Source organism: Melanotaenia boesemani, chromosome 17 (assembly GCF_017639745.1).
Source record: "Melanotaenia boesemani isolate fMelBoe1 chromosome 17, fMelBoe1.pri, whole genome shotgun sequence".
Lineage (NCBI taxonomy): Eukaryota > Metazoa > Chordata > Actinopteri > Atheriniformes > Melanotaeniidae > Melanotaenia > Melanotaenia boesemani.
In genome coordinates, this window is record NC_055698.1 from 8,700,970 (window position 1) to 8,845,148 (window position 144,179).

Consider the following 144,179-nt stretch of genomic DNA (forward strand, 5'->3'; position numbering starts at 1 on the left):
TCTTCTACTTTTAAATAAATAAATCAATCATTTTTGCCAGTACTTAGTCTCAAACAATAATCAGCTTAATAATTAAATGACAAACTGTCTGAGGCTGAGATCAGTTCAAAGAATCTAAACAGTGAGATTATGAGAAATATGTTCAGCACCATGGATCATGTTTCAGAGAACAACACAAATGCTCAACACAGATGTTTTTCATCAGGCTCTTACCACCCAACAAACATCCAGTCAAAGAGGAACCGAGGAGGAACGCTTTGTCACTAACCTGTAAAGGTAGTGTATAAGTTTATTTTTCAGAAGGCAATGCTAGTTTATTTGTATAGCACATTCCGTGTACAAGACAATTCAAAGTGCTTCACATAAAACATTAAGAGCACTACAGCGGGGTGCATTAAAAACAAACTTCAAATATAAATAAAAGAAATTAAATAAAATGATAAAAATGCTAAAATAAAATAGATACAATGCGGAAATAAAAGTTACAGTGTGAGAAATTAATAGTAGTTTTGATTAAAGGCAGCAAATAGAAAAGTTTTCAACCCTGATTTAAAACTGAGACTTGTAGCAAATCTGCAGTTTTCTGGGAGTTTGTTCCACATGTGAGGTCATAAAAGCTGGACGCTGCCTCTCCATGTTTAGTTCTGACTCTGGGAACAGAAAGTAGACCTGACCCTGATGACCTGAGGGATCTGGTTGGTTCATAACAAACCAGAAGATCAGGCTGAGTTGAATCCAGCTGCAGACGATGCTTCCTCAGAGGCAGTAAAGTGGTGTGGTTGTGGCAGCGGTTGCTATCTTGCTAGGTCTCATCCAAACTGCTGGAACTGGTTGACACATGTTCCTCTCTTTATGTTATTTAACCATTTTCTAGTATCCATTGTCAAAAGGTATCAGTCTACTACACTGATACTCACTTCGGTCCTACGAGGGCCGCAATCCAGCAGGTTTTCCATGTATCCCTGCACCAACACACCTGAGTCAAATTAGGTGGCTCTAACAGCCAATCAGGTTCTACACAATAACTCATTAATTTGACTCAGATGTGTTGGTGCAGGGATACATGGAAAACCTGCTGGATTGCGGCCCTCGTAGGACCGAAGTGAGTATCAGTGGTCTACTACTACGTCATTAAAGCTAGCCAATGACTTTGCGGCAAATGTTGCGATAACTTACAAAGCATAAAGTGCCCTTTTATCATGAGTTCTGATGATTATATATGCACATATAATTAAATTAAAGACAAGCACACAACTTACAAAAACCAGCTGCAGAAACCATCTGGTTCATTTGTTAGTCCAGGGTTACGGCTTGTGAACTCCATGCAGCTCGCCATGGGGCTTATTTTAAATATTAGGAAAAATGTTTCAAACTACATCACCAAAATGGAAAATATGAGTATTAAAAATGGGGAATTGTTACAACATGTTCAGAAATTTCGCTCTTTTGGCTCAGCTCTCTTAGAAGAGCCGACTCTTAAGGCTCCCAAATGGCTCTTTAGTATAACTTGATTAACTTAATTACTTGATAACTATAACTATAACTTGATTAAGCATAAATATGTTATGTAATATTTTTTTTAATCCAGTGTTTTCATAAAAGCAATTTTTTTTTCATTTTTTTATTACAAAAAAGTAATTATTTTTTCACATTATCATTACAAAATGAAATCAGCATGTAAACTCAGCAAACATATCAAATATGTAATCTGGTTTGGATTCATTTCTTCACTTTGTTCAGATGCACTTGCATTTCACTCTGGTACACCTGTACCTGTACCAGTGTCTTCCCATCTCCCCTCTTTCACATAATGGTATGATCCTAGTCTGTACTTGCATGTGACTGGCAACATGGTGAGCCCATCAAAATGACATCTTGCCTCTGACTGTATGGATTCTCAGTTGTCCTCGACACGAGCTGGCTCTTCTCATTTGGTACAAAAAATAGTCTCTATAGGCCGGCTTGTTCATGAACAATACGTCACTAACACCAACTGTGATCTGTGTGGGTAAGTAAGGGGGTGATTAGTGAAATCTACACATTTAATACAGAACAAAAGGCTCCCCTTTGCAAAGCAAACTTGTTCGCCACCACATGACAGCCAAACCACTGTTCTGCTGTCACAATGTTAGATAGGACAGGTTAAAAATAAATGAATAAATTAAAATAAAATACAGTACAAAACAGTGGAATTAAGGCCTGCAGCATCTTTCTGTATTTGGACTGAAAGATTAAGGGTTAGAACTTTCACCATCTTGGCAACCCCATATAGTTGCGTAATTGGGGGGATGGAAGGGAATTAACTTCCACTCTGCTTTTAATGTCGCCCATGTTTTAAACCCCCCCAAGTCGAAGCGGTCGAAGTAAACTATACAACACTCCTGACAATAGATAGCACAACTTAATAAACAATAGGCTACTGGGTATATTTGACGGGGCACGCTAGTCAGCTAGTTATAGAATGAGACAGTCTGGACAGTATATGAAACATCAACAAAGTATTTTGCCATTTTTTACGCCGAAAAATCAACAAAAAAAGTCAAGAGTACATGGTGGGACAAACAGCCATTGCAACATTACAGGGCCATGCCTGTTGTTATTTTAATGAATAAAATGTTTCAAAAAAATACCCCCAAGCAGGTAGAAAATTTGACTCCCACATATCCAAACTATGTTGAATTTGCAAGAAAACCCATTACAACTCAGACACATTAGCCAGAGTGGCGATTTATAGCCATGCATTCAAACTTTCTTTGTCTTGCAATTGTGTCTCTCATGCAAAAAACAGTGAAGATCACTGTGTTAGTCTCATGGATTTGCCAAGAAAAACAGATTAAAATGCTACTTAGAAGTGATAAAACAGATGGACCAGCACTGAGGCTATGAATAACTTACAGATACCTCTGGAGTAGCCAAGTGAGGATGGTATCTTAAAATAGCTGAACAACATGACACGACGACCGGTTTTGTGCTGTGTCATCCTGAACCACCTGCCAAATATGGGGAGAATTACCAGCGACTCATCAGACTGTATAAAAACCATTACATAATAGCTGCCCTTGGCAGGATTGAAGCAGAGCAGACATGTCACCATCATTTCACTGGCTGGTCACAAGCTGCTAAATTAAACAATTCATGTGATTGAATTATGTGTTTTCCATGATGTAAGTCAAAATCCAATTTAGCCTTTGTACAAAGGTTTTACTGCCACCTTTAAGGGGACAAAGTCACAGAACATTGTTTGGTTGACTCACTGAAAACAAGATTTCAAGTCCTGAAAACACCATTGATGACTCTCATGGGAAAAACAAGCTTAGCCCCATTCAAAGATCTGGAAATGTGAATGTGTTTGTGTGTGTCTGTGTTTAAGCCCCTTACTAGGTCTATTCCTGTCTGTGCCGACTGTAGCACACAGGTGCTTACATAAGCTTAAGGAGCTAAACGCAGCCATAACAGTGTGTATGTGTGTAAGTAGTCTAACTGACCTCATGCTATGGCATTTAAACAGAGGGCCAGATGACACTCACATTATGAGCTCTGTCTATGTCATCTACAGTATATAGTGTGCTCCACACATTTACTGCATTTAGTCTCTTTCATATACATACATACATACATACATGTATCATGACACAAACAAACATGCTCGTTAAGTTGGAAATGATAGAGAGCAGGGTTGATCTCATTTGTGCATATAGGCCTGTTCTGCAGATGGAGTGTGACTTCTAAACATGGATTAATTAACACATAAAGCAGACATGTATGCACAGGCCTATCAGTGATCATAAATTATCTCACCAACACGCTGACAAAGGTGCTATAGCACACATTTTCACATTCACACACACACATCAGTGCATACACACAAAACGATCGAACAAAAGTCAAAGTAGGTAAAAATCATTTCTAAATGTAAAGTCAAGAAGAACAGAGGAGTGTGTGTGTGTGTGTGTGTGTGTGTGTGTGTGTGTGTGTGTGTGTGTGTGTGTGTGTGTGTGTGTGTGTGTGTGTGTGTGTGTGTGTGTGTATGATGAATGTATTTATACAGTAGTATTATAGTGTAGTTATCACGCCTCATCTCTACCCCAACGACATGTGTAAAGACCTAACTCGATTAACCTCCATTTCAGACTAAAATCCCAGCAGTGCTCTCTTCAGAAAGAGATTGGATGGAAAATTAGATTTGAGCAAACTGTGAAATGTGTTGTGCTTTTTGTGTGTCCAATTACTGAAAAACACAGAAGGTGGTCTATTTTTTTTTTTTTTTTAGCTGGCAGGGCAGTTTATCCTCCATACAATTCACTTTAATAACATCACATCAGATGCAATTAGATATTTTTTATGCTGTATGCATAATCTTGTCCTATGAGGGTTAGCATATATTTTTATTTTATAGATACTAGCTCCCAATATTAACTGACTTACCAACAAAAAAAATAACAAAATATATTTTGTTTAGTTTACATACAAACAGAAATGTAATGATCTGCATGTTAAAGATGTTTTTTAAAGTCATATTATCTTTCCCTCAATATTAGCTTATCATCTTAAATGAAAATTAAAGTTAATGAAACATACTTTATTAATCCCAGAGGAAAATTGCAATTTAATTTACAACAAAATGAACAATTTAATTACAAATCTAGGCTAAGCTAATTGACTTGAGGACTGCCTGGACAAGTATAGCCTTTAATAATAGTACAGAGATGCAAAGTGTAAGTGAGAATAGCTGTAAATGTGAAGTTTGCTGTTGGATGCCAGCATTAACGCTAATAATACCCAAAAATCTCATAAAAAAAAAAAAAAAAAAAAAAACTGCACTGGTGTTTAGCTTGTAACAGCTAGCAAAACTTCCACTCAAACAGGCTAGCGAGTCTGCCACTAAAACAAGCTTAAGAGCTAATTTCACTTGTAGACAATCGCCTGTTTTCCTGCAGAGCAGAGTGACGCAGAAGTCCAGACACTATCATCCAGCTAGAGTAGCTTTATTTCAGCTTCATTATTCTAGGAGCGTACAACATGGGATGATTTTCCAAGAGCATGAATTTATGACATCACAGTCTAATCCATCTTCATCCTGATCTATTCCTGTTAGGTCAGTGGCATGAAGTAGAGGAGCGGGATGACCTCTGTGGCTAAATAAAGGTGCACAGCCTTTCCCAAGTCTTTACTTGGGATGCTACGTCCAGATACGTCATCAAGGTTGCGCATGCTGATTGTTGGGATATTCTGTGAATAACCACTCATGACTAAGTCTTTTCAGGCTCCTTACAGAAACACGGTGTGATGACTCTTGTAGCGTTTTATTCAGGAACTTGAACACTTTGATGAGAAACATATCAAAGACTTGACTAAAGCAAAAGTGTCAGATTAAAGGATCATTTTAATAAAGAACTCTGGCTTTGAATACATTTTTCACATACAACTTTGCAAGTAATGAATATGTAAAAAGATATATTTGCACAAACCCCATTTGTGTCTGTGTGCAAGTGTTGTGAGAGAGGATTATGGAAGACAGAGACCCAGATATGAATGAGACACACTGAAAACAAAACATGCCTAGAAAATCACTTGCATTAACCACAAGGTCTTCACACTCTGTATTCTATCAGAGGCATTAAAACCTACAAACCAGGGAAGATTAATTGTCTTAAATGAGCTTACAGACACGGATAAGAAAAGCCAAAGACATATTTGCCATGGCACCGCTTCGGCCTTTCATTGTGTGGATGAATAAGGAGCAGAAAAGTGGGTTAAGAGGAAGGAAAGATGAAGGCAGAAGAGCTGAAAAATTAAATGCAAAGCTGTTAGGTCTTTGGGAGGGGATTAGTCCCTAGTCTCTGCAGACTCACATTTGAATAGAAACACAGTTAAAGTAAAACAATTCACAGGAAAACATTTATAAAAAGTTGAATATGTATTGCTCACAGCGTGAAAATTTAAAGATTTTTTTCTTTTTTACCCCAACTTTGTCAACTCAGATCAACATCAAATAAACCTCCTAATGGGAATAATCACTATTTTCTGCTATTAAATCTGCAGCAGAAAAGAGCACACACACACACAAAAACAGTGTCTACCCTTTAACAAGATTATTTTAGTTGTTTTCATTTCTATACATATATGGTTTCTGTGTTGAGTAAGCCCATATAAATGTAATGTGACTATAAATTGTACATAGGCGGTTTGTGAACTGGCAATAGGTGTGTTGTTGTTGTTTTCTAAAGGTCTTTTTGAGCCAGAAGTGATCTGGACAAGAGAGAGAGGAATGTGTAATACTTAATCTGAAGCTGCAACTTGGATGGGTCAAATGCAGAGAAAGAATTACCCAAGTGGGATTATTAAAGTAGATATTATTGTCGTTACTGTAGCAGTATTTTAGCATGCTTACATTAGCTAATTAACAGTGACACACAGTACAACTAAGTGTGATTGGAGATGGGATTTTTGTAGGGTAATTAGTTATTTAAAACAAACTGAATAGTAAACCAGAATAAATATATATCTTAGAAGATTCAATGAATCCACATTATATTCCACTTATGTAATGTCATTATGAAACTAGACATCGCTTACTAACTTTATTTGTGAACTTAGTGGAGTTTACCCATGAGGAAATCAAGACATCATGAAAATGCTGGACCTTTACATCTTTGACGAGGCAAGTTTTCCTTTAAAATCTGCTTTTCCCTCATTAACATTAAACGTTCACTTCTTTTAATGTGACTGCTGCAAGCAGACGAAGCGCTGATGTTGTAGGAAAAGTCAGCAGTTGGCTGCCAGTCTAAATTTGGACAGCTTGAGACTGTGCTCTTTACAGCAAAAATCCTTCCTCTCCATTCCCTCATGCACCCATCTCCACCTGCTAGAAGACTCAAGGGAACCAGATCACCAACAAGGCGATCATAAATTTATTCTATTGCAATGTCATCATAAAGGGACAGCTGGAATTCGGAAAAGCATGGGCCACAGATGCTTGTGTGTATGTACAGTTATTCTTATTTTTATGTATTATGGTGACGTGTGCTATAGGCATGAGAGGCACACTGAGGCCCACTTCTGCCTTATCCAAATGGATTTTTCAGGCATGCACCATGACCATGAGCAGGTGTTTTCTTTCCTCTATGGATTTGCAAATTCCCTGTCATCACTTTTTCAGACTCAGAATCTACATCTGTTTAACTATTTTCAAACCATAAACCTGCAAAATTGTAAGTTATTTATATATCATTGCAAATGCATTCTCTTTGAACAGTGTTAGTCCAACATATATAAAAACAATCTTAAATATTTAATATGGTCACATTTTGCAGGTTTTTCTGATGTCTAATTGCATCCATCAGTTATTCATCACAAGGCTGAGAGGGGTTTCTTCAGGACACCATAACTCTTAATACCAGATTAACTTCTCCACAGGCTGAACGCTAGCATAACAGTGGAATCATGACTCTAAATGTCGTGGTTCCAAGAACATCGGTCTCCCAGCTGTGATTCAGAGAGAAGGGCCACATCCAGCTCCATGACGTATTGTTATGTAAGTCTTACAGAGCTATTAAGCTCAGGCTTAGCCAGGTGGAGATACACTGACTGACAGACGTGTCTGAGGGATGATTAGGAAATGTGTGTGTTGTTATTCAGGGCACAAGTTCAGATTTTAAAAAAAAGTGCTGCAGCATTTAGAGGTTTGTTGGCAGACTGGGATCTGTTGAATGTCTCCTGACACCAACTGTGCTTTCACCCTAAACTACCTAGTATCTGACTGGACTGAGATTCTAGATTACATCGTGTAACATTGTAACATACTACATTGTAGTAAAAGCCCTTTTCTGGGCTATTCCTTATGAAAGCCAACACTGGCTAGACTTTAAACATTTTTCAACACAATTTTCAAGCTAACAATTATTATTTTTTTAAACTATAATAAAACAAATAAGTCTCTTTTTGTCAGAGTTAAGGAAACCTGTTGCTATGAAGCAAGCAGAATAACAGATGAATGCCCTAACGTACTGTTAAAGGTTCTGGGGGGGGGGGGGTTGCAGTTTTATTTAATGAATCATTTTGGTGTACGCAGTTATCTCTTGGAAGCTTTCCTTCTTTTGAATATGTGGTTCTTTAGTTTAACCTAGTTTCTAAATATTTACAGGACCCCCAGACACTGCACAGCATTTTATGATGGTTTTAGTGAACTGCCGCTATAATCTGTGTTAATTTTGATTGTGTAATTATTGTTGTTGATTTTAACATCCATGTAGACAAACCTCAGGACAAAGGGACAAAAAACCTGAGAAACAGTCTGGACAACTTTGGGCTGACTCAGCATATAACAGAGTCCACACACATTAAAGGACACACTCTTTGAAGGGTTTGGGCATTTTCAAGATTACTGTGTGTGATGTGGGTCTGTCTGATCATTACTGTGTTGTCTTTTTAAGTTTAGAGAGATTTCTGTTCACACAAATGTCTCAGTGTATGTGATCACAAAACTGTGTATAACTGAAAACAAGAGTGAGATGTTTAACCAGGTCTTATCTTTAACACCTGCCCGGTCAGAGGGTTCAGTCAATGAGCTTGTCACTAGTTTTAATGCTAAAATGTTAAATATTATGGATGCTATTGTTCTCATTAAGGTGAATGTTGTCTCTGGAGCAGGGGTGGTTTTTGCTATGGGCGATGTGGGCAAGTGCCCAGGGTGCAGTCTGTGAAGGAGCACAACATGTATGAGAGGAAAACTTTTATATTTTTATAGTTTATATTAATCGCATGAAATGTTGCGATTGGTTGTGATTAATTGCATTGTTATGCACAAAATGCTGCCTACTTCCTTATGAAGAAAATGCAGTAAATTTAGGTTTACAAACACTAAACCAGGGGTCAGCCACCTGCGGCTCCTGGAGTCGCAAGTAGCTCTCTGGACCTTCCACAACAGCTCTTAATACATGGCTAAAAATGCTAAAGAAATAACTAATGTTTTTAAATATAGATGTAATAACATATGCATGTTTTTAGAAATGTTTCCGTTTTTTTCATGGAATAATTAAATTGAATTTCCACAACATTATGACACTAAAAATACCAGTACTATTTTTTTTCATCTATTTTCTTGTCATTAGATTGGAAACTATGGGCTTTCTTTTGGATGATAATTTCAGGATTTACTAACTAAAAGGTAAAAAGGCACCAGGATGAATTTAAAGCTGTGTGAAGCTGCTTCCTTCTAAACACAGAAGGAAAACTATCATCCATCAGGTGAACAGACACATATTCACAATATGCACATTAATTTCCATCTATGCACCTTTAGTGGGTCATTATCCAGATTTCTTGCCTATAAATTCTTTTCATTCTTAGCTTGACTGTTCAGCGTAACTTTTTGCACCTGCACCCTCCACTACTGGGAGTTAAGAAGTTATCATCCACTTTTACACATGTGTGGTATCTACAGAAAGTCCAGAATCTCAGCTAACAGCTCAGTAAAACCATTTCTATGACCACCAAACACAGTTAAGACAGCAGACGATGGAAAAATGTTTTAGTTTTACTTGACCTCAGTGCTGCATTTGATACTGCAATATATTACTAAAATGACTGGAGAACTGGGTAAACCTCTCTGGCACTGCACTACACTGCTTCAATACGTACTTAGAGAACAGAAAATACTTTGTATCAATAGGTAATTTTACATCTGAGCAGACAAGAAATGCATGTGGAGTTCCCCAAGGTTCCATCCTGGGGCTTCTTCTGTTTAACATCTACATGCTCCCACTTGCACAGGTCATGAAGAAAAGCAAAATTAGCTACTATAGCTACGCAGATGACACACAGATATATATTACAATGTCACCAGGAGACCGAGGCCATGCTTCCTTTGTCATTCAGCTTGATTATTGCAACAGTGTACTTACAAGTCTACATAAAAAAATCCATTAGACATTCAGAACTCGAATCCTCACTAAAACCAAGAAAGTGAAACACATCAGTCCAGCTTTGAGGTCTTTACACTGGCTGCTGGTCTGTCAAAGGATGGACTTTAAAGCTTGATTGCTGGTCTATAAAGCTCTAAATGGTTTAGGACCAAAATACAGTCATCTGAATCCAGTCTCTTATCAATTCCCAGAGTCAGAACCAGATGTGGAGAAGCTGCATTCAGCTTCTACGGTCTACATGTCTGGAAAAAAACTTCCAAAAAGCCTACGATCAACTGAAACACATATTTTATTAAATCAAAGTTAAAGAACCACCTGTTCTCTGCTGAATTTGAATAATTTCTATTTACACCTAAACCCTGCAGGACGGTGGACCTTGAGGACCTGAGTTTGAGATGCCTGGGTTTAAAAAAAATACACTTGAACAAATCAGAATTGTTAGTTCTGTCATTGCAAACATTGAAAATAAATTGTGCATTGTACTGGGCAGTATTTACAGCATTAGTGAGAACAAATCTTGTGTTTTAATGGTAACCTGCACAAACAAGTCCCAAACCGAGCTGTGATTATAAATCACAGAGATTTTCCCAATTCCAAGGATGGGAAGATGGAGAGAAGTTAAAAGAAAAGGTAGAAAGAAAGAGTGGGAGACAGAAAAGGTGACATGGAGTGAAGAATGGGACGGATGATTACGCTTGTTTTGTTCATTCACTGTTTTAGAAGAAATCTACTGTAGGCAGTGGGTGGGTTTGAGTCATGCATGAGGAGGTGTGTGTAATGTGTGTTTGTGTGTGGGCAGTAAACTCTATCTAACCTGATCAAATGGCTCATGTAATTGTATAGAACATGCACAGAAAACAGGGACATGAGCTGCCTTTATTAAAATGATCTCTCTAGTGCACTTTCTCCCAGCTGTAATTGTGGGAGTTTTGTATGAATCTCTTGAGATGAATAACACATCTAGCAGAGATATGAATGAACATTTAGTATTTTGATGCATGACCAACATCATAGGGATGTAAAAGTGGCTTCTGATGTTTTCTGATGTCAAACTACCCACCACAGCAAGACTTTTTGCTGTTTAACTGTGAAGATCCACTGTTTCCCAAGAGTCATACAAAGAGTTTAGAGAGTGAACACGCCTCTTCATTTACATACTTTACCTTGCTATGGAAATCAAACTGTATGCACAAGTGCACAACCTTGCAAACACACACTGAAGCGGCAGGCAGAAAAAAATGCATGCATGCAAAACAACCCAGCCAAACAAGAACAGGCACACACACGCTAGACATTGATTAATGAGCTTTTGTTGTTGCTGCGTAATACACCACATCTGCTGCCATAGGGACTCCAGCACGAGCCCCACACAATATAGCCTATTTGTCCCATTAACCAGTCAGTGACCAGTCATATTGAAACACACTCACGTGTGCAGGCGCACACACACACCCCTGCCTTTATAATTCTGTTAGCAACCTCCATCTCGATCCACCTCCTTTTCCTGCAAACAAACACACACAACCCCTTTTCATCATCACACTTTCTGTATCCAGGACCCACCCCCCCTGAGGGGAATTGCATCCCCAAAGATTGTTTCAGTCAGGGTTTCCACACACATTCCTCTGTTAGTGAGATTTTTTTCTTCCTCATATTGAACTTTGACACACTGCTGGCATCTGAGAAACATGTGATTTTATGAGTTTGTAAACTCAACTTTGGCCTAAATTTTGTCCAAATCTCATGTTATTATTATTATTATGGTTGTATTATGTTAACTGTGTTTAGATCTTTTAACTTGGTGAGATAAAAGTTGCATTTAATGACAATAATTCTTGTTTGCAACCACTCAGCCCTTCACACTCTAAATTGAAGACATAATTAGTGAGCTCTACAATAACCGAACTTGTTTTACCATTATTGGAACCAACCTATTATACAGGTCACAGTCCTCACCTCCTGGAGTAGTGATGATCAAATCCAAATTTTTTTTTAATTTTGTTTTGCGTTTAGTTATTTTTGGCAAACTGTTGAAGTTGCCTTATATAATTCAGTCTAGAAAAAAAAAATACTGAACATTTATCCCAGTTTCCGGATTTTTACTTCCAGTCTTATTAGCATAAATGTCTTCTCATCTTCCTCCTTTCTGCTTCCTGCTCCTTTCTTAAGCTAAACTGCTGGCACACGGTCAGATGTGTGTGTGGGTGGAAGTCCGTGTGATGTGCATGTGGCCGGGTCACCTTGGATGTCATGGTGTGTGTGGGTGTGTGTATCTGGGAAGGAGGAGACCTGCTTGGAATTTATGTGACGACCTCTGTGGGGGTCACATCAGAGGACAGAAGTTGAAGCCAAATGGCGAAACAAAGACAGGGTGTGGCGGTGAGTTTTATAGAGCCTGCCATGTGCGTCTGTGTGTGTGTGTGTCCTCAAGGGATAAAAAAGGCACCCTGAGGACAACAGAGGTTATGTGCAGCAGCTGACTATAAGGAAAATTATTCAACAAGCAAATTAACATTTCACTTGAACATTTGGGCCCCGTCTATCGGTCTCGCTTTACCACCTCAAAATTTTCCTTTACACATAAAGCTTTCTGTTTCCCTGCAACATTCTCTCCTAACAGCTGTGATTCAAGCTGCTTCATTGCAGTTTTGCATATTCACAGTTCAAGACCATCAATAACTAGTGCTCTGTTGCGCAATTTTTCAATTTCAGGCTGATAAGATTAAATCTTAGTGGTTAGCATAAGTAACCTTAGCCACAGTACAGAGGTGCTGGGAAGTGACTTTGTATAGCTGCATAAACCTAAATAATCTAAAGCATCAGATTTTCACAAGTCTTAAAATTAAAAACATGGCAACCAAATAAAATAAATAAGATATAAAATGTCATACTTGTCCATTATATTAGCATTAAAAATATCTGGATCTCTAGACTAGCAGCCAATTTAACGAATTAGACTCTGTGGTTTTCAATAATTAATTATAATATTTATTTAGCAAAATGATGAAATATGATTTGATTTGATTTATTTATTTTATTTTTATTTGTTGCTTTATTCATTCATTTATTTATGTATTTGTTATTTAGAGACAGGTGAACATATCGGTGTAGCTAGGGGGAAAAAAAAAAAAAGAAAAACTCTGTGAATCCCAGTGGAAGTATCATGGTTTGGACTTGTTTGCAGCACCTGGGCCATAATTACTTAATTGATGGAGGAATAATCCCTAATTTCACATACTAAAGGTAAATCTTAGGACAAGCGTCTGTTAACCGACTCTAAATAGAAAGTGGGTCATACAGCAAAAAAAAAAATTAGACCTTTGAATAAGATTTAGGCATAAACATCATGCTTTGACCAAAAGCTCAGAGTTGAAAGTGCTCTTTTTTGAAAAATTGCTTTTGCCTCCTATATGCATGCAATATTAAACTGTTTCTTCAGTCTCCATCTCAATAGCTGAAAAAAAAATGGCACACCTACTTATTCAAACTGAAAGGGATGAATCCAATCTTTAAACTGGTATTGTTGTTGGGGCTGCACGGTGGTTAGCACCGCAGTCTCACAGCAAGAAGGTCGCCGGTTCGAATCTTGGCTGGGGGAGGTTCGAACCTTGAGGGTGATGGCCTTTCTGTGTGGAGTTTGCATGTTCTCCCCGTGTATGCGTGGGTTCTCTCCGGGTTCTCCGGCTTCCTCCCACCATCCAAAGACATGCATGATAGTTAATTGGTTATTCTAAATTCTCCCTAGGAGAGAGTGTGTGTGTGTGAATGGTTGTTTGTCTATCTGTGTTGGCCCTGCGATGGACTGGTGACCTGTCCAGGGTGTACCCTGCCTCTCACCTGCTAAAATGCTGGGATAGGCTCCAGCTCACCCGCGACCCGTAATGGAATAAGTGGTCAAGATAATGGATGGATGGATGGATGGATGTTAAAGTGGTTAACACACAGAATCAATAATAAAACTTTATTAAAGACCACATTACCTTTCAGGACAGCCTAGGATTTAGATATTGTGTGTGCTGGCTTACAGGAAACTTTAACTAGATCTACATCTGTGCTTTTTTTCTATAAAGAGCCTAAATGTCTACAAAAAAAAAAAAACAAACAAACAAAAAAACCGGTTGTCTCTCTTTACCATAACAGCTGCATATATGTATTGTTTAAAAGACAGACATGCAGTTTTTGAGAAGTAAACATCTAGTAGAAGCCATCCAGAGCTTGTTTGCACATCCCAAAAAAATCGCAGCCTCAGGCCAAAACAGCCTCTGGCAAACACCAACTTCACATCAGCTGCAGATGCATGAGAATCTCTACTGATTATCTTCCCATGCATTGTTTAAAGAGGAACTTACACTGTAATCACACATGGTGCATCGGTGGGACCACTGCCCAAGTGCTCAATAAATCATCAGTATGTCTATGATAATGCACTGGCTTGTGTAAATGAGACACTGTCAGCAAGCGAAGAAAATGTTTGATTTTATCTTTTCAAGGTATGATGAGCACGGTTTGAACATCACAGGATAAGACCATTCCATGCTCGACGCCGCTGCTGCGCCTGCTCTTTGTTACGCACAGATAAGGACTCACACACATACATATATATTACATTCATAGACATTTTTACTGCTGCCATTTAACGATCAGGGAAGAAGAGTAGGGCTGTCTTAGATAATTAAACCAGAGGGAAATCTGAACAACCCTCTCTGCCCTGCCCCCTTTTTTCTTTATTCTCTCTGAATTCCAGTCTAGCTCACTCCCTCTCCTATAGCTTGTCAGCAAATCAGCCTGGCTACTGATGAAAACAAATACAAAACAAAATGAAAAAAAGGAAAATTTAGGAGAGAAGAGAGATGAGGAGCAGAGTGCACATGCCAGCAGTGGGGTCACAAAGCACAGATGCAAATAATGTTTTCCATCTATTAACTACCATCTGTGCTGTTTTTTGTTTGTTTTTTTAAGTGTGATGATTCAGTTTGCTGCTGATGGCTTGTGTGAGCTGCATCATTTAGCAGACATCATTGGGATAATTTATAGTTTTCATTCAGTCTTTATCATCCAGTTAAAGGCCACACACACACACACACACATTCAAGCAAATCCTTCTTAGTTGATCCAGATGTTATGATAGTTGTGCTCTGTGCTTGTTTGAGACACAAGACTTAGCTCACCTCTATATGGAGGCTCTTTCAGTCAACTCACACTGTGTATTTGTGTGGATGCATGTGAAGTTAATAGATGCCCAAAGAGCAGTGTGTGTAGCAGTGTTTCCCCTGCTGTGATGTGCTGTTCAATTCATATTTGCACCCTGAAGTAACAGAGTCGCAAACACAGATCTGTGATGGTTTAGGGTCTGTTACCCCGGCACATGCAGGTCTACTAATACTAAAAACTAATACCATACGGCACTCACACACACATAGCAAAGAGCATTGTCCAGAAAGGACAGACGTAGGGTGGGTGATGCAAATGGGAGTGGTGTTTCCATGGCGACCGGAGCGACAGAAGGAAAAGGGGGTCCGCCTCCTGACCCTCATTGAGAAGGTGAATGACAGTCACTAAGCAGAGGCAAAGCAGGCAGCAGACACAATACTAGCGAAAGTAGCGAGAACGATCCGCAGCCATGTAAGCCCCTCACGGCTGCAGGACGCGTAAGCTGCAGTGGTCAGTCTGAGGCACTTAGCATTAGCATCAGAAAGACATTATGTTAATAGCATCAAAGGCAGCAGCCCCTGTCTTTGTATTTCCTGGGCCAACTCAAGGGCACAAGAGGCTTTTACATTTCAACTGTTTCCCCAGCATTGAACTCACGAAGAAGAAGATAAAGAAAGGGGGAAATGTTTTGCATTACACAAATTATGCTCCCCAGCCAAGTCTCAAAAGGTCTCAATGTCCAAAAGACCTAAGAGGAAAGGCACAAGACCCTAAGTGAAATCAATGATACACAAAACTTCTGAAACTCCACCATATATAAAATTTCTCAACAGCATGTTATAGTTCAAATAATTTTGTCAACAGGACTTGAAAAGTCTAAAAATGAGTTGTCAGATCCCTGAATTAGCATTACTATCTGACTACATTCACTCTATTACATTTTCATCTCAAAGCACATACTTAATTTACACCAGGTTTCAGCTTTATAGTGGAATTTTATGGCCCCTGAAATGAAGACTTTTGGAAACACTGTCTTTATTTTCATATCGTGTGATTGCAACTGATAGAAAATATAACTTTAGAGAGGATGACACATAGTGTACATTCAGGGTTACTTAATGTTCTGGCTTTATATCTTTCTACGTGGCAGTGAAAATCTCAAGATAATGATGTTATCGCCTTAAACTCATGTAATTTTTATAGGAGCTTAATCCTCTCATAGGTCTAGTCAAAGAAATCTCTTATTTTTCACCAGCGGTGGCCACATATTCTGATAAAACTACCCAATGTGATTTATTGCTTATGAGCTGCACCATGGTGTAAATGGCTGGTGTTAGAGTGACATGGTATTCAACTACACAAGTTCCCTAATGTGTGCTGGTTGTCATCTGGCATTCTTTCTTAGCATTTGATTGCTAACTGTTTAATAGCTAGATATTTTGTATTGTCTCTTTATTTAAAGCTTTTTATCCAACTAAATTTAATCAAAAAGCTAAGGGGGCAAATTGGTTAACTGCCCTGCATGAAACAGAAGCTAAATGAAGTCGGCAACCTAGCCGGCACTTAACAAAGTCTGCTTCTGTTCTACTTGCATCTGTAGGCTAAGTGTACAAACTAACACTCTTTATTTAACCTATCTGAAGTAACCTGGCTTTCATACATGCACGTTTTTTATTTACTTCAATATACTTGTAATAATGATTCTTGTTCAGATATATAAATAAAACAAAAAAAACTCTTCTTATTCCTTTTATTCCAGCAATATTGACATCAAGCTTTTAACAGTTGCGTCTCCCCTCATTCATGAACTGATCTCACACCTATGCCTTTATTTTGGCAGAGTAATTGTGAATCTTGTATCTTTTGTATAATAAATGTTTTTATTTTCCACCATTGGTGTCTGTTTAACCCGTCGCTGCTGGAGCTACGGTGTTTTGTCTCCATTACAACAGTTTCTCCCATTTTCAGCTCTGACAAACAAATCATTGGTTTTACTTTCAATGAGAAACATAAAAAATGATCAAAACAAACATGAGATTTGAAACTTCAACATACCCGCAAAAACGCTGAATCAGCAGGATATTTGGCAAGAACTTGGTTTACAAGTCACACGGTCTCTAACTTTATTTTCAACAAGCAAACTACTGTATGATCAATAAGGCTTTATGAAAGGTTGCAAATCACTGACAGTAGAGAGACTGCATGATTCAGAATGACTGAAAGCACTAATTAAGGCAGTGCATCTGTTTCTCACCATTAATAATCTGATAATTATGATTTTCTGTGATTAGTTCACATTGAACATTTCCCATGCATTTTTGGACATATGAGGTCAACAGCCATATTGATTTTACTGCTGCCTGTATTAAATGTAACTATCTTGTAAAGGCTATTTTTAACATTAGTCAGTCTATTCCTGGTTGAAGACATCACAATCCATAGTTAATCAGAGAAAGATTTTCCCAGCTGGGATTAATAAAGTAGAATTTAAAAAAATATATATATTAAAAAGAAAAGGTAAATTAAAACGAGAAAAAATAAGCTTTTGTCCTGTTTCTGTAGGTTTCGAACTATGGTTGATTTGTTTTGAGTCCTTGTTGGGTTAAAGTGGGGCTGATTAAGGAAAGTTTGTGGTTTGAGCTCTTTCTGGTCTTATCTGAATGACTCGTCTACCTGAGTCAGGGCTTGTCTCCCTGTAAAGAGGCAGACAGTCAAGAGAAACACTGCTTACAATATGTACCCTTACTGATTATTAGTCAGCTTTGATTTAAAAACTGACTTTTCATTTTTCTGGCATAGAGGCCTAACTCTACTGTTGCACCTAAACATCACACTGAAATTATGTGGATCTGAAGAGGGCAAGATTTTAAGCAACAATAACAGCTGGAAGCAAAGTTGGCTCTTGTATTTAGTTTGTTGCAGCTGTCTTGTGATGATAACCAATTGGGTCATTGTTTAATACATTTCTTTGACCTACTTTCATGTTTCCCGTGAATTGAATTAACTATTTAGAGCCTGCAAAGCATCAGATGACCCGATACTCCAGCAAACACTCTCCTGCAATGTGAGACCTGCAGGACAAAATCAGCGGTGCAGTGCCCTCTTGCCTTTATTTGTGAAAAGCAATTTGCTGAGCGCCCTTTTTACACCATGGAATTGGATATGTTCAGGCTCCTCTAGCAGACGAAATGAAATATCAAAGGATTGAACACTTACAGTATTTACTCCGCCCAGTGCGAACCTCTGCATCAAAGCCGGTCAGACTAAAAAGTAATAATGAAGGACAAGAATCCCTCCTCCACATGCTTCAGTGCATTAACCCACTCACATCCTTGAGACACATCATTGTAATGTCACTGAAAAGGGAAAAGTTACTGGAAAAAAGGGCTGGATGGCTGCAGAGGAGGGGTTTTGTAAGGGTTTCCGGCCTGGGTGCGAGAAGGAAGAGGAGAGGTGAAGAATCCTTGAATGAATCATCCAAAACACTTCATAGAAATTTCTTTACAGAACTAAACTCACAGCCTCTTCTGTTTTATTCCTCTCTGGTTAGTCAAGCATCACAATACACATCCACACCTTTGAAAGAAATGTCATGGGGGAGCAGGCACAAATACAAACTAGATAAAAACAACATTTAATTTCATCTCTGATCCCTCGGAATTGGTTTGTTATTGGATTGAAAAGGCGCCCTTGACTGCTGCTGCTGTGAATAGCTGCAGTGAGCATGTATGCCATCCAGAAACATTAAAAAAAAGCAGCCCAAAAATGAAATAAGATAGAAATAAAAAGCAGAAAAATACAGCCAATGATTTTCAGCATGCTTTGAATGAAAAGCAGAAGTGTCACAGCAATGCAAAAAGCCACAACGCTACACAATTAGCCACAACACAATTAGCCACAATTAGCGACACTTTTGGGCCACTGTAGGTAAGACAGTAGCCCACAGTGATGATCATATCTGGATCTTAGTTATTCTGCTTTTCACATCAGTGGACTCGTTTGGTAACACAGTAACATCTGTTATGTGTGTTTCTGCTTGACCCACTGTGTCACCTGCTAGCAAGCGGATATAAGTACATCAGCCATTTTGAACAAACACTGTGGTGGTTTCAGCAAAGAAACACAAGAAGCCATTATCAGAAGATGAGAGGAAAAGAATGAGAGAAAATTAAGGAGACGGAGATAAGATGAGTCAAGGTAAAGCTGACTCTTACTGGCTGCAGAGAGCTCACAGTACAGGTAGGATGCAAGATGGATGCTGAATTAGCTGTTGATAGGTGAGAAAATCTGCAAAAGTTCCAAAGTGCGTCTTTATTCAGTTATGATAACAGTAAACAATCTAATGTTATTTATCTAATTTACATAACAACATGTCATTTCTCCTCTGCTCTCTGTCAGCTGGCGTCAGTGTGTGTGCAGTGTGTGCGCAGAATGCCGCCCAAACAGACAGAATCATCCACAACCCGCCCCCCCCCCCCCTCCCCTCCGTGTCAGACCAGGGTAATTTTCATTAAGTAAAGGTCTGTATTCTTTACAGTTTTCCACAATTGTTCAAACAACCCAAAACTGCTCAAGCCCTTCCAGATTTTCTTGACATCAGTAAGGAAATAGTAAGATTCTTTTCTCTTCTGCTCTGACATGCACAGAAATGTCACCGCAGCAAAGGCAGAGGGTCCGATATTTACCCAGATTCGTCACTACGGGATATGACAGGATTGCCTGTGTGGAGCAGAGCAAGAAAGCAGCATTTCTCATTATCAGCAGCATTATTGGGTTTTTAGGGTTAATTCTGCCACATACATGCAATGTCCAGCCTCAATCCATGAACATCAACTTATGTTGCTAATAACAGCTAGCATGGTCAGGGATCCAACACTGGAAAAATCATACCAGTTTTCCAGCCATGTAACTGGAACACAACTTTGTTTTGACATCTGTCCAGCTCCAAGCTCCGACTTCTGAGGAATCCGGCATGAGAATTTTATTCAGGAATATTTTTTCAGAAGATTATTATTTCAGGAAATATATAAATTTTGGACACTCTTTTAAAATGTGGTAATTACAGTCATGTGAACACAAGTACACTCTTTTTCTACCTCCAGGGTTTTATGCATCAGGACAATAAAAAAAAAAATATTTTTTTTTATTATTTGGCTGATTTGGTCCTTAAGATTTTAATTTAAGTAGATTTAACCACAGATTAGCAACAAGCTATAAAATATATCATTGTGCTATCATTCATCTAACAGAAACATAGCAAAAATGCAGAAGTAGCGTGTGAGAAAACTAAATCCACCCATGAGACAGTAGCCTGTAGAACCACTTTTAGCAGCAATAATTTAAAGATAATTTTTTCCAAACATGGGTTTGGCATTATGACCAAACATCTTCTGTCTTGTGCAACTTTTCCAAACAATTCAAACTTGCTCAGTCTGTTTCTGGATGTATTGACATGAATTTTAACATTCAACATGCTAATTCAGGCCTGTATGGCCTGAGGTGTTCTTGGTTTTTACTATTTCTCTGAGACCTAGAGGGTCAATATTTAAAAGGCTGAGAAATCAAAACAAACAGTATAAATAAAAGATAATATAGGCCTCTATTGCCTCCTTTATGACCCATGAGGAGGCAGAGGTTAAGTCCTTACTGCATCACATTAGCTTAAACAAGACACAAGTTTAGAAATCCTCAGGGAAGGCTGACAGTGAAGGAAGAGGTTTTTTTTTTTTTTTTTCTTTTGCTTCACATCTTAGATCACAAATCAGTAACAGGGCTCATTTCTTTTTCTCTGATTTAGCAGTCACCCTTAAGGGACCAGGGGCAGGGGGTCAATGCTGTGTTTAAGCCCCAGAGGCAAGAAGAGACCTGGGCTTCGTCCGTCACTGGAACATCTGTCTATGTTCAGTGTGACAGACTTTTCTGGGCAGGCTATAGTTTTAGTTTTAAGGCACATTTAAGGTGGACACAGGTCATTGTAGGTCATATCATCTGCAGGGAACCATCTAATGCATCTACTCATGTTTTATTCATATTACATAGTAATGTTTACAACCTTATTTTAAAAAGAAAGCAGAGAAGTTGGTTTTACATGTAGACACAAGCAGAATGTGTTTGCTAATCCTATGAAGTTTTGTAAAAACAGGGTATCAGAGGTTTAAACAGAAATGTCGATGTTATGTTAAAAATACATTTTGAATTTGAGGCACAAAACATTTGAAAAGAGCAGGATATCTGGGTGGAGGAGCATGTTTGCCTTGGTGTTACATCATCTTCTTTTATCAGCCGTCTATAAGCATTTGGGACCTGAACGAACTCATTGCTGTGGTTTGAAAATTGAAAAGGATCTTTATTCTTGCATGATACAGGGTGTAATGTTTTATGTAAAGCACTTTAAATTGTCTTGTACATGAAACGTGTTATGCAAATAAACTTGCCTTGCCTAAAGTGCTCGCGCTCAGGAGCTCATTTGTCATACAACCCCAATTCCAGAACAGTTGGGACTTTCTGAACAAAATGAAAACTAAAAGACCTTCATATGACATGAGCCAATATTTCATTCAGAATATACATAACAAAATTTCTAAATGAAATATTTTACAATTTTACGTGCAAAACGAGCTTGTGTCAAATCTGATGTTTGCTACAGGTCTGAAAATAGTTGGCACAGAGGCATGTTTACCATGATGAAGTATCGCCTCCTCTTTTCAGAAGTTTGAAAACATCTGCACATCGAGGGTATGAGTTTTTTAGAGATTTGTTGCTGGAATTTGGTCCCATTCTTGCCTGATATAGGTTTCCAGCTGCTGAAGAGTTAGTGGTCGTCTTTTGACATATTTTTGTTTAATGATGCACTAAAGGGTGAAAGATCTGGACTGTAGGCAGCCAGTTCAGCACACTGCAACTGTTAGCTGCAGTGTGTGGTTTTACATTGTCTTTCTGAAATTCATGACACCTTCCCTGAAATGGACGTCATTTGAAGGGGAACGTATGTTGCTCTAAAACTTTTATATACTTTTCAGCATTCATAGTTCCTTCAAAAACATGCAACCTGTCCATACCATATGCACTTATGCACCCTTATACCATCAGAGATGCTAGCTTTTGAATTGAACATTCATATTATGCTGGGAGGCCTGCTTCCTCCTGTTCCCAGAGGATGCAACATCTGTGATTACCAACAAGAATGTCAAATTTGGACTGCTCTGATCATAGAACCCTTTGTTACTTGAAAACAGCCCATCTTGGTCATATGACACATAGTTAATCCTGTTACAGACTTGATGTCAATTAACTTAATTGCTAGATGTTCTGCCAGCTGAATCTTTTTTAATTTTCTTGTTTTTTTAGACGTTTGTTACCACTTTGATAACTATTTTGAGATCTGTAGCAAACATCAACACGACATAAACTCATTTTGGCAAAAAAAATTCTAGTATTTCTCAGTTAAGACACCTGTTGTGTTATGTATGTTCTGCTGTGAATCAAAACTTGGCTTATGTGATTTGAAGGTCCTTAACTTTTCATTTTGTTCAGATTTAAAGAACATCCCAACTTTCCTGGAATTTGGGATGTAGTTTTAATTATTACAGTTACAGTTGTAAGTCTTAGTATGGGGCAGAATGTTAAGACATATGGATTATGTGTTTTGGTATAATCTTACAAGCAAGCCCTTCTGTGGCAAAGTTGGCAACATACTGAGTCATAAGTGTGTTGCTTTAGTATCTGAACATGTCATTCAGAATAAATGACACCCTTCATGTGTGTTAGTTACTTATGGCATGTGCACTAATGCAGACTCATTCCATTGTGGGCACAAGCTTTTGAACCTGTGCTGGTAACAATCCATATGCTGTCTTTCCCCTTCAAACTGGAGAACACCGTGGTCAGAATGTCCTAAAGAATTTCATATTCTACTAAATTAGACTGCAGCTATGTCTTTAATAAGCTCAGACCCAGAGATTCACCTTTTTGTATCTTGTTTATATCTTTTTCTGGGCTCTGTAGCTTTAGAAATCTTCCATTCCTAAATACAGAGCTGTAGTGTTCACTGACAGTGAGTTTGGAGGTTTTCTGAGCCCACTGAGTAATAAACACCACAGAATAAAACTGTTTTTTTTTTTTTTTATGCAGTGTTGCCAGAGAACCCCAAGAATAAAGTCTGTACAGTTTTTCATCGCTGTACTATCATACAGATTTCTCCAACTCTTAAATAATAATAATAATAATAATAATAATAATGACTGCACGAATTAAATTCCCAAGTTCTTTTAAGTTTAGTGTTTCTACGATGAATATGTCCATTTTCTTTCAGAAAGGGTTAGGATTATATATATACACACACACATATATATATATATATATATATATATATATATACATATACAGAGAGAGAGAGAGAGGGAGAGATGTGTATATATATATATATATATATACATACATACATATACATTATATATATATATATATATAGATAGATAGATAGATAGATAGATAGATAGATAGATAGATAGATAGATAGATAGATAGATAGATAGATAGATAGATATATGGGGGGGTATTATCCATGATAATACTTCAGTCTCCTACTCCTACAGTCACCTACTGGTAAAATATATAAACTTCTGATTGTAACACAAAGAAACTAAATAAATACACACTTTAAAAAACATTAAAATGCTGAAGAGTTCCAAAAGGACCATTTATTTACAAATACAATAATACAAAAAAGTTGGAATCATTTTTTACCATATCAGGTGATGAGGCACATAATTGCACTCAAACAACATTTGCATTCAGCCATCGAGGCCATTACCAACCTGAGCTTCATACAAAATGTTATGAACTGTGATACAAATGTACAGTGCAGAATGATAAAGATGCATTATAAACTGTAGAGAAAATTTGTATAAATAGGCAATATTTACATGTTGGAGACCATTCTTGAATGCAGAATCAGACAGAAGCCTTGTAGCTTTGTTTCCTCAATACTTGTAGAGTGGGAAGCTGGAAAACATTCTGCTGCTCATTTACTGTCCATGCATAAACAGCGCCTTAACAAGAAATTTGTACTCTTGTAATACAGTGCATAAATAGCTGGAAGAAGGCAACAACCCTCAGAATCAATAATCAGCAACAGTATCACAAGCTTTATGAGGAATAATTTGTTGTTATCACATGTCTCTGCAACCACAGAGCATCCTGCTTATTAAGCTCCATCCAGGCTTGTATTTCAGGAGTCACAGATTGAGACTCTGGGTCCATGGTGCAGGAGTCACTAGGAGGGGGGGTCCTCTCCGTGTATAGCTTTATACTTGGCCATGTCTTCAGGAAAAACTTTGCTGAGCTCAGAAATCAAAAGGCTCTTGAATTTCTACAGAGAAAGAAAAAAAGAAAAAGAAAATGTAGTATGGTTCAAGTCATAATTACTTCTCATTTTATGCAGGAGATAAATACATTTGTTAACTGATGCTAAGAGCAATGTATAGCCAGAACAAATCATCCTCGTGTCTACTTACATCAAGCAATAAGGAAATATTTTACCCAAGTTAACTGAATGATTGAGTATTGTTTAGGTGACCAATAGAACAAAAAGCTACATGAATATTTGAGTAAAGATACCTAACTTTCCCACTCTAAAAATGCAGTCACTGGTGGGAAATCTCAATGTCCCTGGAATAATCTCTTACCGTCATCGTGTCTATCTTCCCTTTGACCTGCTCGTTCCTCGCCAAGGCTCTCTCCAGACATTCCTTGGTGTACAGCTGAGGGTTTCGGCCTTGGTCAATGTACCTTCAAACCCAAGGTTTCATACCAAAAGATTACAATATGAAGCACAAATAAAGCATAAGAAAATCTATTGCCCCAACCTCAAGGCAATGTCATCATTTAACAACATTCAATTTCTAAAAGCAGTGATATCACTTTAGACATGTTATATTTAACCCACTAATTTCAAGATGTTATTTTAATAGTTACTGTTTGCCGAATGTTAATACTGTTCGTATTAATCGGGAAAAGGTGTCTGGTGATGTGTTAAGTTGTAGTAAACAGCCGACCGGGAAGGTTTGCTAGATAGCCGGACATGCACAATATAGCCTAACAGTCGATGGACTCACTCGAAGACTTCCAGGGGGACGTTGATCTCGTGAAGCTGTTGGCGGCATTTCTCGATGTCTTGTAGTCCAGATATCATGAAATTTCTGAGAAGAAGAGTTAAGAAAGTGTGTTAACAGACTGTTTGCAGGAGGAGGTCCGCCTTTTTTTATAGAACTAGGTATAACATGACTCACAGTTTCTGGTTGAGTACAGCCTGGCTGCTCGGCTGGAAGTCGCTGACGATGATTCCCAGCTGTCGAATGTTCTCGATAAATTTCTCCAGATGCTCCTCGAGGTTATCAAATTTTTCTGCCATTTTGATAAAGTGGTTTTAAACCGTCAACAGTTTATGAAAACGGCGAATTAGGAAAAATCTCTTCATCAAATTATCACTGTTTACTGTTAGCCACCAACAACATGTCAGCTACGACACCACAGCACTTTACGGCCAAATACCAGCCTATCGTCTTGGGCGCTGTGCTGCTACCTAGGTAACAGCCAGTGACAGTCTGTCGTACTGCGCATTAAAATGTCGTGCTACCAGTGAGGAAGACCCGTCTTTGTGAAGAACATAAATCCCCAGAAACGATGCTCTTTCTTTCTTTCTTTCTTTCTTTCTTTCTTTCTTTCTTTCTTTCTTTCTTTCTTTCTTTCTTTCTTTTTTCTTTTTTTTATTTATTTATTTATTTATTTATTTCAGAAGGCTGAAAAGGGAGAAAGAAACAATCAAAAAAAATATTTTTTGGCACAAATGTTCAATAACCAAGTACCTAGTACATATATGAACTTTCTTTTAAATAAATCATTATAAAGGTGAAAATTAAACTGGAAATTTAATTAAATTAATTTGCTTAGAAGGTCAATTTAAGTGGGAAATACAAAGAAAATTTATTCTGGGGGAAATTAATTCAGTGAAAAACTGTTGTTTGAAGATTTAGTTTGGCCAAAGCCAATGGTTTGGCCAAGGCAAAAATTAACCCTAAATAATTAACATTTAAATTGATATCACGTCTCCAATTGCTTGACCTACTTACAATAAGGCTTATATTTTTTATTCCACAAATTTTTCCAAAATATGTTTACTTGTACAAATAAATCAACAAATTTAATAATAATAATATAAATGTCAAACAAACCTTTGATTACTGAACACCTAAATGTGTATAATGAATGTTTTCTTTCCACTAGTCATCTTACACCAACAAAGCATGAAATGTCAACATGGAAATCATGCTAACTATGAAAATAGACCACACGTGGTACATTCATATGGTAGCCAATCATAAAATTCAAACAGTTTTCTCAAAGTTAGCAGGATTAGAGCCTAAATGTGGGAGGATTCACACACAAAGCCTGAGCTTTTTTTTTCTTACAGGTGATCATTTTGTTAGAATGACCTTGGCTACTTTACATTTATAACAATAAATACTGTATAAAATGTATCATCTAAGGTGTAAAGCTGTAAAATTATTGCCATGGTGATGTACTTGCTGTTTATTTGAGATATTTCTTCCCTGAGCCATAGCTTGACTTGGACAAGATTCTGAGTTAATCCGGTTGGGTGGAATCTGGCCTACTGTTCTCCTGCTGCCACACCTGTCTCTCTTTTCTGAAGCTGCTTATAGACTAACATGTGTACATGTGTGCAACTTACCTGTCTCCTTTGTGCAAACCTGATCCTATGAAAAAATACCTGTTTAGAACTTACTTCAATGACTCACCTGCCTGCCCACCGTGGCTCCAATACTCTCTGAAGACAATCGCTTCTCATCAAATCCTTCTGAGAACACAAAACAGTAAGACTAAATAATTAACCACCTTAGGTCCATGTGGCTATCACGAACTCAGGAATTAATCTTCCATTTCTCTCACCCAGAGACTCAAATCTAAAGTTTGGACTGTTTCCTTGATTCCCTGAAAATCAGGCTCATACTTAACTCTTCAAAAAACCTTTTACACTAATACCTGTCTCTGCTGTGGTCTGCTTCAGAGTCCACTTTAAATTAGCTGTAGAAGCTGTGGCAATTATTAGAAAATCTGGCACATGGTGGCTGTGTTATGTAACCAATATGAAGTTCATTTGCTTCACAGCACATGGCAATAACAATCCCTCAATGCAACCCACAAAGGAAAACAAAATCCAATTATAATGAACAAACAGTATTTATGACAGCAGAGAGTAAGTTAGGGTTCATTATGTGAATATCAATCATATGTTCTTTATAGCTGTATACTTTAAATACAGGAGGAACTGAGGACTTCATTAAGGCTGCTCGTGAGATATTCCAACACAGAAGTGGACCTGAGAAGTGTTAAAATCCGCTGTTCCTTGTTAACCTGCAAAAAAAACCCGAGCTCTGTTTACAGCTTGTGACTTCATTGGAAATAAATAGTGAGACTAAAAGTGAAAATTAATGTCACTAACAGTGACATTGCTCTGCTTTGGCATTTCCCCTCCTGCCAGTTTCACTCTTCTTGGGAAACCCAAGAATATCAAGTTGCATGGAGTTAGACAGGAAGTGAGGGAGACCATTCAAAATAAAAGCAATGGTATGACAAAAACAATCATGAATTTAACAAAGTGTTGGAAACATTCCTCAGAGATTTTGCTCCATATTGACATGACAGCATCTCACAGTTGCTGCAGATTTGTCGGCTGCATCCATGATGAGAATCTCCTGTTCCACCACATCCCAAAGCTGCTCTGTTGGACTTAGATTTGGTGACTGTGGAGACTGCTGGAGTGCAGTAATTCATTGCCATGTTTAAGAAACCAGTTTGAGATGATTTGAGCTTTGTGACATGGTGCAATTTCCTGCTGGGAGTAGCCATCAGAAGATGCTACACAGGGGTCATAAAGGGATGGACATGGTCAGCAGCGGTTGCGGTTTTATGTCAGTTGGTACAAAAGGGGTCTGAAGTGTTCAAAGAAAATATCCTGCACCATAGCACCACCAACACCTGCTCAAATTGTTGACACAAGACAGAGTAGATCCATGCTTTCATGCTGTTTCCCCCAAATTCTGATCTTGCCATCTAAATGTTGCAGCTGAAATCAAGACTCATCGGGCCAGGCAACTTTTTTTTCCAATCCTCTGTTGTCCAGTTTTGCCCAGTGTAAATTGTTGAGTTTTTGTTTTCTTTGTTGACTTATGTGACACACAGTGTGGTCTTCTGCATTTTCATATAGACAACTGCTGCTCACTGGATCCACCCACCCATTTTCTATACCACTTAGTCAGGGTCGCAGGGAAGATGGAGTCGATCCCAGGCCTGCTCACTGCATATTTTCTCTTTTTCAGACCATTCTCTGTAAACCCCAGAGATGGTTGTGTGTGGAAATAACAGTAGATCAGCAACTTCTGAAATACTCAGACCAGCCTATCTGTCACCCACAACCATGCCACGTTCAAAGTCACTTAAATCCCTTTTCCTCCCTATTCTAAAGCTCCTAAATGTGTCTAAATGCAGGTTGCTGCCATGTGATTGGCTGATTAATTATTTATGTTAAAAAGCAATTGAACCTGTGTATAAAGTGTCCAGGGAATGTACTGTGAGTTAGTCAAATTAAACATGTAAATGGGCTACAAACTACATAAAAAAACTCGTCATGAACGCTTATGGACGTGAGTGTTTTATTGTTCAACGGCCGCGCGCCCCCGGTGAGAACAACGCGGTTCAGAGGAAGAAGGAGGATTAACGGGGGCTGGTTCGTCCTCGGCTGCATTAAAGCAGGAGCTGCCGCAGCTGCACACACACACACACACATCAAAGGTGCTCCTCCTCCTCTTCTTCCTCACTGCAGCTCTCACCGACGGCAGGTTCACTGGATGGTGGAGCTTTTTCTTGGTTTTCCACAGACCGGGTTCGGACATAATAGGACATAATAACGGGACAGAGCTCCGAATTTCAGCGTCCGCGGTAAGGTCGATCTTCTGTCGGATTGCTGCTCTGAAGCTTTAGGTCAGGCTGGAGAATACACATTGAGGAAGGACTATTTCATTCACATAGAGTAGCGATAAAATAAAATGGGCAATGCTGCTGATATATACATTATATAGGGCTAATTGGATCTAATTTTAATCTCTCAATGGTACATTCAGCGCATAACAGCTTGTTGTAATCTACGTGTCTAATTTTACCCTGTGTATTGTGTTAACTCGTTAAAAAACGACCATATTGGCGTTTTATTTCATATATGTCCATTTCCTGGTGAAATATACAATGTTTATTACGCTTTAACAACATCAGAGTTCATGATGACGCTATTTTCCTTCTGTAGGCTGATTGTCCAACATGCAGCCTTTGTATCTTCCTTTGATTGTCCTTTAAAAGCCTGAGTGTTTTCGCTGTGATGGCAATAGTTGGGCCTATACATCCCTCTCTTCCAATTATAAGATCACTTAATTGCCTCTGCGTAACGGATCGTCCTATCAGTGGAACAGCTGCAGTTATGATGCTTGTTCATTGGAAAAGGGAGACAACATTATACTGATCTCGCTGTCAAAACTGTTATATTTTATGTCCATTTTAATCAAAACCTGCGTTTATTTGTAATTTCACTGTTCTTGCATTTGTAGTCGAGCTGTGTCAGGAGGATGCACTGAGGAGAAAACGGCACAGCTCTCCCCCGGTTCTCTTCATCCTGAGGCTGCAGCGAACGGAGGGGGATTGCGGTATAACAAGGTTAATAATCAGCATCAGTAAAGGTCGCCTCTGTGAATAGAAACCGAGTGGGAAAAGGGTGAATCTTGCCCCTGTGCAGGGGGGGATCAGAGAGATATAAGTCTATAAAAAATTATGGCCACCCTACTGCGGAAGATCGGTCTGATCCGCCTGCACGACCGAGACACAGAGGACCCGAAGCACCATCAGGGTTCGTTAAAGGGGACCAAAGGGAACCAGAAGAACAACGCCAACAAACACTGTCAGACAGCCAACGACACCAACATCCTGAGCACTCCGGAGATTAAGGCGAGGAAGCTGGACCAGCACGGCAAGGACAAGCCGACCGGCAAAGAGAAACAGGGCAAGGATGCGAAGGAGAAGCAGCAGACGGGAGGAGGCGGGAGTAAAGCCACCAGTGCCTCCTCAGTCCCACCGCTGGCGCCTCACCGGCAACATTGCACCCAGGTCCGGACGCGGAGGTTGATGAAGGAGCTACAGGAGATCAGAAGGTTAGGGGACAACTTCATCACGGTGGAGCTGGTGGAGGACAACCTGTTTGACTGGAACGTCAAGCTGCACCAGGTGGACAAGGACTCGGCGCTTTGGCAGGACATGAAGGAGACCAGCACCGAGTTCATTCTGCTCAACGTCACCTTTCCTGATAATTTCCCCTTCTCGCCGCCGTTCATGCGGGTCCTGACGCCCCGGTTGGAAAACGGCTACGTTCTGGATGGTGGGGCCATATGCATGGAGCTGTTGACCCCCCGCGGATGGTCCAGCGCCTACACGGTGGAGGCGGTCATGAGGCAATTCGCTGCCAGCCTCGTAAAAGGACAGGTGAGGGGAGGAAAAAGGGGGATGTATGGAAGAGGGTGGTGGATGAGCATTTGTGTTTGGGATATCATCATCCATCCGGCACATTAATCATCTCTAGTACATGCATTATTAGTCATGACACGCACTGGATACCAGCAAATCCATCATGAATTCATGTGTAAATTATGAGTAAAGGTACATAAATTCCTGGTGTAGCTTTTAGACTTAAATGGCGTTTTATCCAGTTTATGTTTTAGTTCAGCAAAAAAAAACAGTACTTCATCCATTTCTAATGCACTTAATAATTTGTTGAATCATGTTAATTCAAGACACGTTTTTCATGGGAAGATTTATTATTCACATACTGAATACAGTAATCATGTCTTTACCCTTCAACATTATTCCATAAAAGTGATTTTTCATCTACACATATAGCCTACTGACTACATGACCTTGCACTCTATGTTGTGTCTTAGGTAGCTGCTCTTCTCTGCAATATAGAAAGCCATTATTGCGATTATTATTAATCTTTATGGCAGCCATTTCATGCAGTGCAACCCTTGGTATCTTCTCCTCCTCTCTGCAGTTGCTCTCCTTTTATCACTTCCATAAATCAGTTGCATTTGACAACAAAGACCTTCTGCCACACAATGGAGAGGTCCCTTTGCCAGCCTTAATGCAGTCTCACTATATCTGTATTTCCATCGGATTAGTCCAGAAGGAGGAAGGAAGTAAATTCCTCTCACGATGATGGATATAAAGACTGTTGTAGACAGAGAGACAGCAGGTAGCCTACCTACAATAGCTGTCCTCTGTGACACAGACGGTCTGGATTATGTAATCTTGTCAAATCTGTTTTTTCACATCCTCTGTGCGCTGCAGCCGCAGCAGCATCAGCAGCAGCTCAGTGAAAATGGCTGCACTTCATGCACTCCTAGGCTGTAATTGTTTAGACCGAGCAGGTTTTTTTTTCTGCTGTCCAGCCAGGACCAGAGTCGCCGCATCAAAAGCATCATATTCCCAGCGTCTCACCCATCCAGGCCGCCTCTCTCTCATCTGTTGACATCAACGGTATGACGGTGCAGTGGTGTCAGACCTTATGTAAACTGTCACCGGACTCTCCTCTCCAGCTTTAGCCCTCTACACACACTCTCTCATACACACACACACACACACCAACCCCATGATGCTTTGATGATATAACTGCACATCGTTCCAGAGTCATTTGTGATCATTAAGCATCTGTCATACAGAGAGGTCATGCAAAAAAACTGTACCCAGTCCAGAGAGACTGAGGGAAATGTGTGTTCATCTTGATGTGTTGCTTGAGGAGATGAGAAGACAGCGCTGCAGTCTTCCCTAATTAAGGCAAAACAGTCTTCCTTCTCTGGTTTGCTAATGGGAACAATATTGATTAATTATTCCTATATGTGGGGCTGTATCTGTCTGCAGGTGTGGATCACTTTGTCTCTTTTGTCTACCTATTTTGGGCTGTGTGCACTGGCAGTTGCATGTGCTGTGTCCTAATTTTCTGGGAGATGTATTTGTCTCTCGTGCATCATGACAGACAGAGCACATAGACCTATATATATAACCAGATACACAGAATATATTTATTCACCCTTGGCTGCTGCTTCCCTGTGACAACAGTGATATAGCCTGTTTAGAAGCTTCCTACCTATTTTTAGAGTGAGAGGATATATGCAGTGACACAGTGCTGAGCTGAGAGTCAACACGATGTCCTCACCTGCACAGGTTTGTATGAGGGCATATTTTAAGAGATGTGACTGAGCTGAAGGCAAACATCAGACTTAGATAGCTCGCGTCTGTGAATGAGGCAGTCTTTGCCAGAATGTAATAATCCATGCTGTGATGCAGAAAAATGAAGCCCCATAATGTTCAGAAAAGGCAGAAAACAGCTGTTACTGCAAGAAAATCCAGCTGAGGACTCTTTAGAATGAAATCCAATTTGAGTCATTTGATCTGTGCTGCTTTGTTGTTGTCAAGTCAGACGTGTTTAAGAATGCACCGGTGTCAAGAACTGGATGGCGGTCTGTTTAATGCTGGTTATAAACTTGCTCTCCTCTCATCTCTTTGTGCTACAGAGGAGAATAACTAAATAGATTTTTAACCAGCGTACATGTTCTTGTAGTAAATAAAAAGGTGGCAACCTGGCTTAAAGATGGGTTTATTTGACAAAATGTCAAATCACTTCTGATCCCATTCTTGGATTCTGGAGCTTTTTTACTTGTTTTATCATTGTAATTTGAGTATCCAGAGTATTTACTCTTTTAGGGAACTTAATGTAACAGCTTTCTGTTATTTATAGAAAAATGCATGAAACAGTTGACAGTATAACTGCCATATAATTGGAAAGCAACAATAAAAGTCTACTGAATTTGATGTGATTGCTTCTGAAATAGCTAAATTAACAGGATATCCAAGCAATTTCACCACCATTATTGGTTCAGTAAAGTTGTAATGAAAAAGTTAATGAAAAAATTAAAAGGATTATAAAAGTCAAGGCAATCAAGCTAGTAGAGATATTCCAGTTTATTTATTTATTTTTAACCTTCTTTTTTTACAGGTGATTCCATTGAGACCCAATGTCTCATTTTCAAGCGAGACCTGTTTCAGATAAAATAACAAACTATGAATATCAGATAAAATGGTAATGCATACACAGGATGCTAGAAACAAAATAAATAAAAAACAGCAACATGATCTCAGTGAAGATTTCTTAAAATTCTTTTAAAATCTTCTTCTAGTCCAACATAATGCTACAGAGTGTTTTCTTTCAATTAGTGTTTCCTAGCTGCCAAATTTAAGTTTGTCACACAGCACTTGTGTTGAAAACAAGGACTCTTAATCCTAACACGATGACCCCGATGACATCAGTGGAAGTTGTTTTTAACTTTTGGAAAGCACCCAGCTGAGTTTCTCAAGATGTGGAGACTCAGTCGTCCACCTTGTGATGATGAAACAGAACTTGTGTCAACTCCTCTTTAAAGCGTCTCGTCTTAAACGATGGATTTTGTTGCCCTTTCTTAGTATAAATACAACATAATATACCTGGAACATAGACCAATGTCCCTAACTCTGGTATTTAACCTTTAATGACCCAGACATCAGCCCCATGGGTCTCATGCTGATCTGATGATGGTATCGATCTCTGTTTGTTTATCCCGACCCTTTAGAGCACATGTCTGTGTCATGCAATCCCCCTCAACCTTAAGAGCTGCCTCCCAGCATGCACTGGGGCCTTTCCTGCTCTGTCCATTGACCAATCTCCATTCACACAATTACCCAACAGCCACTCTACACAAGTGTGTCCCTCCTCAATGAGCGAGCACTTAGCTGGGGGCGCTTTCTGAAGCATGACACACACCGGCATAGACAAACACACACGTGTTTGACCATTTCTTCTCTGTCAAGCAGGTATTTTTACCTGCTGTGTCCGTCCATTTTCATATGTATCACACAGCTGCATTCTTATGCATAATTGCAGTAACAAAGGCTTTAATGAATGATGGATTTTCCCATTTCACATGAGAGTAAGAGGCTTGTTATGGGGCTCATGTCTCGTCACACAACCAGGTGGGATCTGAACAGAATCCATCAAATTAGCAGAAAATGCTACTTGCAGGTGGAGCAGAAACAAGCACATTGATGGCAAGAAAGATTGGTTCAAAGACAAGACATTGAACAGCTTTGGGTCTCCTCTTTCCTGATCTTGATCACCATGGCAATCACACCTCGTTAACAATGGCTAGTTGCCATAACGATATCCCTCCAAGGCAGTGGTCTGCCATTTTGAGGTGGTGAAAGCAACCATATGGAGGACATGTGAAGAAATGCACGGATCATTAGTTTTGCATGTGACATGAAGATCCCAGTCCCGACCCCCCCTCCAATGCATCATCTGTGTGCGTCAGTGAGGATACTTTGTATTCAGGCCTGTGGCTGCACAGGGAAGCCGAGCAGGTTTTTTCACACAGCGCTGCCTGTCGGTTTGTTTTACACTAGAAAAGATGTGCAGATGTGCTGTTTGAGCGAAAAAAGGTGGAAGTTTTGTAATGTGATTCTGTGGAAAAGAAACCGAAAGCATGAACTTTATATAATGTCTATGAATGAGTCATTCGGTAAGTCAGCATTCAGCTTTTAAAGTAAAATCCACTTCTCATTGCAGTCTTGATCAGCTTAAGAAATGCTGTCACTGTCTGCTTTGTCTGCAGTGCGCGAGTATCTATTTTAATAAATGACTTGCAATGGTGGACATTTGTAACTGAGATTGCTTTCAAGACAAATAAAATAAAAAGGAAATAGTAGGGCAAGTTATTCCTAATGTGTCTATCAGATGTCTAGAGACGAGTTGACAGGGTGTTGTGTGAACGTCTCTAAGTCCCACAGTGAAACGAAGCCACTGTTGCTATAGGAATGGAAACTGTAACCCTAATCTCCAGATCATACAGTGTTATCACCTCATCTCCTTTTATCCCCTGCATCACTTTTGCCCTAAAATAGCCTCGCAAGTACGCAAGAGGCCATGTTGGTCACCCCTCAGATGTCATGGAAGAAGAAAACTTATTTTTGTGTGATGGATCTCACTGCTGTGCACGGAGGAAGTCAGAAAATCAACTTTTATTCAGTGGATATAAACATTTCATCATCCAATGCCTTTTACAGCTGGAATTGGTTCATTCTTTTATTTAGGCTCACACTTATTTTGGTCATAAAAAACTTTTTTAGGTTAAATATCCAAATTCTGTTGGTATCAGGTAGAAAGATGTGCTCATTTCTTAAATAAGTTATCACTTGCACCAACAAGTATTCCCAAAGAAAAAGATATTCATGTATTGTTCTATTCTAGAGGAAAGTATGCTCATGGTACTTTCAAGCTAGAACAAAAAGAAAATGGCAACAGATGAACAAAGATCAAACTTCAGAGAGATTTCTGCTGTGAACAGCTAGTACGGAGCATTAAAAAGTTCATATTTAGCTCTTTATGTTTTTTTATTTACCTTCAGTTTGATAAACAGTTTCTCTTTCGTGTAAATGTAAAACAGGTAAATAGTTCCAAAGCACAAAGATCACATCATGTAGTTCTTTATATATGATATGACATCAACATGTAATTGTAAAATATATACGTTGGTACACAGAATAATACAAAGCAATGAAGACACAAAAATTGTGGACCAGCTGCATTTTCCTTCTTCTGTTGTGTTACGGCACCCATCAAGCTACTAATGACTTTTCCACTGTTGTTCCAGTGTGATGATGTTGACAGCTGCCATCCTGACTAAGATAAAAAATAGCTAGCTAGCTAGGCAGTATTCAGTTCCTGTCTTGCACAATATTCTTTTGGTCACTAAAATGTAAACATCTTTAAATACAATTCCCACATAAAACTATGAGCATGTAAATAAACATGAAATGTTACTAGAATATTTATGACTGTGTAGATTATAGTTTTTTCAGCATTGCAGAATAAGAGATTTGTATCTAAAATTTTGTACTATCATCCTTATCCCTGCTGTGCTGTGTTGGTGCTATAGTGGCCTAGAAGGGACACACCAAACTTTGGCTGGTAGCTGAGCTATATGAGTTTTTTTTTTTTTTTTTCTTTTGGTTTGTTTGTTTGTTTTGAGTTTTTTTACATTTTTTTTAAATTGATGTTTGCTTGTACCCAAACAAAAATCAGCGTTTATACTTTTTTTTAATTGCATTTAAGACAGTGTTGTGAAAAAAGCACTTTATAGAATAAGATGAAAAACTATAGCTAAAACTGTTAATGTAGTAATAAAATAAGCTAATCACTGGAACCATCCATTTTATTATTATTATTATTATTAAAAAACTGTCAATTTACTCAACTTCCAGAAGAAACGTACATATCTAATTAAGCAATAAGTCCTGGTTTTTGTTATCCAGGTTTTATGACACCACATGCTAACATTTGTACATCTATTTGTGTGCTAAAACCAGTAACAGAATGTAGAAAAGCTATACATGAGTCATAAGGACATTTATGCTTATTTACAATTAATTTTCAGTACTTTTCTAAACAAGAAAAGAAACAAAAAAATGTGTAACAAGCTTAAGATATTGAGGTGGATTTTGTTACCTTAGCAAGTCAAATTAGCTTTTTAGCTGCCTTTAGTGTTCATACAAAGATAGGATACCTAGTTTTATATACTATAAATGCAAACTGAAGAGTCATATGTACTTATTTAACTCTGCAAGAAATCAAGTAAACCTAATTCTTGCAGGTATTCCCTGAAGCACCAGACAGAAAAGAGTTGAATAGCAGATCTGCCCTTTGAAGCATACCAGATAGAGTGTCACTACTACACAAAGACTAGCCTCTTGGTCCTCAGCTTTGGAATAATGACTCCATTTATGCATTGTGGACCAGAAAGGCAGACCTGGAGTGTGCAGCTAAAGGAATGAAGGGCATACTATAGATGTGTAATCATAGCTGGGTGTTTTTCTGCACTGCACTGCAACATGCAGAGGAGCACACCATCTGAGGGAATTTCATTAGTACTGTCTCAGTGGAGAGTCTTTATGCCACTTTCCTCTTTGCCAAGAAAATACTCTTGGTCAAGGGAAGTGGTGCAGTGTTACTGAGCATGTGCAAACAAATTTCTAGTGTTAGCTACCAGATTTTCTGTGTAGCTACAGTATGACCAGAGACTCCTCATGCTGTCAGATGTGCATGTTTAGATCTTCCCTTTGTGATGCTCCTGCATTTCTGAAGTGATTCTAAAGCTAGTGCCACTGGTATGAATCACACATTTGTCATGGCTGTGTTGTCACTGCCATGCATGTCTCCAAGCATTAGTTTTTTCAGCATGAAGGCAGTTGTTTCTTTTTCTCTCCGCCCTCCAACGCAGTCTTCTTCAGGGAAGACTTAGCACTGCTGACAATAACAGAATAACCAGCTTTATCATCACAGGCTAGGCCCACACCTCTTTTCTCCTATTTTTCCACCATTTTATCCCATGCATATTATTAACACAGTGTGGGAAGGAGAGAGGGCTTCACCATGGTGTTGCCTCTGTAAAAATGCAGTAAATTGCCATGCTTTTCACACACAGCATGACAGAGTTGTGTGCACATATTCTGCCATATGTGCAACCGTTTCATCATTTAGTGTGGTAGCTGCTCCTGACTTTCTCTTAGCTTTCCACTGCACTGCATGCTGGAGGGTGTATTTTCACTTCTGATTGAACATGACGTCTTAAAAGCTTTTTGCCTGCCTTTTAAAGATTGATCTAATGTTGGTCAGTCTGCATTCAGACCACTTGTCTTGTCAACAACATCCCTGCGGCAGTGCATTCACCATTAACCTCATCAGTGTGCATCTGTGCTGTTTTTTGTCTTGAAACTGCATTACCAGAAGAAGATTGACATAACTGTTGACAATCAGGAACAAGAAAACCATCTTTCTTTTGCTCTGATAAGATCAAACCACAATATTCTGTGTCTTGAAATATCTTATTTGTGGTCATATCTAGATGATCATCATAAAAAATGGACCAAAAGAAACTCAAATATATAGCAAATTTTGTAATCTATTCTTTGCTTTTCCAACAATAAAAATGCTTTTAGAATAATTTTAAAGATAAAGAACTGAAACAAATGCTTTGCCCACTGACACATTAACCTTTTGAGCCCCGTGCTTATTTTAGGCCTCTGCTAAAAGCTTGTATACCAATAAAATGATATCAAATATCGGTGCAACTACAAGGTCAATTTGAACACTTTTCCAGTCATTTTAAAAGGAAGCGTTGTGATGTTTATTAAGATGTGTAAATATCAATATATGTGTTACTGGTGAAGAATAAATGAGGTTGGCACATAGCACAATTGAGAAACAAATACTTTCAGAATGAATATGAAAAACCCTTTGGGATGATGCTGCTGCAGCTCTAAACCTTTTATTATATCATAATAAAATATGTGAACATTATCTCTGAAAGGCCAACTCTGTTAAGGTAAAGCAGAACACAATTAAATAGTCTTTAGTGCAGATAAATCAGGCAGGGTTTCCAAAAATGGCAATTTTGGCACAGTTTGGCATCATATGTTCTCAACTGGAGTGCATCATGTTTTAAGAGGTTAAATATTGTTGAGAAAACCTTTTCCTTTCAAACTCTTGGGAGTTATTGGTTGGAAAAAGGCTAATCTGTTACTTTCCTCAGTTTGATGTAGCTTTACTATAGTTATAGGGGAAATGAAGGTGTCTTGATGACCATGGTTTCCTTTGTTCCTGTCATGGCAGACGGTCAATTCATTCATTTTCAATTAACACAATTGTCTTTTCAATCACTTATGACAATAATTCTTGGGTCCAGCTTTAAATTCTGCATACAGCATCTTCAGATTGGATGTGGCATTTATTTTGGGGCGTGCTGCAATAATTGCAGGACTTGGAAGGAAACCTATGTCTCCATTTTTTTTACAACTTAGCAGAAATGCATTAGTCTTAGCAAATGTTTTGGCTAAGGAACTATTTGGGTTTCCAATTTAGTGAAAAATTCAATCATGATGTGGAAGTCTCTTTCTGACCATCAGTAACAGAAACAAATTAATCTCATTAAAATGGCTTCTTTGACAGATGAGGTACTTTCATACAGAGCTGTAACTAACAAAGACGACATGAGTGCAGCTTTCTGCAGCTTAAAAGTAAGTAGTTGAATGTAACAAAAGGCTTCAAGTTCTCAAATTTAATACATGATGGGGGCTGCTAGCTCCAAAATAGCTCAGTGACATGATGAAAGCCAGTACTTTGTTGCCCTTAATGTTGGTTTCATCTCTCTGATGGTGTCAAACTCATCAGAGATGAGCACTGATGTCAACAATGACAAAGTATGAGCATGGCAGACCCCACTGAGGACTCTAGGAAAATTTAAGAGATCTATTTTGGATATCCATTAGTGACAACTTGATGCCTTCTGCATTTTTAACTGTCCTCAAAGTCCTAACCTCATTTTTTCGTCCCTCTTTGTCTTTCTCTCTGCATCTGCCTCTCACAGGGCCGTATATGTAGGAAAGCAGGGAAGTCCAAGAAAGCTTTCAGTCGTAAGGAAGCCGAGGCCACCTTCAAGTCCCTGGTGAAAACCCACGAGAAGTATGGCTGGGTGTCCCCACCCGTCTCTGACGGCTGAGCGCCGGGCCATCGCCCCTCCCACCCCAGCGCTCGCCGGACAAACCCAACTAGCCCCGGCACGCAAAACGGCACACCACGCTAACTCAACAATCATCTTCATCGTTGGCTGTTTCACTCAAGATTTTTCTTTCTTTTTGGATTTTGTGTGTCTTTGTCTTTTGTTTCCATCGTCATCTCCAACCAGGCTGTTGGAGGTTTGACACACAATCATTATCGTCACTTCTCCACTTTCAAAAATAACAAAACGAAACAAAAAAAAAAGACTTTTTTTGGTTAACCTCCATCTCGCCCAGGGCCTCTTTCTCCCATTTTTGGAAAGGCCTGAGAGGGAGCGTGTATGCGAGTATGAGTGTGTCACCTCATCAAACATCAGCTGGGAGTGTGTGCACGTACATGAAAATGTGCAATGTGGGTCACTTTCAGTGAATTTCTTTATTCTTATTTCATATGTGTGTGTGTGTGTTTTCTTTCCGGTGCACTACCATGCATGTGCAGTGGGACAAATCGGACATTTCGGACTTTTTCCACCCATGTGAAAGACTACTGAATGAAGGAGACTCGTCTCTCTCTGTCTCGCTCTCTCATTTTCTCTCTCTCTCTCTCTCTCTCTCTCTCTCTCTCTCTCTCTCTCTCTCTCTGTCTCTCTCTCTCTCTTTCTCTCTCTCGCTTTCTCTACCTTTCCTGTCCTTCCCATCCTCTCCTCTCCTTCCATCCCTCATCTCATTCTTCTCTTTAACACTGAACTGGCCTCACACCCCACCTTTCCTCTCTTTCTGTGTAGCTGTCGGGTCATTTACATATAAATGAAGCCGTTAATGTTTAATAGACGTGCAGCACAGTGGCGTTTATACCCACTCATTCACTCCTTCATCTCTCCTTTCTTTTGACTGTGCTGTTGCTCACAGTTCAATGCAACATAAAGATTGTAATTTACATGGAGCTGTGCTCTCGTTTCTTTCTTTAACTCGCTTTTTTTCTCTTCTCTCTCAGTCTCTTGTGGCTAAATTTAGAGCTCACTGTTGCATAGATGGATATTGATTCCTAAAGGAGAAAAAAGAGTCACATGTTGCTTCATGCAGAGACCATGTATGATAAATAGAATGACAGTCAGTCACCTTCTTTCTCTTTCTCTACTCTCATGTTAGAGTGTGTGTGTAGGAGTGGAAGAGGACTATAATTCTCATGATTTAGATACCAGATGGTACAGCTGAAGGCCAGGCTTCAGTATGTGTGTGAGCGTGTGTGAGCAAGGGAGACAACCCTTTAAATGGTAAAAAAATATGATTTACTGTGAATGACATTATGGCCTAAAGGGAGTGCTGTTGTTTTCTGCTAAATGACATGACATCTTGTTCCACTGTCTGTGTCAGCTCCTTATTGGCATTACTGTAAACATGAGTGCAGTTGTGACCAAATATCCACGTGTACATCCTCCTCGTCTGTCTCTAGATCCCATCCATGTTAAGAACGAAAGGTCAGGATGGAAAAAAAGGAAAAAAAAACACCTCTGACTTTTAAACGTGCTCCAAACACGCACACACCTCCCCCACACATTTGCACGACACACACACACAAGGTAACACAGCAGTAAACACCCAGAAAACAGTCGAGAGCTGGAGCGCCGCGGCGGATGGAGTGGTGCTTTAACTGAACGCACGCTTCAGAGCCCGCCTGATTGATGTCTGCTAGGAGATGGAGACTGAATGCAGCAGTGATAGGTGGATGAGGAGGAAAAAGAGAAGAACAGAGGGAAAGGAGGGAATTGTGCGAGCTTTGATCACTGCCTGCTGCTCCTGGGAAATGTCAGGTGGCTTGCAGAATGGCTGAAGACAGATATCATTTACTCTACCTGCTACAGAGTTCTTGAGTTCCAACCTTTAAAAGGACTTTATAAATGTGTAATATTAACTGTGCACCTGCAGCAGAGTTAGTATCAGTCAGTCGGCCTTTACTGGCCAGACTGTCTGTCCATTCAGTCCAGTGGGCTCCATGTTTGTTTTTCTATCTGCCAGTTAAATGTCAGAGGAAAGCTGCTAATTGGTTTGACATTTCAGCACAGCGTCATTAGAAAAGAGCAGCGAGAGCAGGAGGATGGAGGACGACAAACCTCCCGCTCGGCACTGACATATCGTCACTTTCCTCTCCCACCCTTTTTTTTTTATTATTTATTAATTATTATTATTTTTTTGGTTTTGGAGGGAAAGGGAGGGGTTTACCTTGGTGCCAATCATCTTCGAGTGGGTCGTTCGCTAAAGCCGAGCTAGCACACCACGCTCCGATCAGGTTGCATCATGTTCGAAAGCCTGTCTGCACACGTGTGTGAGCAAAAAATGTGTTTTACACTCCCATTGTTGGCAAAAAAGAAAAAAAGGCAACAACTGCAACACACCATCTGGTATGTGATCATGTGCGAAAGTGTGTTAGTGCTCTTTAAATTTGGCTAGTCATTTCAGGGTTGATCATATAGTGATCTCAGCAGAGAAAACTGTAAACTGAATTATTGTTTAGACAAAATATCTAAAAAAGCTGAGTGTTTGCTGGTTTCAAGAGAATAATTTTGTGATATAGTTTAGACTGGTAGTTTGCAGACACTAACTGGGTGAACTGATTATGTTGTATTATATCTGCATGTGATATGTGATTGGTAGCTAGCTACTGTATATCTTTTTTCAAGAAAAGCAAGAAAAAACATGGGGAAAACAAAAATGCAAATGCTTCTCTTTTCTTGGTATATACATTTTTTCTTTTTTGAGTTCCGTACCGTATGGACTTTCCTTTTCTTTCTGAGCGTCCTAAAAATGTCACATTGTGTTATATGAATGTTTGTGTTTTAATTTATTTGTGGTTTGCCAAAATAATGATTTGAAGCATGTTGCAGGTATTGTCACAAGAAAACAAGACGGAGAAAAAAAACTACAAAGAATGATAGCCTATGTATTTGTGCGATGGGGGAAGGTGTGTTTATTTGAGGGGCGTTCAGGGAGCAAAGATGGACAGACAGTTGTAAAGCCTCAAGATTATAAAAGGGGTATTTGGGAGTATATCAAAGCAGAATCAACAAAATTCCCTCACTCCCTTGAATACTTCCTTTTCCCCTCCATGATGTCACTACTGTCCCTTCCCCATGGGTCCTGCTCTATACACTGATTTGGTTTGTGGGTAATGCAGTCAATATATGGACCTAAGCTACTCCCAGTCGCAGATCTAGGATCAGTATGGCCTCCCTATGCTTCAAATCTCGTTAAGGGAATCTGACCCGTGATCAGTTACTGTGGGCAACTTGGTCCCACTCATGACTTGAGTGTTTGGTCGAGACCGAGGTCAAACAGTGAAAGGTCGTTGCAAGACCAAACAGGAATGTGCAATAAAAGTTACAGCTTAATTCAAACTCGACTGATTTGGTGGTTTTGTTTCATGTCCGAACTATGAGCCTCACTTTCATTCATTTTAAAGACCCACTTCAGGCTGCTGTGTCCTCTGCCTGGTCTCTGCTTCGTCCTACTTTTGTTTAATGCAGTTGGTAGGACACACATTCAAACACCCTCAATAAGGCCAAGTGCAAGTATCTATTCTCCACGCCAGTGCTTTTATCAGCCGGCTTCTCCGGCTTTAGATTTAGCATTAACTCTGTAAGGGCAGAGTGGTCACTGTGAAGCGACACAAGACACCAGAGAGGAGAACAGATACCCAAATAGTAGGCATGTTTGAGCCAAATTCAGGCTACTTTTGGCTCTTATGGCTCAGTTACAGCACTGGCAGGTGTTGTGTGGGCCAGACGTGGACCAGATGTCAGTTGCCAGCCTGGCTTGGATTATGATTAGATGTCGGTTTTTTTTTTTGGCCTGGACATTGATTTACAGAAGTGGTCCTAATACAGGAGGCAAATCTCGTCTGGGTCACCTGTGGTGGTCATGTGGCTGAGTTTTGGCAGCCACACTCACATTTAGTCATTGCAAATTTGGGCCAAACAAAAATTGCACATTTAGGCCATATTAGGGCCAAACATTTTTTGCTATCTGGGTAGTGACTCATCCAAGATTAAAAATACGATTTTTCTTTTGCAGTACAAGTGCTGTTAACAAATTAGTCATTAATAAGATTTGGACACTTTACTGGACCTCAGTGAGACATAAAGAAATGACATAAAACTAAATAAAACCTCAGTTTATTTATTTATTTTAACCTTGGAAGAACTAGTGTAGAAAAAATCTGTTAAACTAGTTTGTTGTTCACATCATGTCTCTCCCTGATTTATTTCAATAGTGTCACATTAGTGATGAAGTTTGAAAAAGACATGGCTACAATACTTGATGAAAATGATGGTGAAAACTAAAAACAATGCAGTCTCACACCAGAATTTAAATAGCTGCATTGGTCCACAGCAAAGGCCCAACAATTGTGATAGTACTACTTTCCTGGGCTACAAAATCACTCTATGGCTATATCTGCCTTTCAAAACTATATTGCATTACAGGAGAAAGTTGAACCAACTTTTAAATGTCATCTGTCTATCATCTTGTTTCCACATGTGTTCAATCCGTTATTTGATCTGATACGTTATGCATACGTCCATAGTGTTCAATGTAAGGAAATGCTGTTTTATTCATATGAATGAACTTCAGCAATGGGAGAGGCCAACATGATCCGTTTTCCCATCCAGTTTTAAGGAAAATGTGCAAGGAATTATTGTAATATAGCAACAAAATACACGGAAAGAGGTAAGTTACAAGTGGTTGGTCTATCTGTCTGTAATTTTTGTAAAAATATGTGTTTAAAAGACAAATGTACTGCTATATACACACTCCACATCTTATAGAGTTTCCCATAATTTCAGTACCAATGAAAGGTAATGACTCAAGCTTTTAGTTGAATGTCGAGTAAAGTATGGTAATGTCTGTAGTTTGTTAAAAATAGATGCTTCTGATAAGGCTCCATCGTGGGCAACTGCATAAGGTGGAATTGAGGAGGCGGCGGGATGTGTGATGCACAGAAGGGAAGGAGAATGACAACAGAAGTATGATTTTAAAAGGACAGGAAACAGATTGAATGGCTTTATAAGAAAGGAAGCAGGAAGACCGTTGGACCAGAGAAGTGGCATTATATTTAATGTGGAAGGTTTGACAGTGTGGGAACCAAAGAAGCAGCAGGATATCAGAGGCAAACTCATGTAACAAGAAGGAGAACAAACAGGATGAATCTGATCTCCCTTACTGAGCTTTCAGTTTCATTTTAGTTGTTTCACTTAATTCAGAGATCTTTTATTGTGCAAAGCACTTTAACTGAAGTATATTATAATTTCTTTCTGCAATGACAGTTTAAAATGTCTGCAGAAGAATCTCACACACATTCATCCTATATGCATGTTGTCTATGACAGAATAATACAAATCAGGGGAAAGAGCTGAGTATTACTAAAAATGTTAACATAGACGTTGCTTGGTTGTGTCTGGAAAAAGGTGCCCTGAAACTGTGCAGGTAAAGAAATTTGAACATGACCAAGGCTCACTGGAACAAAACACCCTGACCAGTGTTAAAGAGTCATGACTCCTTCAACAGGATAATAACTCCTAATACATACAGGTAAAAGCACCTTGAATTTAATGAAAGATAAACATTGGAATACTTCCTAATGATCTGCTATTAGTCCAGAGTTTATTCCTATTATCAGCTATGGAAAGAGCTGAGAATCATTACTTGACAGGATACCCCTTAAACTGAAAGCCAGATTGCTCATAATGAGTGGAAAAAACTACCAGCTGGAAATAATAGAAGTCTCGAAGAAATTAACTTGACTGCAGTGATTGCTTGAAATGGTGCTCTACAGACTCTCGCTCTACAGGTCAATGCCAACAAGGAACTAAAAACTCCTAATAGGAAAATATGTAAGATATTATTCCCAAAAACAGAAAGATGCATATTAAAACCTCCGATTCCCAAGTGCAAGTGAATGCAGCATGAAATATTTTTATATTCTACTTTCTCTTACTCAAATGTATGATGGTTTAGGAAAAATAGACTGAATTTTCATCTTCAATACTCCTCCCAGAAATATCTAATACAGATATTTTTGTTTATGTCATTTTATATTCATTATAACCATTTCTTGTCCTTTTTAAAAGTTGTTTTTCTTTCTGCACATTCTTAATTTTCACTCAGTGTTTCATTTTAGAGACACTTTATCCCTTAGGCTCATCTCATTTGTCTGATTTCAGCCTCTTCGTTTCCTCATCCCCCATCTTTCTGCTTGTGACCCAGAAATTGTTCACAGAAAAATATTTTGAAGTACATCGGTGTTCTAAAATACATCTGGAGGAGAGAAGATCAAGGGGAGAGGAGCAATAAATGAGGATTCACTGGTGTATCCTTCACAGAAGTTTTTTATTTCCTTTTTCCTTTTTCATTTTTATTCATTTATTTATTTTTTTGTATGTGAATCTAATGATTTAATTTAAATAAATATTAAATATCTGTGTCATAAACACATTTTTTTCAGTTAGAAACAATCAAAGTGGTAGGCTGCAACTAAATTGCTAGAGGATGGAAATATGTCACATGTCATATTAATGACATGTGACACGTCATTGATATGGCAGTTCATGAAATGGGATAAATGATTTGTGTCTTCTGTTTAATTTTGTCCTCTACTTGTTCACACCTGGTTTCAGTTTGCTGTTCGTGCTACCTGTGTTTGTTAGTCATTGTTCTCCCCAACAATTATACCCACAGTGTTTTTTGTCCTTTGTCATTTTGTTTGTTTTACATCCCAGTTATGTTTCTTCTCTGGTTGTCTTTCCTGCAGTGTCCTATTAGCTTGCGGATTCTGTTATAGTTGAATTTGTTTAATTACCTGCTCCTGGATCACAATTAGTTGTCATTTTCAGTCATTAAAAATTTGTTTTACCCTTTACCTGATTATGTCTTACCTGTGAGTTTGGATTTAAGTCACAACTATGGCATTATTAGAGTACATTAAATAAAAAGTAACATGTTTATTTAGTGAAATATGGCATAAAGAATGGTAGCTTCTGTCTTTCTCAGCTTAGTTCAATAGAAAATCATAGTCTTTTGTAAGAGTGGCCAAATTAATACTGTAAAAAAATGCTTATTTATCGTGTTGTGATTGTTTCATATGACTTAAATCACAACTACACAATGACTGTATGTCAGACTAACTCTAGGAAACTCTAGTTTTGGAACATTGATTTTCCCCTTTGGGTGGTAAATAAAGTTAAACTAACCATCAGTGTGGTGTTTAAAAGGTAATGTTTCAATAGAAAGTATCTGACTATGCGATTGCTGCCAAAGGTAATTAGTTATGTTGCTGAAAAAAGTAAAAGTAACTCAGAGAACTTTACTTCATTTCAGTCTGTTTTATGGTGTGTAATCTAAAGCTCTACAGGCTAATAATAGTAATGACACAATGTCCAAGAGCTTCATTAGATATTGTATTTACAAATGAAGTAAAGAAATAAACTGTGTGGGTCTCAAAATAGCTTAACAAGTTAAAAGAGGCATAATGATTTATCCTAAAGAAAATGGTGCCTGAAGTTGTTGGGATACAACAGGTTTATTCATTTCCCTCTTTTTGTTGTATTGGGGCTGTAACATACGGACTGATGTGGTAAGATATAAACAATAACATATTGCTGATATGAGAAAGTAAAAAGTAATTGGATTACCTGAAAGTTACTAGTTGCAACAAAGAAATGAGACTACTCTAATGAATTGATTTCTTAGATGCAAGACCTAGCACACATGCAAAGCAAGTTTTTTTGTATAGCACATTTTGTGTAGATTACAAGACTATTCAAAGTGCTTTACATAAAACATTAAAAGCATTACAGCAGGGTGCAGAAGACACATTAAAAATTACATAAAATAATATAAAGAGAAACAAAATCATATTAGATCATAATTAAATTAAATATGAAATGAGGATATGAAAAAAATAATTATGAAACAATTAAATTAAAACTATTGAAAGCATGCATCCGTCTAGATAAGTTAAATACACTGTGCGGATTTCATGCATGGGCGCATGAGAAAGAATTGTTTTTAACCTGGATTTTAAAGTGTCTACATTTGGTGAAATTTAATTTCCACTGGCAGTTCGTTCCACTTGTTTGCAGCTTCTCCATGTTTAGTCTGGACTCTGCAGGATGGGCTGATCTGATTCCTTGGCTTTAAGAGCTCTACTAGGTACATTTTCTCACCACATCACAGATGTATTCTGGGCCTAAACCATTCTGGGATTTGTAGACTATCAGAAGGGTTTTAAGATCTATTCTGTCACTGACTGAATGCCAAAATGTAAAGAATTTAAAATTGGTTTGATGTGTTAAGATCTCTTAGTCCTGGTTAAAACTTCAGCAGCAGCATCCTGAATGAGCTGCAGATGTTTAATACTATTTTTTGGAAGGTTAAACGATAATTACAGTAATCCAGTCTACTGGAGATGAATGCATGGGTGAGTCTCATCTGGTCTTTTTGGAGCACAAAACTTTTAATAATTGTTGATGTTTCTAAGTTGGTACAAAGTTAACTTGGCGACAGCTTTGATGTGTTGAAAGTCAGATCTTAATCTATCAATACTCCAAAGTTACGAACTTGGTCAATGATTTTAGACTCAAGAATTTTTACAAATGCTGACCCTCTTCTCATTGATATACAATGGAATAATCTGTGTTTTCGCTTCATTTAATTGCAGAAAATTCTCTCTCATTCAGTTATTCACTCAAGACAATGACACAATAAGTCTATTGGGCTGCAATTGTCTGGTGACAAAGACACATAAAATTGTGCATTTTTCACTTAACTCTGATAATTGATGTTCTTTATTTGACATAAATAAAGGGAGCACACATGTTTGACAAGTTGGACCTCTGGGGGACTCCAAGTCATTGCCACTCACTCAGATTGTTGGATTTTAACATAAAATTCCAGCTTTAAATATAAGCTATAAACACATTCAGCTGTCAGAGATAACCCACTCAAAGAGTGTTTGTCATCATACTGAATATTACTGTAACACAATCAACTGACCAAATTAGCATCTCAATTTTCAGTCCTGCTAACTACAAGCAGTAAGCTAGCTAAACGCTCGTAACTATAGTACAGTCATTCTTATCCTGAGTTCCAATTATTAACAGTCCGTAAGCCTACATGACCCTCATATCCATCACAGCCAGTTTATTATGTAACGATAATGAGTTTTACTTGGTTATCAACTATATTGATTCTGGATAGAGGACCATCACACAATCAATCACTTTCTCTGCCTAAACAGTCTGTGCTACTAGCATCTGTTTGCAGCTTTTTATTTTAAATTCTTTGAAGATGGTTTGTCTTTGCACCTCAAAGATAATAAGATAAAGTAAGATAACATCAAATAAGTAACACAGCATGGGTTTTTAGTCTTTCACATCTTCAAAGAATGGCACAGTAGTCAACACATAGAGCGAACGCCGTAGTGCTAGGAAAAAGAAACTCTTTAGCTTAGTGTGATTGATTTAATGCAGTTTGTTTGAAGATTTTGTTTATGCTATGGGCATTTATGCAGTTTGTTGGATTATTTTCACTGAGGAAGCAGAATGAAAGCCTACCAAGGATATTAAATTATCAGTCTGTAACTGCTAGTTAGCATAATTTAGCTTTCAAACTAGAAACTGTGGGGGAAAGACTGCCTGCATTCAAAGATAACCTCTATCCTGCACCTTAAAAAATCTCACAAATTTAACCCAGTCCTGGGATAAAAGAAAAATTCAATTAAAATCTCCTCTGATAAAAGCTATTCTAGGCTTTTTTTTCATGTGTGGGAAATTGAGTCCTGTTATCGTGTTAATTTGATTCATAAGAAAATTTTAATAGAAATATTATTTTGTGGTAAAGTGTGTAAAACTTATACTCAAACTTATTTCAAAATTAACTTTCAATCAAAAAGGCTAGTAATGTACAGATTTATGTAAATAAAAAATAATAATAATAATAATAATGCTAACTGAGCGCACCTGTGCCCATCACACACAAACACACAAACACACACACACACACACACTGCTACCATCACTGCAATCTGTCCCTGTTAATTGATCCCTAAGCACTTTTTGTTTAGTTGATATTCCCACTGCTCATTAAAGTAAGACACTGAGAAATGTATTGATCATAGAGGGCTAGCAAAACATTGATGACACAATGTCCATGCTGAACACTCTGAGAACCAAAATGTAAGCAAAATAATTTTCTGATTCACACCATAAAAAAAAGACTTGCATGAGACCAAAGCATTTATTATTCAGTTGCTCGACAATAATACTCAATCCCCTGAAGGTTATCTTGAAACAGAAACAAATCCAAAGCAATCCCAGTAAGGTTCAGAGATGACAAAAAGAGAGATGAGAGAGCAGAGCAGAAGGTGACCCTGACCATGTTTATCAAGTTATTGCATTTATTCCAAAGAATAACAACAATCACCAAACCACTGCTGGAGGAAACTGTTTATATGCATTGTAAAAACAATAGCATGATGCATGCATTCATCACCTATTTTCATGGGGCAAGCTCAGTTTTTAACAGGAGTAAAAAAGTATGAGTCAACTGTATCCTTGTTTACATCCTTAGGCTTACAGATGTAATGGAGTGTGAATCCTAAACAAATCTAGCCACATTTGCTGTGGAATGGTTTACATTGCTTGTCAGAATGAATGTAAATCTTCACCATAAAGACAGATTATACATAGCAAGTAGAGGTAAGCAATATGATGTTAAATGAGAAGACGTTTTATAAACCAACCACTCATAACATTTAGATCAACTGTTATTAAATATTACATCATCTAACCAGAAGACCTCAGTCAGGGTGTGGATGAAAAACATCTGAGGATGTCCGAGAATTTCTAGCCATAAATCCGGCAACATGCCTGATGTCCCTGTTAAACCATATTACAAATACAAGCACAACTGGGTCGTCATAATGCCAGGAAAATTGTAAATTAAATTTGTTAGGCTTGCTCGGTGCTCAACTCGGATAAAACAAAGAATAGTGTAATGTTGCATTAATCACTATTGTTGGTACTGAATTTGATTGTAAAAACACAAAAGGGTAAAACGACATTTAAGTGATTTAAAGACAAATAGACATGGCCCAAAGGGGTTAGCTTCTCCTTCTAACTGAATCATTTTAGTTTCATTAGATGAGATTTGATTTGCGACTCTCCCATTTCCTGTGGTACATCCACACATACGCCAACAATGCAGCAGTTTCCCAGAATGCCTCTGTGACATTAGCCATGTAGAGATCTGGTCAAGGGACACCAGATGATCATGCACACCTAATTAGATGCATAAACTCTCACATGGTCACAAAATGCACATAAGTTAATGGAGTTACCGTCAAGAATAAGGCAGAGGCAGAGAAGGGCTATAAAGGGTCAGAGAAAAATTATCTCCACAGAGACACCACCAGAAAGCTTGTGTTGAATTATAGATTCCCCCTCCCTTTCCATACATTAGCCAATTCGTGATGCATATAGTTGTCTTTCAGAAGGCATAAAATACTAGAGGTACCTTTACAACCACATATGGATCATACATTATGTAATATCTGTTGATCATGCTTACTCCCACAGGCTATGCTGTCTTAAAAAAAGTGATGTTGTAGCTCTAGTGTAGGATGAAGGTTTACTGTGCAGAGATATTGGAGATGTGATTTTGTTTTGCACAGAAGCGTGCATTATTCTTCCAGTGCTCCATATGGTGGTGTCCCTTGGAAAAATGGTGTTGAATTATGAATTTGTTTTGTTAAGATGAATTGTGTGTGGTCGTATGTGTGTGCAGGCATTTTAGACCCTGATGGGAATCTATAGCTGACAGAACAACAACTTTTGTCAATGTACCAACTCAGTTTTCTTTGCTATTATGTTATAGATGAAAGGGTTAAGGTAAGCACCTTGTTGTTGGGGTAATGTTTAGTAAGGGGTTGAAGAATGCATTGTATAAATGGATGGTAACCATGAGGATATGAAAAAAAAATAAAATAAAAAAATAAAAAATAAATTAAACATATATAGATATATATATATATATATATCCCAGTGAAAATGTCTATGTCTTTTAAGTTATTTGCAACATAATGCACATGAACATTTACAAATCCAGAGGGACAGTGGTACTCAGTGCTGGCTGACATCAGTCTGTAGCCTCATGCTAACATAATTTGTCTGCTGGCACACTGGGGTGAGGCTAACCTGGTGTGCTGTATGGTTTGTCTCAGAACTGTCTGGGAGGTCCTCCTTACGATGAGAAAAGGGCAGCCAACTGAAGTGATTGGATCACCATCCATCACAGTCACAAGTAAACTTTAACACATCAGATCAATAGAGTGTGACAAACCACTGACTTTTTTAACACACATGCACAATAAAATAAGCACTAGTGAAAGACAATGATCTGGGTCTCAAATTTAGTTTTTGGGCCAGGCGAGGTGGACTCTTTTTGTAGATATTTTGTTTCTGACTGGCTTAGTAAACAATCTGTCCTAAACATCTGATTTGAAAAGCAAATCAGATTTGCCTGCCATCTGAGCATGACGCTGCAGGCTAAAGCTTTGACCTGTCAGGACATGGAAACAGTACCTCGAGGGGTGTCCCGTGGTTACTGGCAAAAGGACATTAGTAGCAGATCCAAGGACTGGCCTTGTAAATGCATAATCAGATGGGGATCTGGGGAGTTAGGGGTTCAGGTCAGTGCTCTGGGCATTTGTGGAGTTGTTCCCAATCAGTCTTTGCAGTATGTTGAGATGCTGCTGTTGCCATGTGGGGTGGTTCATGTCAAAGTGACGTCCATGTGAATGCCAGAACATCAGGACAGAACTTCTGTGTAATTTTATGTAAATATTTGTGGCTTCTTTTTCCTGAAGGAAGTGATTTTGTACCATTTTCTACATGGTACATATGTAGACTGTCATTTTAAGTACATTCAACATATCTGATTCCTGACAAGTGATCTTATTTTGCCCTATGAGGTCCTCATTATCCACAGGACTGACAACAGCCAGACAACTGCTGGCACTTGCTGCACTCTGATACTGGACTGGATTGGGTTTGATGTTGGCATAAAGTGTAAATGAATAATGCAGTTCAAACCATGGCTTCAAGTTCCTCACTTACACATTCCTCTTCGCTGGTTCTTTTGGCCTCAGATGATGAATTACACCCACAGCTGAAAGCTCAGTAAAATCACATAGTTACAAGTTGTAGGGTCTTATAAAGGAAGCTGTTAAATTTAGATTCCTATAAAAAGAAGGCACAAAAGAAATGGCCCTTCTTTTTCTGCCAGACTCTCTTTTTAGCATGCACATGGTTTAAATACAGATAGAGTAAAGCCTGTATTCCTCTATGTCAAAATGCAGTTAGCTCTTATGTAAGTTCTGGCACTGGGATGGAAGCTACATCAAGCTTTGGCAGCTTTTTCCTCCCTCTCTCTTGCTCTTTCTTTGTAGCATCTTTGCCATTCTTAGCAGTCTAGGGCTCTCTATAAATATTTTATATGGCACAGTGCATGTGGGAAAAATGTATTTTTAGCTTCTTTCAGTGTATTCACAAGAAACCAGCTTTCCGTGAAGCCAGACAGCATTTTTGGTGTATTAATTAGATTCCCCCCTCATGACAGCATGCACATCTGCATCAGGGTCAGTCTTGATGAATCTGACCAATTTTGTCTGCTCTCCACAAATAGGATACCCTGTGTGAGCTTTAAGATCAATAAAGTTTTTGTTTCAATACCTGTATCTCAGCACATTTGGAATTTAACTCAAGGTAATCCCTCCCTCCTAAACGGACAATTAGAAAGATGCTGCTGACATCACAAGACAGGACTTGTAGAGGTGAAAGTGGGAAGAGAGAAAAGCTTTTTGGAGACATCTGTAGTCGGGGATGGAGGTTGAAATGCAAAGCACACATCCTTTCCTCGGCTTGTATGCACCGATATGAGAGGCAGATAGGAGTCACACTCATGCAGTAAATGCAGCCTTTTGTAGGTGTTTTCTCATTGCAGTCGCATTTATAGTCCAGGTCGACATTTCCATGTTTGAGTAGACAGAGCGGGACTTCATTGGGTCATTGTAGGCCTTTCAGTTGTTTTTCTCTTTCGGTTCTTTTCCATCCTGCATGTAAGACCTCATCAGTTAGCATCAGTATTTTCTTAACAAGTCTACAGGTAAATTGTTGATACACTCACACAAACACATTCTCACCCAGAATGCTGTCAATCTAACCTTGATCAATAACACAAAGAGTCACGATTGGATGAGAAATACAATAGCATATTGAGCGGTTTATTGAGTTGTCTTTCTTACTCATTTTATAAGCTCCCTGGCAAGATGCAGAATATAAATCAGACTCATTAAAAGACATCATGCTGGTTGGATGTGGTGGTGATTGTGTTCAAACTGCAGAATACTCGTCTGAAACACACTTTCATAGACATGTGTAACTGAGCAACAAATGCTATGACAACCTTGGTGGATGTTTTCTTCTTCTTCTTCTTCTTCTTCTTGTACTGCAATCTCTCTCTCTCTTCTGTGTCTACTTTTCCTCCTTAATCCATCTCCGCCTCTCACCTCTCCTTGCCCTCCTTTCCTTGCTGTTTTCCTGACAACAGCCATCCTGACTGCTAATGAGGGAGAATGGCTGAGTCTGTGGATAAAACACAGAGAAAGATAGCGTGTGTGTGTGTGTGTGTGTGTGTGTGTGTGTGTGTGTGTGTGTGTGTGTGTGTGTGTGTGTGTGTGTGTGTGTGTGTGTGTGTGTGTGTGTGTGTGTGCGTGTGGCCTGTATTGGGATTTTGGGTGAGGGTAAGGCTAAAAGCAGAAAGAGAGAATGCAAAAAAAGGACAAAAGATAGAGGGAGATGTGCTCTCCAGCTCTCTCCCCTCGATCTGTTTCCTCTCTGTTACTAGGCAACACCTGCAGGCATGCACTAAATAAAGCCTTCTACCCTCTATTCACCCCACTCCCCTGCCTCAAACTCTCTCTGTTTCCCCACTCATCACTTCATCCATCTGTCCTTTCATTCATTTCATCACACTACAGGACCCTTAACCTTCACTCCATCATACATTACTTGCCCCTTATACATCATGTTCTTATCCTTTTCCTCCTTAATAACCCACTCACAGGAGGAAAATAATTTTCAGATTTCATCCTGAACAAAAAAGATGGGACTCTATGTTTTGTTTGTTCTTTTAGTTTAGAAATGTTACCATTAGGGTATTCTAAATAACTGGTTCCTGTGTTGTTTTATATCTTCTCTGTCAGTATGGAGAAGAAGCAGCAGGTGGTGAATCCACATCCAACAATAACACTTTTCTTTAAATAAGGAGACTGCCAAGATACAGTACCGAAAACAATCTAAAGATGTAACCTATCCTTTTCCTAATATTATTGTTGAGGCTTAGTTTCCAGTGTGTTTCTTAATGTAAATTGATCTATGTGCAGATAAATATTCATTTTTTTCTCATGTGCAGATCAACTCAGAAAGTCCTTACATGGTCTCTGGTTGCACAAGATATCCTTAAATGCATGATTAACTTTCAATTTTGAGTTCCTTTTTAGCAGCATTTACTCTCCTCTAAATGTGAAGAAATGTCTTCACATATGCACTACAGGTCAGGTTTTTTTCTTGACAATGTTAAAACCACCCGTTCAATCTCTGACAGCTTTTCAATCAGGTTTAGGTCTGGACTTTGACTTGGTCTTTGTACCACCTTAAAGGTACCGTATGTAAGAATTACTTACATCTAGGGGTAAAGATGGGCATATAATTGACTTCAAATGCCAAGCAGAGTTGTGAATGGATGGTGTCTGTCAGTAGCTAAAATTTTCCCAGACATAAACATGTTTTCATCTGCAAGTGGATCCAGTGGACCCAAACAAGGATGTACACTGTATGAAAATAAATTACCTTATTGTACCTTTAGGAGTACAAAGGATTCTCACTAGGGTGGTACCCTCAAAGGTACTTTTGTTGTTGTACCCTCAGCAGCATATGTGTATTTGTACCTTTGTAGTTTGTACCTTATGACCTTTTCCCATTAGTACCCACTCAGCCCAGCCCGACACTATCCCTCCCGATTTGTAGGTGTTCCCATCCCAAGATACATTTTTAGCACCTACTCCATCTGGGTTCTGAAGGGCCGAAAATCATGACATGTCAGAGAGCAGGCCACTATTGGCCAAAATTTGACATGAAGGGGTGAGTCATCGAGCGACCCCCGACTCCGCCATCTTTAAAACCCAGAAGACTATGGATAACAACATTGGCATTAAACCAAGCAGCACGTAAATCACGAGCTCGACGTCCTCCATTGTTCCATGTGCGTTGCAAACAAATGACTTTGCGATACTTACTAGCCGCATTGCTATGACAACCCCACCCACACTGAATGCGGCCTCAATTGCCCTTCATTGTAATGGGAACAATTGAAATTGGGTGCTGTGGTGTCTGCTGAATTAAGGTAAGAGTAGCAGGAAAGGGTCATTATAAAATTGCTATTGCACCTCTGGGGGCAATACTAGAAAATATCTGTGTCCCACCACAGCACAAAAGGAATATAATGCTTTGTCTATTGCATACATTCACATGCCAATGAAAACATCAGAGGCAATAGGAGCTTTAGCATTTTGCCCAAGGACACTTCAACATGTGGTTTGGGGAAACCAGGCTCAAACCCCCAGCCCTCTGATTGCTCTTCTCCTGAGCTACAGGCCTGATGATGACAATTCAAATGTAAATAATGTAAACAAATTAAAACGTGTGTTAAATCAAAGTGCATTTACAAAACATCTAAATGCACAATTATACCATTTACTTAACTCTGCTTTTAGCATATAAGGGAGCTATAAGCCTTAATCTATGAGTAAATCTTGCTGAGCTATTTCTTTTTTTCTTGTGCTTTTCCCAACATAAACTATCTTCTGATATTGTACCCTAGCATTAAGAAGAAACAGCACATATATACTACTTGGGAACACATATCTGCCTTTCAGGCCATCAAATAGTTATATATAGTTACCTTTAGGTCCAGTTGTGAACCCTAGTGGGTAGAGAAGTCCAAGTTTTAGTATAGAAATGTACTAATACTATACCCCTTTTTCTGACAGTGTACCTTGCTGCCTGTATTATTGTGGAGAGTCCTTTGAGCATGCAGCAGGTTGTGTAGTTGCCCTGGCCTTCACCTTGATTCAGCCCTGAATATTTAATTCCTTCGACTAAAGCATTTTAGTCCTCTTTGGACATTTATTAGAGGAGACAAGATGGCTTGAGGAGACAGAGATGGATAGACAGCGATGGACAGTAGATAAAGACAGCCCACTTGGGGGCACAGGCAGGTAAAACTAACCCCAAACTGTCATTCTGACATACTACCCCATCTTTCCCTCCATAGCCGTGCTGCTGAGCAGGATAAATCTTTGACCCTGATTCAAGATGCGTCAGCCTGACAGGTAGCATGAAAGTACAGCTTGTAAGTAATGAGCCTGTGCTGTTTGGAGTGAATCATATAGATTTCATGCTTCGTAAAAAAAAATAAACCCATACACAATCTTCATACTCCATCTCCATTTTAACCAAATTTTGACTTCTCAAGCCCCATTATAAGTCTATTTTATCTGTTTGATTTGAAATAAGAGGGAGTAGTGTCAGCAACTGTTCAGCTGCTGATTACAGTGATTGTGAAGAGGATTCAAGAGGGCCTCTTCATGCCTCTGTATCAGATAACCTGTGAGTGGATTTTAAAACACATTAGGTGAATTCAGATGGAAAGCCTGAACTGTGTTCAGAAACACACATGCACAAACATCCATTTAGCACGAGACAGGGGTGGAGGACCAGAGGAGAAAGGAGGGTTTAGGCCTGCTAAAGCTTCAGTGTCACACACCAGCAAGCAAAGCATGTGTCAGAGAGAAATAAAAACAGCCTAGGAGAAGCTGTGGAGTGGGGAGGAGACTGCCTTAAAATTCTCTTATTTTTAGGATGCACGTGCACACATGGATACAAACACACTGTGGCTTTTTGCACTAAAGAGCCAACAGCCATAACCAGAGATTTACAGGCGGATTTTAAAAGGGCGAGCAATTTGTGTGGCTGCTGTGTGTGTGTGTGCGAAGCTGAGTGGGATTTGGTTTAATCCAAACATGAAACACTAGATTCCCACCAACACACACACACGACATAAACACACCCTCACCCGTCCTCCTCTCTGTCACTCCCTCTCTCCCTCTAAGTGTGTGTGTGTGTTTGTGTGTGAATTTGCCTCCAGCAGTCTCTTTTAGTGTTGCGTAACAGCTTGATTATATAATCCCAGACATATATGCATCTCCACAAGGCTGATCGCTGCAGGGCATGAACTATGCAAGAGCATCGAATTTAAGAGGGGGATGATGATGGTGGAGGAAGAGGAGGAAAAAAAGAAGAAAGGAAGGGAAGTGACGGAATGTAAAAGGATGCAGTGACACTTGGTGCATACTTCTTGTGTGGATTAGATCTCTGACGACATCAAATATTTATTCCTGTAAATCCAGTCATGCCTAATTCACTCTACATGTGAGCAAAAATTTAAATTGTTCACGTCCTAACAAGACAAACGTTTTGAAACAACTAATTATTTAAAATGAATGAATTTGCATGAGGTTTTGACTGGTATTGCATATTAGCTGACAGAATAAATATCCCACATCATACTATGTCCCTTAAACTTGGTTGTTATATCCTAATAGACCAGAAGGTCAATCCTTTTATGGAATAAAATAGCAATGAAATGTAGAAGGCTGTGCGTTTATATCTTAGATTAATTAAAAGTCACTCAGCTCAGACTTGGCTTAATTGAATTTTTGTCATTTTGGGCCGCTGGGACTTAAACTGTAATAGGAGTTGACCCCTAAAGAGGTTGAGGCAGACCGCTGACCTTTTGGTACAGCTTGAAGTCTCTTCTTGTTAAACAAAGGAAGTTTTTCTTCTCCACTGTTGCCTTCTGACTCATGAATGTTAAGAATGTCTTTATCTGGGCTACTTTTATAGATCGGCATTATAGGGATACAACTACGATTAATTGGAATGAATTGGATGATAATAACTTGAAATGAACAGGAGTCAACTGGACAGTGTATATTGAACTTGTTACTTCTTTTTAAAAAGCCTTGAGATAATTTATATTTTGAATTGGCACCACAGAAATAAGCTGAACTGTTTCTGGAGGGCCTACAGTGTCAGTGTTATGCTGCACTCCAGTTGTCCCAGTCGTCAAAACTCAACGCTGGGAATGACATTACACCCATGTAGACCCATTTGCAAGTTCTAAAATCAGGAAAATTTTGCTTGGTGTCCAGGCTAGACATTATTCTTTATTTTGCATACAAAAACTCTGTATGAATCAGTTTATTGGTTCCTCCAATGGAGGTAAGTACAAAATATAACAGACAAATTAATAAACAAAATATAAAAGATAAATCAAAAGGGTATAGGCCGTTTATATAACACCCCTTTTACAAACAGAAGAAAATCAACACATACATTTTTTGTGATGCTTTTTTTACAAGGAAAATAAATAAACCTTTTAAACCAAAGTCAATTAAATGACCTCTCAAGGTATCTCATGCATTATCACGAACAATCTTATAATCTTCTTCTTATGTTTTAGACCAGTAACAGATACAGGCCAAGGCCACAGGGGTGGGTACACCTGGGAATCATCTGCATGACCAAAAATGAGAAGCACTGTAAGCAGTTGATAGAGACCAAGGAAATGGTGTACACTGCAAAAAAAAAAAAACAGAAGTGGTCTCATTAATAAGCCTTGGAGCACTCCAGTAGAAAGTAAACAAGAATGGGATACTTGCCATTGCCATGACACCTTGAGAGGAGGCCTACTTGGCCTGAGACACACCCATAATCACAACTGTGATGTGGGTATGCATATGGGTGTGATAAATATAGATATCTGATTATATACTTTAAATGGAAATCAGATTTTTATCTGTAATTTAGTAGCAAGCCCACACCTTAGACTTTCCTCTCTTGTCATGACAATGAATGCTCACCTGTCTTACACACCTCCTTTTCATCTCAGCCCTCCTCCTTTTCACAGGCCCTCTGTAAGCCTGAGAGCTGCTACTGATCGCCAAGAAATCTTCCTAAAACCTCAGTTTTTATACCACTTTTCATCATTGTAAACAAACTCAATAAACAATTACACACACCTTATTGATGATGTGGTCCTTGTTAAAAGATGTGCAAACGGCTGCTTTATGTTTTGTTGACATATTACATGGCATCCAACATTTTTTGGCAACAAGGTTGTAGATAAAATTCCAAAGAGGCTTTGAATTGAAGTGGGCATGCTGTGCCTGGTGCAGACAACCATATAAAAATCTGAGGCAAGATGATATAAGCTTCCAGAAATTGTAAACTGAGTATTTACAGCAATGTAATACCAGAGCTCCTCTTTTATCTTTTTCTTTTTCTTTCTTTCTTTCTTTCTTTCTTTCTTTCTTTCTTTCTTTCTTTCTTTCTTTCTTTCTTTCTTTCTTTTTTAAACCAAACTTATTATAAAAAAAACAACAACACTGTAACATACATACATAAAATAACATAATAAATCTCTTAAGGATAATTGAATAGACCTAGCAAACACAGGCCCAGGTCCCATTTTTTGACAGTCCCATCAAGAACTTCTTCGAAATCCTGTTTTGGTAAATTTAATTAAAAATTACCAAAAAGACTGATTGCTTTACTGTTTTTGTGATTGACTTTATACTAAGAAGTTTAGTGCACCAGTTCATATGGAAAATAACCAAATTAACCGGTGTTTTCAGTGGGGAAATAGTATTTCTGAAACATCACAGTCTATTAACCACAGAGAGCAGAATAACAACAGGGCTCCAATAAAACTGATGTATTGAGGGAGCACTAACATGAGACTGTTTGAGACTCTGTGTTTAAAGAAAGCTCCTCCACAGAGAAAATGATCAAAATGGAGAGAAGTACAAAATCTGAACAAAGGTGAAAACAAGATCCGAAACCTCAAATGAAAGGAGGACAGGGGAGGTTGGCGTACGTTGGAAGTTTTGGCTGTTAACACATCTACAAACACACACACACACAAACACATAGTTAGGCTTTTTATTCAGTAACAACTTTTCCACATTTCCAACCTCTTCCTATCTATCAATTCAATTTATTCATTACCACCCATTCTCTTACCCTCCATCCACTCATGTCTGATCATCCTGCCAAAGGATTAATCATTTTCATTTCCTTCCATTTTCATGTTGTATCTTCGGCTCAACTGAAAAAGAACCTAACTTTTTTTCTCCTCTCATACATTCTCAGCCTCCTTCAATATACTTCCTTTTTACTTTGTACTGTTTACTCATTTCTTTTAAACCACCCTGCTGTTATGTTTGCAATATTCAGTTATTTGCTTCTTATTTATTCGTTTGCTTTTTAATGGAAACAGTTGAAAAAAAAAAATAGGTTTGCTTCCTTCATGAGTGTGTGCATGTTATACAGACTTCTGTCTCTCTAGACGGGTCTGTTCTCACATACCCATAACCAAGGGAGCTGATGTGACAGCCGTTTCCCTGCATGGTCGCATTCACTGCAGCGCACTTCAGAGGTCACAAATCAAATGAAAGAAAACAAAGAAGATGAGGGACAGCAAAAGGTAAAGCACAGATGTAAGGAAAACACAGGAGAGAAGCTCCGAGGTGCAGGATGCTCTCTGTGATCCCTCTGTCCTCTGTTCCCTCCCATCAGCAAAGAGAGGTGAGGGGGCTGGTTGTCATGACAGCTGTTGTCATGGCAGCTGGGCTAGTTAATAAACAGGAGGGAGAAATGTCCATCTATCCAGTGATGCGAAGCTGCCGTGCAAACCGCTGACAAGATACAGCCAATATCCTCCATGTGTTGACATGAAGTTTGATTTTCTTTTTTATCATTTCATCCCTACACATAAAGATCTAATAAAAGGTTTGGGCACATACTCATACATGGATTTGACTCATTTTTATACAATAGGAAAAAATGAGGACATCTAAATTATAACACTTGTTTACGCAGTTAACGGGGTGAGAAGGTCAACTGATTAACTTTTGATAAAACACACCTGTAAACAAAGTATTCCAGGTGATTGTCATTAAGCTGGTTGAGAGGAGGAAGAGGTGGCTACTCTGAAGAACATAAAAGGCACAGTGTGTAAGAATTACTTATATATACAGCATAGAAATGAATTCAGATGCCAAGCACAGTTGAGAATGGATGGTGGCCATCAGTGGCCAAACTTTTTTTCAAACATAAACATGTTTTTATCTGTGTGTGAATCCAGGGGCCACAAGTGCAACAAGTGCAAGTAACTAATTCAAAATTGTGTGCATGTGTCTTCTTCTGTCTTTTAAAGTGTTAAGCCTTGTTTTCAACAACAGGTGATGGTTAGGGTACGGATATGATTTGTAAACTGTAATCTTGTTGCTTTACCACAGCCAACCATAACTTTACCTGAGAGATGGACTATCAGCCGGATAGCGACAGATGCCTTAGCTACATGACGCCATTACAGCATACACCTTTCTTTAAGTATGACCAAAACACCACTCAAAAAATATAGGGAAATGGTAGTCATCCTGCTGTGTTCTTTCTTCTTTTCCTTTTTCCATTTCGGCTTCGTTATTAAGCCAGGTCACACAAGAAGCGAATTTATTTTACCCAGTCAGTTGATTGCAGTGTGTTAAGCTCCATCCTTTTTGGGTCACATTGGTTAGGTTGGTATCCCAACAGAAGGGTCCCAGTTTTGCGTGTGGAAACGCTAAAAAATGCGTCCCGCCCCGCACCTGTTGGTGGAAATGGAGCTTTACTTATCCCATACGGTACTCTAGCACCTATCCATTAAAGGTGGTACAATAGTTTTAAAGCTGAGGTTCTCATTTCTCTTGTTCGGCCATTTGGACAGCATATTAGAAATGGTGGCACAAATATGGCGGCTGCAAAGTATGTGAATCCACAGCAAGTTGTAACAAATGCTCATTCTAAGAGAATAAAGATTTAAAGAGTTTCTTTTTTGTTTTGTTTTGTTTTAGTAAAGCGATTAGATATCAATAGAAATGCAGTTTTTTATGATGTATTACATTTTGGTGTCATTGATCTTTAATGGTGTTACTCACTGCATCTTTAAACATACATCAAGTTTCCATTTGTTATTGTTCAGAGGTCCTCAAAATTGTTGTACACTGAAAATAGACAAACCCACATGAACGGGGACTGGGTCCTAACATGGCTGCTGTTGTAAAAATACCTGATAATATCCTGACATTTCTCTTTGATAAGTCAGTCGTTTCATTGCATTGGTCCAATTTAAAATGACAACAGTATGCGAAATGCAAACGTCCAACCAGACCAGTAAGTGTGTGAAAAGAGCAGGTAAATGTCTGGAAAGTTTACAGTGAGTAGATTTAGTCTCTACACACATGTATTAACAAACGCAGACAATCACTCTGGACAATATCCTCATATGGATGTTGTTAAAATGTTGAAGTCGGGTGTTTAGATGTGGTCAAGAAGCTTCATAACCAAGATTCGTATGTGTGTGTGCACCAAACCATCACTTCATGCTCCTCGATGCTTCCTGTCAACCAGCAAAACAAAGCTCCAATGAGCTGCAATTTTCATTTAGTTTCTTCATATTTTCTTCATTTAAAAAAAATTCAGATTGTCTGCATGGTGTCTCAATTTTTAATATGGGGTAAAAAAAAAAAATCACTTTTACAAGCTCAAAATGATCCGAAAGTGCAAACATTTGACCAACGACAAAAGAAACCTTTTGTTTTAAGTCAGCTCCATTCTACTGGTTTGATTACAGGTATAAAGCATGAGATGTTCCTTTCTCATTTATATGAAGCTCTCAAAAAAATAAAATAAAAATAAAACTTGTTATATGGGACACATTTGTTAAAGAAACAGCTTTATAAAACAAGACAAGCTATTTAACTAAAAAGCTGACTCCTAGAAAGGAGCTGAAAAAAGAACTCTCCCAACGAAGTCATCACTGGGAGGGACTCCTGCTCTGGCAGTGTGGTAAACAGAGGCACATCCTCCTTCTCTAACACATCGTGTGGTTTTGGACCTGTTGAACAGCACTTCTAGCTCTTATCAGCCATCCGTCAGTTCTCTTCTTCCTCTACAGTCTGAATCCTCAGCTACTCTCCTTGTTGCCACAGTCGATCTTTGGTTCCGACGATCCGTTCTTATCACTATTTTCCAACTCCAGCTCTGCCTCATTTTCTTCTAGTGCCCCTTCTTCCTCCTCTGCAACCTTCTCAGCATCATCATCCTCCTTTCCCTCCTTAACACCGTCCCTCCTTTTCTGCCCCAGGCCCTGTTTGTCTCTGAAGACTTCCACGCCCAACATTCGGAGGTAATGAAACCGCTCGTTGCGGGGGACGAAGGCTCGGATAGACGTCTTTCCCCTCCAGCCACACAGCTGGATGGGACACTGAGGCTCTGTGGTGTTACTAACAAACAGAAAGAAAGAAAGTCAGAACTGTTAGATCAGGCCATCACCCTAAAAAACACACAAACATTAAAATTAAATTAAGAGCTTACTTTGGATTAGGAATGTATTTCAGCACAATGCTGCCCATCCCTGTGGAGACAATGATGAAAAATGATGAGCAAGTGTCCTAACCCTAACCCCAACAGAATGTGTTCCCAATTATCAAAACAGCTTCAAAACATTAAATAAGTTGTGAAGAACTGAAACGAAAACTATTTTACATGTTTTGCATTAAGTAGATAATTTCTCCAACAAAAAAAAAATATAAATAATTCAATCCAGTTCTATATTAACATGGAGCCCTTCTTTGATATCACCTTAACACTCATCCATTCAAATTGGAAGTCTATAGATATATGGATCTTATAGGAGACCAGATTTGCCTCCCTAAGTTGCTCCTTGGAAGGATCCTGCGGCACACAGCTTGTCTTTAGGAGTGAGTTTTTCCACGAGCCCCAAGATAAGATGCATTAGTGTTCACGACCTCCACTCCTACGCGACGACTTAGTGATTGTGTGATGTTTCACGTGGGTCATTTTGCAGCATCCTCTAAATGTAAGGCTGGAAAACTGTCAGAATCTTCACAAATGAAGGGATAAAGTGTTTTTTGGTGGTTTACCGCTGTGACAAGGCACCTACATGCAACAGAGATTTGCAGGGATAAAATTCAGATTCAGATTTTAATACAGCATCTTTACTAAATTTGTTGTTTATGCATTAGTGTTAAAAAAATTAATGTGCCAATTTCAAAGATTTATCTCTTTATTAATGGTTTAATTTTGATAGCCCTGGTAAAAAGAAAAAAATCCCAAATTTATTTGATAAATGTAGGCTATATATTTTTTTAATTATCTTGCGACGCCCTATTGGAGTCCCAACCTCCAGTTTAAAAAAACCACTGCAATTATTTGGATGGGTGAGTAAATACTTTGGTATGTATGAGGCAGAGGTCTGGCACCCTCCAGGGGCCTGGCTAAAGACATCCCTCCATCAACCATCCAGAGCTCCATCCATCTGGACCATCCAGTCTAACACAACATTCAGAGAATAAAATGGTTTTAAAATGAGTCTTTGTGTATTTCTGAGCCCACTGCAAATGTTTCTCTTTGTGAGCATTGGTTAGTTGAGCCTAAACACAGGTTTATGCACAGCTGCAGCCTCAGGTGTCTCCTGCTTGCTCATCAGTGGCTTTTTAGCAGCTTCTCTCTCTGTACGATGCATTTGCTTGACAAAGATTTCCCCTGATATTTGTTTTTAACCAACTTGTTGGTTCTCTGAATCACACACACAAAGTATTTAACACTACGATGATCTCATTTAAAGTTTTGTGATATGTCCGTTTTTTTTTTCCCTTTAACGAGGCATTGTCCTATTTCACACTTTTAATCTGCAGAAACTTCCTTTTTCCCCAGATTGCATGGAGACTTACTTAATAATGCAAATAAATGCATTTGTGGTTTCCTTTAAATAAAGCTCACATGGGAAACTAACTACCAAACCTGTCTGAGATCGTTATTAGTGATCTGTACAGACAGGAGAAACGACACAAGCTGAATCAACAGAAAAACTAAAACACAAATGTTTCATGAACTGAAATCCTACATATAGAAGAATTTGTTTCACAATGTACTTATTATGTTCAATGACATACAGTAGAATATTCTAAAAACAACTTTTCTTTAGCTGGAACTCCTCAGCTCCTTTTGTGAGGCTTTTTCAGGTCAGTGCCTTGCTCAGGGGCAGAAGTTTGAGGACAGAAGAACATTTCACGCATTTCCCTCTTTCAGGTGTTGCCAGCAACATCATGAACCTTCCGAACACCAATTCTCTTCTTCACCCTCTGGGTTTCTTCCTAAATTCTGTTCTACTTTTCTGGGAGTCGGCTCTCTGTGGGCGTGCTCATCTCCTAATGTGGGGTTTAAACTACTCAGCGGCGTGGACTCACCCATTTGCTTGGCTTGAGTGTGAGCATCGTTCTCGAGCTTGCTGAGAAAGGGGTTCTCCTGCGTCAGCAGCACTTTGATGTCCTCCATGCTTACTCCGATTATCCTGGAGCGGATGTACGGCTGAAGAGTGTAGATACCCTGGTAGAACAGGAAGGAGACGTGGATGGCAGAGCAACAGAATAAATTATGATTCTTTACAGCTACACTGTGCATAAGAAATTAATTCATTAGCATCTGAAATAAGTGTGAATTTTGCCGTCTGGCACCCTTCGTACTCAGCTGTGTTTGGCGGGAACAATAATAACGGCAACAAGGATTTCTTGCTCATTTAACCGTGAAATTAAATGCAGCGTAAACTCCAAGAATAGGTGCTGAACTCGTAGAACTTTTGCATTTTGAATCATGAGGTTAATTTGCATACGAGAGGACTGCACAAATATAAAAATGTGTAGAGAAGATTCCTCTCAAAGAAAAATGTGGCTTTACAAATATATATATATATATATATATATATATATATATATATATATATATATATATATATACACACTCTTGCCAATGATGCATATTTTGCAGGTTACCTCTTGAGCCAGCCTGAAAGCACAGCCAAACTCCTCTCCATCGCTGTTACGAGACCACACCTTCACCCCGGTGTTAATGACCTGAGAAACAAAAACAGCACCCAAAGAAGAGCAAGCCGACAAACAGTTCAGTGTAAAACCACTTAGTGATCCAAGATGTTTTTGTACAGACATCCACCCGTCTTGCTGTGGGCTGCTATGATAAAAGGTAAGCGGTAAACGGTGCAGCAGGTGTCCCAGCAGGAGTGCAGCAACTGTCAGTGATTTGCATTGTAAAATCCAGCCACACATGAGAGACACATATGAATAACGCATAGTAACCTCAGGGAGGCAAAGCCAATTTATGTAACAATGTGAACATTTGAAAGCACAAGTAATCAACATAACGCTTTTTTGCATTAAAGCCGTAGAATAGGAGTTCTCATACAAATGAGTATCACACATATCAGAGCTGATTCAACCCATCAGGTTCCAATAAGTCTGTATAGCTGTACTGGTCGGGTTGCCAGAGATTTAAAAAAAAAGGAAGCAACCATGGCAACAGATATGGAGAATGGTTCAAAAGTAGGTTGCATGCAAGGTTTTGGATGCTTTATATAAAGAAAGAAAATATTAGTGATTGACAGCAAGTACCAAAATCTAAAGCTTGTGTCAACCATGTTCGTCCTCAGGTCCCGCAGCAGGTTTAATTTTAGTCTGAGTCCAGACGGCAGGAAAATCAGGTCTGTATGTTAAATTTAAACCTTAGGACAAGGGATCAGATCAGATTATTGTGTTGTGATAAAGAAGGTATGAGTAACGATGCAGCATTGGTTTAAAGCGGGGATCACCAACTCTGGACCACTTGGGCCAGTGTCCTGCAGGTTTTAGAGGTTTCCCTGTTGCAACACACTTGACTCAAATAATGGGTCAACAAGAGGTTTGTGCAGAACTTGACATGCTGGAGAACATTTCATTTGAGTCAGGTGTGTCTCAGCAGGAAAACATCTAAAACTTGCAGGACCTAGAGGTCCAGAGTTGGTGATCCCTGGTTTAGAAGACAAGGTTTCTACCAGCTTTAATCGTGTTAGCAGTTCCCCACAAAGTACCAGCAGGTTTATTCCTTTTAACATGTGCCAGGATATCACAAAGAATCTACTAATATCAGCAGGTATCAACTCTGACCTGCCTTGATCAGTGTTTACCATTTTGCATAGAAACCAGTAGATCTGCTCTTTTGGCCAAATCAAGTTGAAGTAAAACTTTGCTCTTCTTATTCTGTTTATTGTAATGCAGCCGTCCTCTAACAGAAATGCCTCGTTTATGTAAATAACATGTTCCACATAAAGTACCTTGTGCAAACACCTTTAGTTTTGTTTTTCCGTGGTTTAAATTGCTTAAAAAGAAACTTTAACCAATTATCAGTGTGAATTTGTTCCACTATAATGCAGCCTTTGTAACTGGGTTTATTACCATATAAACTTAGCACAAAAACTAAGGAAATTTGTGCTTGTACAATTGTTTCTCTCCTTTAATAATACCAGCTGGTGTACTGTTGTCCAGTCATGTCCAGACTGTGTACTTAATGTTTATCAGCACAAAAAAGTTCAAAACATCAAACACTGAAGAGAAGAAAGAGAAATACACACACACACACACACACACACACACACTGGGCCACCTGCCCAGGTGTTACAGGGTGGAGGACCAGAGGGACCCCATCTGTTTATGCTGCCTCTATCTTTCTCTCTCACACACACGTAAGAGCAAAACAAACTGATCTATCACTGCACTCACATGAACAAATGCCAAATTTCCAGGAAGATCAATACCAGACAAAATGTCTCCACAAAAGAATTGATTCTGGATTTATTTCTAATTAGAAGAAAATGTTCCATTGTCATCACGCAACCTGACTGTGTGTGTGTGTGTGTGTGTGTGTGTGTGTGTGTGTGTGTGTGTGTGTGTGTGTGTGTGTGTGTGTGTGTAAAGGTCGATAATGCCGTCCCCACACACCTTCATGCGTTCACTGTTGTTGAGTAGCACGTTGCGGAGCTCTTTGGACACCATGTATAGGTGCCTCTTCTTGCCCTCATGGGTCCTGGTCAGAACATTGAGCTTGGGGAAGTCAGGAGAAAGATCATAGAAAGATCTGGAGAAGGCAGGAAAAAAAGGTTTCACTGAAATAAAATTATAAAAATGTGTCATTTCTGCCCTAAAAACACTGAGATATTTACTCTATGGCAGTGAAGACAGGGTCATCTTCAGTTAAGAACACAAAGGGGTCTTCTTTATACCCAAACAGCTTCATCTTTTTGGAGGGTGGAGGCCTGAGAGACAAAACAAAGTAGAAATGCAAAGATTTTTTACTTAAGGTTTATTCATTTAAAAATACCCATTTTATTTCAGGCAATGTAAGTTATTTAAGGAAAAATATTCCATATCAACAATTATAAATGAAGTTTTACCTGAAGATGACGATCCTTTTTCAAGAAAATTGCAAAGGATCTGACACTTTTCCTTTGTTTATTAGATTACCAGACAAACAAGACTCACCCACACACTGCTTCTTGTTTGGTACCAGTCTCCTGAACCAACGAAGCTCCTGGGGGCGCTTCACGCTCTGCCTCCCCGTCTACTTTCCCTCCTGGGCTGCCTCCATCCACCTCTTCCTGATTGCCCTCGGGGATGGGGCAGGGAGTGTCTGCTGGGGACGAGGCTGCAGGAGAGACTCCAGCCTGGGCTGCTGAGCTTGATGACGCGTCTTTTCTCAGCTGGAGACAAAAAGGATGGAGAGATGAGTTGGACAAAGAGGAGAGAGAAAAAGTCCCAGCTGTGGTTAGTAGAACTAAATGATGCAGTGGGGGAAGCCAGAGTTAAATGGGGTCTGCTTCACAGAAACTTATAATAGATAGCTACCATCTATTAAATGTGAGGGAGTTTATGTGAATTACCTTGGGATACCTTTTGTTCCAAGGCATTGGAGCTTTCTTCACCAGCACAGCCACAAAGAAACCTCCAGTGTTCTGGTGATGTGGCAGAATCCTCATACTGACATTGAAAAAACACAGAAACATGAGTCTAAGAGTTAAGCTTTGTGGCGCCACCTGCTGTCAGAACAAACAAGCAGTTTGTTAAACCAGCAGAAAAGTGCTTTGAGAAAGTGGAGCAACAGCTCCCTCTGCTGGCCAACATGTCAAAATTAGCAGTGAAGAAATTACATCATCCTGCACTTCTGAGAGGCTTGTGTACAATTATTCACCACTTTACCAGGTCCGCCTGTTCATTTGCTTTTTAACACAAACAGCTCATCAGCCAATCACATGGCAGCAGCTCAATACATTTAGTCATGTAGACATGGTCAAGATGACTTCCTGAAGTTATAACAAAGCATCAGAATGTGGAGGAATAGAGATTTAAATGTGGCATTGTTGTTGGTCTGAGTGTTTCAGAAACTGCTGATCTGCTGGGATTTTCACACACAACCATCTCTAGAATTTACAGAGAATGGTCTGAAAAAGAGAAAATATCCAGTGAGCAGCAGCTGTCTGGACCAAAATGTCTGGCTGGTGTCAGAGGTCAGAGGAAAATGGGCAGACTGGTTGGAGATGAAAGGAAGGCAACAGAGACTCAAATAACCACTGGTTTCAACCAAATATACAAAATCAGGTGCCTCCTGTCAGCTAAGAACAGGAAACCGAGGCTTCAAGTCACACAGAGTCGCCTAAACTGGACAATGGAAGATGGAGAAAAGTTGACTTTTTTTCATTTCAGCTCTACGTTCAGGTGATAGGGTCTGAATTCAACAACATGAAAGCATGAATCCATCCTGCCTTGTATCAGTGGTTCAGCTTGTCAGTGGTGTAATGGTGTGGGGATATTTTCTTGACCCACTTTGGCCCCCTTACTACCAACGTGGCCTGGTTTAACCACCACAGCCTACCTGAGTATTGTTTTTGACCATGTCCATCCCTTTATGACCACAATGTTAACATCTTCTGATGGCTACTTCCAGCAGGATAATGAATCATGTCACAAAGCTCAAATCATCTCCAACTGCTTTCTTAAACATAATGAGTTCACTGGACTCCAACAGCCTCCAGTCACCAGATCTCAGTCCAGTAGAGCAGCTTTGGGATGTGGTGGAACGGGAGATTCTCATCATGAATGCAGCTGACAAACCTGCAGCAGCTGTGTGATGCTGTCATGTCAATATGGAACAAAATCTGAGGAATGTTTCCAACACCTTGTTGAATATATGCCACCACAAATTAAGGCAGTTCTGAAGGCAAAAGGCATTCAACCTGGTACTGGCAGGGTGACCCGATAAAGTGGCTGATCAGCATATGTGTGTTCATGCAGAACCATCTCAATGAAGGAATAAATAGACAAAAAAAATCCCAATTCTTTGTTTTCTCTAGATTAAAATTATATAGAAAAATAGTAGAAATTAGAAGAAGTTTTAAGGAAAGATACATAGAAAGAAAAAAGTTAGATGGGCTCAGTAAAGCTTTTCTACAGCGTGCATTTGTACCATCTCTCCAGATGCATGCTGGCTACTTTCTCTGGGTTCTTTGGTGGAAACATGGTTGGGCGGATCTGTGTGTGACGACTGCTCGGCACCTCGGTCCAGTCAGAGTACCACTGGCCCTCTTTGGTCATCAGCTAGAGAAAACAGTGCAACATCACAGTTCTGGAAGCCGAACAGCAAAACTCATTCATGAAGAGTGTTAGAGGCTAAACTCTGCAATACCTTCCAGGAAGTGACCCCAGGCATCCACTTCAGTCCCGGAAGGTCAGCTGAGGCATCGGCCAGCTCCAACGCTCCTGAAAACATAGATGATGTGGGACATTACAGCTTAGCAGGTAACGAGTGAGCAGTTTGGATTTGGTGGTATTTTCACAGATCCCAGAAGTATTTGTCTAGCGTGAAGGTGATTGGTGATGAAAGGAGGCTGAGACTTGACAGGTAACAGATTAAAATAGGAAACAAATGCTGAAATGTAAATTAATCCAACCGGGGACACACATCAAATCTGTGGCATAAAATGGTTTTGAAATGACAGCAAATATGATTCCAGGGACATTAGGAGTGCCAGACCTAAAGGAACAATCGCTTTAATGGAACATCTTTCTGATGCTCCTTTTTTTTTACCTGAAGTGGTTCCAGTTCTGTTTCTAGAACCAAATTTGTTCCAGCTCTGGACTGATTTGTTTTCCACAGCTATTATCAGAGCAGAGCTAACTCATTACACCCCTTAAAACCTCTCCTCTAACAAACGCTTGACCCTCCTTCCAGCGTATTCTCAACTTCTGTAAAGAATCACAGTGAAGGAAAACAGTTTATCTTCACAAAAACAGCTGATCACAGTGTTTGTTTCCTTCACTGATGTCTTAATATCAGCAGTCTAGTTTTTAAAAGATAGCTAAACAACAGGTGATGTTTGTGAACGCTCTCCATAATGGTAAATGGTTTCTAAACACTGACCAGTGTTTATGTACCGTGGTACAAACAGGATTCATACCTACCATTTTAAACAGGAACTATAAACACCAGCTAACTTTATTATAACACACGACGCTGTTAATGAACGTTGCTGCAAACTGATTATGAATTCAGATGAGGCGCACTGTCCTGCATTCAGACATGACTGGTGATATAAAACATTACACTTTCAGAAAAAAAAGGAACACTGGGTTCAAAGGTCAAGTTAATATAAATGAAGAATACTAATAAAAACATAACACTTGTTATAACAAGTGATTGGTTACCAATAAAAACAGTTCTCTATATCAAATTTTTCTGTGACTGACCTTAGATTTTCTTACATGTTGCATCTTTAAAAGTAAAAAACATCTCCAGGGTGTAACAAAGGACACTGTGAGTGTGTTTGCTACCTTCACTCTTCTCCAGCAGAGCTGCTATGACAGCTTCATCCTCTATGGGGTTGAGTGAACAGGTGGAGTAGACCATCCTCCCTCCCACTGCCAGCTGCTCGACACCGCGCACTGCGATACGCAGCTGGAGCCTGGTGAACACAACACACACTCTGTAAAACTGCCAGCTTTCCCTTTCCCCCTGTTTGGTTTAAATCCTCTGGCTCACCCATGGAGGTGTAGGCTGTTGCTGGTTGTCCATTTCTTCCACACGTCTATGTTCTTCCTCATGGTCCCATCCCCGCTGCAGAACACAAAGCAGAGCGGCGTTGGTCTCAAACACACACACACACAGTCTGGCCCTGAGGCGCTGAAACCAACACAGATCCCTGACAATTCCCCCAGGATGAAAATGTGTGGGAAGCACAAACTGAACGCTGGGCCTTAGCTGGCTGCTCACATCACTGAGTCCATCTTCATTACTGCTTTTCCTGCCCTCCTCCTCCCCACGTTGTTGTTGGCACAGGCCTCCTGGCTTCAGCACTAAACCCTGCCAGCTCAGACAGCTTCTGCAAGCTACTGCAGTTTTGCTTTGGCCACATCATTTTCAAAAACGATGTGGAAGCCAGAAAACCTCAGAAAAAAAAACCCTCATCTTCATCTGTCATATAAAATATCTCCAAACAAACACACATGCAGCAGAACTCATCTGTGCTGCAAACATCTGCTGACCTGCAGGGGACGTCACACAGGACGCGGTCATAGAGGAGGATGTCCTTCTTGCCATCTGCATCGATTTGAAGTGTGGGGATGCAGGACGCATCGTGATTGACCACCATGATGCAGGGGCTGTTGAGACGCTTGGCCTGGTGTACAAGCAAGTAGCAGCGCTTGTTGTCAACGTCATTGGCTATTACAAAGCCCTCTGAAGGTGGAGAGATGAGGGTTAAAAAAATGCTGGCATTAATGCTCGTAAATGTTTTCATTAAAATGTACAGAAATCTGAGGATGTGACGACTGAATGTGTTAAACCTGGAAACGGCACGTCCATGTCAGAGTGAAGCATCTCTATCAGCTGAGCCGTCTTTGACCCTGGAGCTGCACACATGTCCAAGATCTAAACAGAAAAGCAAGAAAAAGCTAGATTTTCCTTTCCTTTGCAACCATTTTAAAAAGGCAGAAGAAAGTTGTTCTACAATGAAACAGTCTGAGCCTCTATGTTTAACTAAATAGGGCAGTGTTCTACCTTGTGGTGGGGCTCGATCTTCAGGAGCAGAGGGGGGATCATGCTGACCGCTTCCTGTCGGCTGATGTTACCCTGCAAGGACAAACAAAAATAATGCTTTTGTCTTCCAACCATATTACGGCTCTGGAGTTGAGTTCTTTTCATAATGTACTGACGGATGCTTTATTTTCTTATGCAGCTGTTCCAGATTTATTCCCCTCCCTCTGTGGTGAACACGCTGTGATAATGTGTCACAAATGCACTCAGCTCAATTAACCACTGATTAGTTACAGTCCCACAGCTTGTGGCTCAAAAGACTCCACCAGCTCTTATTTTCCGCCTCCATCCTCACAGACTCCCTATCAGTCCACCGTTTCTGTGCATCAAGTTTGCAAATATCCCTTTTCCATCAATGAGCCAACATCCTGGTTTGGAGTCAGTGCCTAACCAGTTAGAACCAGTTCTGTTTTTAAACCCTTGAAGATCTGGACCAAGACCAGAAAACCTGATGCTACAGTAGGACCAACTCATTGATGGTCCACAGTAGAGAACTGCTGACCTCAACATGGTTTTAGCAATAAACTAGGAAATAAATGCTGTAGTTAATGTTTCACCACACAAATCTGCTTTTAGTTTTTAGTCCATATCCTGTGTTGTTTTTGCTAGTCCAGGCTGTTTTTATCTTTCCGGATTTCATTGTGACAGTTCACCAGATTTCTGTGTGTCATCTCTGTACCTCATTAATGCTCTACAGGCTTTCCTCCCTTGTTACTTGCTTTTTATAAAACCCAAAAGATTCCCAAATGCATGTTCTACTACCTATTACAGGAGAGGATATTTTTTAAATAAAAGAGCTTTAACATGGATGTGAAGTAAACACAGCAACTGGAGCTCAGTATTTGTCCTATTTTTGTATAGTTTATATGACAGGTCTTCAACAGGGGGTCTGCTGAGATGCTGATATGGTGTCCCGGATTTGGTCATGAAGGATGTACTATAGTCAAGAAGAGTGCTTTGCTGTGTCGCTGAAAGAGTCAATTTTTTTTTAACTGAATTTATAAGCTGCATTTGCAACTAAGTTTAGAAGCATTGTTGAATGCTGGCATGAAGAGATCCTTCTTAGAAGAGCATTTATTAATCCTGTTTGCACCAGCAGTCATAAGTACTGGGCAGCTATTGGAACTACTAGTCATCAATCCATTTTCTGCTTATCAAAGATCTGGTCATTGAGGCAACAGGTTGTGTAAGGAAAACACAAAACTCCCCCCTCCAGTGAGTTCTGGTTTGCCTCTGGGTCTCCACTCAGTAGGATGGGCCGGGAAAACCTCCAAAGGAAGGCAACAAAAAGGCATCGTAATCAAAAGCCAAAAACACCTCCACTGACTCTTTTTGATACAGAGGAGCAGCGTCTCCATGCCAAGATCCCCTGGGCACATCTGAGCTTCTCACCTGATATCTCATGCTGAGCCTGACCACCTTCTACAAGATGTTCATTTTAGCCGCTTATATCTGTGATCTAATTCTTTCTGTGACTACCCATACCTTCAGCCCAAAGGTGAAAGTTGGAACAGAAAGCTTCACCTTTCAGTTCAGCTCTCTCTTCACCTGTGCAGCATCCTCATTTCAGTCAATGAAGCCCCAATCCATCTGCCCATCTCTCACTCCAGCACACGTGAACAAGATCCCATGAGACTTAAACCCCTCCACTTAAGGCAAAGACTCATTCCCCACCCAGAAGGAGCACTCCACCCTGTTCAGATGAAAACCATAACCTCAGCCCCTTTGAGGTATTCACTTTCATTCATACTACTTCACACTCAACTGGAAATCACCCCAGTGCATGCTGAAGATCTTGGAAGTGCCAGTCAGTGCAGCAAAACGTTTACAAACACCTAATGCTGACATAAATGCCTTTAGAACCCAGGCTGTTAATTAAAGACGATGAGGGAATCACAATGTCTAGTGAATATACACTAAAAGAGGATAGTACAGGAAGTCTAAACCAAAGTATGGTTCTGCTGATTCTACCTCTTCAGGTTATTTGATCTGATTTTGTTTGTTACTTTTTAGTTTAAACAAGGGTCTGCTCCTTTACTGTCACCCAGTTGATTACCCAGGGACAAGTGATGAAGGGCGGAGGAGTTTACGATTTAAATGGAGAGAAAAGCGTTAGAAAGAGGCTTTACCAAAACAAAAGAGGTGTGGGTCTTCCAGGCCAAAATTTATCATAAAAATAAAAAGTTAATAATAAAGCCATAATTTTGTACGCATTTCTTTCAGGTTGTATTCTGCAAAGTGCAACAGTGTCCACTGGAGGTCTCTTAACATGTAAGGACAATTAACTGGATTGGAACATACCGTTGCTGCTTACAGTAGCTGAAAAGATCAGACATAGAATCAGCAAAAGTTGTTTGAGGGATCATATTAATGCAAAGTTATCTAGTGAACAAATAAAGGCCAAACAACATTATGTATCAGGTTGGAACATTTTCTAAGTTTATTGGCTGGTTTGTTTGTTCCACCCTTGTGGTTAAAAGGGGCGTTCTTGCTGAACAAGCCGTTGGATCTGAGCGCGTCATCCGGCTGATTGTCGTGTTTAAATGGACTAAAAACTCCTCCCACCCGCCTGGCCTCCAGGTCACCCAGGGGGTAAAATGGCATAGACCCACTGTCATACATTTAGTAAACTTTGCCTGATGATCCTTTTGTGTTGTGTTTTACTCACAGACTCGGTTTCGCTGACCAGAAACTGGTGAAATTTCTCCAGCAGGGGAGACTTCCTAATGATCTTCCTGCTCATGTTGGTGTGCCAGGCCTGCTCATCAGGATACCTGGAGACGAGACACATACAAAGTCTGCACTGAGTTTCTACTTTAAATCTGTGATGTCTTGGGCAAACCAGGTGTTGCATTACCAGCTGAGAGGCTGTGGAGCTTCAATCATCTGACCATCAATTTCCAGCTCCTGAATATCCTTAAAGTATTTTTCCTTTAGACAGTGGAGGATCTCCTTGGCATGGCTGGAACATAGCACAAAGAAAGAAAAACAACTGTAAAGTAACTAGACATATTCCTATAAGGCGGAAATGATTTAAGCAGTTATCACTGCAAACTTTAATTTTTTCTTTTAAGTTAACAGGCAAAAAAAAAAAAAGAAAAATTGGTACATGAATTGAAAAACTTCTCACGTTGTATTGAGTGTGAACATACATTGTGACTGACATTTTAGGTCTGCCCAGCTCACCTCTTGTATCCTGTAATGCGGATGGTTGCTGGTAGAGGTTCTCTCATCGCCTCCATAAATTGTTCAAACTCCTCCTCGGGTACCAGGCCTTGTTCCTTGTAGTAATGCTCAAACAACTTGTTCTCCTTGACAATGTCGGCATAGCCAGCTCCCCACCCCTGAAACACATGGATGCTTGGTTATTAGAGAGGATCACACCTCTGAATATTTGATGACAGCTTTCCTGCACATAGACAAAACTTATAATGTAGAAAATCAATGCTACAAGACATGCAACTGAAAAATCTGACTATTTCATATTTTTTTACTGATGCTTTCCCGGGTCACCTACAATATCAATGAGCCATTTCTTTTATTGATGCAATCTTCTTGCTTTCAATGTCTTTTGATGAGTCTTTGAGGGATTTTATGAGGTAACCCAAGTCTCTTTTACATTTAAACAATCACACCATTTATATACACGATCATTTAAGAGCGACAAAGGGTGGTCACACATGGTTTTAAAGACAACAGGTAGCAAATAGGCAACCCTTATGATGATTTGTCCCAGCAGTATGTCTGCACAAAGTTTGGTAAACACGATCAGCGTTAAATACTACTGCAGTCGGCTGCGTTTGACTAAGTTTTAACGCTGTTAATACGTAGTCTGGCTAAGGTACTAACATTAGCAGGACTTGCTACAACAGGAATGTGATTCTTACAGCGTTGTCTCTGTCGTCCCTGCCACCATTCTGTTTTTTCTGCCTCTGTCTGCTTCTTTTCCCCATGTTGGAACAGCAGACAACCCTGGAGAAAAGTCTGCGGAACAACGTAGTGGCTGGACGTGGAAAAAAAAGCCCGGAAAGACTGATACTACAGTGAGTTTGAAGATGAACAGCGATGCTGTGTATCATCACTGACCAGAGCGTGTTGGCTCTGACGCACGTGAATGAGGACCTTTGGAGGTGACTGAAATTTTTGCCTGAAACGATAACTGCTTCGGGGTAGTTCGTTCTTTTAAAAAATTAAATGAAATAAAATATCATATGTAAATATAATTTTAATTATATAAGTGCACTTGACAGTGTACTGTGAATAAAACGTTTCTAAAGATGAGGTTACATTTCAGTTGTGTTACAATTTTTTGGTGCAAATGACACAGGCAGGGGAAAAAAGACATGTCTTTTATGTTATCAAGGTTAAGATCTAAAAATACTGGATTTTCATTACTGTTTTATTTGAAGTGCATGTTTGTTTGATTAATACATTTATTTTATGCAGCTATGTTTTTTAATCAGGCGTTTGCAGATTTCTTTCATTGGTGGGCGGGACATCAAGACTCGTCTCTGACTGGCTCGTGTGTTTAGGGCTACTCTTTCAAATGTACTGAATGGGCAGCAATAAATTACCATATCAAACTGGTATGAAATCTTGTAGCCTGAGGGTTGCCGAGACAATCCTTGGCCTGTCAAGCTCGTGTCAAAATGTCCCTAAGCAAGACACCGAACCCCAAATTGCTCCTGATGGGTCGTGGTTGAGCGAATTGCATGGCAGCTTCTGTCATCAGTGTGTGAATGGGTGAATGTGGTGTATATTGTAAAGCGCTTTGGGTAAATGTGCTATATAAATACAGACCATTTACCATTTACTTTGGATAACAGGTTGAGGCAAATAATAAAATTAAATTATTTTGTTTATTCCGACACAGATTGCACTCAGGGCATTTTTCCCATAGCATAGCATAGCATTTCTTTTTTCTTTTTCTTTTTTGTGTGTGTGTGTGTGTGTATTTAAATTTGATCAATTTGTCAAAGGAGTTGCCAGATGGTTTCAGCTAGCAGCTGCAGGAGGAGAGCCAAAGGAGTGGGCCAAAATTTCAGCTTCCTCTTTCTCAGCGAAAAGCTGCAGCTCAGAGCCTCAAAGTATCTAACATGATCCCCAAGGAAGCCACCAAGGTTTGTGTATTAGCAATGTACATGTGAGTCAGCTAAACATGATGTGTTCTGTAAAATAACTTGTAAGTTTGTGTGTAACATTTGACAGGTCACAGAGAAGGATGAAGCTGTCAGGAATGAATCTTGACATATGCTGAGCAAAGCAGTGTTGGGGAAGAGGAGAAGGAGAAAGAAAAGAGAGGGAAGAAGAGACACGTCTGAACCAGATGAAAAGTTTGACCCAGTAACTGAAGCAGTAAAAGTAATGTAATGTTGTACTTCACAACAGGTGTTTTAAAAATCTTATTTTATTTTCACTGTTGTGCTAAAATCTTTAACCTCTCACCTCACATCCTCACGACTATCCTTTCAGGTCCACAAAGGCAGCATCCAGTCAGACTTTCTGCAAACCATCCTGAAAGATGTTAGGAGGAGGTCCAATCTGCAGCACATCCTCACGAGCGTGACACTGGACTGTGACAAGTCCTCCAACAACTTTAGCCACCATTCCAGGCAGGACTTTCCCTATAGAGGTAAAGCAGTAGTTTGATGTTTACTGAGTGTAATCCCACTCACTTTTTAAAATAAGGATGCTGAGGATTAGCTAGACAGGATTTTCAAACAAGGATTTAAGTCGTTCAAGCAATGCATACATTTTGAAGCTGCAGTGGTTTTGGTTCTATGTATACCATTTATAGAAGGGACGACTTTGTACCATCACGTAATGTTGGGACTCTTTAGTTTTATATGTGATGATGGTGCAGACCCGTGATTTGTTATCTGGCTCCACTAACTCAAGAAATTGAAGTCCTGCCAAGCCACGACTGCCTATGAGCACTCAAATGCAAAAGGGATGGTGTTTGCATCGATGAACAATTGTAAACACAGACAGCCCTTCAGAGGCAAGGTTCTTAAAAGAACAGCAAAACATTCAAATCTGTAATGCAACAAAAACAAGGAAGGAAAGTTTATAAAAGCTGATATATGAATCATTTGGATGGAGCCATGTTCCTCCCAGACTGGCTCGCATCCAGCAGCTGTATGACCTGCTCTCCTCAGATAAGAGATTTCAGGACAAAAACAGGTGATGTAATGCACTTAAATTCCCTATGAACACATTTTGAAAACACAAGAGACGCAAAAACCAAGCCCACTAACCAGATTTAAATTGACCTGTGTTTTTTCTCTCTGTGTGTGTTTTGTTTGTTTATTTGTTTATTTTATGAGGACAATTTACTTTAATAGACATTAATGTACCAGAGTTAGCCAAATGTTTATTTTTCATCTGCAGTCGCTTTTAAGGTTTAGGATTGTTACCCTCCACTCTTTAATCAAAAGACCAGGCTGGTGCCTTCACAGTGCCCCCTGCAGGTCCTGGGAAGGTACTGTTAAATGAAGTGAAGTGTCCTCTGTTAAGAATTAAAGGAGGAATACTGTTAAGAACTATTAAGAATACTATACGTATCCTCTTTAGTAAAAACGCTTCCTGACTTATTCTGTATTTGGCTTCAGTTAATGATTTTCCATTTGAAAGATTAATATTTCCGATGGACCCTTACACAGTTTGATCTTCTGAGGCAGAATCTATTGACCACCTTTCGTATATGCCTAAATTTCCAATTGTACATGTTTTTGGTCTTATATTCATTGTTGGATCTCTTTAAAAATAAACAACACTGTATTTGTACCTATAAGGATATCATTCATTTTATTAATGACAATCATCTCAGATGTTATCATTCTTGTTGTCATTCTAGGTAGATACCATATGTGGTAAGGCGGTACTCCTTCATTTACTGGTTTCAAAAATAACTTTACCAGCTACTTTAAATCCCTGAAGTATGTTTTGTTATCTTTTTTTTTGTCATATTGAAAGCTAACTAAATTTATACTTTGCTTTGTCTTTGCTTTGTTATTGTGCTTTGTGTTGCAGTATTCATGTTAACCTCCTGGTTTATTGGTTTGCATTTGTCTTTTGGTGTTTCTTGTTCTTCGTGAATGTTTCTACTTTTTTTAGTTTACACTTGTCCTCATTGCTCATGTGACTTCCTACTATTAATGAACAGTATGTATTAAGTTACACATGCACTTGATGTACAAATGTTGTTAAAAAGTTTTATAAAAAAAACAAAGACAAAAAGAATAGTTTTGTCTGCTAAAATATCTACAGATATTAATAACTGATCATTTATTAATGGGATATGAATATACCTACATAAACAATGTAAATAAAATGTAGGGTTGGGTCCCCCCCTCCCCATATTTTGCTATATATTGTGATATATGACCTATTTGAAACCAGTGAGCATTTTTTTTGCTTCCAAAAATCATATACCAACAAGAAAAACAAATCATACAAAAGCAGTAAACCCTGGGATAAACATCAGAGTGCAACTGTGTTGACAAGGGGTAAATAAATTAATAAATCAATGAATAAGTTAAACACAACATTAAAGGTCAGGGATAAAAAAAAATAAATCCAAATAAATGTTCAAACAAATATATCAGTGTGGGAGCAGAAAGTCTTTGGGTTCTTAGAGAAGGTTGTAGTTTTAATTAAAAAAATTCTTTCTTAAACAACAAAGCAAGGGACTTTGTTTTTTTTCAACCCTCAACTTTATTGCACAACTCACCAAATACATATATAATATATCATTTGGAACAATAAAGACATTGTATACAAACATAAATCTTTATTTTTGGAAAACTGGTTTGAGCATTGAATTTATTTAGTGAAACAATTATTCAGTTCTGATGGTGTTTTAATTTCATATTCCAAACTCTTAGACAGTATCCCAATACCACCAAAAGAATATGCTCTTGTTTTTGACGTTATTCCATCTGGTGCTGTAGTGCTTTTCAAAACCTCTGCAGCTGCTGAAGTGTGTTATTTAAATTTGGATTCTGCTAACACCACTATAGGTCAAATTTGTTTTTCCAATAAATAAATAAATAAATAATCATGATATATGTGCTTTATTCCGAAAGGATGTGTTCCAAATGTTGTATCTTACTGGAATAATCTAACTTCTAATCTGAACTGGAGGAAATAATGCTGTATTCCCTCCAAATACTTGAAAATGACTGAGGTCAAAAAAATGTCTCTAAAAACGATTTTTTTTTTTTATCCCTGCAAGACATTTCTGCAAAGATACAAAAAAGCTGTTGATGTTACCTGCTCATTTTGTAAACAATTTGTAAAAGATTTGTGTCATCTGTTCTGGTCCTGGTATTTCTCCTGTATTTCTGGAAAAATGTCTGAACATTTATCCCCCACCCCAAAAAAAATTGATTTCCATTTCTTTATTTCATATGTAGATATGTTGTTTGGTTCGTTTCTATGTCCCAACCAAATCAGATCAATATTATATCATCATTTTAATTCTGTCACTTGAAAAATACCATATTTGTAAATCTAAATTTACAAACCCTCATTTTTAATTTTTGAAAAGAAACTTGGGCAATATTTAATAACGACACAACATTCTAAAAACTGAAAAGATGTCAAAACCACTGAACTACGTCTGCTGTATTCATTAAAATTAATTCATTAAAATTAATTTACAATTATTAATATCTTTTCCCCTGGTGTTATACTGTTCGTGTGTTTTTCACGTTTTTGTTTTTGTTTTTTGTTTTTTTATGGACTACTGAACAACATTCAATAAAGTTTTTTTTTTTATTATTATTATTATTGACAAATCAGGAAGTTGCAAAACGTCAATGCAAAACCGAGCAGTTTCATTGGCTAAAAAGATCGGTCGCTTAGTTCGACCACTGATTGGTCTCTGTCAGTCGCGTGCACATGTCGTTTACATCGAATCGGAGAGTGAGTTTGTGAATCAGCACAAAGCTGAGAAAATAGATGACATTCACTCAGTTTAGCGTTTTAATTCGGAAACATTAAACCTCCATTCACCAGGATGGATGCGCTCCTTTCCTTTATCTTCCACTCGGAGGAAGACGAGTTGTTCGTTTTGGACTGCATGGCTTACTTCATGGTTTTTATGGCAGTCTGCACTTTCGTTAGCTTGCTTTTTGAAAACGTCCCATACGGACGATATGCTACGAGTAAATATGGATTTCCAGTTAACGTTAAGTTCGCCTGGTTCGTTCAGGAGCTGCCCTCGCTGTTGTTGCCTGTGTGTCTGGTGGTTTGGACATCCTCCGCCAAAACGTCCCGACTACCAAACCAGCTTCTTATTATGATGTTTCTTTGCCACTACATCCAGAGGTAAGGTAGTGACTCTATTAAACTTAGATTGTAGGAAGTGTTTCATATCTCCCTTCAATGTGCGCTAACTGATATATGATCACTGCATTAAAAAGAAGTCTAGTAGTCTTGTTAATAGCACATTTTTTATATATATTTATCTCTTCTGCAGGGCCCTCATTTATCCATTTTTAATCAGAGGCGGGAAAGCTACACCGTTCCTCTCCTTTTTCCTGGCCTTTATTTTCTGCATCTATAATGGCTATATGCAAGTCAGGTACCTGAGCCATTATGCTGAGTACCCTGCATACTGGGTTACACATCCAAGCTTCATCATTGGTGGGTATTCAGTGTCCTCTTCTACATGTTCAGAAAAAGAAGTTAAAAAGCAAAGAAAAGTCCCGCAGTTGTAAATAATGTCATTTATTCGTAATACACTGCCTATCTGGAAAAAAGTCACCACTTGGATATAACTAAGCAAATGGGTAAGAACCTCCCATTAGATAATTACTGCACCGATGATTATGTTTCAGCTGGCTAAAGTTGTTTAAACTTAACTGATGTAGTGAGTAGCTTCTCAGTTCTTTAACAACCATGGTGGAAGACGCATTCTGTGATCGTGGAAAATATGTCAGTCTGTTTAAGAAGACAGACTGCAGTAACTACTGAAATTGGGTTCATAGCTGGCAAACACATTTTTTAAAACCAGAAGGATACTGGGAAACTATCACCTCAGAGGAAGAAATGTGGTTGGAGAAAAATGTTGAATGATCGTGATAATGATCACTGTAACATTTGGTGATGTCAAACTGTGAGAAAACGAGTAAAATTCAGGCTCTGTTTAATTATTAATGAAAGTAAGAGATTTCTACAGGTACAATGCGAGGAAATTCAAAGCATTGGGACTAAACAGCTGTGTAGCTTTAAGAAAACTACTTATCAGTGAGGTTTATTGGGGGAAAAAAGGCTTCAATTTACTAGGAAGCAAAAAGATTGGGCACTGGATCAATGGAAGAAGGTCATGTAGTTGATCAGGTCTAGATTCAGCAACATTATGTATATTCATCTGAACTGGATATACTGAATGAGCAGGTTATACCACATTTCCTGATGACATGGACATATTCTAGGATAACAAAGCCAGGATTCATCAGGCTCAAATTGTAAAAGAGTGGTTCAGGGAGCACGAGACATTGTTTTCACGCATGGATTGGCTACCACAGACCAGACCTGAGTCCAGACCTGAATCCCATTTAGAATCTTTGGAATATACTGGAGAAGACTTTGGACTACTCCCATCTGTACTACAAAATCTAGTCGATAAATTAATAAAACTCTGGATGGAAATAAATGTTGTGACATTTCAGAATCTTATTGAAACAATGCCACAGTGGAAACATGCCTGAGTCAAAGGTAAAGGTGGTCCAATGAAATATTAGTGTCTTTTTATTGATTTTTGGATGGGCAGAGCAAAGTTTCATGTGTTCAGATCATCATTACTTTAAAAGGGATTAAACACTTATTTAAAAAGTCAGTAAAGAAAAGGGGATATTACAGTTCTCTTTAAATAAGTTATTTCCTAAAAAATTCTATATTTATATCCAATATTTTCTGGTTGTAGAATGAAAGATGTCAAGTTAAGATTAAATAATAGCTGGATAGAAAATAAAGACTGGATTCTTGACATTGATAGAAATGGTTCAGCAAATAAGCAAATGACATTAGTGTGAAGAGTTAATCCGAGAGAAATTACTTACAGATGCATTAACATTTACATTTGCAGATGTAAAAATGGATTAAAGGCTGTGTTGGTGTTTGCTAATATGCCAGTTAATTGCCATGGCAACACTAGCTCGGAGAAGCTATAATAACTCTGTAACTACCGTTGTTATAACTCTAAAGACACCTAATCCTTCAGTGTCAATACCATTAACCATCTTCTGCCACTTGTTTGTATTGATCAAGCTGTTATTTAGAGAAAATACAGCTGCCCCGTTTATCTTGTACCTGTGAAACATTTTTGATAAAGCAACTTTGGATTTTTCCCCAGGGTCTGTGTTGTGGTTGGCCGGCTGGCTGATAAATTTACACTCTGACCACATCCTGAGGAACCTGAGAAAGCCTGGGGAGACTGGTTACAAGATTCCCAGAGGTGAGGTCTTTTGATTGAGGTTGATTGAGGCGCAAATGTTTTCAAGGATAAGTGAAAATTTATATAAATGGAAAGAAAACAGAAGTAAGAAATAAAGATATGTGACCAGAATGTAGGTATGTTTCCTTGTTAAGTATTAGCATCACCAAAACCGTAAAGAATATACTTTAAAACCACAAAGACCAGGTTGAAATTTGTAGAAATACTACATGATGTTTGCCTCCTATTCATACTTTGCTTCTAATTTTGGGCTTTTTTTTTAATCAGAAAAGCTGTAAAGAGGAGCACATGTTGCTCTCCATTATATATGTTGGTCTGACTTATTCTCCTGTAAATTTAGGCAACCCTGTCACATATATTTTGGTCTGTATCTGTTGAAAATGTACAATGGAAATCAGAACAAACACGGAACTTCAATACTAGCTTACATGTTTACTTTAATTTAGCCTCATTAATTACCATGTCCACACACTTCCGAACCACTAACAAATCTAATGTGGCATCTCAGACCTCCAAGATTGTGACCACTGAGTCCGATTTTGCTGCTATTTTATTTGCAGCACTACTAAATTTTAGAACAAGATCAAACAATGCGAGTAGAAAGAAATGTAGTTTATTTTCTCCCAAGTAGAAGTAAGTCCGATCCTCCTGTGACTTGTCAGTGCTGATTATCTGATGAGGATTAGACGGGGAATCAGCAGCTGATCTCACTAAAAAGATATTTGATGTACTGCTCTCAATGCGCCGACACGAGCCAGAAAACTAGTTTTCTGGCTCAAACACAAACTTAAGATGTGAGACACACACACACTGATAGAGTGATGCCATTCTGAGGGGGACAGATGCACTGATGGTAGAGCAGCATATTAAAAAGCAGGAGGTAGTTTAAGAGTTTGGGGGGAAAAAATCAGAGATCATTGGCGTTGACACTGAGGGCTCAGTCTTCAAACACTGTTTTCCCTTAAATATTTCTATTACCATATCACTTATTTATGAGTAATAATGTTCAGATGGCATAGATATTAGTCTACACTCACTGGCCACTTTTTAGGTTCAGTTGCTTGTTCACACAAATAGCTAATTTGTTAATCACGTGGCAGCCATTTAATACATTTAGGCATGTAGACATGGTCGAGACGACTTTCTAGAGTTCAAATTGAGTATTTCAGAAGCTGCTGATCTACTGGGATTATTACACAGAACCATCACTAGAATTTACAGAGAATGGTCTGAAAAAGAGAAAATATCCAGTGAGCAGCAGTTGTCAGGACTAAAATGCCTTATTGCTATCAGAGGAGAATGGGTAGACTGGTTCAGGATGATAGGTAACAGGAACTTAAATAACCACTGGCTCCAACCAAAAGTATGTAGAATACCTTCTCTGAAGACACAGCATGTCAAACTTTGAAACAAATGGGCTCCAACACCAGAAGAACACACTGTGACCATGTCCATCCCTTTATGACCACAGTGCAGCATCTTCTGATGCTGCGTCCAGCAGGATAATGCACCATGTCACAAAGCTCAGATCATCTCCACCTGCTTTCTAGAACATGACGATGAGTTCACTGGACTCCAGCAGTCTCCACAGTCACCAGATCTCAGTCCAGTAGAGCGGCTTTGGGATGTGGTGGAACAGGAGATTCTCATGGATGTGCAGCCAATATATCTGCAGCAACTGTGTGATGCTGTCATGGCAATAGCTTGTTGAAGCTATGACACCAGGAATTAAGGTACCGCTAGTTCTGAAGGCAAAAGGGGCTCCAACCTGGTACTAGCAGTGTGTCGCTTATAAAGTGGCCAGCGACTGTAGATAAGTGGTGTTCCTAAAATGTTCATTTCTTATTGTATTTGTTAATTGTATTATTATTCATTATCTCGCTGTGCACAGCCTTATGAGCAACAAAATATAAATCTACTCTTATTAACTATTGGTTTTATTCCTTTATATTGAAAAACTAGTATAAAACCTACAAGCACAAATACTAGTTTTTAATGCTGTGAAACGAACCATTCCTCAGCAGTCTTATTACTTTATCTCAGCTCCTTTACTGGTATATTGTAGCGCTACCTCTTAGGTCCATTGTGATATATTTTTTTCAGCAGCTGGCTGAGAGTAATCACATCATGACATGGAAAACTGCTGTCTCTGTACACTAGCTGCTAGTTTTCCATTGTAGTGTGATGATTATATGCAGAATCACAGGTTGTCACTAGTTATCTTTTCCTCTGTGGACTCTGAACGTCCTTTCATTAGTGTACAAAAGGTTTTTGCTGTACTGTGTCTGAAAATGGTTCAGCTTGGAGTGTGTTAGATTATTCTTTCACTGACAGAGACAGAGAAACTGCAGAGTGCTGATAGTAATTATGTTAGACAGCGAGCCGAGCCTGCACCGGAACATAGACATTATATGTAAGTGCATGTGCAAGCCAGTCTGACTCGATATTCATCCTAAAAAAAAAAACAAAACATGGAAAACATGTTGAAGCTTTTTATGAGACAATTTTTGGATTTTAAGCCATTCAAAAATCCTTGCAGAACTTTGTATATTTTTATTAAATAGTTTTTATATTCATACATGTTTCCTTGTAATTTCATTCAAAGCCTGTGTTGGTTCTGCAGAAGCAGGTCGGCCTCCCTGCCGGTGTTTTGGTCTTTATATTAAGCTAAACTCATTTGCTGCTCTCTGAAACTCAGAATAAACAAAAATTAAATCAGTCTTTGTTCTACAATATATTTTTTCCACACACACATTACATTTTTAATTTAGTTTTAGTTAAATCTGTTACCAATATGTAAAACAAATGGTGAAAAGTGTTTTAATCAGAATTCAGCCTTTTGTCAAATGACTGCAGTAGTTTGGGACATTTGTTAATAAATGGCCAGAGCTGCACAATATATCAAAACTATATTGTTATCACAGCGTCAACAAGCACAATATAAATATGGCAAAGTCATAATGACCTGAAATAAGGAAAACCCTCATCAATAGTTAAGTTTCAATAAGAGAAAATTTTGTTTCTGTGCACATTCTACAGCTAATATGAACAGGTGCAGAAGTGACATGATTAAACCTTAGATTAGCAAAATGGAGTGAAATATTTGTTTATAAATTGCAAAATTCAACCAGAAATTTCCATGTTTTCCTTGTATAGTAAGTAGTTCAATGCCCAGTTGGAATTAATGGGAACATAACACCGGGGTACACATGCAAATTTTCACTAAGGAGGCTAGTTTTGGGGCATAACTCAGTTGTTCTTGAATGCAACACATTAACTAAGCATATCGGGTCACATGCTGACTCAAAAATCAGAACAAAGAAAAACTGAAATTGAACGACTTTTTCTTCAGCAGCTCCCACTTCGTTCCACTGTGTGAGGCCGACGTCGACATTCAGAATATCACAAACCGGTCTGAGAAAGTTTTGCTTATCTGACACGGCCTGTCATAGTTCATGTTGTCATAGTTACAGGCTCATCCTTGGTCACAACTGGACAGATTTTCAATACAGTGTTGCCCCAACACAGAGCGATGAGGGGAGAACATGCTACTTCTGTAAATCAGAAAGGACTTAATGAGCTTGTTTTAGCTGGCGTTCCTACAGTTAAATAAAACAGCGTCTGTGGAGATAGTAAGTGCACTAAATCTTCCTGAGTGCACTAAAAGACGTTACTTGTAGAAACTTGTGCAAGCAGATGTGGATCTGCCCCCTTTTTTCTTTTTTTTCTTTTTTTTTAGTTTTCGACCTTTACAATGTGAAAATGGATTACTGTTATATAAGATGTGATGGGGGGAGGAGGTTGTTGAAAAGATTTTGGCTCATTACCAAAGTCCTTTTGAGAAATGGCCTTGACATGTAAAGCTGTAAAAGTTTGCATTTGGCATATTTAAGTGACACTATATGAAACTACATGAACCATTTTGTAATCATAAGATGTTCACGAATGGAAGCCCCCCGGATCAGGATCACAGTCACAACTACTTTCTGAGTCTGAACTTGTGGTGAACCTGCTGAAACATTCTGGACCCACAAGGAAAATAAAATATAGAAGGTGAGGATGGAAGAAGCTGTGAGATTTGCTGCTCCAAAGCTATTTCCAGGCACATCTGGAATCCCATCAGCCAAGTAAATTGTTTTCCAAAGTAAAATATCTGTGTTGTTCTTGCTTCATTGAACATATAAAAGGAAAAGCAGAAAACCTGACGTCGCTGTCCTCCGTCTCACAGGTGGAATGTTTGAATATGTTTCCGGGGCCAACTTCCTAGGCGAGATAATGGAGTGGGCTGGCTTCGCTCTGGCTGGCCACTCTGTTCACAGCGCAGCTTTCGCCATCTTTACAGCAGTGGTCCTCGCCAGCAGGGCTGTGGCCCACCACAAGTAAGAATAACAACACACACACACAGTAAGAAGGTGGGCACGGGTTGTGCTGTATGAATACATTTTAAAGGACCTGTTTTTATTTTTTTCTTTCTCTGCAGATGGTACGTTAATAAGTTTGAAGACTATCCTAAAAAGAGGAAAGCATTGATTCCCTTTCTTTTCTAGAAGCTCAAAAAGGTATTGGCTTAGTGTGGCTGAGAAGAAAATTCTTTTTTTCTTACATTGACTGACACACCAGTTGCATTCTTAAATAAATGAAGAACCTCAGCAACCGTGGACTAAATGAGCTGGAAGCGTTGTATTTGCAGCAGAGACAACATCAAGCAATGCTCCAGAAGAAATTAGAAAGCCAATAAAATATACCTCAGTACTAAAACATTGGATTTATACACTCTGCACCAGCAAGCAACAGCTTTAAGACTCTCCTCTGATCCACACACTTTCCCAGGTGGAGCACAAACTTCGAAATTCAAGACAGACATTTAAATTTTCATTAATCCTCGAGGCTCATCTGTTGCAAATCTCCTTAACATCCATCCAGATTAGACAGACAAGGTGTCTTGAATTAAGTGCAGCCTGGCTTTCCTGCTGCATTTCGTTCTCATGCCTCATATATTTTCTTTTTCTACTGACCTCATCATCTCACTTTGGAACAAAGGTAACTTTAACTAACCCTAACCCAAAGCTGAGACTCCTGTCTCAGGGCTGTCCTCGGCCAGAGAGCTACAGGGAAATCGTTGAAGAGTGCCTCAATAATTCACTCAAGCCTGAAATGAGGAGATGAGAGCTGGCAACACACGTTACTTCTGTCAGGATTTCTAAGAAACTGTAACAAAGAAAAGAGGAAGAAATTGCAGAGAAAAATCTTGATGACATGTCAGAGCTGCAGCATTACTGACACTGAATGGATGATGATGTGCAAGGCTTAAATAGGCAGAGGGATGTTTTTTTTTTAATTGTTAATGTTACCATGAGCCAGAAACTCTTGTCTATGTGGGTGTGGACTTTTACTGAATGTCTGAATATTTTAATCTGCCTTGATGTCAGTGTTTCTTAATAATTTTAGATTTTAAAGAAGTGCAACTATCGTGTTGTTTAAATGTGTTTCTAATTGAACTCATGCACAGGTTAACTGGCATTGATTTACACTCATGTAAAGCTTGACAACTGAACCATGTAAGTTGCTCCTGTGACTCCTCACTTCTCCCTTCCTTAGAGGAGGCCATTTTTCAGCACCAGGTTTTCTCATTAACAACAGTGTCATTAATAAATAATAGAAGTGCTGCATCTGAGTGGGATGAAAAATGACAGCTGTGTGCCACTGAAGGCTAAACAGTCACATCCTTCTAAATCCCTACTGTCCTGTCTTTCTCTCTTCCAGGCTATTTCATCTGCATATCCTCTTTATCCTCGCCTCTTGTAATTGTACCACTATATTACACTGACAGTGGAATATAGTCAAGTGGCAGGTTTGACTTTACTATAGTCAAGTATGCAATTTGACTATAGTGTCATTCATCTTCAAGCAGATGGTAGTGGGATATCTTTTAGCATCTGGGTGAAACAGCTTCAAAATCCCTCATGCAGGCTGCAAATTCTCCTCACTATATTGCATGTAGCGAAGCTGTAGAGAAGCAGCAGCAGTTGAAGCCTGCAGTGCTGCAATATGTAAGGGATTCAGCTAGCAACTAAATGTATATTTTAAAAAGGGCACATTTGCTCTTTGCTGCTGCACATTTGAAAGATCTCCATTTGTAAAGCCCAGTAGGAGTTATGTTATGTCCCACTATCCTCATAGGTTGTAACTCGGTGCAGGGATTGAGCCAAGTTGATCATCTTCGTATTGCTATTGGAAAACTAGTATTAAAGCTTGCAGACCAGGCTAGCTGTCATTAGCTAAATGATAACAACTGTGTTATCCAGAGCTTTTCTTCCTTCACTTGTCTACAAGTTTAGATTTACATGGAACCTTCTTATTGGGTGGCTTTGAAGGCCTTGGATTAATTGACCCATCAGGAACAGAGCAGATGTGTTGGAGATTGTTCTTAAAGAGACAGAAGCTACAACAGTGTTGTAGAGAGAAAGGGAGGATGGACGCTGCAGAAATTTACAAAGTGAGAAACATAACAGACTTTTTAAACATTAAAACCTGTAAACCTATTCATGAATATATATTACAATGGCAATATTAATTTACATATATATATATATATATATATATATATATATATATACATATATGTATATATATATACATATATGTGTGTGTGTACATATATATATATATATATATATATATATATATATATATATATATATATGTGTATATATATATATATATATATATATATATATATATATATATATATGTGTATATATGTGTATATATATATATATATATATATATATATATATATATATATGTGTATATATATGTATATATATGCTTTTTATTAAAATGTGATAATAAAGATTAAGATTAAGCCCCCTTTTTTTAATGCTGTTGACTGAGATCTGTCTAAATCCCATCTTTTCCGTGCAGGCGATAAGAAAAATTACCTTTTTTAAAAAAATATGAAGTCTTTATTTTACCCTTTAACAAAATGTAATAAAAAATTTACTTTTAATTTGGGGGGGGTCTATTGGGGGACAGAACCAAAATGTCTTAGAAACTGTATGTAACAAATATGTGACGTTGGGCTCTTATGGGTTAAATTGTAATTGTTTTGCATTTTAGGCATTTCTTATTGAACTTTCTTCATCATAAATTGCATAAATTTGGAAGCAGATATTTGCAGTGGAATTCAGTGCAGTTTAATTGTGCTAGCTGGGTCCATTATAATGCTGTCCTGGTTTTAGTCTATTACATGGTTGAGGCAACACACCAAAGGCTATGTAAATATGTGTAGAATTTTTTTGTTATTTTAAAAGCTGCTGAAATTACAAATACAGCGTCCTACTAATGTGGGTTAAATACCAGGAACATGTTTCCACCTCATTAATATTCAAGCCACATGCAACCTCAGACAACTGCTGCTTCCTTTATATTAAAGGACTATTACTGTTGTGCCTTTGAGCATATTGTTGAGTTCTCTGGCACGATTTCTGTTTATGTGTGTGCTCATCTGTTAGCTATGGTCCACTCTTCACCAACGTAGTAATCCCATAAAAGCTGACAATGAGGCAAACCAGTGTCTTGGCTTGAGCTGTGATTGTGACAGGAAAAGAAAAACCTCTTCCATCTGGCGTGTCGCTCAGATGCCTGCGTGTGAGATAAGGTGATTGAAAGAAGAGCTTGATCTCTACAGGCTTAGAGTACGAGCGAGCAGCTGTGTGTATGCCTGAGTGTTTCATACAGGCAGCTACATATCCCAGCCGACACATAGTGTGCTCGGGGGGGTTTTCCTTGACTCGGTCACATGCTGCACGTGTGTAACAGAGGGGGTAAGCATTATGCAAGACTCTCTCACATACTATGCATCCCAGAAGGTGCTGTTATGCCACATCCTGGCTGTGCCGGCTTCATTATTGAGCTTTATGGGTTGGGAGATTGCTGTTACAGGAGCAGCATTGCATTGCTCTTTTAAAATGATTGCAGTAATAAGGAGAAATGGGAGCTACTTTTATACTCTGTTACCATACAATATGAGCTAGGGGGTTTGTATATTAGATGTAAGCTGAAAACACAGTGTGCTTCATCTCTATTTGATGTTTATGTAAATTTGAATGTGTTCAAGTGACATTGTCCAATTTTTTTTATTTATTTTTTTTATTTATTTACTACCGGTTTCATTAATAGTGCCCCTGCCCAGCGTTATAAGACGCTGTGGAGCCATGATGGCTGGGTAAATAAATAAATAATACAAACAGAATGATCCCACGGGTGAGACAAACTCCATTCACTTATTGCTCTGATTTTAAATGTGTGCCAGATCTTTCAGGACAACTATCTACAACTAGGATGCCATCAGTTACCTGTCATTCCTGGAAGATTCTGGCACTGTGTAAAAGCATACGTATGGGGGATCCCCTTTGAACTCACCCACCCGTGCCCCCACCCACTCCGGATTTTTTTTTTTTTTTTCTCCCCCTTTGAAACAGCCTCGGGGACCAGGCTCTCCGTTCACATTTGATGTTTTTTTTTCGGTTACATCTGTAACTGTTAAAATTAATATTGATCAAATAAAATTTTAATGTTCATTTTTTGTGTCATTTTTCGGCTGCTTGGCTCAGAAATGATGAAGGAGTGGGTGGATGGGGGGCGCAGTCATCATTTAAGAAATCCCTGATAGAGCGCATGCGCGTGGATTTGAAGGGAATACGCCATATTGAATTCCCGTAGGAATCAGCTAGCATTCTTGCAGCTAGCGGTGCAAAGGGGGCCAGTAAATCAATGGTCCTAAATCGGTTAAATGTTTAGTTTAATCTCTTTTTGTAACCCCGAACAACGCCGCGAGCTTTGAAAGGTGCAGGGAGCAGGGCAGATTAACAACGGGCTCGCTAGAGTAAGATACTTGAAGAGGGGTTGCTAAAAGAGAAGTTGAATGGATCCGAGGGTAGCTTGGATTCAGCCCGAACAGAAAGGACCTGCGAACGCCTTATGGATGCACGTCTGGGAGACCTCTCAGGGAATACGGACGCTCTCCGCTCATCAGCAGCTCCACAATCAAAACCACAAGCATTGTGTGAGTTATGCTGCGTTGGATGTTTTAAAAAATGTGGCAAGCGCAGTGGCTGCGAGCAAGAGCAATTGCAGCAGCAACGGTAACGTTACAGCCAGCCTGAGCAACGGCAGTAGCCATCACAGCTTAATGAGCGGATCTACACACAGTAGTATAAACGGCACTGCCAAGCTGGGGATAACGCTGTCCAACGGGAACGTGCAGAACTCTTTAACGACGGTAAACGTCGCCGAACCAGGTGAGGGAAAAATCTTGCCTCAGAATACGGGGTCCGTCTGTTCCTCGTCTTCCCAGGAATCCGGGACAGAGAGTTCCCATTCCAGTTGCTCACTTGAAAGGACTATGGGTGGAAATGTGACCGGCAACTTTAATAAAAATGTAGGGGCTGCCAACCTGATCTTCGGCTTGAGCGACAGCATGGATAATAATGTCAACCTTTACAACCATCATCATCGAAAACTACAGGAACAACCGGCTTTCAATTTGCAGCAAACCTGCGTGAAGCGTCATCAGGTCCACTCCTCTGTACCTAGTAATCACACACATAATCACCATCCAGGCCGAAGGAAAAGTGACAATAAGGCGAGCACCTATGGGATGAATTACTTGTTTTCGAACTGCACTAATGGTAATGCGATCACTTGGACACCATGGAAGATTAGGAAATACAACCCTGGGGTTCTCGGGTAAGTTTGTGAATACAGCCATTGCTTCAAGGTTTTAAAAAGCTTAAGTTGAGTAACGTCTGTCTTTTTATGCCGTTGCGTTTATAGTATGGTAAATACGTTTGTCGAATATGTTGTTTTGTATAATAAAAAGTAAAAATGTTGTTATCTCTGCAGAGTATTGCAGTGTTGGATTGTTAGTTTGACATTTTTCTTTTTACCTTTCTGTTAGCTAAACCACTACCGTTACAAAGCTACATGAATGCCGTTCAGAACACCGGAAGTGCCGTGATTTTAGTGTACTGAAATTTAAATTAAACCGCTAGGGGTGTGCGATTCTGCAAACTAGAAGTACATTTGTAAAACGCACTGTGGCGATCCTTAAAATAACTTTAAATGTCGATGGTAGTAATAATAAATAATCTGTGTAAAAGTTTTTAAAGCGTATTCGCTTGCTTTTAAACGTTGGGCTTTTGTAACCGTGACCGAGGGGCTTGTGGCTTTAAGCTAACAGCTTACCCTCAAGACTTTAGCGAATGTTTTTAAATTTTCCCGCTAGTCAAATGAATTTTAACTAAATATCCATTACGAAAGTTTAATCTATCGTTTTATAACAACTGTGTTTGAAAAACTGGACAAATGTGTATATGTTTTAATGATTTTCGTTGTAAAGTGGGTAGGTACATCTCATTTACTCCAGTTTTCAGTGCTCTATAATTTACCTTCGATGCAAAGGTAGTTATACGTGGTTTTGTGCATACATTTCCCAGAGTTGCTTTAAGTTGAGCCCTTATTGGTTTGTCTTACAAAGGTACACAATAAGTAATATATTGGGTATTTCTGGTTTGGGTGCAAGTTTTGGCTTGTGCCCTGTCTTGCCTCATAGTGGTTTGCCTTTAGCGGTATAGGCCTGAGCGATACTGCAAATGTTGGTATCAATTCGATACTAAGTAAATCAAGGGCAAGTATCGCCAATATCGATACTCTGTGCTCAAAATGTCACTGTCACTTATTGATTTTGCCTTAATTATTGATCCTGATTATGACAGTATTACAACGTAGTACAGTTATTAACATTTTTGAAGAACTGAATGGCAGAACTGAGATATTCAAATTTAAGCTTTTTTAGGCTAAAAACGAAGGGAAACTTTTTCTATCAGACTTTTTATCTACCCTTTTTTTAATCTCACCATATGTCTATCAGTCGATATATATTGTTATAGAACTGTCATCCAGCCCTACTCTCAAGGGTTGTACATAAAATTGAATGCACAATACAAAATAATCGTATAATTAAACTGAATTGGTTTGAAACATTTTAGATTTCAGATTGGGGTTAAAATTAAAAGCAATTTACAGAAATCTGCTTTTTAAAAATGTTTTAATTTCAGTTCATTTTCCTTTTTATATTGTAAGAGTAAGGAGTGGTTGACTCTAAACTAGTTTGTCTGCGATGGTTGTTGCAGGATTATTTATATTTAGGAAGGAGTGCTTAGGCCTTTGTCAGTGATGGGCTAGTAACACGGATCCTCCCCGAATCTGACTGGCTTGTTGTTTTCACTAAGGAGTGGGGTACATAGCCGGACTGCATTTCCTCCAGGGCTCTGGTAATTGATTGTGACAGTCCCCCTGTTCTGTATTTCACACTGACATCATGGTATGCATTCTTAGAAAAATGAATGGCTGCACAGAGTTGAACAGACTTCCACTGTTTGAAGGCATTTGACTGGTCAGAAACCTTTACATGTGCCTGTTTTGTTTTTTTTTGTTTTGTTTTTGCTGTCACACACACATCCTTGAGCTCTTAAGGCCTGGTTTGGTGTTTTCACTAAAGATAAAAATTCCTCAGTCTCTTTCAACACTTCAGCTGTGGTCCGTTACCCACTAGCAGTTAGTCGCTCTCAGGCATGGATGTGGGTTAGAGAAATCAGCTGTGATTGATACCATTTATGATCCTATTGGAGCTTGTATGTGTACAGTTTAAAGAAGTCTCATACATTTGTACTAATAAAGTAAAGAATATTTTCTTGACTTTTTTATAAACAATTAATGTATATGTTTATGTCTTTGGCATTTATAGAAACACTGTACACAGTTGTAGAGTGATATAACAGAGTGAATCTTTCCCATTCAGAGTAATGAACTGTAGAAGGCACACAAACCTGACAAAAACTAAAATTAACAGTTTTTTGCAACCTTTGTTGTACTAAGCACTTAAAGTAATGGTCAGCCTTTTATTTATTTAATTATCTGTTTATTTTTTTTAAATGAAAAGCTGGTCTGGAAGGTTTCGGATGAGAAAACAAAGTTGTCACTACTGAAGCTCGGTGCGTTTTGCCATCCCACGGATAATAACTGATAAATTGACCTGTGTGACCCAAGTGATTTCCCACTTTGTTCTTACATGCCATGACATCATGGAGAGTATTGCCAAACCAGACGCAGGCTACATAGTGTATGTTGCAGCAGAGTATTTAATAGAAATATCCTTAGATCTACTCAGGACCTTTGTGACACATTAGAAACTCTTAATGTGGATTAGTTGGATTTTCCATGTCTGTGAAATCACATTCTTCTTGTGTGATGTGGGTTAAGCAATACAAAGCATAGTTATATATAAGTTTAAGATGGGAGGTTGCTTATAGCCCTTTGGGCTTTTTGACCCTTCCTGCACATTTTATTTTTTTTTGTTAACGTTTCTTTTACTGCTCTTTTTCATGTATGCAAGTTCAAATAACAATAAACAAATAAACCAATTTAGATTCAAAACATCTTAGTTTGCTAACTGATGTGATTGCTGTTTTCATAGTACTCTGTGTATCTGCAAGGTTGCTGTGTGTTTGCTGTGAATTGATCACATGATTTAATGTTCCTTCTTGTGGGATAGGGTTTCTTATTGGACTGTATGTTCTGTGAAGGTCAGCGTGGCGAGAATAACCCCTCTGCGTCTTCTTTCCATCCAGACTCCACGAAGAGGTGATGGACTTCTACAACTTCATGTCTCCCCGGCCTGAGGAGGCTGCTATGAGGAAAGAGGTTGTCAGTCGGATAGAGATGATCATCAAGGAGCTGTGGCCCACTGCAGATGTAAGATGCAGTCTTTGTTCATTTCAGCCAGCCCTCCCCTCCTTCAGGAACTTTATATGTTATAGGGCATTAAAATTTTTTCTCTAATTGTACACTTCATTCTTTTAGGGTTTGTGTACTGCTGTAAGCACAGTGAAATCCCGCCCCGGTTTATGCTGTTTTTGGTTTTTTAATTAATTATTTACATTTATTTTTTATAGGAAAGCGCTTTATTTCTTTCATTTTCATTAATACTTATTTGCTTTCTACGATTTTAATATTTTTTACTTTTTTTAATTTATTTGATATTTTGTTATTTTTTTTTCTCAGTGACTCCACTAATTGACATGTTCTTGGAAAACTTAAAGTGCAGATCCAAGAAATAGTTCCACCACATCCTAAAGAAAATCGTGACTCGGTCTTATTTAGGTGTATTTCTCCATCTTTCAGGTTATACCAAGTTAACATATTAAATTGAACGTAGCTTCGATGTCTCTATCTGTCATTGTGAAAAACAAAAAAAAGAACAAAAAAGTTTTGAAACCCAAGCATGATTGAAAGCAGCTTCATAAATTCTGTATCCTGTACTATAGCTATGAAACGAAGCATGTTTGACAGCTCTTCTGGTTGTTGTTATATCAAATAAAAATCAGTTGGTTAATCTGATGACAGAAATGAAGCAGGAACACTTAACTCCATCTCCAAATGGGTTAAACAGCAAAACAGCTGCCTCACTCACACCTTCTTGTGGTCTCTTTAAAAAAAAAAAATCCCTCTGACATTTAGGAGGCAGATATTTTAGTTTTCTGTTTTAAATGATGCGTTCGTTTCTCTGTAGTAGTACTTCCTCCTCATATGTGTGGAAATGGTGGAAAATGATGCAGCGAGGTCGGCTCCATATAATACCCCTCTCATTACTTAATCACGTAAAGGCTGAGCAGCAGTGATTTGTTAGCTGCCAACCTTTCCCACTTCCACTCCGAGCCACATTGTCAGGTAAATGGATCAAGTCTCTGATTTGTACCGGCCTCCCTTTTCATTTCAGTCTATTAATCCTGGCCTGTTGTTGTGCTCTTGCTTCCTTGTCGTATTTAACGGACGGGAAAAAGGAAAGAACCTCGCTCCGCTACCATTCACTTACAGCACCAAAGCACAGCGTTTTTTTCTAAGCCATTGTGTACTTCATTTGGCAGCTTACTTAACTTGGCAATGTTTAGCGAATCTGAAGCGGGACTCAAACACTGTGTTCATGGTAGACTGCAAACATTTAAACTGGATATGTACATCATCACCACAAAGAACTTGTTTTCCTTCTTTAAATAGAAACTGTAGTTGTGAGGCTTGTGAAATATCACGTATGTTGGGGATATGTGTAACAGTTAAACAATGATACAGTTTATTTTAATCTCCTTAATTGTTTTACCAGGTTCAAATATTTGGCAGCTTCAGCACAGGACTATACCTTCCAACCAGGTAAGGCTCAGTGTTTGTCAGGAAAAAAAAAGAAACAGAATATAATCATATTCCTGTTCAGTTTAGCTTAGCAGTAATTCAGTGTTTTTATTTTATTTTTAATGTTGTGGTGTTTCTCTCTCTTTTTTGTGTTTATTAAATTTCTTTTTTTTGTTTGTTTGTTTGTTTGCTTTTTCCTACAGTGACATTGACCTGGTGGTTTTTGGGAAGTGGGAGCGTCCCCCGCTGCAAGAGCTCGAGCAAGCTCTGCGTAAACACAAAGTGGCAGAACCTTTCTCTATTAAAGTGCTGGACAAGGCTACAGTGAGTAGACGCAGCTCTGCCGCCTTTCTCAGCTCTTAGCTTTACAGACATGCCTCATGTTCTGCTCTGTAAATAAAGCCGGACTGATTTGCAGTAATTAAAGTTTTTTCCACGTAAGAAACAAACAAAACACAAAAAAACTGGAATAAATCAGTTGATAAAACAAAGGATTGGGTTTTGTGTTTTCATACAGATTATATGTGCAAGGTGGATGTTCCAGCTTGTTCTCTGTAACTGACTGAGAACAGCCTATATAGCTTTGCCAGGAATGTGCAGACGATGCGTTTTTACTGTTTTTCTTTCCTTCCATTTTTTTTCATGGTTACTACCAACCTAAATTGTCCATGTTTATAAAGCCTGTATGAAACAACACGGTACAACACATGGCAACATATTAAATGCTCTTTTTGTCACCCAGCTTTGAAGCAATTGTAGTTTCACTGCAGCAGAATCGCATTTCAGTCATATTACGGCCGACTGCAAGCGTGGTTGGATTGTTGTTGCAGGGAGTTTCTTAAGACCTTACATATACTCCCTGCCTTCATTTGTTTACCTCACTTTATTCCTCATAAAATCAACAGAAAAGCATTTGGGAAAAGGCATAATAGTAGTTTTTTATACAACTACAAGCTTGTTTCTTTTTGCAGAAATGAGCTAGTTTTTGCAGCCCAAGTTTTTGCCCCTGCTGGTTATAAAAGGAATTGCAGGCTCAAAGTAGTTTGCATTTATTTCACTTTTCAGACTTAAAAACTGTGTCGAAGTCTTTTTTTGGGATAATGTTGATTCAAAGCTACAAAGATAGTTATTTATTTATTTATTGTGGATTGCGACAGTGCTGTTAAATGAAACCTAACAGACTGTGAGAATAAAACTTTTTTCAAGTGAAATTGTTGGTTATGTGATATCTCATATTTAAGACTTCAGAGAGATTTCTTACTGGTGGTGTTGTGCATGGCCATCACCAATTTAGAAATATTTAAGAACAGTTTAAATATTTGACTATTTAACCAAGAAATCTGGAAATTTTAAGTCTGCAAAAGGTTGGAATTTTGATCTGGAAAATATGCAGGAATGTTGTGCATGGAAACCAAGGGGGAGGTGGAGAAAGTAGATCCTTTATAAGCTATAGTGGCACTTTTTTTCTTTTTTTTCTTTTAGTTTTTTACTTTTCAAGAAGAGTTTTATTTTGGAGGGATTTAAAATATTGATTTTAAAATTCCAGTCCATTTTGCCAATTTATGCTTATTTTTCTTGATTAACATTTGATACCATAATGATGTAAATTCCAGTATTCTTTGCTGGCTTCAGTTCACACAAAATAATAATCCTTTGCTCAGATAAACTAGTTTAGCTCAGATCACTGATACTTTCAACCATAACCTCCCCTCATTGTGTCCAGGGTTTTGCCATCCTTCAACAACTGAGTGTAATGTTTGGATAATCTTAAGAAGTCTTAATAATACCAGTGCCATAGTGATACTTTTGAAATTGGTTTCTAAGTATTGTTTCCAAGTGACTGAGTTATCATGGTTAAGAGATTTCACTCTTCTTCTTTCAGGTGCCAATTATCAAGCTGACAGACCAAGAGACTGAGGTGAAGGTGGACATCAGTTTTAACGTAGAGACGGGAGTTAAGGCAGCAAGCTTCATTAAAGACTACGTAAAGGTGAGATGTGCCCTCAACCCTGGAGGTGTTCAGAAACGTTTTAGGTCTCAATCAAACAAAGCAGATACAGTGCAGAGTACATGCAATACATAGAGATGGAAGAAGGGAGCAGGAAAAGGTCAAGTAGATATGTCTGAGTTGTAAAACCACCAGAGAAGTCACATAATTGCCATTTTACAGTAAGATCCAAATAAAGAACTTCCCTGTGGAAATTCCCCGTGTGAAAGAGGCACGCCTGCAGTTTGAAGCATTACGCTGTACTCCAGTCCTGGACTGGCCCATCTCATTTCCCCAGTGAAGCTAGAACAAACCTCACCAACCTTTCTCAGTAGCATTTAACCCCACCCAAAAACTACACACCGCTCAGGGCCCTGTTGCCAAATCTGTTCAGCAGCGAGTGGGTTTACCCCGTGGCTCTGACAGAATTCTTGCTGAAAGTGGATCTTTATCTGTTTCAGTCATAGCTATCATCCGAAGCCAGAGAGGACTTCCAAGAGCTAATGTTCCAGCCTGCTGTCAGATTATTCCTTTTGTCTGTGGCTGGTGTACAGGTTGCTCTCCGATTCTTTCGGGGAAAAATATCGCAGCTTGAGAGCCGTTTTGTTGACGGCTTCACTCAGCATCAGTTTATGATGTTAATGCATGGCTGTGACGGACACCTGTGCAGACTTGTCTCTAATGGGTCACACTTAGTTCATTCTCATATGTCAGCTTCCCAGGCATCCTGTCGTAGCAGCGTACATCCCAGTCTTGCTCTGACTTCTTGAAAGCATATTTGTAAAGTTAGCCAAGCTCCACCGCTTCTCTGGAACACATCATGCTGCGTTTTGGATTGGAAAATGAGCATACTTGTAATTCCCATTCCAGAGCTCCTGGGGATTTCACAGGCACCTTATCTTTAAGTAGACTCGGCCCAGTTGGCCGCTGGCGTTCATGTGGGGAATAAAAGTTGTAACAATTGCTTTTGTTCAAAACTTTGATAAGTGAACTGGAATCAGAAGAGTTTGAGCAATATTCAGCACTTTAAGAGGAAGTCTTCCTATTAAAAAGAAAATTAGGCAGCCTTGTAAAATGGAATGAATGACTTGAGACGTCCATAAATTATAAACTTTAATGACTTTATCTAGAATAATTCCCATTTGCAGAAAAAAGTTATATAAGTTTAACAGTTTAATATGTCCCCTGTTTTTTTTTCCAGCTTGAGTCTGTGCTAAATGCTGCTTTTTTAAAATTCTGTCCACTTCTCCGTCCTTTTCGTTTAACCCCCCAGTCTGACCCAATGATCCATTCTTATTCCACACCTGCCTCTGCTGTGTACTTTCAGAAATATCCAGTGCTGCCTTACCTGATCTTTGTCCTGAAGCAGTTTCTGCTGCAGAGAGATCTAAATGAAGTCTTTACAGGGGGCATCAGCTCATACAGCCTCATCCTCATGGTCATCAGTTTCCTCCAGGTACAGTAATACGTGTGGTAGTATCGGTCATTTATTTGAAGCGGCATTGGCTGAGAAAATTAAAGTGGTAGTCAGAGACACTACAAAATGTTGTCAGAAATCTTCTGTAACCATGTGTGGTGTTGTTGAATCAGTCGCCCTGTCCTTTTTATTCCAGCTCCATCCCCGTATCGATGCTAGAAACCCCAGTGAGAACTTGGGCGTGTTGCTGATTGAATTCTTTGAACTGTACGGCCGTCATTTCAACTACTTGAAAACTGCAATTCGCATCCGAAACGGAGGCGCATACGTAGCCAAAGAGGAGATGATGAAGGCCATGATAAATGGATACAGGCCATCCATGCTTTGCATAGAGGACCCACTACTTCCAGGTTGGTGTCTGGGCTAGTCTACAAACCACTGCAATGAATTTTAGTAATATTTCTATAAAGATAATATCTAGCTATGAGAACTCTATATATTGTATTTTTAAGGGATAATTTCAAAAGTCACAAGTTGGCAATGTGGCAGCATCCTGCAGGGTTGTGCTCTAGTTGTTCTCTCATGGACATAAATTAGAATTTAAAAAAGATTTCTGGAACCAGTCTTACTGGTCTGCTATTATGCTGTGCTGTTCTGATTCCTTTTTTACTCCGGAGTCTTATGTTATTAATTTTTTTTTCTCTTTTTTTCTGTAGGTAATGATGTGGGACGGGGTTCCTATGGTGCCATGCATGTTAAGCAGGTGTTTGACTACGCTTACACCGTCCTGAGTCACGCTGTGTCTCCGCTCGCACGGTCATATCCCAACAAAGATTGTGAAAGGTTGGAATTCTTTTTGTTCATACGTGCTTTGCGCTTAATGGATTAGAGTGGTGCTACTTTGAAAACAAATAAATTAAAAAATGTTTTTCCTGTGTACCTGCAGCACATTGGGGAGGATAATCAGGTTGACCCAGGAAGTTATCGACTACAGGGAATGGATCATTAAGAAGTGGGGGGGCAGAGATTTGGCAAGAACCGACAACAGAGGTACAAATCAGACTTCAGTATACAGTAGATGTAATTATGCTGTTGAGTAAAAATAGTGACGTTAGGATTATAGATATTGATAGGATAGAATAAACCTCATATAATATTGGAAATTAAAGGAATTTCTGAAAAATTATTCCCATCCTAACTATGTTTTTCTACAGTGCCATCTCCCAAGGAGCCAGTTTCAGAGCCGGAGCCCTGCATGCTCAGCAGTGGTGTTGGATGTTCAGAAGAGCAGCAAAGGGACTCTGTGTCCCCCCACAGTGCCGACTCCCCCATGTCCATCTCCAGCCCACAGCAGCACTCATCAGCCTCTTCAGTCTCCTCTCTCTCTGGATCTGACAACGTACGAATTTTCACACATTTCTTGGAATTATTTCTTGATTATTAAATCTTTCCTCATCCTTCTGTGTGTGTTGCACTCAGTTTCTATCAGATTTTCACATAATAATTGGGAGTTGCTCAGTCTTGCTCACAACCTTCTCCCCTTTGATCTGCCAGGACTCCGATTCAGCGTTGCCCCTCCCTCCACCAACCCTGCCAACATACCCGTCTTTCCCGCCCCTCAGCCTGGCTTTACCACCGGGCCTCAACATGGGCACTGGGAAGCATGGCATGGGAGGACACCATCTGCTCCTTCCTCCAGGCTCACAGGTAGGCACACGACAACGGCTACAGCAAAAGTAATCTTATGGTTTGAGTAGAAATGAGGCATAAAATCTATTAGCTGCTATTAGAATTATTATTAGTAGTCATTTTTATAAAATGATTAACGAACTCAAAGCAGTTTCTGTCCCCTCCATCCTCCAGGCTCGCGTCTCACTGCCCGGCGGTCTTGCAGTGCACTCCATACCTGGCAGACAGGTGTGTATGGACTCTGGGCTCCCCCCCTTCTTCCACATGCCCCCCCAAGCCCATGCTCACGCCCCTGCCCCTTCCAGTCCCCAGCCTCCGCCCAGCCCCCACTCCAGCCACACACACAAGGTAGGCGCTGGATGCTGCAAACACACACTAACCATGTCTCACACCCAGGTTTACACTCTGCCATTTCCTATTTTCTTTCGCTCTGTCAGTTTTCCTCGTCGGTCACTCATTCTTTCTCTCTCTCTATCTCTCTCTTTCTCTCACTCTCTGCTGCCTTGTTCTCTTCAGACTTGTTGCATAACAGTTTTTTGTGTAACCTGCCAGTAACTGATTAGTCAGCAGTAATGCTCCTCCTCATGTTCCAACATCTGGTGCGTCTCTGCTCTGAGAACGGGGACAGGGCAGGATTTCATCTTATGATGTTCTCTCTTACTCCTCACTGGCTTGTTAGAAAAACACTTCAGCGTTTTAAGGAAGAAGAAAAAAACTTTTGCTGAGTTTATTGGAAACTGAAACAAACATCCTGGTTTCATTTTCATAAAAAGTGACACCACCTGTCTGATGTAGATGCAACCGCATGAAGGCCATAGTTATGGAAATAAATAAATGGGCTATTTGCTGTTTTTTTTTTTAAATAGGAGGTTGTTCACAGCATCCTTTTATCAGCCAGGTATTTTTTCTGAAAATTTCCTGAAATGGTAATAAATTCAACTACAAATGTGGCCGGGGACCAGATGGAGTGAAATTCAGCAAACTGCATCTTTGATGACAGCAGACATTTTCTCAGTACTGATGTTGTCTAGTAAGAGGTTCCTAAACTACTGAATACACAGATTATTTTTGGTTTTGCAGTTCACTAGTGGGACCATGTGTGCAGAGTTAATTACCATGTTAATTTCACCCAAGTCACCTAGTAGGCGCAGTGTGGGGTTTGCAGGAATATTACATTTAAGCCATGTTGACATGTCTTCACATACCTGAAGCCAGAGCCTATGGACAGGTGTGCAGGACCACAAGGCATGGAAGTAGTTGTCAGTTGTTTTGTCGGTGCATTGTTAGCTGATATTTGATTGTGACCCATCCTGAACAACCTCCGTCTTGTATATTGAGTACCTTGAAGAATTTTGAATAGTATTAGTTGCATATTTGAATTCTTAGTCATTTTTAAAGGTGTTTAAACATGTGTGACCATTATCCAGTTACTGGACAAGTCAGCCTCCCATTTTGAAGTTGGAATGTAAAACAAGCGCACCGCACCTTGTTTTTGAAACTTTGTCATTTTTACCACCGTCGATCGTCAGACTGACATCTGGTTAAATCGATCTCAAAACCGGCGGAAGTGGTTGCTAGCTATTTGCAGATTGCAGACGCGTAGCATTAATTTCTGAGGACATGTTGTGGTTGTTTGAATAATTATAAAGAATCCTAAGAAATTAACAGTAAAACGTAAAGTGGTTTTAAAGGTTAAAATGAACAAATAAAAGTAAAGAGGTGAACATCAATAAGAGGAAACCAGCCAATGTTGACCTTGAGAAAAACGTCATTTACAGGAGGTCAGGTGTTTTTAAAAAAAAAAAAAAAAAAAAATTAGAATTCATAAAATAAAACTTACTCGATTTTCTTGGCACCTAAACAACAAAGTCATGGTTTTTATTCATATTTCACGAGGCGAGTGAAGGATGAAGAAGACATAGATGGGTTTTAGCCTGAAAGTGTAAAGGTGATGTACTGCCTGTTAAAATGGCCTCAAATTGCTGATGTTCTGTAGAATAAGGCTGGGCAATATGAACCAAGTCTTATATCTCAATATTTTTTACCTGAATCACGATATACAATATAAATCTCTATATTTATATATTTTTTGTCAAGTAACCAAAGAGACAGTTCTAATATACAGCCTTCAGTGCTAAATATACTTTTATTAAAGACTGACTGAAATTAAATACCTTTATATTAATTTAAATGCTCCTAAAACAAAATAAATTAAAAATAATTTTAAAGTCTCGATATATTTGAAAATCTCGATATATTGCCCAGCCCTACTGCAGAACATATTGTTGTTGCTGTTCTGTAGATGACTGGTCATTGTTGAATTAATTTAGAGGTAAATTAAAACATGACCTGTTATACGTGTGAATCAAAGAGCTGCAGGGATGTTAAACGACGTTAAACTGCAGCTGACATCACTCTTGGATGTTGGAGGATTTAAAGCTTTACCTAAAGCTTTACCTAATGTCACATGCAGCATGCTTGACTGTCACTGCATCATAGCGTCAGTAAATTAACAAAGGTTAAAAAAATCAACACGAGTAACTGAGCTGTAAACATACCAGATCAACTAAACGTGGTTGGAAACATGTCTCCTATCCATAAGCCCAGAAATGTCACACTGGATGCTACAAAACAATACTTTCAGATTCCTGGGATTTTAAGTTGTTCATGCATTGTAATGGAATTATGCCTTAGTGATTTTACCAAATTTTATTGCATTATTTTCCCTTTCCTGGTGACACAATCCTAGTATTTAAAACATGAAGTAATCCACAGAAGCTTTGAGGTACAAGTCCAGATGTCAGTCAGCGGAACCTTAAAGAAAAAATTAAAAAGAAAAAAGTAAAAATGTCTTCTTTTTTCTTTTTTTTTTTTGCTGCACCATCAGTCCAAACAGATTAACTTTACTTCTCCCCATCATCTCTTTCCATGTTTCTCCAGAACGGAGCAAAGTTCAACGTGAAGGGCTTCCACAACCCGCCGGTGGTCAACAACGCCCCTCTGGCTAACCGCGGACACACGCACACACACGCACAGTACCACCGCAACTCCTGGCGACGCAGAAAGAGGGACAGCCTACCAGTTAGCCTCAGCAGATAGAAGCCACTCCTATCCCCTTTTACTTTTTCCTCCTTCTCCTCTCTGGCTGCAGAACCTCTGGCCCTGCGTTCATCTCAAAGGCAGGCGGGCGGTCAGACGGACAACCAGAGACCAGCAGTTTTCCCTTTGAGGAGCAGCAGCAACAAAATGAAACAGACAGATCTGCATCCTCCTATCTTTACCTTTCCGTTTTTTTTGCATGACTTCTTCTTTTTCTTCTCTCCACAGTGTTACATTACTTTCAGTGTTTTTCACCCCTCCGTGTTTCAGGTCTGTTGCTGTTTATTTTTGTTGGACTCGGTGGTGACAACAGTTCAGTTGACCTCATCTTGACCCTCACAGCCAAGCTGCTTGTGGTTTGGTGTTACCGTTTTTTATTTTTTAAACTACACTAAGAAAACTTTTTTTTTTTCACTTTGTGCAATAATGTTATTTTCTTTTTGAAATTAAAGTAACTGCTTATTTAATTTTGTGTGTGGATATGTAAAGGCATTTTATACTGATTATTTTTGTAGAATTTTAAGTCTTGTTTACGAAACCGTTCCCCAGGCAGCATCAGTCGGTGTTTGTATGCGCGCTCCTGTATGTCTAGATTGTGATGGACCTCCTCCTCTTCCTCTCTCCTCTCTTTAGATGTCTTGATCTGTTTCATTAAGCGAAGTAGTCACAGAAAGGGAAAGCTTTTACCAGAACATGTCCTCCATTTTTCTTAATGTGTCTTGTGAAAATGGGCGAGGTGAATGATATATTCCCAGTGGAAGCTTTTTGTTCCTCAGTCCAGTTAGTCCAAGGCATGTTGAAGGAAAGTGGAGGAGCGGAAATCACACTCTGGTATCTCCTGGGAAACGAAAGGAGAGGATGTGCTCCTGATTTGGCCTCTAAGGTAGCAGAAAGTCTTTAGCAGTGCCATTTGAAGAATGTGTTTGTGTATATTTCTGTATGTGTGTGCATCCCTTTATGGGAGTATTTTTGCCATATTTTGTCAGGCAAAGGAAGGCTGACAGTAGCTCTTTCTCTCCAATGGAAGCAACTTTCAAAGAAAAGCCTCCAGCTGGTGCAGGATTTAGGCCTGAGAGAGCCTGTTCCGTTAAAGCTCCATGCTCTTGTTTAATTTTTGTACTCGTCTCTTTCGTTACACGTCTTGGGAGGGTTGAGGCCAAGAAGGCTTCAGCTGATCTGACTTGAATTTGAAGCTCATGGTTAGGCTAAGAGGACTAAAAAGCCACTTATTCCAGGTCAGAGATCTCCTCATGTGCTTGCTGTCTAGATGAGGAACAAAAATCAGTGTAGACCAACACTTAAGATGCTGACTTATAAGTTGTTTTTTTTTCTGTTTTTTCCTCCCTGTTTGTGGTCCTGGACAAAGGAGAAGGAGGGACGGTAGGGGTTTCTTCTTGAACCAAGGACCCTAATGAAAGGGAATTATATTTTGATTCCGTTCAGGAATCTTGTGTACATTTGATTGCCAGGTACTTCCGCTAATTGTTTGCAATGCCTTTCTTTGTTTACTTGGAGTGTGTGTATCACGTTTTCCGCGAGCACACCATGCCACACGAACACGCGTTTGCAGACAGGACTGTGGAAGGCTGTGGCTCGCCCAGAACACTACACATGCCGGTGTTATTACTATGCAAGTGGATTACTCTAATTATTGTGTCAACTCTTTAACGTGGGTTCTGGGTTGTTTTCCATCTACAAACACTACTTGTTGGACTAGAGTGATGTTACTGTCAGACTCAAGCCAACTTATAGGAACCACAACTCAACCCCCTACCCAACCCACCCCCACATTTGTATTTATATGAAGGTCCTGATGTGTTTCAGTCTAGTTTTCTACATCTATCATTCAAATGTAAGGAATGCAGGATGTCTATGTCAGTGGTTGGCTCTGGGTCTGTGTAGTGTGTGATAATAGTGAAATGTGTGTGAGGAATTGAGACTCATGACTTGCCACTACAAGTTTTTAATCGGACGTTTGATGAGCAGGTGCACCCAGAGAGCGACTTGCACTCTGCAGGTGCACTTCAAAAAGGGCCGAAGTGTACACCAACAATCCTTTTTTTTTTTTCTTTTTAACTATGACACCTTGAGCACTGTTAAAACTGCTTGTGATGTTTGTTTTTCTATCTTATTTCTGTTTTTGTTTTTTGTTTTTTTTCTTGAAAGCATGGCAACTCTAATCTGTCAGTCAAAGCTGCACCTGGCCTCCCTGCAGTTGTACAGCAGTTTCTGTTTTGACTGATGGGGCTCAGCCAAAGTACATTGTGTTAATCATCAGCTCCAGCTTATAAATTTCTTTGACATTTGATGATTTGAAACCACCCCCCACCCACCCACCCAGAAAAAAAAATAAATAAAAAAAATAATAAAAAAAAAATCATTGACTTATACGGTTGGGTGTTTCTCAGAAACATTTTCAGTCTGTTTTTTTTCCCCTGTTAATGATTATTTTCCAACCACAGGGAGATGATTGAGATGATACATTAAATCCTGAGCTACATGCAATCTTGGCTTGAAACTAAATTGGATCACAAGTGGATGTAATTGGCAAGCTTGTGCAGCCTCACAAGCCTGAACCCCATGACTGCTTTTATAGATGAGAACCTGAAACTTGAAATTAAATTGGTGATGGAAGAGAGGGTTTGCAGGGTTAGAGTTGCCGGCGTCTTCACAGCAAAGACTCAAATGCATTATCTTTTGGACGTCTGTATGGATTAAAATCTTTGCAGTTAGGTGAAACCAACTCTCCATGTTTACTTTCTCACTCCATGATGATGGGAAAACTGGTTAAACAAAGGTCTCATTGAGCTTCTGCTCATTTTCCTCACTGTATGTTTGGAAGTGGATGGGAAAAGGAAGCATGGCGAGTCACATGGACTATTGAGATTTTGCCATACACATGTTCATGCAGATGTATTGTAATATCTCCCTACATTGGAGTACAATGAGGGATTTTAAACTGATGGCTGCTGTTTGGAGAGAGATGTCAGCCTTTCATTACCCCGGCTGATTCATGCGAGCTGTGGCCCTCAATATGGACACTTTACCAGTGGCCAGTGGGAACCACTGCCAAGCTTTTGTTTTTTTTTTTTTTCTTTCTTTGACATTTTTATGTAAATATATTTTTTTCTATTTTATTTTTTAATAAACATTTTAAAACTGCCAGTCTGTGTTGTTTCATCTTATAGTTAGATACCAGCAACTTGTAAACACGTCATATTAATATAGTTGGAGTGTATAAATATTGAAAGGAATATACAAAAAGATTTTTAAAAGTATCAATAACATAACAAATAGTAATGTTATAAAGTCCTTATGTAAGACTTGATAAGGGCAGAAGGTCCCCACAGCTCACTTTCATTGTTCGTTTACTAGCAATGATGCTGCTGCCCCAACAGATGCCTGCAAAGCAGGTTTAACTCTCCACCCAAAGCTTAACGTTGAGGATGAACTGCTGACTGGAAGCCTTGAATTTGGTTTTCTGTACTTTTTTCTGTTTGCTATGGATGTAGCTTTAGGTTCAACAAAACAATATGGTTTTTATCATTGTAGCCAATCACATCACAGATTATAAAATAATAGCAATCTTCAATATATAGGTTGATGAATAAACATTTATTCCACCAATGAAAATGCCAGAAACAAACTTTTGATTATCATTTCATTGACAAATTTATTTTAGCTTGTAATAAATATATAGTTATTTGTAGTTTTGCATTACATCTATTTTTGATTGCAAAGATTTTGTGTGGTTGCATAACGGAGAGGGAAAACCATATTGATGTGGTATTAACTTACCCTACATTTACTGCTGAGTCTCTTGTGCAACCAAACAAAAGGTTTACATTCAACTAATTTGAGAACAAAGCATAGATGAATAAAAAAAAAAACAATAGAGGCGCAACATGTACACGTACAAATTTAGAAGTGGAACATAAAAGAGTTGAGTCATTCAAAATTATGCAAATAAATCACCATGTGTCAAAATAAGAGTCAGCTACAATCACAGGCCATTTTATTAGGTCTACCTTGCTGGTGCCGGGTTGGACTCCCTTCATAACTACCTACGGTACCTTAATTCTTTGTGTTATGGATTCAACAAGGTGTTGGAAACATCCTCAGACAATTTGCTCAATGTGGACATGACAGCATCACACAGTCGCTGCATATTTGTTGACTTATGAGAATCTCCCGTTCCACCACATCCCAAAGCTGCTCTATTAGTTTGAGATCTGGTGACTGGAGGCTGTTTGAGTACAGTGGACTAATTTCCATGTTCTAGAAAGCAGCTGGAGATTATTTAAACTTTGTGACATGGTGCATTATCCTGCTGGAAGTAGCCATCAGAAGATGCTACATTGTGGTCATAAATGTATCAATATGGTCATCAACAACACTCAGGTAGGCTGTGGTGTTTAAATGATGCTCAGCTGGTGGTAAGGGGGCCACGCCAATACACCGCCAGCAGTCTGACCCATTGATAAAAAGCAGGATGGATCCGTGTTTTCATGCTGTTTATGTAAAATTCTGACCCTACCATCTAAATGTTGCAGCTGAAATCTATAATCATCAGAGCAGGCAACATTTTCCAATCTTCTATTTTCTAATTTGGATGAACCTGGTTGCGGTTAGTTTCTATTCTGCTTCGAGGTTGGAAGCGTTGTGTGTTCAGAGATGGTATTCCACATTCCTTGGTTGGAACCAGTGGTTATTTGAGTTACTGCTGTGTTTCTGTCATCTCCAACGAGTCTGCACATTCACTGACATTTCTGACATTAACATAAGATTTTGGTCCAGCTGCTGCTCACTGGACATTTTCTCTTTTCCAGACCATTCTCTGTAAACCCTAGAAATATTGTACATAAAAATCCCAGTAGATCAGCAGTCCAGAATATTCAGACTTTGGGTTTAACAATCTTTAAAGTCACTTAAATCCTCTTTCTTCTTCATTATGCTCAGGTTGAACTTCAATAAGTCATCTTGACCATGTCTGCATGCTTAAATGCACTGAGTTACTGTTGTGTAATTGGCTGATTATCCATTTGTTAACAATTTGTTTGTATCCATTTGTTGACAAGTAACTAAACACCTAATAAAGTGGCCAGTGAGTGTATACTGATCCAGAATAAATGGGAGACTGTAAAAGTGTTGCTGGTTAGGAGAAGCAGGGTAAAGGGGACTCTAAGAGCTTTATGTATTTTAAAACTGCTGCCTGTTGTGTCTCAACTTCACCAATTAGAAAAGAAACAGGATAAGAACAAACAAGCAGCAAATTTTATACCAAAGAAATGAGCCAAACAAGCTTCTGAATCACTCAGGGGAACTGCAGAGCTGTGTAATAAATAAAATCCTGATGCTTGGTTTCTTGGTTTGCCCATCTTATGTATTTCACAGTAATTAAACTATTTTAATGTAAAGATATCAGGTCTTGCAAAATAAACTAATTTGTTTCTAATTCAGTTCAGTTCAGCTTTGTTTTTCTAACACCAATTCACAATGAAACCATCTCAGGGCACTTTACAGATAATAAAATTCAGTGTGATGCTACAGACTGCACTGAATCTTGACTTTGATTCAATTTCCCATCTTGAGCATGCACGGGCTGGCAGGTGACAGTGGAGAGGAATAAACCCCCGTTTAACAGGAAGGGAAAACCTGCGGCAGAACCAGACTTGGGGAGGGCGGCCATCAGCCTCCACCGGTTAGGCTGGAGAGGACAGGATGGAGAGACCAACAGGCATCACAGCTTTCAGCCAGGGAGACTTGCTGAGAGAGGAGAGGAGAAATACCAGCCAATGACCCAATACTATCATAAATTTATACATGGAAAATAAAGAGCAGAGAGATTAAAGGGGAAGGAAGTGCTCAGTATATCATGGGACACAACCAACAGATGGTTAGACCACCCCTAACTATAACTTTTATCAGGAGATCTGATTTCTAATATCGCAGTGGATGAATATTAACACTTTCCAGTTCGGTAGTTAGGCAAGACCCTTAACGCTACTGCCTAACCACCTTCAGATGCAAGTCGCTTTGGATAAAAGCGTCTTCTAAATGACTGTAGGAGAGAACAGAAATATGATCTCTCCTGCTAGTTGTCATCAGAACCCTTGCTGCAGCTTTTTTGGATCAGCTGGAGACTTTTCAGGTCATATTTGGGACAGCCCAATAATAAGGAATTGTAGTAATCCAATCTGGAAGTAATAAAAGCATGGACTAGATTTTTTGCATCCCTCTGTGGCAGGATGTCTCTTATTTTAGTAATATTATGTAGGTGGAAGAAGGTGGTCTAAGAAACCTGTTTTTTATGCAAACCAAAGGACAAATCTTGGTTAAAAATAACTCCAAGGTTCCTCACTGTAGCACTGGAAGCCAAATTATTGCCATCCAGAATAATTACATAGCTAAAAAATTTGGTGCAAGTTTTTCAGGTCCAAACACAACAGCCTCAGTCTTGTCCAAATTTATAAAAAGAAAAATTCAGAATCATCCTGCTTTTTATGCTTTTAAAACATCCTTGTAATCTGACAAACGGATTGATTTAATCAGGTTTCATGGAGAAATATATCTGTGTATCATCCGCATAGCAATGAAATTTTATACCATGCTGTCTAATGATATTACCTAAGGCAGTGGTCGGCAACTGGCGGCCCCCGAGCCAAAACTGGCCCAACACCACTAACTAACTGGCACACCACAGTATTGATAAAACACACACACACACACACAAACAGATTGCAAAAGTTATGGGGCATTGGGCAGAAACATGGTGGTGTTTACAGTGTTGTGTTAAAAGAACAGTGTGGCCTCTTTAGGAATGCTCGAGATGAGAGGATGCAAGATGCTCAGGGGAGGGGAGACATTGGAGCAGAGAAAGTTGCTGTGAGAACCTTCCTGTTTAGTTATGAAAGTCTTGCTACAAGCTTTAGCAATAAACACCACACAGCTCGTCTAGTTCCAGCAGAGTCCCGTGTCGTCTTCACCACTGCTGGGTAAAGCGAAGGGAGCCAACCCTGAATATAGCTGCAGTTTCACCCAGGAGTAATCACCTCCCCTCCGCCTCCTGAGCTCGGTTTGGAGGTGGAAGCAGGAAAGTTTAGCAGCTGTTTCTGGCAAAGTTTTACCCAATAGTGGAGCCAACAGACCACAGCAACATTTTTACTAAACCCTCAGAAATGTGGCTTAGGGAGCTAAAAGACCAGATGGACAGACAAGAAAATAACTTTTGTTGTTGCTGTGGGAGCTGTGTTTAATTTACCTGGCAAAGAAGCCACCTCATCAGCGTAGACAAACCAGGTGGATCTCCCTGACCCACTTTCTAATCTACCTGCTGAACAATAAAGGATGCTAGAGTCAACAAAATGTTAAAAAGATAAGAGAGTAAAAAAAAAAACTCTTCAGGACATTTCACATATGTTTATATATATATATATATATATATATATATTCTGACCATTCAGTTGGTCAGGATAAAATTGGCCCCAGGCCAAATGTAGTTGCTGACCCCTGACCTAAGGGAAACATGTACAACATAAAAAGTATTGGTCCAAGTACAAAACCCTGACGAACTCCATGACTATCTCATGACTAGGAAGATTCATCATTTACATTTTCAAATAGAAATCTATCAGATAAACATTACAAACCAGCCTAATGCAGTTCCTTTAATCCTAATAACATGTTTAACCTCTGTAGCACAAGTTTGTGATCAATAATGTCGAATGAAGCACTGAGATCTAACAAGATAAGTCCAGACAGGAGTCCTTTATCTGAGGCCATGAGAATATCACTGGTAACCGGTCATTATCTAGTGTTAAACTGTTGCTCTGTTAACAAGTTGATCAGCCTGTGTCAGAGTAAATCTTAGACACACAGCATTAAAAAAATGATGAAACTGATTTCCTAAGTTTGGTAACAGCACTGTCTGATAAACATATACTATACTGAAATTTCTCCTCAGCCACTGTGTAGTCAAGTAAACATAAAAATGATTAAGAAATGATCAGACAAAACAGGGTTGAGAGGAAAAACATCTTCACTTTCCATAACAAACATTAAAACAAAATCAAGAGTATGATTATGAGACTGAGTAGGTCTGTGGACATTTAGTAAAAAGCCCATTGTGTTTAGAATTAAAGGCAATATTTAAGTTGTTACTTTCATTATCAACACAACTATTAAAGTTGCCCAATGTTGTACAATGACGTTCTCATTCAGCACCAAGTCAGATAAGAATGAAAAAATCAGCCAGAAACTCAGAGAAAGGTCCAGGTGGATGATACACCACAGCTAGCAGAAGTAGTTTCTCTGGCCTGAATTAACATGTTGAAGGTTTTGTATCCCAGTTTATTTATTTATTTATTTATTATCAGTTATTAAGTGATTCTTCTTTCTTCCACTAGGTGGTGCACATGCACTGTTAAAAACCCCTCAAACGCCAGGCTGCTCTAAATTAATGAGCTCCCTTGTGTCTTGAGCAGCTTAAACCCAGAAACCAAATATAGAGGCGACAATTCCACATTGCCAGACTTTGTCCACCAGCTTTGCATTCAGTCACACTTGGCCTTCAGAGGGTGTCATTTGTCTGTGCGTGGACAGATTTGTTCAGAGTTAATTGTACTATCTGTGCTGGTGGTGGTGCATCAGTCTGGCCAAATCAGAAACATATGCTCTGGACTCTTCATGCCCATCCTGATCCATTTTTCGTAATCTCTGTGATATAAAGCTGAACTGTGAAGATTTGGTTGCCAGTGTTAGCTGAAGAAGGTGAAAAAGGGTCAAAATGTTCAGAGCATTTGAATTATAAAGCTGCCGCCTGTGAGAGGGGGCGAGACATATGGATCAGTGCTCAAAGCCAGAATGAGGCTGGATAACACGGGTAAGGTTAAGAGGGAAGACTAAGAGATGAGAACCAAGTAGTGTAAGTGCTTTTAAGATGGCAGGCTCCAATAAGAAGAAAGAACCCTGATGAGTAAATAGCTTGTCTTTTTTATTATGTCGATACATTGACCTTCTCTCTTTGTCTTGAGGGGTGCTGTATTTCACATCCAACAGAAAACTTTTTTATGATAACTAAGCTGCAGCCTCTCAGACATATTGCTGGCTTTGATATGTCTGAGCAGCTGCTGCTGTACAACCTAAAGACTGAGCCAGAAGTCTTCCCTCAGCTAGCGTTGAATTAAATGACTTTGAGAGGAAAAGCTTCACGCACGGCAGAATGAACAAATCTTTCTCAAGTCAGTGGTCAGCTGCCTCCTCCTTTGGCTTGATTCTTTAAAAATAAAACCCAAAGCAGAGTAGAAGCAGTTCACACTTGTTCTCTGAGCATAATGCAGTAAGAGCATCAAATGCAGCCTTTGGTTGTAGAGAAGAGCCTATTTCTGTTTAATATCAGGGAGAATGACATGCTATTGTATTGTATTACAACTTTCTTAACATGAAGTCAACAAGGAAACACCAGTCTTTATATTTGGTCATCAGTTTAAAGCTCCTATCATCATATGGCGTCAATTTTTTAGAGCCATCAAGCAATTAAAAAAAAGTTATTTACAGGCTGTGATTAATCAATCCAAGTTCATTGCATAAGTCAGATTTTGATGTTTTGGAAGTGTCCACTTACTTTAAACAACATTCATAGTAACACTGGGATGATTTGCTAATTGAAGTCTAGTGATCCCCAGGCAAGGTGATATATTTCTGTCCGGCCACTACGTCTTTCTTTTCAGAGAAATAAAGCTGTGGGATTTTAGTAACAATTGAGCTTCTTGACAGTGACTTATAATTTATGTCAGAAGATGCTATCTGTAAAATCTCTGATTTCTACTATCAAAATTGGTCTGCAGTCCACCGCTGTCTGTTTTGGAACAGACACGTAGACTTCCTTACTTTGCATTTGAACACCTGGTTGAGTATAGCATGTCCGGGTTGGCTGCTCATGTTACATCAGCTGCTGTGCTGCCATGGATCCAGTTTAGCTGCTAAATGCTTTGCACTGAGGTGATTTTTCAGGCTTGAAATACTTTGATGGTATGAAAATTCTTTGTTGGAGAGTTTGCAAAAAATGGTATTCCTATCCACATTTTCTTATCATAAATAAAAACATAAATAACAGATGTCTAGACTAAGAAATTGTATGATTTTATGTACAAAATAAGCTCATTTTCAGGGGGGGGGGGGGGGGGCAACAAATGGCTGAAAAAGCAAAAAAGTTCAAAAGGATTCAGCTGGTTGAACATCAAGCAAGCGATTAAATCCATTAATATTAGGTCAGTAACATGATTAGCTGTAAAAGGAATGTCCTAGTGACAGAGCCTAAGGCAAGGCATGTTTATTTGTGTGACACAATTCAGCGACAGGGGGATTCAAAATGCTTTACAGAATACAAGAAGCATAATTTAACATAAAAAAAAAATGAAAAAAGAAAGATGGGGGCTCTGTGTGTAAAAAGCATGTAAAAAGATTCTAAAAAAAACTTCAAAAGCAATGTTCCTCATCGTCAAACTACAAACACTTTGCAACTACTCTCATTAATGACTCAATTAACACAATCCTTCGTACCATCTGCAGATGCCAACTCAAACTCTATCTTGCAAACTGGAAGCAATGAACACAGTCCAGTTGTGCCGTAATGTCCTGTGGGCTAAGATTCATCTGAAATGGGCTGTTTCAGAGTGGGAAAGTTTTTCTTTGGTCAGACCAAGTCCAAATTTGATATTATTGGTAATCACGGATGGCGCATCATCCAGGTTAAAGAGATGGGAGACCTTCCAGTGTGTTGTCAGTTTTCAATTCAAAAGCCAGCATCTCTGAAGGTTTGGGCATAAGTGCTCATGGTATGGGCAGCTTGCATGTTTTGGAAAGAACTTTGAATGCTCAAAAGTATATATAGATTTTAGAACAACACATGCTCCCCTCCAGATGACGTCTATTTCAGGGAAGACCTTGTGTATTTCAGCAGGACAAAGCAAAACTACACTGTGCAGCTGTTACAGCTTGGCTTCACAGGAGACAGGAGACAGAGTCTCGGTGCTGGGCTGGCCTGACTGCAGTCCAGATCTTTCACCCGAAGAAAACATTTGGTGCCTCATTAATCGAAAAGTACATCAAAGACAACCTTCAGCAGCTGGAAACCATAACTTCAATACCTAGATGTCTCCAAACTGTTATGAAAAGAGATGCTGCATCATGGTAAACATACCTAACTATTTTGAGACCTGTAGCAAGCATCACATTTGACATGAGCTCATTTTGTGCACAAATTTGTAAAATTTCTCACTTAAGACATTTGGGAGGCTCTGTATGTTCTGTTGTGATTAAAATATTACCATTTTGTGATTTGAAGGTCTTTAAATTTTCATTTTGTTCAGATTTAAAGAAGATCCCAACTTTTCTGGAATTCAGGTTGTAGTTTTAAAGCCCTAATTTATTTATTTTCTGTTTTGTTTATTTTTGAATGTAGGATATGTGTAGCACTTATGGGTAGTCATTGTCTTACCTGCAGTGGAAAAGTAAATTTTGAGAATGAGAAACAAATCATGACCTAGTCAAAGCTATTCAGCAAGTGGTCATGAGAAGAACAAAGTTTCACCATCTAAAAAAAAACTACATCCTTTATAAAATTTCACACCACATTCACAGGTATCTGCTTAGTTTTATGCTTTATCAGTACATTCTCTCCACTGCAGAACAACTGAGCTAAAACTAGATCTGTAACCCCCCACCAGGGTTGTCTACTATGCAACACCAACTGGGAATATAAATCTAGTTACAGACCTAGTCCACGTAACTATCTGATGTTAAAGTAGCATCCATTGTAAAAATACACAATATAGCATTCCAATGGCCCGTTCTGAGCAGCTGTTAGCTTACCTTGTTCATCTGGGAACCTTCTGATTTTCCATTCTAAGAGGGCTCTGAACAACAGCCTCACTTCTCATCTAGTTTGAATGAAAATCTTTCTAGCATTGCTGAATTGAATTCTGAATCTGTTGCTCCACGAGTAGCTTGAGAGAAAAATTGAGATTTCAGATATTTCCCTGCTCCAACACGTTGATTAAAACTAATTGGATCCGCCAAGATCTTGTAAAGTTCTGCTTTGATCAGATCCGTTTGATTTCAACCGGGTGTTTTGAAGAAGGGAAACATCTAAGTCCTGCAAGACAGAAACCCTTGAGGACCAGTACTGGACCTCTGGTAACAACAGAGAAAGTATACTTGGATTTGTGCATTACCAAAAATGGAAGCTCCTTTCCAATTTCTTGAGCATGTTAGTTGCATGAAGGCATGTAATCTATAATAACCACTCTAAGTAGCATAACCATCACCAAGCAGACTAGTTTCGCCACAGTGGCAACTTTAGCCAGACTTAAAGCTAGCTAGCTACTGTTTCAGAACTTCAGCCACTGCATCATTGCCTCTTTACTAGAACACCAGTGCCAATATGTTTAACTTTCAGTAGTTTTTTCTTTGTTGTTGTTGCTGTTGTTATTGCTTTACCATCACCATTTTTAATACAAAGAAAGCCAAATTCCACATATTATTTCTTTGTCAGAGCTTCTTGGAGTCAATTTACCAACATGTACAACAGCATTCAAGATTCAACTGAGAGTAAAACAACAGTCTTATGCTGAAGTCTAAATCCTGGTACACATGTAATGATTTTTGGGCTATTTTTGTCCAAATTTAGCTTCTTCCCAACCTTGGACGGCAAACGCCTGATCATTGTGAGATTTCCCTGTCCACATATATTTTGGTCTTTGGTGTGTGTTCAAGATTTCAGAGCCGATTTCTGAGGAAAGCCTATAACTCGTGCATTCTGGCTGTGTGGATGGTGACGTGGTACGGAATGTTTTTCAGTTCTGGCTTTTTCTGTTAACAATAGTCCCAACACCACTATCATTCCCTCGTCTTATATATCCTCTTCCATGCTGTGTGTTGTGTTTTCTGATTGTTACTATGTTTCTTCTTCTTCGTTTTTTGCCAGTTGTTGCTTTGGTTCTTCTTCTACATTTCAATGTTTGTCTGGCTTGGAGGACTAGATGGTAGATGAGTTGTGGGACAGCATCATTTTGTGTGTGTTGTTCTGTGATTAGATTATCGGCGCACACCACACACATTATAATAAAAAATGTTTAATGTCTGATTTTGTATCGTCACGTGTGTGGTCTCGAACTGATAAAAAAATCTCATAAGATTAAAAAAATCGTTATGTGTGTACCAGACATTAGGGTGCATTCACACGAGGATAGTCCACTAGACTCGGTCTGATTGAGGATTCGATTCACTTGGGGAGTGGAACATTCTTCTGGACTACACTACTCATATAATCTCACCTGTAGTCCACTTCCTGTATTTGGTCCATTTTAAGCGGACCAAGACCTGAGTTTGTAGGTGGACCGAATATGCTTATTTGATTGGAACCAGAAATCGTTCACATTCACACAACCCCAAGTGAAGTGGACTTTTTGAACAAACACGCTTGGAATGGGAACCAAAACATTTGACATAATTAGCTCAAATGATCATATGTAGTAAAGATGGTTAACTGATATACTTGAATCCAAGTTGAAACAGACACAAGTCATTCGTTGCTAAATTTGAATTTTATATTTATTTATATTAATTCAAGGAGATTTTGCGCCATACATTTACCAGCATTTTATTTCAGTTGGGTTTTAACTTCAGCCAGATAAGTGTCAAGAGTGTTTAATGGTGTTGTGAAGCCCAGGTATTTATCCAGGGAGCCTTTAGACTCAATGAGCATCCACTTCAAGACTTTTCTTCAGCAGGAAACAGAGCCAAACGGTGTTTTAACAAGCCTTGTTAAGAATCCATAGAGCCACTGCAATCAAATGCAATTAAAAGCCTGATTAGTTTAGCATTTTGTCCATTCCCCGACTCATTGTGTATCTCTCCAATATAGCAATTTTTGTCAAGGAATTGAAAGCAAAACAGGCTAAGACTGTCATGTGCGTCAAATTTCCATGTTTGATTGAGAAAAAAACCATTACATGTATTTCTTAATGAATCCCACAGTGTTTGTGTTAATGAGGAAACAGAAGTGTGGGTGGTGTCTCCCATCTCTCCACTCACCATCTCTCCATCACCTTCCCACCTTGATTGGTAATTATCTAGGTCATCTCAGTGTGTTTTAATCACCGCTGGATGGAGAGAGACCCAGTTAGCAGATGAAGCCCACTTCTTTCTCATCATGGTGGAAAATCTGTTTTATTTTGAGAACATCATCTGTCTTACTCTGATTATTAATATTTATGCTCCACCGCAGATCCTATTCAAATCAATCAATTATTCAAAATTCAAGATTTATGAAAACTTTTTTTTTTAGCTTTGATTATGATCAATGCTAACAACAGGTATTTTTATGGGAAATAAATTAGAGAATCAGATTCAGAGAAATTGCAATTTTAACTCATTTTAATGCATTTGTGTTTCAGTGAATCCATAATACATTGATCTCTGTCTCACCTGTCTTGCCTGTTTCTGGTCTACTTAAACTAGCAACAGAAATATGAAATAGTGCTTGAACCTAAACGCTTGTAGCTGTTCTTCCTGAGTTCCTGCTGCCCTCTTTTAAAAAAGTGACAATCTACAGATTGCTGCAGATTGCTCCCTGCCTGCTTCATGCATTCGAATGAATCATTTGATTGCCAAAGTTGAGGAAAAGCAGCAGAGGTTTTGCCTTTGAATTATAAATTAATACTGCACAATAAATAATCGTTGCCACATACAAAAGCCCTTTACTCCACTACAAAGAGTCTGTGTGAGTCCAATGTCCTCATCACACTGTACCTGGTACTTTGTTTTCCTTGCCATCTATAAATATAGACTGCCATTTACTGTCATTGTAAGCAACAGCACTGGACCAGTGTTTTCAGTTAAAAGTAGATCCTTTGACCATTACATCCAGATTTTGGTGGTTGTTTTGATTTAACAATTGATTAATAAGCAGTAGCAAAGTAACTTTAATTAATTACAAGGAATACCAATATTCTGAACTTAAGAAATGTAGGACTGTGTCACAGTCCTGCAAAGAGTCAAAGCCACAGGGAGCCACTGAATCACAAACCACAGGAGTCTGAAGCCAATTAGAAACTTGAGGAACATGTGAAGAAAGCATGTCCTCCAGCACAAGGCTGGTGCCATATTTTGCTATTTCAAAGAAACACAGTTCAGATTTCCGCTAAATTAGTTCTTAATTTGCCCAAGCTCAACGTCCAAGGCATTTCATGAAAAAATAAATGGACAAAAGAAAGATGTTCTGTATCTCCTGCTGAAATCGTATCTGTGACCTTCCTGGAGGAACAAACTGTTGCTCTCATCTGATATTCCAAATGAACAGAGAAATATGATGACAAGTGGAACACAGTGTGATGGGGTTTGTGTAATGGCAACTCCACAAAAATATCTTGCTAAATATCAGTTGCAATCAAGAGGGTTTTTTTTTTAAATAAAAAAAGAACTCAATGATAAATACACCAAAACTCCAGTACGAAACGACTAAAAAAAAGAAAAAAACAATAGCATGTAGCTTACGAACAAAATAAAAGGATTTAGCACCCAATAATCAGTTTCTTGTCCTTCCCTTGTGCCCTATTAGCCGAATGTGTACACAACTTTACAGAAAAGGTGTTGGTTTCAGTTGTTTCAGTTTTAGTAAGCTAGGTTACTCACCAGTCTTTGTGGCTCATTTGGGTTAGTTTTGAATTGTCCTATTATTTACTAATGTGATAATAAAAGGTGTTACCTTAAAAAAAAAAAAAAAAAAAAAAAAACAAATTATAAATGTAAATTAACTTTTTAATTTTTTTTTTTTTTTTGCAAGCATGGCTAAGCTAATGTTTGTTGGCTAGCATAGATGTGTTGCTAACAATCTGTGTAGCTCTGGTAGTGAAGTTGCTGCAGCAGCAGATATCTCTGGTGATTGTTTTTTACTTTTTCTGCTGGTGACATTGAATAATGTCCCTAATAAGTACATTTTGTATAGCTGACATTTTCTGGGAGGGGGTTGGGGAGTAGTGTTTACATACACTGAAATAGGAGGCATAAGTTTCTAGTAAGTGGTTGGACTTTAGCTTGTTCCCATTTTTAGCTTCTTGTCCAGCTCATGTTATAGTTGCTTGTTTCTGAATTCTGGAGGCTCACTCTGTTTTTATGTTCTGTCTTTGTCAGCCTCTCACTGGTCTGCACCAGCCTGTCACTGGTCTGCTCCATGCACTGATTCCCTGTCTATGACCGTCAGCCTGATAATGAATTTTGTCTGAGATTTTATGTGACAAAGGTCCTGCATTTCGTGTCCTGATTCCATCACCCAACACAGAAATTCAATTATTATTATTTTTTTAAATAGGATGCTCAGTAAGAATAGATGCTAGCAAAACTGCAACTCTGCAACCATCAGGATAAAATTAGGACATTTTTTTACAACAATTCCATACTATATTAATTTTTGGCCACATCTGCTTTACAAAATGATAAAACTGTCCTGACAAATGCATAAATTCCTTTACAATGTTTGTCTAAAATGTTCTCTTCAAGATTACAATATTTAAAAAACTGCTTGAAGAATTCCTTATACTCTTTCCAAATGCAACTGAAGTCATGACCTTAGTTGAGAGCTTGTCATGCATGTTTTTAAGAGTAGCAAGATCTCCCACAGTACATGAAGGCATCTCACCTCTATGTCCTCACCCCATCAGTTTGCGTTGCCTCGTCCTCTATCCTGACACTGTCTGTATGTCGGAGGGTGTAAATACAGAATTGGTATATTAAGGCCCTCTTCCTCACTGTGTTCTCATTCTGTCACTGCTTTTAGGTCTGGATGTGTGTGCGTGGGGTGTGTGTGAAGTGGGTAGCAGGTGGTCAGCACAGCCAAACCTGTTGCTAATGTGATGGAATATAAAAGCTTATACAGAATACCCTATTTATAGCACTAAGAATACACATACACACAGACAGATGATGTCGTTTCACAACATGGTAAAAGCAGTTATTATGGTATGTCTGTGGAAACACATTCACATATGTCAGAGTGTAAGTTTGAATTCATTATTGGGCCTTTCATTTTTCATCCATCCCTTCCCTTTTCTAAATTACACATCACAGATTAGTTCCAGTTTTGTTCATGTGGTGAAGAAGGGGATTTCCCTTGTTTGAGTAACATTGCTGAAGGACTCATAATTTATCACACTAAAATGTGAAATTAAATCAGTGAAAATGGCACACAGTTCAAGCTTCCTCACATTTGCACAATGATACACAAGTGTACACTCATGCACTATTGTGTGCACGTATGTGTCTGCATGCACAGAGCTCTGCATAGTCCATTAATCTTTTCTTCGTGTGTCAAGGCAGACCTAATTAGATTACACCACACACACTTTCTTTTCAAAGGCAACCAAGGAAGAGACATATTTTAGGTTCTAGTATGATATGATAATACAACACAAACACCAAACTACAGATTAAGATTTCATCCCACATTTGTCAGACGCTCACTTACCACCAGAAGGCAGATTTAATGTGACAATGAAACACAAATTCACAGCAATTTCTTCAGGGGTCACAAAGCCGTCGGGACAGACTTGCAGTTGCACGAGACAGAATGAGCAAGACTAAGCGGCTGTAAATGCATCACACTTCATGTCATACAGCTTACAGCTTGTCAGGAAGAATCTGGGTTATTACAATGTGTGACTCTTAGCGTCAGTCAGACCATTTATCTTGCTGGAGTCTTTCCTGTTTATTAAGTGAATAGCTGGGCTTTTACTCACCCAAAAGGACAAATCATCTACATTCAGGGGGTTAGTGACACAAAGAGCGTGACCCTCCTCTGCTGATCATACTCTGGGGTCGGTGGCCTCAATATGTGTATGTACTAACTGGACACTTTATTCCCAGGATGGACCCCTTTATGCCTTCAGTAACTGCCTGTCGTCATCATGGCACAGATCAGCAAGGTGTTGGAAACATTCTTAAGAGATTTTGCTCCATATTAATGTGATAGCATCACACAGCCGCTGCAGATTTGTCGGCTGCACATCTATGATGAGAATCTCCCGTTCCACCACATCCCAAAGCTGCTCTATTCAATTGAGATCTGGTGACTGTGGAGGCCATTGGAGTACAGTGAACTCAATATCATGTTTAAGAAAGCAGTTGGAGATGATTTATACTTTGTGACATGATGCATTATGAAGCTGGAAGATGGTACACAGTGGTCATAAATGGATGGAGATGGTCAACAGCAATACTCGGGTAGGCTGTGGTATTTAAATGATGCTCTGTTGGTACTTAAAACCGCTACAGTCACACCTATCTTGAAAAAACCTGGCTTGGACCCCACTAATTTCAATAACCTTCGTCCGATTTCCAATTTACCCTTCATTTCCAAAATCCTCGAAAAGTCTGTTGCTTCTCAACTTCATAACCATTCATCACCAACAATATTTATGAGCAGTTTCAATCCGGTTTCCGTCCCCTTCACAGTACCGAAACAGCACTCCTCAAAATCACCAACGACCTTCTCATAGCTTCAGATTCAGGTTTACTATCCATTCTCATCCTTCTTGACCTCACCGCAGCATTCAACACAATCTCTCACAGCATTCTCCTTGACAGACTATCATCCATCGGCATCACTCACACCCCCCTCACCTGGTTCACTTCTTACCTTTCTGGCCGCACACAATTCATTCGTCTAAAATCCCATGAATCAAACTCTTTCCCTGTCTCTGCTGGTGTGCCCCAGGGCTCAGTCCTGGGGCCCCTCCTTTTCATTATCTATATTCTTCCACTTGGTTACATCCTTTGCAGACACAACATTCATTTTCATTGTTACGCGGACGACTCCCAGCTCTACCTCTCTACCAAACCATCCTCTTCACTTCCACCAACCTCCCTTACCACCTGTTTACAAGAAATTCATTCTTGGTTTTCATCCAACTTCCTCAAACTCAACAGTTCTAAAACAGAAGTGCTCTTGGTAGGCATGCCCCACACTCTCTCCAAATCTAACAGTTATCCAATTTCTATAAACAATTCAACTGTCCTTCCCTCCCCTCAGGTAAAGAGTCTGGGTGTCGTCCTCGACAGCACACTCTCTTTTCACTCCCACATTAACAGTGTCACCCGGTCTGCATATTTTCACTTAAGAAACATTTCTCGTCTCCGTCCCACTCTCACCCCCCACACCACTGCCATCCTCGTCCACAGTCTTGTTACTTCCCGGATTGACTACTGCAACTCTCTTCTCTTTGGTCTCCCCAATAAATCCCTCCAGAAACGGCAGCTCCTCCAAAACTCTGCAGCACGCATCATTACACTGACCCCTTCTACTCACCACATCACCCCCATCTTACAACAACTTCACTGGCTCCCCGTAAAACAAAGAATTAACTTTAAAATTCTCCTCATTACATTCAAAGCACTCCACAATCTGGCCCCTCCATATATATCTGATCTCCTGCACATTGCCACTCCGATCCGTTCACTTCGCTCCTCCTCTTCTCTCCAGCGTCTTGTCCCCCCTGCCTGTCTCGCCACCATGGGGAGCCGAGCATTCAGCCGCTCTGCTCCCCATCTCTGGAACTCTCTTCCCCCTGACATCCGTACCATAGACTCTCTTCCTCTCTTCAAATCACAACTCAAAACACATTTGTTCAGACAGTCCTATGTTATCTAGTCACTCTCCATCTTTATGTTGTCCTCCATTCTGTTTAGTTTTGCACTTATTGTTTTTAACTGTTTTAATGTTTGTTTTGTACGTAGTGGTTTTTAAACTATTTTAATGTTCCTTTGTACAGTGTCCTTGGGTGTTTTGAAAGGCGCTTTTAAATAAAATGTATTATTATAATTATTATTATTACTACTGCCTGGCACCAACAACCATGCCACATTCAAATTCACTTAAATCCCCTTTCTTTCTCAGTCCAATGCTCAGTTTAAACTTCAGTAAATTGTCTTGACCATATCTACATGTCTAAATGCATTGAGTTGCAGCCATGTGATTGGCTGATGAACTATTTGTATTAACAACCAATTGAACAGGTTTTCCTCATAAAGAGGTTGGGGAGTTTAGCCTTAAATGTAGTGATGTTGGTTTAGTGTGCATGAAAAACCTTTAAATTGTAACATGTAAATTACTCAGCTTACACTGTTATGTAATTAAGATAAATGTAAATCTCCAGTTAGTTATGAGTGCAGAACACTCAGAGTAATGATGCTTTCTCTGGTATGACAAGTGATTAAAATGATAATAATATACAGATGTGTAATACCTACAAATAAATACACATTCTTCCTACTATTGTTATATGGATGTAATGACAATACAAAGTCAGATGTCAACTCCCCCATAAAAGGATATTAAACTATACAATTAATTCCATTTATACAGTGTCCACATAGTTTATGATACATACAGACCTATGGTAATTAGTCAAACTGCTAATTTTGTCTTTGTATTTTCAAATTAAATAGGTAGAAATTTCTATTTTTATTAGTAATACCTGTTCTATCCTGTAGGTTTGCAGGGAGCTGCTGACAATCATAGCTAACACTGGGTGAGATATTGGAATTGAACTTGATTGGATTGGAAGTCTGTGACCAGGTACCAGAGAGACACATAATCATGGGTCCTCAAACCACGTCTGCACATAAAAAAGAAATTTATTTTTTAAATATTAATGAGGAAGTGCATTAAAGGATAATACCACTAATGACCATCAGGGGCATTCTCTTAAAGATTTCTGGCGCTGTTGACATAATGAGATGTTGAAGGGTCTGGATGCATTCCCACAGTTCCTACAGAAGCATGTCCCTACTGCCACTTGGGGGCAGGATCAGAAATATGTGGAAAAACTAAGTGGTGGGCTGCCCTGCGCTGTACTGATGTTGTTGTTGGAACTTTTAGCTTTATTGTTTGATCATTTTAAGAAATGTAAGAGTGTTTTATTTTATCAGCGACTAAAATAGGCATCAGAATCTAGAAGGCTACATGAAGCTGCATATTCACCAAGCACCTTTTCTTTCAGGTAGGTCATCTTGATATAGTGATACCCTCTGTAAACTATGGATGAACAGACAGCAGTGTGGAAAGCTGTTTACAAATAGGCAATAGATTAATGCACCTATGCTCAGACTTAAAAAACAAATGTGAAATTGTTCAGGAAATTAGAGATTTGCCTCTCTTCGCAAAGGCTCTCAAGGACAAATTAAACAGCAACATACATCTTTACTCAGCAAACTGATTCAGCTCAAGGAGACTCAAGTTAAGATGTACACGATACTGAGCAGATAGTCTTGCTGTGTAGATAAGTAAACTCTGATGGTTTGCAGATTTGGCATTTTCCTTTGTTGTGATACATAAAAAGCAGTAAAATGTTAACAGTTTTGTTTATTCTAAGTCTATAAATTCATAAATCCAACTCTAGTTTTTTGTGTACATAGTAATTGTTATTTTAAGAATTGAATAGGTTTTGTTGATTTAAAATGCTTATTTTATGGGAGATGTAGAAAAATGTCTTTTTTATTAGTAAATGATGCAGACCTCTGAACAAGAGAAAGATCTCTGAGATGAAGCGTTGCATGATGAAGACTGTCTAACGCAACAATTGAATTTTTTACTTGTGCTTCTTTGTTTTGTGTGTGTGTGTGTAGGTGTGTGTGTGTTTGTCCTTTGATACAAAATTGTGGTTTTTAACCCCTCTCAAACAAACTTTCAGCCAGTCACTATTTAGTCAACACATTACATGAGCTCTGTAGATGATGCATTGCTAGTTTTTTTTGTTTTTAAAGACTGCACAGCTTTATGAAATTATACCTTTTATAAAGGTATAATTTCCTCCAAGGCTATCTTTTGTTTGCATAGACCTGGACACTAACCTTCAAAATGATCTTTTTATGGGTTTAATGCACATACAATTGGACAACTTAAAAACTGCTTAAGTCAACAGATCAACACAGTTATAAACATAGTTAATTTTTGCAAGAGTAAAAGATTTTTGTCAGCGAATATTAAAATTTAAATTACTGAAAAAAGAAAGAACACCTTGCTAAAAGTTAATGAAACGTGTTTACCTTTTGATTCCTTTTTTCACCAATGATTCCGCTTGTGAAGGCTTTGGTTTCCCAAGGAAGCCGCCCAGTTCTGAACGTATAGCGACGCAGCTGTAGGTATCTATAGATGTGTGGTAGGAAGTTGATAGCAGTCAAATAGTACAGCTCCATACCAGGAGCCCTAATCCACTCCTCATGAATGGCAAGCATAGAGTAGATCTTTTTATTCTTGAAGCTTTGTTTTTCCATATTAACTTCCCCACTAATTTGTTGTATTTAATATGAGAAAATTAGATGGGAAGGTCAGTAGGAACTGATTAAAAGAGATATATAAGTTTAGGGAATATGTTAATTTTAACATTATTCACCCTACCTATGACACTTAAAGGGAATGTTGTCCACCTAAATAGGTCTTTTTCAATACTTCAATAATTCTGTTTATATAGATTATCAAGATCATTGTCTATCAGGTTTCCAAGATATTTGATCTAGGTTCTAACCCAAAAAGGGGGATGGGATATTGATGATATAGGCCCCTGTTTAATCAAAGGGAGGATTTAATTTTTGCTCCAATTAATCTTGTAACCTGAAAAACTACTAAAGACATCTATCTGACTTAATAGAGCTTGAAGTTAACTGTTAAGATATGTTAGGAAGATAATCATATCATCGGCATAAAGAGCGACTTTGTGTGTTATACCAAATTGGAATTCCTTTTATATTATCATCCTCTCTGATCTGAATTTTTTTGGGTGAGAGTCTTCAAGACAAGAGCAAAAATTAAAGGGGGACAGGGATCATCCCTGCCTGGTGCCACGTCCAATAATAAGAGGGACTGATATGATTACATTAGAGCTCACCGTAGCTGTGGGTTTATCATTCAAGTGTTTAATATAATCTATAAATTAGCTGCCAAAATCGAAGCTTTCAAAGGCATTAAACATGTAGCATCATGCCACATGATTGAATGCCTTTTCCATGTCTAGCGAGAGTCCTTAAGTTACCCGTTCGAGAAATAATATAAAAAATGCATCTTATAAAGCCAGTCTGATCTTTGTGTACAACTGTAGGTAAATATCCTTCTTGCCTTTTTAAAAACTAATAAATAAATAAATAAATAAATAAATAAATAAATAAATAAATAAATAAATAAATTTATTTATTTATTTATTTATTTATTTATTTATTTATTTATTTATTTATTTATTTATTTATTCATTCATTCATTCATTCATTCATTCATTCATTCATTCATTCATTCTAGCCTTAGAGCTAATGCTTTGGAAAAAAATTTACTTGCTGTTTTGAGCAAAGGAATTGGGCGATAGGAGCCCACAAGTTCTGGGTCTTTGTCTGGCTTACCTACCAAAGTAGGGCTTCCCAAAGTGTTAGGGGCAAGGACTTTTATTAATCGAATACTGAAGCATGTTCATCAGGGGTTGTAATAGGAACTGGTGATATTTTCTTTTAAATTTGCATGTGAACACATATGACTCAGGGGCTTTCCTAGATTGGAGCAACGTAAGTGCTTTTATAGTTTCACTCTTGGATATTGGTTTTTCTAATGAAGTTTTATCTACTTCTGATAGCTTTGGTAACTTAACTGAGGATAAAAACCTCTTGGACCTACCTGTGGTGTTTTCACATTCAGGTGAGTACAGCTTCTAGTAAAATGTTCAGAACCTCTTGTTAATCTCTTTTGGATCACATGTGGTGGTAGAATCTGTTTTCTTAATTATTTTAATCATAGAGATTGATGTTTCTTTTTTAAATTACCATGCTAATACCTTATTACCCTTATTGCCCAGTTCATAATATCTTTGTCTGGTCCTACGCAGCACCTTTTCAGTTCTGTAGTGTTACTAAAGTTGTACTGATTGCGTTTTCTCAACAGTGTCTTATACAAACATTTTGATCTTATTTTAAAGTTTTCCTTCTCTAGTTTCTTTATTTCTGCTTCTAGAATTTGTGAGGTTGTCAGAGATTCTTTCTTCATATGGCTAGAGAAGGATATTATTTGCCCTCTGAGATAAGCCTTAAGGGATTCCCTGAGTGTGAAGGGTGATGGGGCGGTCCCAGAATTAGTTTTCAGAAATAGTTTAATATGGGATGTAATAAATGACAAATCTGGGTTTTGGAGCAGTAAAGAATTAAATCACTTTCTATAAAAGTTCTGAAAGGTGTCTTTGGGAATGATCACTGTAGGAGATGGGTGCTTGGTCAGACATTACACGGGTTAAGAATTCAGTAGTTACTTATTTGGTGTACCATTGTGGCGGGTATAGTTAAATAGTCTATCCCAGTAAAGGTATTATGAACAGATGAGAAAAATTAATATTCCATATTTTGGGGGTGTGAATATCTCCATGTCATTGACCAAGTTGCCTAATTGAGGAGTTATCTGCATTTAGCTGGATTTTTATTAGAAGAACAGTCCAGCTTTGGGTTGAGGGTCAAGTTAAAGTCCCCTCCTAAAACGTTTTCCCCTTCCATATGACAAAGTTTTAAGAATGAAGCCTGAAAAAGTCAGGATCATTATAGTTAGGGGCATATACTGTATATTAGTCAGTGTGAAAATCTCAGAGTGTATTTTACCTTGCACTATAATATATCTACCCCCTGGATCACATTCTATTCTTTCAGAAATGTTAATTAGGATACAGACACCCCTACAGCTAATGTTAAAAGAGCTGAAAAAAAACCTGCCTCCCCATATCCAGCCTAACTTTTTATGCTCTTTTAAATTTAGCTCCAGGAAAAAAACAGATCTATCCTATTTCTTTTTAAATATGTTAGGATCCGTTGCCTTTTCACAGGGTTATGTGTGCCATTGACATTCCAAGACAACAATCTATCATGGGAAATAATATATGGTGTACATCAGTTCCAAATGTCCTCCATAAAGGTAATGAAGGGGCATGCTGGTTGGCTGGAGAGTGTCTCAAAAATAGAGTTGGGGTTTGACTGCACTGCTCCAAAGTAAAGTCTTTAAAAAATTAGAAAATGGAAAAGAAAAAGAAATGAACACAACTAAATACTTGAAGGATAGGAAAAACAAATCCCTATTGTGAAAAGTGTGAGTTTAAACACCATCATCCTCCACGGGGGCGATGCCCATGTGTTGTTCCGTCAATGTTCTTTATAGTCTCAAATCCATCCATAGAGAGACCAGGTTCATCTTTTCCATCTTTGCTATAGATGCCCCCATGCCCCGCCATCATAACAGAGAAATGATGGATGTATTGGGCTTGTTATGCATACATGCATTAACTGCATGTTAACACAATTAATTACATAAATTATTTACCATTAATGCGTTACTTTCGACAGCCCTAATATTGACTCATTGTATGCAAAGTGAGATATTTCAAACATTTATTCACTGTAATTGTGATTATTATGGCTTACAGCTTAAGAAAACCCAAAAATCGAAATCTTAGAAAATTAGACTAGTATGAAAAGGTTTAATGTTGCAGCCTCTAAGTGCCAAGCTTTAATCAGATAATATCCAAAACACTGTTAAAGGACTCCTGAGCGTTTAAACTGTCTCTCAGTCTATTTCAGCAGAATTCACAATCATGGGGAAGGTTGCTGACCTGACAGTTGTGCAGAAAACTATCATTGACACCATCCACAAGAAGAGAAAGCCTCAAAAAGTAAATGCAAAAGAAGTTGGTGCTCTCAAAGTGCTGCATCAAAGCAGACCGATAAAAAGCTGAGTGGAAGAGAAAAGTGTGGACGAAAAAAGGTGCACAACCAGCAGGTATGACCGCAGCCTGGAGAGGATCATCAGGAAAGGGCCATCAAAAAATGTGAGGGAGCTTCATAAGGAGTTGACTGAGGCTAGAGTTAGTGCTTCAAGAGCCACCACACACAGACTTATCCTGGACATGGGCTTCCTATTGTCAAGCTGCTCCTAAACAAAACACAGCGCCAAAAGCATCTTACCTGGGCTAAAGAAAAAATTAACTGGTCTGTTGAGCAGTGGTCCAAAGGGCTCTTTTCCGATGAGCAAATTTTGCATCTCATTTGGAAATCCAGGTCCCAGAGTCTGGAGGAAGAATAGAGAGGCAAGAATCCAAGACACTTAAAGTGCAGCGTGAAGTTTCCACAGTCTGTGATGATTTGGTAGCCATGCCATCTACCGGCGTTGGTCCACTGGGCTTTATTAAATCCAGAGTCAATGCAGCCGCCTACCAGGCGATTTTAGAGCACTTCAAGCTTCCTTCAGCAGAAAAGCTATCTGGAGATGCTGACCAAAACCTGGTTCAACAACCAAGGAATTAATGGGGCCAGCAAACTGACCTCCTGACCTTAACCCATAGAAAATCTATGCAGCATTGCCAAGGGAAAGATGAGACACTTGAGACCAAGCAATGCAGAAGAGTTGAAGGCCGCTATTAAAGCATCCTGGCCTTCCATTCCACCCCAGCAGCCCCACAGGCTACATGCCACGCCGCATTGAGGCAGTAATTCTGCAAAAAGAATTGAGTTCATATACATGACTACACTCTTCAGGCGGTCAACATTTCTGTACTGAAAGACCTTTTTTTTTTTTTTTTCATGTAATATTCTAATTTTCTTGGATTACGATTTTTGGGTTTTCATAAGCTGTACGCCATAATTATCAAAATTATAAAGAATAAATACTTGAAATATCTCACTTTGCATGTAATGAATCTATATGATAAATTAGGTTTTGCAGGATATTCAAATTTTTTGATTTTCACCTGTTCTTGTTGCTCATTTTGCTTGTAGCTTCTTGATTGGATTTTTGGCTAGCAGCTACAGATGTGGAAACACTTTGTCAAGCCTTTACCACATTTCTCTTGGATTTCAACATATATTAGATTGTGAGGGTTTGTGCCCATTGCTTTGAAAGCGGGTTATACTGATTTAATTAAGTACTCAGTCCTTACTTATCATTTACAATCCATTAGTTGGGAGCTGCTGGCTTGTTGTCCACACTCTAGCTTGCCATCACGTGACCCTCCCTGTGCCAATATTTAACATATCTCTGGATTTCCTATAGACTTATTTTAATAATGTGATTAGCTGTGTTTCCATTACAGTTTTTCACAAAATAAAACCTATATTTCTAAAATTTTGACAAAGTGCAAATACATTGAATGGTGTTTAATGCATAAGCCGTAATTCTCATAAAATCTTGTCCCAAGAATTTTCACTTTGAGGAGGATGGAGATTTCTATTTCCCTGTAAAACTCTGCATTTCACTGTTGTTTGCAATGGATGGTGGCTACATTTTTCTCTGTTGATTTGTAAAAAGATTTCCATCTCCTCCTCTTTCCACACATACTACTCCAACTTTACTTCCAGTGTATGGACGATATGAAATATTGTGGGTTGTAAGAAAAGGTTTCATGCAAATGGAAAATGCCGTGCACTCATTGGGGACCGCTGTCATCGTTGAGTGTGTCTGAATGATTCTGAGAGGAGCATTAACATAAATGTGACTTACAGTATCTCACAGAAGTGAGTACACCCTTCACATTTTTGCTAATATTGCATTATATTTTTTCATAAGACAACACTATAGAAATTAAACTTTGACATACAGAATATCAAAGTTTAGTTTTTATATTTTGGTGTCCTGTATATTAAAGTTTCATTTCTATAGTGTTGTCCCATGAAAAGATATAATGAAATATTTGTAAAAATGCGAGGGGTGTACTCACTTCTGTGAGATGCTGTATGTCTGAAAGACTGAATGCTATCAATTCAGCAGGCTGATGAAGTCATTATGTTATGTCACATCTGAAAGGGGTTTCTGGGTTCACTATGTTAAGAGAGTGACAGAGAAGAGTGGCATCTTCATTTGATTCCATAGCAACTGACAAAGATGAGTTGTGCATGTTTAGTAGGTTTCTTTTTTTCCTTTTTTCTTTGTTTTACTTGAAGGAGGCTGTAGCTGTAAAATGTTAAAAATAATAAGTGAAATTCTGCTTTTTTGATGTACATTTCTAAGTGATCATGTAAAATGTAAATATTAGGACTGGGTTATCGGTTAATGCATTCTAATTAAATATTTTATCTTCTGTTAATGCAGTTTAATTTTTACCTGTTTTTCAAAGAAAACATGAAGCCTACACAGATCCCACACAGAGTCTACATCACATCCCATGAAATGTAGCATATGGGCTTCACAGACAGCAACACCTGTACTCATTGCCTCTTTGACAGAAACAACCTTTCCAAAGAATTTAGTCTCTAAATACCCATTTGGGAGCTTTGGTCTGTTGTCATGGAAGAGCTGTCAATTATCTTCAATCTCAGCATCCAGTTCTCCCCCTCCAAATGTCGTTTGGGTGAGCTTGCCATATTGACAGTCCTACGTCTCCAAATGTGGATCTTGGCAGCAGTTACAGTGGCCAAGAAAACCTCTACTACTACTCCACCAGAAAGACAAAAAATATTTACAAATATCAACCCAATCTGTTAACTAACCACGCAAAGCTAGAAAAAGAAAAATCACATGAATGGGCAATATGCTCCCTTTGCATACCACCTTGGTCTTCTTTCCTGAAGTTAACCAGCAGCTAATCCCTCAACTCGACAAAAAGAGAACCCAGAACAGGTATGCTCAACGCTGCTCATGTCCAGACAGTGAATTATGGCGGCATTATCATGCCAAAATCCCGCGAGAGTAAACGAGATCCCGCGCGAGAGGAATTGAGATCCGCGCGCGAGTTCCACGGGGCGTTGTGGAGATACGCGCGCGAATGAAGCAGTCCGAGCGCGCCTCGCCTGAGTTTGCTTGCTTGCAGGGAATATCGGAGCCCTCGCGCGGAGAATGTCTGCTCGCTGGCTCATGCTGCTCACTCGCGGTAAAGTTTATTGGCAGTAAGTGGGCGGGGCCCGCGGGTTTTCTGTCATTACACACGATTGGCTACAGTCCCCGTCCTCTGTGATTGGCTCTCACTTAAAAAGAGAAGCTGCTGCCCAGAAACCAGCGGCTTCCAATGCGCCCCTTGTTATTTATTTTCTCCATGAAGGAAGTTTTACCCAACCTTTGTTTTCGTTTGTTAATAAGCAACATGACTCAAAGAGTTATGGATAGGTCTTGATGACATTTTCATAACTTGTTGGAGATGCCACAAGGAAAACGTCATTAAAGTTTAAAAGTTTAAAAACCACCCAGTTTGATCATTGTTTAACAAGTCCAATACAGTAGCAGGTTAATGAAAGTTACAAGAATTGTGTGTACATTTGTTTTTATGTTTTTGAACAATTTCTTACTCAACTGTCTTCTCTTTGGCCTTGCTTCTAATGCAGTTAATTCATAATATGGCCCAATTTAGATCTTTTGTATACAAAAAAGTGGTGTTACACTCATTATTGTTAAATTTCCCTTTGTAATAAATATTTTTAATTTGATGATCAGTGTGATGGAATATTTTTACTTTACTGCTTTTGCAGCAACAGGAACCTCCACAATGCTCCATTGCCACAAACTGGCTTCCTCCATGTCTACTTTTGATTAGCTACAGCCCATATACTGCGTTTGGCCATTGTACTGGGAAGAAAAAACTGATGGCTGAGACAAATCAGCCACTCCAACATTACCTGCAGTCAGTTACCAGCAGTAGAGATGAAGGAGGACCACAGATGTCCAAGTTCTTAATTCTTTTAAAACCTGATTTTGATGCCACTTTAAAAAAATGTAAATTTAAATATTGCAGTTGAACAAAGATGTATTAAGCTGTTTCATTTTAATCCAGTATTTACTTACAAATCACACAGTTTAAGCAATTGAAAGTGCTTTACAAAAAACATCAAGCATAAAAAGCATGAAAGAATTACAATCAAACTGATTTAAAACAAACAAGAATATCAGTCTTGAATGCCATATTTACCTTTCACATACAGTTGTGTGAATGTCTTTCAAATTAGCAAACCAGTTCCTCTGTGCAGTTTTAAGAGAAAGAAACAGACTTCCATAATGCCTTAACAAGGTCACAGGCTGACTGCCTCCATGTCGACTTGTTAAGAGCTACATCTTGCAGCTACATACTCACGACAAAGAAGGTAAAGTTCCCTGACTGGAGTTTCTGGATCAGTTTCCTCAAGTAATGATTGAATTTCAGACAGGTCTTCTGGAGTCAAAGGGCACTCAAATTCAGGGACAACTATTCCTGCATCCTCATCTTCTCCATTGTAGTCTGCCGCCATTTCCCAGTCAACATCGGGCTCCTAAACAAGGAGTTGTTTATTTTTAATTTCCATTCTCTCTCAGTGTAGGCGCAAATAGACTGCAACATGCACATAAGTACAATACATTCATGTTTTAATACTGGAAATTAGAAAGCCAAAAAAGTGAAGTGTTTTTTTTATAATGTTTAAATAATTTTAATATCCTACCACTGTATAAAAGAAAATTTTATTTTCTTTTTCCATTCTCAGTGCAAAGCCTCTATAGTGTAAAGGTAACAGTACTTTAATTGCCCCTGTACAGCCAAAAGATACTCACACATACACAACTATTTTTTTATAACTGTGTGAGAGATTTTTTAATTAATTAAAACATTGTTGAATTTAATATGTAAAGCACTTTTTGCTATGTATGCATGAAAAGTGCTTTATAAATACATTTCAGTCAAATAACAGTATATGTTTGTTTTTTTTAAACTACCTTAAAAGACAATCACAAGCAAACTTATCATGTAGTGAAAGGTTTAAGCAATACCTCTGGTATGTCAGGCTGAACAACATTTGTGTTCATCAGTCCAATCTGCCACATCTGCTCTGGACTCCGGTTTCCTTCTGTGCGGAGTGGATGATGAAAAGTAAAAGAATAAAATGCATGATTTAAAATCTTAACAAGTACATGAAATCTATGTAAATGCAGCTTAGAACAGGCGGTCTATAACCTGGATTTAAATAGTGTTTTAGCTGATCTGAGGCTTTCTGGGATCACTCCAAATTTCCTGAATCAATTTGATTCACAAGAGCAAAAATTTATTTGACTTAGATTAATTTCGATTCGATTCAATATCAATTCATCTTCAGATAATCATTTCACATCAATATTTCTTGGAATATTAGACATTTGAAGATAGCAATTTTTATGAAACGCTGAAGCAACCTTTCAACAGTGTGTAAGTCAGGTTTCCATTAAAACATGTACAGAAGCACTGGCATGTCACATACATAACATTTATTTGTGAAAATAATCAACGTCACATGTTAAACAGAATACAGTGTTAACAGAAACACTACAGTAAAAGAATGGCCAAATAAAAGAATGCTCTTTCTTTAAAAAAAAAATAAAATCAATTTTGGTATTTTCAGAATCGATTGATTTTTTTTTTTTTATTCTTAAATTGATTGATTGATTTTTTAAACCCAGCCCTAAAGTTCCAGATCTTTGGGGCATAGAAGCTGAACGCAATTTCATGTCTGTTTCTGACTCCAGGAACTGATAAAAGAAAAGACCAGATCCAGATGACCTATGGAGTCTAGTGGGTTCCTACTGGATCAGGAGGTCATTGATGTATTTAGAGCTTAAATCCTTCAGTGCTTTATAGGCCAGCAACAGAACTTTAAAGTCTATCCTCTGACAGACTGCGACAGACCTCAGAACTGGCTTCTGGGCCTTGTGAGAAGTCAGGCAGCAGAATTCTGAATGAGTTGCAGCTGTCTGTTTTTTCTTTTTTTTTTAGGGAAGCCAGTAAAGAAACTGTTGTAATAATGAAGCATGGAAATGAATGCATTGGCTACTTTTTCCTGATTTTGCTGAGACATCAGATCTTTTATTTTTGAGATGCTCTTCAGGCTGATAGTAGGCATTAGTGACTGCTTAATGTGAAACCATTAAAAACAATGAAACGGAATCTTTATGGACTGACATTACTAAATAATCTTACACAATATTGACAATACACTTACGATTTTGTGACGATGGGTCTGCTTCGTTAGCCAGGGCAGTTTTAAGTAATTCTACAATCCGCTTGGCAGCGACTTGCAACTGTTCCTACCAAACAGACGAAACCAAATCAAGGACTGGTAAGGCAGCTAGCATTAGCTTACATCAACTTTACAACTATAAGCTGTTGGCAGAAAGCAGCCGCCATGTAAATTAAGTTCCTCGTATATTTTAACGAAATAAAGAGCTATAGAAATGATAAGCTTTTTCAAAAATAATATTAGTGTTGCAAAATATGCAGCATAACTTACCTCCCGATGATCTGCCATGTGGCCGAGACACCGAGACGACTCCCGCTTCCTCGTCTTCCTCTTTTCCAAGTGAGTCAGCCAATCACAGAGGACAGGGACTGTAGCCAATCGTGTGTAATTACAGAAAACCTGCTGGCCCCGCCCACCTACTGCCAATCAACTTTACCGCGAGTGAGCAGCACGAGCCAGCGAGCAGACATTGTCCGCGCGAGGGCTCCGATATTCCCTGCAAGCAAGCAAACTCAGGCGAGGGGAGATACTGCCCGCGCGCGCGGAGAAATCGCGCGCGCACGCGCGCTCGGACTGCTTCATTCGCGCGCGTATCTCCACAACGCCCCGTGGAACTCGCGCGCGGATCTCAATTCCTCTCGCGCGGGATCTCGTTTACTCTCGCGGGATTTTGGCATGATAATGCCGCCATAGTGAATGGATAGATATAAATGACCAACCAGAAAGAAAAAGAAGCCACTAACTGATTGCATTTAAAGTAATATAAAGGGAATATGCCCCAAATGATGTGTAGTACTGGTTATTAATTGAGAACATTTATTTAACATCTGACAAAATAACTGATACAGATGTGGTCTGCTGAGATTTTGCCATATTTTATGTCCTTTCTGACTGCGTATAGGTGAAGAATATGTTGTTTATTTGAAGGCTGATGTACAGGAGAGCATGGCAGAGTCTGTGTCATTATCATCATCAGTGTCATTATCGTCATTTCTCCAGCCAACTGGGTGGTAATTGACTAAAGATTTCTCTCCTCATTGCTTTCTCTGCTTGATTGATTACCGTTCTCCAACCTCCCTGCTTAAAAATTGCTATAAAAAGTCTCCTTTTTCTTTCTCATGTCAAATGAACACTGAATATTCCTGCATTGTCCTTTGCACCCCAAGATATGTTTCTGCGACTGATGATGACCCAAGAGACGAAGTTAAATATACCCCCACAAACTCCAGGAATATGATTCAACAAAAACCATTCATGTGTGTCTGTTAATTCCACAAGAGTTTTAATTTGTCTTCAGGGCTTACTTTATATATATATATGTATATATATATATATATATATATATATATATATATATGTGTGTATGTATGTATGTATGTATGTATGTATAACTGACCAAATGCATTATCGATTGAAAAAGGAAAACAGAAAATAATACTGTACAAGCTAATAAATTTGTGTTTCCATGCTAACCATGGACTTGGTAACAGTTGAGGAGTGAGTAGATAAGAGATGACTGTGTTCCTATGGCAGCAGGAAAATCAAGGGATTATTAATGCATTAGCTATTGTTTTTATTACAAATAAAACATTATTATTATTATTATTAAAGTACAGTAGCTGGGAAGTGCAAAACAATATTATATAGAGTGAAACACTTTTACATTATCATGATGCACATTTACATCATAGAAACCATGTTTATATTTACAGAACAAAAGTACAATACCAAAACACTTTTACCAAGAGCTAAACAACTTTTACATTCCTTGATGCAAAGACATCTGAAAGTTCAAAGTTCTGAATACATGCTGAAACACATCAAACACAAAACCAAATACAAAGCAACTTTACACTGACGTGACACATTTTTACAAGTTCAGGAAACACAATTACAAAGATGTTACACCATTTCTGATAGTCATCAGAATGTGTAACATTACCTGCTTTGTAATAAAATCAGACTTTAATAAGTGTTTTCAAGACTTTGCTCATCTTCTAAGATGTACATGCAGTGAAATGTAAGCTATCAACCCCTGCTGCCACAGATTCTGATGGGTTACATATTTTGGTGTAACACTGGCCGGGTCATATCTTAGTAATTGTGTTTCCAGAACTTGTAAAAGTGTTTTAATAAACTGGTAAATAAGTTTTGCAAGATGTGAAACTGCCCTGAAAATTGTTAGTGTTTCACGTCAATGTAAAGTTGCTTTTTTTCTGAAATATAAAGTTGTTTAGCCCTTGGTAAAAGTGTTTCAGAATTGCACTTTTGTTTTGTAAATGTAAACATGGTTTCTGTGACATAAATATGCCTTGCAACAATATAAAATGTTTCACTCTATGTTATATTGTTTTGCACTTCCTGGCCACCATATAACGTCACCAACACACACATTGACACACCATGTAATTATTAAAAGATTAGGGGAAGTAAAGGAGCCAAACTCATTAATAGCAAAATGAGTTCTAATTGATAAAAGAAATAAACCCATAACATCCTTAAAATGGAATAAGAGTAGTATGAGTTTGACCGTGTCAGAAAGCTGGAGTTAAGCAGGAGGAATGTTGGGAATACTTCACTTCATCGTGGCTGGACTTTATTATCAGTAAAACTGTGCAAATTCTGAATGCAAACAGCCTGTGCATATGAAGTTTCACATAAAGCTCACAGAGATGTACATCCATTAAGTTTCTACTAAGCTTTACACCAGCGGTTCCCAACCTGGGGTCCGGGACCCCCAAGGGGGTTCCCCCAAAGAGTGCAAAGGGTCCCTGAGGCTTTGAACATTAGAGCCCTTGTGATTAATGTCCACAAATTGTACCTATTTTAATGAATAAAAGTAAGGCTTTATGTTGTTCATTTAACTTTGGCTTTATCAAAGGACAGGACTCAACAAGAATACGTTATATATGGTGAGAATCTTACTTTTGAAAGCCTAAAACCAAACATAGTTTCAGCAAAGTGTGGAGCAGGGGATCCATGGCATTTTAGCATATGCATGAAGGGGGTCCCCAAGAAAAAAGGTTGGGGACCACTGCTTTACACCATCATGCACCATTGTTTAATTTTATATTCTTATCTCATTTTATATTTTTATAAAAATAATTAACTCTCCCCCTGCATTTCTGGATTGATTTTAAGGTTCTTTTAGAAGTTTATAAATGTCTTAATGGTCAAGGGCCTTCTTATTTGTCGGACCTACATTTAAACTATAAACCCTTGCGGACTCTAAGGTCCAGCCTGTTAGTTGTTCCTAAAGTAAGAACTAAAACTTACGGCGAGGCGTCGCTCCATCACTACGGTCCTCCCCTGCCAGAGATCCTAAGGGCTGCAGAGATTATTGATGTTTTTAAAAAGAGGCTCAAAACCTCCCTTTTTAGCTTAGCTTATAACTCATTTTTACATCATTTATTCACTTTTAAATTAATCTATCTTTACCTTTTACTTAGTTATTTAAACTTTGTATTTAATTTATTTACTTATTTATTTCAATTCTACTTTTATTGACCTTATTTGTTATTGCAGTTTTCCACTCCAGTGTTTTCTTGATAGGGGTTCTCTGCACTGGGAGCTGCTCTGGCCGTGTGGTCGTTGCCGTGGGGATTGTACTTGTCGGGGTATTTGGGGCCTTGCACTGCAGCCTTATGGCTGTGGTGTGGGCCCAGTCTGCCCTGATCTGGGTCATTCCCATGGTGACGGCCCATGGTAGCAGGTTGGATTGGTTCTTGACGTGGATGGACCCCTCGGATATTGTTTCCTCACCTGGTGCCAAGACATAAGTTTGTTCATACTGTTATGTTTTTAGTTAGAGAGATTATTTTAGAGTAGGGTCAAGGGATGGTGTCTACCATTTATTACCATGTGATGGTTTAAAAATAATATAAAGTTGTTTTCTGCTTCTGGGTATCTATTAGGGGACAGAAGACAGGATTGTTCAACAGGATTTTGAGCAAAGTTTGTACCATAAATTGAAGCAAAATATCTCAGAAACAGTATGTAACAAATATGTCAAGTCGGGCTCTTATGAGTTAAAAGATGTTGAATTTCTGTTATTTTTTGTAAAAACATGCACATGATTTCATTCCATAACTTTGATTTAGGAGACACTTTCATCCATAATGACTTACAAGCAAGGAACACATTGGCGACAATCCTATGTAGCAGCTGCAAGGGGTTCAGGGGGTTT

At 38.8% G+C, this 144,179-nt stretch overlaps 5 protein-coding genes across 9 annotated transcripts; 3 read left to right on the forward strand and 2 right to left on the reverse strand.

The window, feature by feature from the left end:
• Positions 1-23,758: 23,758 nt before the first annotated feature.
• On the reverse strand, positions 23,759-25,627 carry med10 (mediator complex subunit 10). Its single transcript, XM_042011540.1, has 4 exons — positions 25,364-25,627; positions 25,190-25,273; positions 24,761-24,863; positions 23,759-24,444 (listed from the first exon to the last, which is right to left on the reverse strand). The coding sequence occupies exons 1-4, from the start codon at positions 25,483-25,485 to the stop codon at positions 24,349-24,351; spliced, it is 405 nt and encodes a 134-aa protein (XP_041867474.1). The 5' UTR covers positions 25,486-25,627; the 3' UTR covers positions 23,759-24,348.
• Positions 25,628-28,893: 3,266 nt separating this feature from the next.
• On the forward strand, positions 28,894-43,219 carry ube2ql1 (ubiquitin-conjugating enzyme E2Q family-like 1). Its single transcript, XM_042011537.1, has 3 exons — positions 28,894-29,090; positions 29,750-30,674; positions 39,698-43,219. The coding sequence occupies exons 2-3, from the start codon at positions 29,970-29,972 to the stop codon at positions 39,827-39,829; spliced, it is 837 nt and encodes a 278-aa protein (XP_041867471.1). The 5' UTR covers positions 28,894-29,090; positions 29,750-29,969; the 3' UTR covers positions 39,830-43,219.
• A 20,371-nt stretch (positions 43,220-63,590) lies between these two features.
• Positions 63,591-78,203, reverse strand: nsun2 (NOP2/Sun RNA methyltransferase 2). The gene is made up of 19 exons (XM_042011526.1): positions 77,977-78,203; positions 77,276-77,433; positions 76,947-77,051; positions 76,758-76,863; positions 74,054-74,125; positions 73,840-73,924; positions 73,540-73,732; positions 73,037-73,111; positions 72,829-72,959; positions 71,684-71,757; positions 71,465-71,595; positions 69,885-69,981; positions 69,487-69,704; positions 69,168-69,260; positions 68,947-69,082; positions 66,952-67,032; positions 66,370-66,508; positions 64,475-64,514; positions 63,591-64,383 (listed from the first exon to the last, which is right to left on the reverse strand). The coding sequence occupies exons 1-19, from the start codon at positions 78,166-78,168 to the stop codon at positions 64,065-64,067; spliced, it is 2,445 nt and encodes an 814-aa protein (XP_041867460.1). The 5' UTR covers positions 78,169-78,203; the 3' UTR covers positions 63,591-64,064.
• Positions 78,204-82,924: 4,721 nt separating this feature from the next.
• Positions 82,925-91,222, forward strand: srd5a1 (steroid-5-alpha-reductase, alpha polypeptide 1 (3-oxo-5 alpha-steroid delta 4-dehydrogenase alpha 1)). Its single transcript, XM_042011538.1, has 5 exons — positions 82,925-83,422; positions 83,574-83,740; positions 85,452-85,553; positions 89,782-89,932; positions 90,034-91,222. The coding sequence occupies exons 1-5, from the start codon at positions 83,112-83,114 to the stop codon at positions 90,098-90,100; spliced, it is 798 nt and encodes a 265-aa protein (XP_041867472.1). The 5' UTR covers positions 82,925-83,111; the 3' UTR covers positions 90,101-91,222.
• Positions 91,223-94,263: 3,041 nt separating this feature from the next.
• tent4a (terminal nucleotidyltransferase 4A) lies at positions 94,264-110,319 on the forward strand. Of its 5 annotated transcripts, none has more exons than XM_042011520.1 (13): positions 94,264-95,303; positions 98,246-98,369; positions 99,775-99,821; positions 100,004-100,124; positions 101,683-101,790; positions 103,115-103,243; positions 103,401-103,614; positions 103,921-104,047; positions 104,151-104,254; positions 104,419-104,603; positions 104,759-104,911; positions 105,068-105,241; positions 107,834-110,319. In XM_042011520.1, exons 1-13 carry the CDS (start codon positions 94,480-94,482, stop codon positions 107,990-107,992), a joined length of 2,469 nt encoding a protein of 822 aa, XP_041867454.1. In that variant the 5' UTR covers positions 94,264-94,479; the 3' UTR covers positions 107,993-110,319. The 5 variants fall into 5 exon arrangements, with proteins under 5 accessions (XP_041867454.1, XP_041867455.1, XP_041867459.1 ...); XM_042011521.1 differs by having other exon boundaries at positions 105,068-105,121; XM_042011525.1 differs by having other exon boundaries at positions 94,568-94,620.
• The last annotated feature ends 33,860 nt before the right edge of the window (positions 110,320-144,179 follow it).

Excerpts from the sequence above, each read along its gene's own strand:
- med10 (XM_042011540.1), bottom strand. The coding sequence starts at position 25,485 with ATGGCAGAAAAATTTGATAACCTCGAGGAGCATCTGGAGAAATTTATC. Across the intron at positions 24,864-25,189 it reads GTCCCCCTGGAAGTCTTCGA|GTACATTGACCAAGGCCGAA; the intron begins GTGAGTCCATCG and ends TTGGGTTTGAAG. Across the intron at positions 24,445-24,760 it reads GGAAGATAGACACGATGACG|AAATTCAAGAGCCTTTTGAT; the intron begins GTAAGAGATTAT and ends CTTTCTCTGTAG.
- ube2ql1 (XM_042011537.1), top strand. The coding sequence starts at position 29,970 with ATGGCCACCCTACTGCGGAAGATCGGTCTGATCCGCCTGCACGACCGA. Across the intron at positions 30,675-39,697 it reads CCAGCCTCGTAAAAGGACAG|GGCCGTATATGTAGGAAAGC; the intron begins GTGAGGGGAGGA and ends TGCCTCTCACAG.
- nsun2 (XM_042011526.1), bottom strand. The coding sequence starts at position 78,168 with ATGATACACAGCATCGCTGTTCATCTTCAAACTCACTGTAGTATCAGT. Across the intron at positions 71,758-72,828 it reads TCTGCTGGAGAAGAGTGAAG|GAGCGTTGGAGCTGGCCGAT; the intron begins GTAGCAAACACA and ends CTATGTTTTCAG. Across the intron at positions 71,596-71,683 it reads CTGGGGTCACTTCCTGGAAG|CTGATGACCAAAGAGGGCCA; the intron begins GTATTGCAGAGT and ends TGTTTTCTCTAG.
- srd5a1 (XM_042011538.1), top strand. The coding sequence starts at position 83,112 with ATGGATGCGCTCCTTTCCTTTATCTTCCACTCGGAGGAAGACGAGTTG. Across the intron at positions 83,423-83,573 it reads CTTTGCCACTACATCCAGAG|GGCCCTCATTTATCCATTTT; the intron begins GTAAGGTAGTGA and ends TCTCTTCTGCAG. Across the intron at positions 85,554-89,781 it reads TGGTTACAAGATTCCCAGAG|GTGGAATGTTTGAATATGTT; the intron begins GTGAGGTCTTTT and ends TCCGTCTCACAG.
- tent4a (XM_042011520.1), top strand. The coding sequence starts at position 94,480 with ATGGATCCGAGGGTAGCTTGGATTCAGCCCGAACAGAAAGGACCTGCG. Across the intron at positions 100,125-101,682 it reads AAGTGCTGGACAAGGCTACA|GTGCCAATTATCAAGCTGAC; the intron begins GTGAGTAGACGC and ends TTCTTCTTTCAG. Across the intron at positions 104,048-104,150 it reads CCCAACAAAGATTGTGAAAG|CACATTGGGGAGGATAATCA; the intron begins GTTGGAATTCTT and ends GTGTACCTGCAG.